Source organism: Schistocerca cancellata, chromosome 8 (assembly GCF_023864275.1).
Source record: "Schistocerca cancellata isolate TAMUIC-IGC-003103 chromosome 8, iqSchCanc2.1, whole genome shotgun sequence".
NCBI classification, from domain to species: Eukaryota; Metazoa; Arthropoda; class Insecta; order Orthoptera; family Acrididae; genus Schistocerca; species Schistocerca cancellata.
The window spans coordinates 41,558,691-41,702,869 of NC_064633.1; the positions used below are offsets into that span (position 1 = coordinate 41,558,691).

The 144,179-nt window shown below is 40.1% G+C and overlaps 1 protein-coding gene across 6 annotated transcripts; it reads right to left on the reverse strand.

Moving 5' to 3' along the window:
• Nucleotides 1-6,877: 6,877 nt before the first annotated feature.
• On the reverse strand, nt 6,878-93,331 carry LOC126094782 (trans-1,2-dihydrobenzene-1,2-diol dehydrogenase-like). 6 transcript variants are annotated; one of them, XM_049909344.1, is made up of 6 exons: nt 93,225-93,331; nt 75,115-75,316; nt 41,824-42,115; nt 35,375-35,624; nt 30,646-30,793; nt 6,878-7,407 (listed from the first exon to the last, which is right to left on the reverse strand). In XM_049909344.1, the coding sequence occupies exons 2-6, from the start codon at nt 75,314-75,316 to the stop codon at nt 7,301-7,303; spliced, it is 999 nt and encodes a 332-aa protein (XP_049765301.1). In that variant the 5' UTR covers nt 93,225-93,331; the 3' UTR covers nt 6,878-7,300. The 6 variants fall into 6 exon arrangements, with proteins under 6 accessions (XP_049765301.1, XP_049765296.1, XP_049765295.1 ...); XM_049909339.1 differs by lacking the exon at nt 93,225-93,331 and adding an exon at nt 93,011-93,206; XM_049909338.1 differs by lacking the exon at nt 93,225-93,331 and adding an exon at nt 92,888-92,908.
• Between the last annotated feature and the right edge of the window lie 50,848 nt (nt 93,332-144,179).

Genomic DNA, 144,179 nt, shown 5'->3' on the forward strand with positions numbered 1-144,179 from the left:
ACAAATCCAGTCACATAACTGAGATGATATTCCATAACAGGGTGTCTACGTGGACAAGAAAAAAATATTCCCGGATTTCCCGGTTAAAAATACAATTTCTCCCGGATGAAATTACGTATAAAGTGGGTGAAAATACATCCGTGTTAAGTATCAGTATACATTCCCTCGGAGCTGTAAAACCTATCAGTCCTTTGAATCGTAAAGGCCTTATACCGGCGGAGGACGTCCCAGCACTCTAGGAAACGAAATCCAGGAAAAACAATGCGTTTGGGAAGTTGTTTGATGCGAGACAATATACACAGAGTTTATTTTCGTATTGCGAAAGTATATACACAAATTACAGCACGGTAGCTTCCAAAACTATAAAATAGAGATTGCGTGGAGCGATGCACTTTTGTCATCCAGTCATAGCTCATGTCACGTGATCTCGCTAGCAAATTACGGCAGTTACAGCACGAGGCCTACGAGAAAGACAGGCCGCGGCGCGTACGTTACGAAGATAGGCCGAGCTCGGTCGACTCGGCGAAGTGCGTTTCTACAGCGGTTAACTCTTAAGTAGATGTGTATGTCCGAACGAGAATTGCATCGTTCATTGGCATCCACTGTTATTAGTCCTACAATGATAGGAAGTCCGTAGGCCTACTAACAGGCTCTAATTTGGCAATTAAAATCGTGCCAAAATGATTATCAGTTGCGTAGAAAAGTCGAAGAGACTTGTGACATTGCTCAGTAACACATTATGCACATTTTTTTGAAGGTCAATTACACTTTTTGCCATCGATTGCATAATTTTTTATCTATGAAAGAACAGCATTAAATATGAAAACTAACTTGAAGCTCGGTCTTTTTTTAGTGTGTGTTACACGTTAAGTCATATCAAATACAAATGTGCCTGTAAAATTTTAAATACTGGCATAAATGACTTATTTTCTGGGCCCGACATTTCTCAAATCGCTGATCCTCAAAGTGTTAACGTTTTGAATGGGAGTTATAACGCCCTGTGATTTAAGACATTCACTGCACATTCTCACACGTAACATAAATCATCTTCCGTGGAAATTTACTTTGAAAGTAACGCATCTCAAGCCACAATTCATAATATTTTCTGGTGATCTGTTAGGAATGTAAACAATTGAGACGTCACGCACATCGAATGCACGTTAGTTATTACGGACGTACTGCATCATCTTCGACCTAGAGCCTTTGACACTTTTCGGTGTCGGCAAACTGGTCTGTGCATTGTGTAAATTACCCATTTTCTATGCAACTAAACTTTTATTTTGGTGTTACTCTCTGATTTATGTTTCATTGCTGCAGTATTATTCAGCATTAGTGGACTAAAGTTCTTTGTCAGCGTATCAGATCTTACACGTCAAACCTATAAAACTTTAACTGAAATCTAAAACAATGAAAAATCCCGGAATTCTAAAAAATTCCCGGGTTTTTCCCGGATGAAAAAATTCCCGGGTTTTTCCCGGATGTCCCGGGCCGTATACACCCTGCATAAGCACGCAATTTCACTATGAGCCGCTTGTGTGGTAGTGTCGAAACCCTTCCGAAAATCCAGAAATACGGAATCGATCTGAAATCCCTTGTCAATAGCACTCAACACTTCATGTGAATAAAGAGGTAGCTGTGTTTCACAGGAAAAATGTTTTATAAACCCATGTTGACTGTGTGTCAATATACAGTTTTCTTCGAGGTAATTCATAATGTTCGAACACAATATATGTTCTAATATCCTGCTGCATATCAACGTTAACAATATGGGCCTGTAATTTAATGGATTACTCCTACTACCTTTCTTGAATATTGGTGTGACCTGTGCAACTTTCCAATCTTTGGGTACGGATCTTTTGTCGAGCAAACAGTTGTATATGATTGTTAACTATGGAGCTAATGCATCAACATACTCCGAAAGGAACCTAACTGGTATACAGTCTGGAGCAGAAGACTTGCTTTTATTAAGTGTTTTAAATTGCTTAACTACTCCGAAGATATTTACTTCTACGTTACTCATGTTGGCAGCTGTTCTCGATTCGAATTCTGGAATATTTACTTCGTCTTCATTTGTGAAGGCATTTCGGAAGGCTCAGTAACTATGCTTTGGCAGCATTGTCTTCGATAGTGTCTTCATTGCTATCACGCAGAGAAGGCATTGCTTGTTTCTTTCCGCTAACATACTTCACATATGACCAGAATCTCTTTGGATTTTCTGCCAGGTTTAGAGACAAAGTTTCATTGTGGAAACTGTTACAGGCATCTCATGTTCAAGTCTGTGCTAAATTTAGAGCTTCTGTAAAAGATCGCCAATCTTGGGGATTTTGCGTCTGTTTAAATTTGGCATGTTTGTTTCGTGGTTTCTGCAACAGTGTTCTAATCCGTTTTGTGTACCAAGGAGGATCAGCTCCGTAGTTTGTTAATTTATTTGGTATAAATCTCTCAATTTCTGCCAATACTATTTCTTTGAATTCAAGCCACATCTGGTCTACACTTATATTATTAATTTGGAATGAGTGGAGATTATCTCTTAGGAAGGTGTCAAGCAAATTTTTATCTGCTATTTTGAATAGGTATATTTTTTGCTTATTTTTTGAGGATTTGGGGATAACATATACAATCTCACTACGACAACCCTGTGTTCACTAATACCTGAATTAGTTTTGATGCTAGTAATTAACTCGGGATTATTTGTTGCTAAGAGGTCAAGTGTGTTGTCACAACCGTTTACTATTTGCGTGGGCTCATGAACTAACTGCTCGACATAATTTTCAGAGAATGCGTTTAGCACAATTTCGGATGATATTTTATGTGTACCTCCAGAATTAAACATGTATTTTTGCCAACATATCGAGGGTAAATTAAAGTCACCACCAACTATTCTCGTATGAGTTGGGTATGTGTTTGAAATCAAACTCAAGTTTTCTTTGAACCTTCCAGCAACTGTATCATCTGAATTGGGAGGTCGGTAAAAGGATCCAATTATTACTTTATCCCAGTTTCCAACAATGACCTCTGCCCATACTAACTATGAAAGTTATGTGGAAGGTGAGAAAACTGGGATTTCGTGGTCGAGCGGCTGATCATAAGCCACACATCATGCCGGTAAATGCCAAACAACACCTCGCTTGGTGTATGGCGCATAAACATTGGATGATTGAATAGTGGAAAAATGTTGTGTGGAGTGACAAATCATGGTACACAATGTGACGATCTGATGGCAGGGTGTGGGTATGGTGAATGCCCAGTGAACGTCATGTGTAGTGCCAACAGTAAAATTCAGAGGCAGTGGTGATATGGTGTGGTCATCTTTTTCATGGAGGGAGCTTGCACCCCTTGTTGTTTTGCATGGCACTATCACAGCACAGGCCTACATTGATGTTTTAAGCACCTTCTTGCTTCCCACTGTTGAAGAGCAGTTCAGGGATGGCGACTGTATCTTTCAACACGATCAAGCAACTTTTTATAATGCACGGCCTGTGGCGGAGTGGTTACACGACAATAACATCCCTGTAATGGACTGACCCGTACAGAGTCCTGACCTGAGTCCTACAGAACACCTTTGGGATGTTTTGGAATGCTAACTTTGTGCCAGGCCTCACCGGCTGACATCGATACCTTTCCTCAGAGCAGCACTCCGTGAAGAATGGGCTGCCATTCTCCAAGGAACCTTCCAGCACGTGACTGAACTTACGCCTGCGAGAATGGAAGCTGTAAATAAACAATTTTTTTCAGCCTTCAGTTGCAAGGTAATTTTACTCGTTTACCTAGGTTTCGATTCCAGTAATGGAATCTTCTTCAGAACAAAAATTGAAATTATTTTGTTAAAGATTTGTAAACCATATTAAATTCCAGCATTACTGATGGAGGGTGCCAAGAACTTTTAAGTAACTTTCAGCCAGGTGTCTGGATACTTTTGATCACATAGTGTATCTACATGTCACATGTTAATACAGGTAACCAGTCACAGATGTGCCAGAAAAATTCCACACAGATATGGAGATGAGAATTATCAGAAAAAGGGAAACATTCGAGGAAGATGCCTCAGTTTTAAACTAGTACATGCAGCTGTATTTAGGATGGTTATGTAAACAAAATCACACACGTGTCACCAAATGATGCGCCATCATATTGATGTTCAGAAAAATGCAATGAAAGATATGCTATTATGGAGTCAAAAGGACTCATTACAACAAGGCGGGCTGCCCATGAATGCTCACTTTCTGCTGTGTAAGCAAATAAAATTACTTTACTCTGATCAGTTTACCACCAGAAGATGAAGAGTAACCATCAAAATACTTTGTGCTTATCAAGTAAAATGACTAATGCAGAAATATCTCTACTTTCTAATTCGACTTTACAGCAGCTACATCAAAATAGTCCATTTTGGATGAGAATGTGTAAAAATTGGTGAATAATTTCAAATAATATAGTTAATAATCTAAATTCCGAAATTGTGCAATAGAGGAACAAAAAAGCACCAGCTCACGTAATATGTAAGGAGCCACTTACACCTTGTCAACAGGTTTTTATAGAAGAAAAATGTTAGTTTTGAAGCTCTTTTTACGATGTATAAAACTGAAAAACTCGACACCAGGGTGGCTACTCACACTTGGGGCTTCCAGATGTGAGGAGGAAGATGGTGTCTAGAAGCTCCTGATGCTGAGCAGGAGGAGGGGGAGGGGGGGGGGGGAGGAGGTTTCTTTCTTTTCACACAGCTGAGACATGCTAATCGTAAACAACAGTTCAACCACAGGTTTTAAACATAGATATTTTATAGGCAATAATATTCATGTAATTACCACACTTCGTAATATTAAGTACTTTAAAATCCGTGATTTATAATTTATAAAACTCAGTCAGTGCTTAGTATTACATGAGGTTTTATGAAGTTCCTGAAATTCCCCGGGATTTCCCAGATTTTTCAACTTAAAATGTAATTTCCTGAGTATTCCCTGTTTTCCAGAAGACCACCACCCTGAACACTGTCAAGATGAACTGTTTGGATAGGATACTGAATTCTGTGAAACAGTTAAATGTCAAATGGACAACGTGAAGCTCCTGCTGCAGACAAGGAAACCTGCTAATATCTGGTGTGCAAAATTCGAGAATCAAACAGGAGAGGGGGGTGGGGGTATATGACACTGGTAAATGTGGGACATTCTCCCAGACACAAGAAATGTGGTGATTTGGGGAATACAGAGGTAAATGAAAAACTACTGACCTGAGCTATAAATTTGAATGCTTAACTTTGATGCAGATTACAAAAAAAAATTACCATTTGATTTTAATTTAGTTTTACCTCTTGAAGGGTGGGCGTGTGGCAAACCCCCCCCCCCCCCCCCACCCCCACCAAAGCAAATTCACCCTTGGTCCAAATACGCAGATCCGAATGATTTGACTAATTCTAAAAAATACATTCAATGGTAGTTCATAAAAGCCTTATACACATTACCAAAGTGTATTTGTGCAAATAGAGAAGAGGCAAACAATGGAAAGTCCAGAATGCAATGAAAACAAGCTGTTCAGAGACAGATATCTTGTGCCTCCTCTTTCCAGTCCTCTACCCCCATCTACATACCTACCATCCAGCCACAAAGGAGCACTCCTCTACTGGCTCAGTACCAGCCAGGACTGGAGCAACTGAATGCCACTCTCTGCTGGTGTTTCAACTACCTGTTGTGCCCTGAAATGAGAAATATGCTCCCCACTTCCCTCTCCACCTCTCCCACAGTGGTATATCTGCTGTCCACCAAATCTATGCAATATCCTAGTCCCTCCCTACTCTACTCCTGCTCCCAACTCTTTGCCTCAGTCTTTTTTTCCTGCAACAGACAGATGCAAAAGCTGTCCCATACATCCTCCCAATGCCACCTACTCCAGTCATGTCGCAGACATCTCCTACTCCATTAAAGGTAGGGCTACCTGCGAAAGCAAATATGTGATCTACAAAGTAAGCTGCAACCACTGTACCACTTCCTACATGGGCCTGACAACAAACACACTGTCTGTGCACATGAATAGCTACTTCCAAACTGTGGTCAAGAGAGAGCTGGACCATCCAGTTGCTGAACACGCTGCCTATCATGATGTGCTTCACTTCAACAATTGCTTCACAGCCTGCATAATCTGGATTCTACCTACCAGCATTAGCTTTTCTCAACTGCGCAGGTGGGAACTCTCCCTACAACATATAGTTTGCTCCCCTGGCCTCAACCTTTGCTGCTCCCATAAGTAGTCTTCACATTGTGCCTGTCCGACACAACATCTCTTGTTGTAAGTAACAATAAAGGTATTTGACAACATTACTTAATTGGACAGATAAAAAAATCTACTCAAGTGGCGACAGAACACACAAATAAAAAGACTGTTGTAATTGGCAAGCTTTTGGAAGTTTGTTTTAGGGTCTCATTCTTAGACATACCGTGCAGTCTTGGAAAGACAGTTTGAAACACATGCTTGTATCTGGAAACTTCAAGTTATGAGCTATGCTCAGGAAGCACAGTGTAAGATAATTGATTTTTCTGTTGTGGTTGACTAAAATGAACATTTCAGAGATCCTATTCTTACATAAACTGATAATCTGAGAAAGAACGTCAACACTTCTCCACAACCTTCACATGCCACAAAAAATCTTTACTAGAACAATAACTGGTATTTTCAAGAAAATAAGGCATAGTTACATTTTACTTCTAATTTAAGTTTTCAAAATACTGATGGATTAAAATAATTACTTTTTTACATACTTATTGTTGATATTTTGTGACGCACATTTATTGCAACAATACATAATTTATTAGCAAAAATGTAAAATAGTAATGTTTATATACACCAAGGAAATTTGTTTAAATACATTTCTCATATATAAGTTATCATTCACACTAGTACAAAATACTTCTGAGCAGTTATTATATTTAGTGACAGCCAGCAGTTCATACTCCTCATAAATGCAGAGGCCATGAGAATAACACTGTACAAATACTGTAAATGACACACGGTTCCATGAAGGACAGATCACAGTTCTCCTCAAAGGTACACAAAAAACAAATCAATAAATAAACTGGACAGTCAATAAATTTATGAAGACAACAAAGACTGAGAAGAGGTCACATACTGTTCTATTTTTCCAGTGTGATTGATGAAATGATCACATTACACAAAGTGTGTGAGATGAGAAGTGTTCATGATTACAGAAGACGACGTGCCTATATCTTTGACTGACCCATGAATTCAACATTTAGTGTTTTCCTCAGATGTTCAAAATAAAAGGTTTGTCTGAGACTTTAAGTGATAAAACTTTCTACTCATACAACTCGTATTTCACTCCCAATATTTTCCTCAGTTCATCTTCCAATTCTGCCAACAGTATGCTCTCATCATGTGTTATTTTAGGACTCTCCAACAGTCCTGTAACATATCAAATGGCATAGTTATAATTTCTACATGTACAACAAGTTGTTTGATAATGCACAAACTGCATTCAAAATATAAGAAACATTATGGTGTTCAGTATCAAATCCAAAATGTTGAGAACAAAGCCTTTGTTCCAAATTACAGCAACTTAACTGTTGCTCCAACTACTTAAAACACAGGTAAAAGGATGAATATTTGTGCAGAAAGTCATCTCAGTTTCACTCACAATTCAGACAAATAATGAAAGTACAAGAAATGCAACATTATACAGAGACAATCCTCTTAAATATTTAAAAAGTAATATCCATTTGCCTTGCAATATCTCTACGAACCCAACAATTTATATAAAAGTTACAGAGGGTTTTATTACAGGAAAGCACAATGTCAGAATCATTTTAATATTGGAACTTGTGCAATAGAAATAAAATACAGCAAGAAGGAGACAGCAACAACACTCCATGCCCTGAGTTGAAATTTAACAGCTAGAGTCAATAATTTTGAAGCATTTACAGTTATTAACAACAATACTGAGTGTGTAAAAGACACATCAAAGCAAAATTTACAAATATTATAAAATAAAAACACAAAAAAGGCATAAGATGAAACAAAAAGTGCAGAAGAGAGATGGTGAAAACAAAAAAAGGGCAGAAGAAAGATGACGTAAAATTGGAAAAAAACTGCATTAAACGAAGGCTTTAAAAGGAAATGAACATTGATTAAAAACATAAAGAAAGCAAGAAGTGGAAAAGCAGGAGGCAATGAGAACACTACATAATGTGAGGTTTGGTACTACGAAAATACGATGAGGGACATATGAATCGGTGAAGAAGAATCGAATGAAAGCTGATACAATGTGGGCCACTTTATGGTAACTTGACGTCAGTACAATAGAATTTGTTGCAATCAGTTGCATTAATGATATAAAAACAGACACACTGCAAATTATATGGATCTGAAACAGCTACAGCAATATTGTTCTGCCACCAGGCATTTCCCACAAACATGCAGACCGATAGTGTCTGTATGTATCTGCTTTTGTTTTGACTGACTGAACAGATTCCTCTACAAATGCCATTAGAATTTTAATGTTATATAAGCATACAATCAAATAGAAGTGTTGATTAATAATTTGCCTCTTTCATTATTACTTTACTGTCAAACTGAACATTATCAGGCATAACCATTCTTTAAGTATGTCTCTCCCTGTCTTTTTGCAGGCAAAGGTCCCAGGTTTGAATCCCAGTCTGACAGACAGTTTTAATCAGTGTAAAGATGGCTGATAGCTGGGAGAGAGAGAGGCAGCAGGTGCACAAGATAGGAATCTGACATCTATGAGTTCATTCTGGTCACAGATGGGAAAATGGTATGCAACATATGGTGGTGTGGAGAGGTGGCTTGGCAGGGAGAGATAGAATAGAGGAAAGAGGTAGGCTGTGAGGAAGAAGATGTGGATGCAGGATGAGTTAACTTATAGACATGGGGCAGGGGAGGTGCTGCATGTGGGGCAGCAGGGGGTCAGGACAACTACTAGACCAAAGAATGTTTTGAAGAGAAAACTCCCAGCCACATAATTCAGAGAAGCTGGTATTGCAAGGAATGGTCTGCATGACACAAGCTATGAAGTGGGCTTTGAAATTGAGCATGTTGTGCTCAGTAGCATGTTAAATCCCTGGATTGTCAACTCTGATTGGCAGTGGTCATACATTTAAGTGGACAACTAGTTGGTAGTCATGCCCACATAAAATGCTGTGCAGAAATTACAGCAAAACAGGTACATGACATGACTGCTTCCACAGGCGGCCCTGTCTCTTGACAGAATAGGATAAGCCTGAGATGGGACTGGTGTGCGTGTATTGAACAAGTTTTACATAGGGAGCAAGTAAGAATGGCGTAGGATGTTATGTAGATTGGGTGAGGTGTGGAACACCATTCTGGGAGGAGTGGGGAGGATTGTAAGTGGGTGTTCCTCATTTCTGAGCACAATGATAAGTAGCTGAGGCTATGTGAAGGATATTGTTCAGTTGTTCCTATCCGCGATGATACTGGGAGATGATCTAGTACTTCTTTGCAGCTTGCTCCTGGGGTTGTTTGGAGTGGGAGGGGGGCGGGATGGTTCCTGTCAGTGAAAGCCTTACTAAGACCTTCCTCATCATGGACAATGGATTGCTTGGCACTGCAGATTAGATATCAAAAATGAGATGGGGACAGTTGAGAGTCGGCGAAGGAAGTGTGTGTGGCCAGTCTATAGGCAATGATATTTTGGTGTGGAAGGGATAGCATCTGTCAAAATTCAGATATTGTTGATTGTTAATAGTATATAGACAATGGTTTGGATGGAGCTATCTGAGTGATGGAGGTCAACATCCAGGAATGTGAGATACTGGCCTGGTGAAGTGGATGGGAGAGGTGTTGAGGCTGTGGAGGAATGAGGATAGAACATCTTGGCCCTGAGTCCAGATCATGAACTGAACCTGACTAGAAATATTTTCTCTAGGTGGCCCATAGGCAGGTTGGCATAGGAGGATACCAAGCAGGTGTGCATGAGCATGCTGTATATTTGTTCGTTATTTTCTCCTCAAAGGAGAAGTTGTTACATGTGAGGATTAATTAGTTAGGTGCGTAAAGAATGAGGTGATTGGTTTGAGGTTGTAATAACGCTGAGGGGAGGTAGTGTTCAACAATGCAAGGCCATCCACATGGAGGAGGATAATTATGTATACAGAGATGGTGTTAACAACGACAAGTACTGATCTAGATATCAAAAATGAGATGGGGACAGTTGAGAGTCGGCGAAGGAAGTGTGACATGCCTTTCATATTGGAATCTAGGCTGTGGGCAATGGGTTGGAGGTATTGGTTAACAAGAGCTGAGATCCTTGTGGGCTGAGCATTGTAACCAGCTACAATGGAGTATCCAGGACCGTTATATTTATGGTGAAGTTCTGTCTTGCCTGTGTGTCTAGTGAAGGCTTAGTGTCTCCACCATCTGGTGATCTGTTGCCTTTATTACTCAATTATTTATAGTCCACCAAGGATTTTCCATTCCTATATGTTCGTAAATGAGTACTTTCAGATATGCTCGAGTGTGTCATGCTAATTGTAATTTACTAAAATCAACTGACAAGTGGAAAAAAACTGTTCACATATACAGACTTCAATCTTGTTTATCTCATCTAGCCATCCTCATCTGGGTCTTCCAAAACCAGTCCAAGCAAATTACTGTACTTACTAACCTGCCATGATCAACAGCTTCCACTTTCCTTACCCATTATAAAGATATGCAAAATGAATCAAATTATTACACCATACTATTGATGGTAGTGTTGTAGCTGTTAATTTTGTCTTGGAATTTCATAGTTCATTGTGTTACTATCTTTATCTACATACAAACTATTATGAAGTGCTTGGCAAAGGATGCTTCTCATTGTACATGTTGTCAGGGATTTCCATTTCTGTTCACATAAAGAGCACAGGAAGAATGAGTGTTTAAATACTTCTGTGTATGGTGAAACTATAATTGTGATATCTTCTTTCAAAAAAGTTATGCTGTTTCTGTGACCTTATGTAATTGACACTGAATAAAAATGAACTACTTCTATCTCGTACAATCGTATCACTACTTTCAAACCTCTGACCTATCCACTTCCATTAAACAAAGGTATGTAATTAAGTTTGTAAATACATGTTTATAAAACTGATGAGACTCTAGCAAGAACAAAGGATGTATTTTGTCTGCAGTCCACTTATACAAGGACAAGAAGCTGAGAACTAAGATGCAGAGTGTCACCCATGCCATAAGCAAGCCACAGGGCATGTTAACAAATGACTTCTAGACTCAAAAAAGAAGAAGGGGAGGGAAGAATTTCACTAAGCATGAATCTGAGCTCTACCTGACCAAGATAGGCAGATATGCAAATGTAGTGCACAGAACTAATATGGACAACCTGCCACTAATATCAGGAAAGAATGGAGACAACTTTGAGATGATGAGAGAAAACTGCAAATGAGAACTGGACTATGAAATTATAAAAACAGATTAACTCTTTCACTGCTTTAGATGTGTATGCATGTCCTGTTCCAATGTTCCCCAGGTGCTGTGGACATGGATAAGCACGCCTCTAGGGTTTTCCTACTGTGCTATTGACATCTGTGTGCGTCCTGAGCTGGCAAACTCTCATTGCTGTGGACAAGTTACTTCTGTATCTCAGTAAATAAAATACGTTTTGAGTATTGACCATACAAAATGTGTGTTTCTTTGTGCACTATAATTTTCAAAAAATCCTAGTTTCTATATCTTTAACTATTTATGAAATATGACTATTGTTGTGACCAATATTGTTAAAAGGATGGCTCCTATTTAACATATAGTGGGGATGTTGACCTCAGGGTCTATACGTGGACAAGGAAAAAAAATTCCCGGATTTTTCCCGGTTAAAAATACACTTTCTCCCGGATGAAAACACACTTTTTCCGTGTTATTAATTGACAGTATATTTTCCCTCGGAACTGTAAAACTTATCAATTCTTTGAATGGTTATGTTTTTATACATGGGCGTAGAATTTTCCGGCACTTTAAAAAACGAAACTCAGGGTAGAAAACCCCTTTTTGGAAAGTGTTTTTTTTTTTTTCTTTTTTTTTTTTTTTTTTTTTTTTGCAGCAATGTGTACGCTGTATATTTTTGTATCACGAAAGTATAAATTCGAATCCCACCAAACACCGCATGTTACTTTCCCAACCATGTAATCGAGATTGCGATACGCTTTTGTAAGCGAGTCATTGCTCACGTCACATGATCACGCCAGCCGGGTCAGCGGATATTCAGAGCGTAGGACACGTAATGTAGTCCGCTAATAGCAACATCACTGTTAAGTAGCGCGGATACACAAACAGGAAAAGTTAATGTTTTAAATTAATATACATAGTGTTGCTACAAGAACAGCAAAGCTTTCACGTATAAAATTGGTCTCTAAGGTTAATAAGCTGCAACAGAAGCTAAGCTTTCACATATAATGTTGATTTTTCTTGTCCGTGTTACACTTTAAGATACATCACACAAATGTGCTAGTAAAATTTTTTGCCGAGTCCAGTGAATTCTTATCAAAGTTTTCCACAAATAAATTAGCTACCACAGAGGAGCGAGAGCTTCCCGTAGCACTACAGCAATTTGCTCATAATAACGACACGATTGTCTGATATGGGCTCGAAATACTTCTAATGGCTCGTCATCAAACGCTCTGTGATTTAAGGAATTCATCGTACATTCTCACACACAGTTCCACTTGCGAAAAAGAAAATTTACTTTTAAAATAACGTTTTTCAAACCACCATTCACAATTTTTCCCGCGACCTGTTTGAAACAGGTTCTTTTCAGCAGTCGTCAGAGCGCGCCAGATAACAGGCGCCACCACGCTGTGGCAGCTACGATGATGCAGGAAGCCCGTATGTTCGTATGTGTAAGACATTAAAAGATCTTACGCTATGTCATAAAAGAAAACAGGCCGAAATATCGTTGTCTAATACTGCGTAAGCTGTTAATACAAATAGTACCCATGACTGGTGTGATTTCTCGATCTGATTACGTTTATTTTGTCACTGTCGGCTAGATAAAACAAAATAGGTCTTTCTAACACTGCAGAAATTGTAACATACACCAAATAAACGAGACTGTTTTGGCACAATTGGTCATTTTTATAACACGACAGAATATAATTCACGAAGACCAACATAAAATGCCTATTAGGCCTACTACAAGCAAACAATTTAATGTTAGAAAATAGTTTCACATTTCATTCATACGCCTCAGTTTCTCGAGCATGAGATCGAAAAGTGGTAGTACGAGATTTTTACTTAAATTTGGAATCATCATGTTCTTCCCTAATTGGTTTGATGTCCCCGTTTCTTCTCCTTCCACGTTCTAACAAACAATCTTGTCATGACTAATTCTGGAACTATTCCTGCCTTTGTTAAAATTTACTCGCCGGTTAACTTCACTAACCCTGCCAGAATCACCGGTTTAGTTATCCCTGATTATTCTCCGGTTAGGCGTTGCTATGTTCGTACAAACCACTTTCCGTGCTACTTCCAGAATATAAGTTAAGCGGCTGCTAGACGGGGACTGTACAACTGGCCCTTACTAGTGTAGCGATCTGGCCAAAAATTTTCTGACAAAATTTCATTTTCTTGGATACACCGAGAAGATAATACGTAATCTTTCTTACCTGTTATTCCTGTTAGTCGTTTATTTCCACTCTGGTAGTCTGACTATGGATTTCGCTAGTAATTATAACAAAGCTGATCATTCCAAACCCAATCAACCACATAATCAGACAGCGGTTGGCGTTCACTCGTTCGGCTTTACTCCGCTCAGCTCGGCTTTACTCCGCTCAGCTCATATAACCTGGTCCCCTTTTGCTTGCAGGAAAGTTTATTTCTAGATGTGATGAGGATTCCCCTGACAGACATCACGTACACTTGGCACGCATTCAAATATTAACTTATGATTCATTCAGAAATCAACTTACAGAATGTGTTCAAAAACCAACAGGGATGCATTTCAACGTGCGCTGGATGCTAGGCTGTTTATGAAATATGATTTTTTTCTTCTCAAGAATATGAATTTGGCGCCCCCCCTCCTCTCCCCGCAATTGTCATTCGGGTCAGATACATCGATTTGCCCCGCCACTCAACTGCAAATGCGCATGAGCCCGCTCGTAACTGCTATAACTAATCTAGTTAAACAGTTGTGACGTCACGCTCATCGGAGACATTTTGTTCTTATGAAGCATTGCATAGTCTTCCTAACGCCTTTGACACATTTTGCTGTTGGCAAACGTTTGTATGAGCACTGTGTTTTGCTGTTGTGTATGGCACATTTCCTTTGCAATTTATGTATTATTTTCATATTTTTTTCTCGTTCACGTTTTATTGTTGTAGTATTATTCTGCAGTAGCGGGATAGAGTAATATCCTTTGTTAGAGTATCGATTCTTACCAGTCAAGATTACAAAAATTTATCTGAAACCTAAAATAACAAAAAATTCCCGGAATTCTAAAAAATTCTTGGGTTTTTCCCGGTTTTCTCCCGGATGAAAAAATTCCCGGGTTTTTCCCGGATCTCCCGGTTGTCCCGGGTCGTATCACCCTGTGACCTGCAGATAGGCATAACAAAAAGACTGTCAAAGTAAACTTTTGGCCAACAAGGCCTTCATCAAAAATAGATGAAACACACACACACACACACACACACACACACACAAAACCGCAGTCTCTGGTTGCTGTTATAACCACTTTATTATAGATTTGCAGAGACAGAAATGGGTGTGTCATGCACAACAGTCCGTAGGGTATGAAAATCAATAACTTGAGAACAAAATGAGATATGATTCTGCTCCCAATATTAAATAAAATTTCAGTAACTTATCTACATTTTGTATACTGCAATGTATGAGCTAAAATCAGCCATACACAGTTTATGCACTGCATACTTACCTCAGCAAACTCTTTAAAATTTCATGCAATATTTTACTTCATTTGATGCAGCAGAGTAACCATGACATATAATGAAAAGAAATTTAGTTATTTATTGTGTGAAGATATCAGACACTAAGATGTGCAAAAATCACATTTTTTCAGTGAATAGCTTTCTTCAAACCTGATGATAAGTATCCCAGAGCGGCTGGAATGCCATTTGGTGAGCAGTGCATACTGGGAGTGCTTACTGAATCATTGGGAGATGACAGACATTAAAAAATCTAAAATTCATACATGGGAAAGATAAAATTTCACTTGCTCACTCAATTGTATGCACATTCCTCAAAATATCCATTCACAGTCACATGGGAAGATAAAAACTTTAAAATTATTAATACAGTCTTGCTTAAAATATTCAGTTCAGGACAATAAAACTAATGATAAAAAGCTAATTCAATAGCTTGTGGCTAGCTCATCATTTGCCAAATAAATGGGTGTGTTAGCCATCCTGAAGTACACTAAAATCTCGACCCTGACAATCCAGGGAGAAGCAGTGAAAGGAGAGAAGGTAACCAATCACTGTAGAGTCGGGGCACTGAACAGCTGATATACACGTAACAAGACTGAAATTGATGCTAAGGTGTCAGACACTATTCCTCAGAGCCAACAGATCAACAAAAACAAACGCACACACAAATGGGATAGTGTGTGATTTTTTGACAATGGTGCAGTTGTTAGATTTAATGAGATAAACTATACCTCAGGCGAGTTACTGTGGTTTTCTATTTAGAATGCTACATTACAATGCCCAAAACCTTGTTCTTCCCAGAACCTTGATGACACAGGTGTGCAATGAGGAAAGTATGGTTTCAACAGATTGGTACAACTGCATACACAGCTTATAATTCAATGGCTGTCTTGGACTACAACCATACCATATGCACTCGCTTGTCTCTTAGGTACCTCATGACTTGCTAAGTGCTTGGATGATCTGAGGCCACACCAGAGCATTGATGCCAGTCACTACAGGTGTGTTGCTCACTTGTACCACTGAAATGTATCTTCCAGTGTTGAGTCAGAAAATGCTTCTGGCAGAAAATATTTCTTTGAAATATGAATTATTATGGAAATTATGAACTGTGTACATAGTATTAGTTGTGAGAGATGTGACTGTGCTGAATTCATGTTGTACAAAGAACTATAGCAGTTCCCAGACAAACTTTTGCTTACTACAAATAACTGTAACATCATTGGACATCCCTCTCACAGCTATTACAGAAAAACTACAGAAACAAAATACTAATTATAGAGCTAGTATATCTCCTGAGGTCAATCTAGTTGTAACATTAGGATCAATAAACATATTTTCAGTACATTCATTTTACTTCTTACAGAAGTTGTTCAGATGAATGCATATTACATATTGAGTTAGTAAGAAGAAACTTTCTAAAACTTTATTTACATTTCCAAGAAATTGAAGACAGGATAAAGAAATCTGGCATGATGATACACTTATTTGGAAAATAATGAGAGAGACTACAACAACGTCATTTGAAGTACGATTGTTGTAAGTGGTTAAATTAAGTGGCTGTTCTTCATCCTATGTTAACTGAAATAGTGTAGAGGAAAACATTCCACGTTTGTGTGTGTGTTTGTGTTTGTATGTGTGTCTATCAACATGCCAACGCTTTTGTTTGGTAAGTTAGATTCCATGACTTACCAAACGGGAAAGCGCTAGTAGATAGACACAATAAAAAACACACACACAAAATTTCAAGCTTTCGCAACCAACGGTTGCTTTGTCAGGAAAGAGGGAAAGACGAAAGAATGTGGGTTTTAAGGGAGAGGGTAAGGAGTCATTCCAATCCCGGGAGCGGAAAGACTTACCTTAGGGGGAAAAAATGACAGGTATACACTCGCGCGCGCGCGCGCGCGCGCGCACACATACACACACACACACACACACACACACACACACACACACATATATACAGACACAAGCAGACATATTTAAAGGCAAAGAGTTCGGGCAGAGATGTCAGTCGAGGCGGAAGTACAGAGGCAAAGATGTTGTTGAATGACAAGTGAGGTATGAGTGGCGGCAACTTGAAATTAGCGAAGGTTGAGGCCTGGCGGATAACGGGAAGAGAGGATATATTGAAGGGCAAGTTCCCATCTCCGGAGTTCGGATAGGTTGGTGTTAGTGGGAAGTATCCAGATAACCCGGACGGTGTAACACTGTGCCAAGATGTGATGGCCGTGCACCAAGGCATGTTTAGCCACAGGGTGATCCTCATTACCAACAAACACTGTCTGCCTGTGTCCATTCATGCGAATGGACAGTTTGTTGCTGGTCATTCCCACATAGAAAGCGTCACAGTGTAGGCAGGTCAGTTGGTAAATCACGTGGGTGCTTTCACACGTGGCTCTGCCTTTGATCGTGTACACCTTCCAGGTTACAGGACTGGAGCAGGTGGTGGTGGGAGGGTGCATGGGACAGGTTTTACACCGGGGCAGTTACAAGGGCAGGAGCCAGAGGGTACGGAAGGTGGTTTGGGGATTTCATAGGGATGAACCAAGAGGTTATGAAGGTTAGGTGGATGGCGGAAAGACACTCTTGGTGGGGTGGGGAGGATTTCATGAAGGATGGATCTCATTTCGGGGCAGGATTTGAGGAAGTTGTATCCCTGCTGGAGAGCCACATTCGGAGTCTGATCCAGTACTGGGAAGTATCCTGTCACAAGTGGGGCACTTTATATAGGGGAGTATTAATTTTCATTTTTCTTTTTTTTCCCGCTCAAGGTTTGACAACTGGTTGACAAAGTGGAGAGTATCACAAAAAGCTGTTGACATTGATTGCCATAATAATTACGAAAGCAATGTGTTCTCCATAACTTTGTGATGGAAGATGGACAATCTTCCATAACTCAAGAAGACAATGACACACATTTTTCGCTAAACTCTTCGCCTTTGAATATGTCTGTTCGTGTCTGTATATGTGTGTGTGTGTGTGTGTGTGTGCAGCGATTGTATACCCGTCCTGTTTTCCCCTTAAGGTAAGTCTTTCCGCTTTCGGGATTGGAATGACTCCTTACCCTCTCCCTTAAAACCCACATTCTTTCGTCTCTCCCTCTCCTTCCCTCTTTCCTGACGAAGCAACCGTTGGTTGCGAAAGCTAGAATTATGTGTGTATGTTTGTGTGTCTATCGACGTGCCACTGCTTTCGTTTGGTAAGTCACATCATCTTTGTTTTTAGATATATTTTTCCCACGTGGAATGTTTCGAGTATTAATTTTCATTTTTTTTTTTCGCTCAAGGTTTGACAACTGGTTGACAAAGTGGAGAGTATCACAAAAAGCTGTTGACATTGATTGCCATAATAATTACAAAAGCAGTGTGTTCTCCATAACTTTGTGATGGAAGATGGACAATCTTCCATAACTCAAGAAGACAATGACACACATTTTTCGCTAAATTCAGTTCAGAAGAACCTCAGTGTAGATATACAATAAGTGCAGTAAATATTAAGAGTATCTTGGTTGATTACGTCAACAGGGGTGGCTCGGTGCCCTGGCAAATGAACTGTCTGCCTCAAAACATTATTTAACATGATGGTCATTAGATGAATTCATTCAGCATTGAATTTATTACAAAATTAAAAATACTGTAAATCAATATGATTACTATCTTAATTACAAATGTTAATTAATTTGTAGCTGCTTTCACAAATAAAAATAAAACCAAAACTTAACAGAGCTGCCTGTTTTCCTCTGCAGCACCTTCCCACACTTTCTTTAAAACCATTATGTTTTTATGAAGATCATGCACTGGATCCCACAAACATTCCCTTTTGAAAACAGCCCATATTGACGCTTCGTTATCCATGGTAGAGCAGAAGCAAGTGAAATTACATAGTCAGCAACATTTATAAGGTAGTATTCTCTCTTAAACCAACAGGCGACACACCAGGAAGAACAAACATGACCATTCATTTAGTGAGATGTCAAGCAACTGACTTTGTCACCTAGCAATCAGTGCGGCCAGTCTCATAGGCTCACAGCTGTTTGTTTATAAAGATGAGTCACCTGGTGAGACCTGAGGTAGCTAGGCACCAATCCACATGCATCCAGTGTGGCCGTAGCCATATGCATGATCAGTTTCCCCAGGTCACCTTATCTCCAGATAAGGCAATCTTCATTCACCACCTTGCTGCTCATAATCACATTAACTAAGTTGCTGATATACCCCAATTTTGTATGGGTGTTAATGATCATTGTGCAGAATTCTTCACATTGTTGACTCGTTAATCCCTAAACTCACAGCACACCCAAGATCTGACCATTTATGGCTCTGTATTGCAGATGCCCTAACTTGTTTGTAGTACAATGAAGTTCAAAATGGACGTCTGGTTACAGCCATCAAATGGAATTCCAAATCTGAGTACATTTACTGATCTGGTATTGAACAAGTCATCAAACAATTTATCAAACAATTTATTTTAAGAGACTATGACTTACAGCTTTTAAGTACACTGTGTCACACGAATAAAGGGTCACTTTTTTGAACCCATAATTGTCTATCATTGTGACACAGATGTTTGAAATTTGGCTCAAAGATGCCTACAGCCTTGCTCTGTGATGGTGCAAAAGCATGGCACCCTGTAATGTCAATTTTGGACTCGGCAACAGTTCAAACAGCACATGCGAAGAAAATGCCATAGCTTACAAGTTCCTGTGAGGTGTAAGGTGGTCTAATGATGTCACATTGGCCCCAAATTTCACCTCAGTTCTGTACAGTGTCACCGTGGACATATCACACTCCTCTAATTTACACTTCACCCCTTCTTTTGATGCCCTTGTGACGGAGAGCGAAACGGTGGTGCCCAGCACTGATTTCACATGGTTTTCTTATGGGTGGTCAAGGAAAACATTTTAGACATACTTCCACTCACTCACAACCAACATGAAAAGGCCTCAGGAGGTGGCATAAAGGGCATCAATGAAAACACCACTTCCCATGGGGCATAGACTCCCACAGATGGTTCGCAGCACGATGAGTAACAGGATGTTATTCTTGACAACATTTGAAACTGCTGATACCCACAGAAAGATTCAACCCTTCTGTAAGGACATTTTGGGTCTCCAACCCCATTAAAAGTGATCAGACCCCTTTGGAGTGTAATGTGGCCATAACTTTCACTCTAGTGTACACTGTGGAACCAGTAGGGACTGTTCAAACCATTTGACAGACTCTGAATGTGATCCGAAGCAGCAAAAGGGTGTTTATCCTTCCTGTCGTATGATCATGAAAAAAAGGGGGTGGTGGTGGTGGTGGTGGTGGTGGTGGTGGTGGCGTTGCAACAATGAATGACATGTGTATGAATAAAACGGCAAAGAGTCCCTCGAAGATCTCCCATTTTGGATTTTGGCAACGCTCTCAGTTCTACCTGAGCATCTTCATTGAGCACTTCAAAGATGTACCTGTACACGTTCAGCTGAGAGGCACTCTGCTGCTGTTCTAGTGCCTGAGGGCGTACAAGCCCTTCAACACCCTTTAGGTTTCACATGCTATCACAGACAAAGATAGTAATAAATCAGAAATGAACAACTGCCTCCCAACGAAATCACTGGGAATCTGCTTTAATCACAATGGTGGCTTGTACAATTGTCGATCATGTTGCAGTAGCATTCAATGGAGTTTTCCAACTCATTTTCTTTAATTGAGGCCGCCAGGCAACAGTTGACAATAAATGTCAGTAATTATGGTTACAGAAGTGGGAAACAGAATGTAGTGCACAATGCATTCTTTAGCCCCTTATACACATGAAAATACATTTCATGGATGGGTGAACATTTGTGTAAGAAGAGTTTGCTTTTCTATTAATACCAATGCAGTCCTTTCATGTTTCAATGACAATATGGAGGTGCCATATTTCAAAATCAGTAAAATATTTGGATAAGAATAGTCACTGGTGCTCCTGAGACAACAAGCAAACTGAGATGCACATATAGTCACTCAAAATTTTTGCTATTTTCGCTTACATAGCACACACTGTACTTCCAAGCTTTGCTTATTCCATGCAAATCTAGCACAATAGTTGATTGGTCACTATTCCTTACATATTTCAACTCGGGGGATGACTGAAGTGTATCATCATAATCAGAATGTATTCTTAAACATCCCATGGGTGACATTTCTGCATCGCGTTTAATCACTCACATAACAGTGGTCCCCTTTGACATGGCAATCTCACAGTAAACAGAACAATAGTTTGAAGACACTACCGCAACCTCTGCATTTCTATTAAGTCTCAAAAAGCAAATATAATGAAAATGTTAGTTGTTCTATAATTGATACGGCGTAAAAAAACCTCTTTGAATGTAGAGCTTTAAAGCACATTTACAAGTGGAACATACCAAATAAACAATGATAGCTGATAAATTGTCTTAGCAAAATATTGCCACACTAATGAACATACATGCTATAAACTTATGCACTTATCTAATAAATAATTTGTGGTACAGGTAAATACCATGAACAGACATTTAAGTGGATGACATTAACAAAAACTACCACTCCATTTACAGTGTCAGAAATTGGCTTCAAAAATCAAAAGGCAAGTACACTTAAAATGAGCCTTTTATATTCTAGTTGCAACATAACTTTGATAAAATGAAGCAGTTTTTCCATTTCATGTTATCAACTTCAAAATCTTGTTTCTCAGAAGCTAAACACAGTTATATATATATATATATATATGTCTTGTATGTATGGATGGATATGTGTGTGTGTGCGAGTGTATACCTGTCCTTTTTTCCCCCTAAGGTAAGTCTTTCCGCTCCCGGGATTGGAATGACTCCTTACCCTCTCCCTTAAAACCCATATCCTTTTGTCTTTCCTTCTCCTTCCCTCTTTCCTGATGAGGCAACCGTTGGTTGCGAAAGCTAGATTTTGTGTATTTAACAACCATTTCGGCTACTTCTAATAACTTTAACTTTATTTCCACTTCCGTTTTTCGCACATCACTGATCATTTTAGCCGCTCCCCACAGGTTTTAACGTCATCTTTTCTACAATTGTTAGCCCCATTTTCGTAATCTTTCACCACAACACCACTCCTTTAATACGTTTTTTCGAAATTTTCTCGAATTTCTCCGTCCTTTAACGTCATTTTAGCCGCTCCCCACAGGTTTTAACGTCATTTTTTCTACAATTGTTAGCCCCATTTTCGTAATCTTTCACCACAACACCACTCCTTTAATACGTTTTTTCGAAATTTTCCCGAATTTCTCCGTCCTTTAACTTGATTTAGCGGCAACACAACCACCTAACCTTTTTGCACATCGCTGTCTACCAACCCAAGTTCAATACAAGATCAACTTAACCAACACTTTTTCGCCTTTTTTCATACCAGATCTCCAATTGCTTTCTAGTTCACCTTTATCTCTCCCCATATATTTCTATCTTTCTTTTTCATTTCAACCTCATGTTAAACTTTCCACCTTCTAATACCATGCCACCCTCACAACACCCCCACAACGACCCCATTAAGTTTTATTTACATTCCCTCCGCAAGCATGCCTTCACCCTAGCCAGATTACGCTCACATATTTTATTTTCTCAGGCTTGTCTGACATTTGGCATAACCCCCAAAGGCCTCACACTTAAAGTTCCCATCTCTGGTTGCAACCCTTCTTTCCATCAGTCCCTATACCAGTTCCAAACTGAACAATCCATTGCCCTCACCCACCTAATCCTTCACCTACACATCAACTCAGCCAATGAACACACCCGTCAACTCCTATCCTTAATAAAAGTCCTCAATCTTTCCTCTCCCACATCCACACCGGCTATTCAGAGCATCCTCCTACAGGCCAACCGCCAATTAGAACAGCATGCCACCCTTCACCTCAAAAAACTATCCAATCTCCTGGTTTCCCACCTCCGGAAAGGCAACTCACTCACCCTTCACAACCTTTCCAGCAAACCTCAACCACCTCTCATTGCACACAAACCCAGTCTCTCCCATCTATTCAATCTCCCACTTCCAGCTCCACTCCCTCCAAAACCTCAAAATTCCGATCAACACAATCTGGCACCACAACACCCTAATTCAGTAGTTAACCTTTCCTCTAAACCTCTCTCCCAATCCGAAACCTCTGTCCTATCCAAAGGCCTCACCTTCAGCCCCACTCCCAGATTCAACCAAACAGCCCTCGTCAAAGATTTACTGTCCTACACTCGTACTCTCTGCTGGAAGTATCACTTTGCCACGAAGAAAAATGATCCTAATCCTACCCCTAATGATCCAACTCCCCGAGACACTATCCAAATTGAACCCTGCCTGGAACAGTTCCGTCCTCCGTCACAGCGGGACCCACCTCCTCTTCCTCAAAATCACCCTCTCCAAACCTTCCAGGAATTTCTGACTTCCAGCCTTGCCTCTCAATCCTTCTTAAAAAACCTTAATCCTACTCCCAACATCACCACTGCTGAAGCCCAGGCTATCCGTGATCTGAAGGCTGACCGGTCCATCGTCATTCTTCCGGCGGACAAGGGTTCCACGACCGTGGTACTTGATCGTCGGGAGTACGTGGCTGAGGGATTGCGTCAGCTTTCAGACAACACCACATACAAAGTTTGCCAAGGTAATCCCATTCCTGATGTCCAGGCAGAGCTTCAAGGAATCCTCAGAACCTTAGGCCCCCTACAAAACCTTTCACCTGACTCCATCAACCTCCTGACCCCACCGACACCCCGCACCCCTACCTTCTACCTTCTACCTTCTCCCTAAAATTCACAAACCCAATCATCCCGGCCGCCCCATTGTAGCTGGTTACCAAGCCCCCACAGAACGTATCTCTGCCTACGTGGATCAACACCTTCAACCCATTACATGCAGTCTCCCATCCTTCATCAAAGACACCAACCACTTTCTCGAACGCCTGGAATCCTTACCCAGTCCGTTACCCCCAGAAACCATCCTTGTAACCATTGATGCCACTTCCTTATACACAAATATCCCGCACGTCCAGGGCCTCGCTGCGATGGAGCACTTCCTTTCACGCCGATCACCTGCCACCCTACCTAAAACCTCTTTCCTCATTACCTTAGCCAGCTTCATCCTGACCCACAACTTCTTCACTTTTGAAAACCAGACATACCAACAATTAAAGGGAACAGCCATGGGTACCAGGATGGCCCCCTCGTACGCCAACCTATTCATGGGTCGCTTAGAGGAAGCCTTCTTGGTTACCCACGCCTGCCAACCCAAAGTTTGGTACAGATTTATTGATGACATCTTCATGATCTGGACTCACAGTGAAGAAGAACTCCAGAATTTCCTCTCCAACCTCAACTCCTTTGGTTCCATCAGATTCACCTGGTCCTACTCCAAATCCCATGCCACTTTCCTTGATGTTGACCTTCACCTGTCCAATGGCCAGCTTCACACGTCCGTCCACATCAAACCCACCAACAAGCAACAGTACCTCCATTACGACAGCTGCCACCCATTCCACATCAAACGGTCCCTTCCCTACAGCCTAGGTCTTCGTGGCAAACGAATCTGCTCCAGTCCGGAATCCCTGAGGCATTACACCAACAACCTGACAACAGCTTTCGCATCCCGCAACTACCCTCCCGACCTGGTACAGAAGCAAATAACCAGAGCCACTTCCTCATCCTCTCAAACCCAGAACCTCCCACAGAAGAACCACAAAAGTGCCCCACTTGTGACAGGATACTTTCCGGGACTGGATCAGATTCTGAATGTGGCTCTCCAGCAGGGATACGACTTCCTCAAATCCTGCCCTGAAATGAGATCCATCCTTCATGAAATCCTCCCCACTCCACCAAGAGTGTCTTTCCGCCGTCCACCTAACCTTCGTAACCTCTTGGTTCATCCCTATGAAATCCCCAAACCACCTTCCCTACCCTCTGGCTCCTACCCTTGTAACCGCCCCCGGTGTAAAACCTGTCCCATGCACCCTCCCACCACCACCTACTCCAGTCCTGTAACCCGGAAGGTGTACACAATCAAAGGCAGAGCCACGTGTGAAAGCACCCACGTGATCTACCAACTGACCTGCCTACACTGTGATGCATTCTATGTGGGAATGACCAGCAACAAACTGTCCATTCGCATGAATGGACATAGGCAGACAGTGTTTGTTGGTAATGAGGATCACCCTGTGGCTAAACATGCCTTGGTGCACGGCCAGCACATCTTGGCACAGTGTTACACCGTCCGGGTTATCTGGATACTTCCCACTAACACCAACCTGTCAGAACTCCGGAGATGGGAACTTGCCCTTCAGCATATCCTCTCTTCTCGCTATCCGCCAGGCCTCAATCTCCGCTAATTTCTAATTTCAATCTGCCGCCGCTCATACCTCACCTGTCTTTCAACATCATCTTTGCCTCTGTACTTCCGTCCCGACTGACATCTCTGCCCAAACTCTTTGCCTTTACAAATGTCTGCTTGTGTCTGTGTATGTGTGGATGGATATGTGTGTGTGTGCGAGTGTATACCTGTCCTTTTTTCCCCCTAAGGTAAGTCTTTCCGCTCCCGGGATTGGAATGACTCCTTACCCTCTCCCTTAAAACCCATATCCTTTTGTCTTTCCTTCTCCTTCCCTCTTTCCTGACGAGGCAACCGTTGGTTGCGACAGCTTGAATTTTGTGTGTATGTTTGTGTTCGTTTGTGTGTCTGTCGACCTGCCAGCACTTTCATTTGGTAAGTCACATCATCTTTGTTTTTAGATATATTTTTCCTTCGTGGAATGATTCCTTCTATTATAACCATATCATTAATTTGAACCCAACAATTACGTTTGTTACTGTCGCCTTTGCATTTCGAGATCTTTCCTGTCGTCTTATTTCTCTTTTTTCTTTTTCTTTTTATTTTCTCTTTCTGTTTTTACCAGTAGTCTCACTTTGTATTCACCCCCCTTTTACCGTAATCTACTATACAATTTTATCCCGCCATATATATGCTCAACAATACGTAACCCACTTCCCAACCATAACCAAAAGTTTTTATTTTCCGCTTTCAACACTACCGCTGCTATAAAATCCACCGTTTCTAGTTCAATAATAGCTGCTTTCACGTATTTAACAACCATTTCGGCTACTTCTAATAACTTTAACTTTATTTCCACTTCCGTTTTTCGCACATCACTGATCATTTTAGCCGCTCCCCACAGGTTTTAACGTCATCTTTTCTACAATTGTTAGCCCCATTTTCGTAATCTTTCACCACAACACCACTCCTTTAATACGTTTTTTCGAAATTTTCTCGAATTTCTCCGTCCTTTAACGTCATTTTAGCCGCTCCCCACAGGTTTTAACGTCATTTTTTCTACAATTGTTAGCCCCATTTTCGTAATCTTTCACCACAACACCACTCCTTTAATACGTTTTTTCGAAATTTTCCCGAATTTCTCCGTCCTTTAACTTGATTTAGCGGCAACACAACCACCTAACCTTTTTGCACATCGCTGTCTACCAACCCAAGTTCAATACAAGATCAACTTAACCAACACTTTTTCGCCTTTTTTCATACCAGATCTCCAATTGCTTTCTAGTTCACCTTTATCTCTCCCCATATATTTCTATCTTTCTTTTTCATTTCAACCTCATGTTAAACTTTCCACCTTCTAATACCATGCCACCCTCACAACACCCCCACAACGACCCCATTAAGTTTTATTTACATTCCCTCCGCAAGCATGCCTTCACCCTAGCCAGATTACGCTCACATATTTTATTTTCTCAGGCTTGTCTGACATTTGGCATAACCCCCAAAGGCCTCACACTTAAAGTTCCCATCTCTGGTTGCAACCCTTCTTTCCATCAGTCCCTATACCAGTTCCAAACTGAACAATCCATTGCCCTCACCCACCTAATCCTTCACCTACACATCAACTCAGCCAATGAACACACCCGTCAACTCCTATCCTTAATAAAAGTCCTCAATCTTTCCTCTCCCACATCCACACCGGCTATTCAGAGCATCCTCCTACAGGCCAACCGCCAATTAGAACAGCATGCCACCCTTCACCTCAAAAAACTATCCAATCTCCTGGTTTCCCACCTCCGGAAAGGCAACTCACTCACCCTTCACAACCTTTCCAGCAAACCTCAACCACCTCTCATTGCACACAAACCCAGTCTCTCCCATCTATTCAATCTCCCACTTCCAGCTCCACTCCCTCCAAAACCTCAAAATTCCGATCAACACAATCTGGCACCACAACACCCTAATTCAGTAGTTAACCTTTCCTCTAAACCTCTCTCCCAATCCGAAACCTCTGTCCTATCCAAAGGCCTCACCTTCAGCCCCACTCCCAGATTCAACCAAACAGCCCTCGTCAAAGATTTACTGTCCTACACTCGTACTCTCTGCTGGAAGTATCACTTTGCCACGAAGAAAAATGATCCTAATCCTACCCCTAATGATCCAACTCCCCGAGACACTATCCAAATTGAACCCTGCCTGGAACAGTTCCGTCCTCCGTCACAGCAGGACCCACCTCCTCTTCCTCAAAATCACCCTCTCCAAACCTTCCAGGAATTTCTGACTTCCAGCCTTGCCTCTCAATCCTTCTTAAAAAACCTTAATCCTACTCCCAACATCACCACTGCTGAAGCCCAGGCTATCCGTGATCTGAAGGCTGACCGGTCCATCGTCATTCTTCCGGCGGACAAGGGTTCCACGACCGTGGTACTTGATCGTCGGGAGTACGTGGCTGAGGGATTGCGTCAGCTTTCAGACAACACCACATACAAAGTTTGCCAAGGTAATCCCATTCCTGATGTCCAGGCAGAGCTTCAAGGAATCCTCAGAACCTTAGGCCCCCTACAAAACCTTTCACCTGACTCCATCAACCTCCTGACCCCACCGACACCCCGCACCCCTACCTTCTACCTTCTACCTTCTCCCTAAAATTCACAAACCCAATCATCCCGGCCGCCCCATTGTAGCTGGTTACCAAGCCCCCACAGAACGTATCTCTGCCTACGTGGATCAACACCTTCAACCCATTACATGCAGTCTCCCATCCTTCATCAAAGACACCAACCACTTTCTCGAACGCCTGGAATCCTTACCCAGTCCGTTACCCCCAGAAACCATCCTTGTAACCATTGATGCCACTTCCTTATACACAAATATCCCGCACGTCCAGGGCCTCGCTGCGATGGAGCACTTCCTTTCACGCCGATCACCTGCCACCCTACCTAAAACCTCTTTCCTCATTACCTTAGCCAGCTTCATCCTGACCCACAACTTCTTCACTTTTGAAAACCAGACATACCAACAATTAAAGGGAACAGCCATGGGTACCAGGATGGCCCCCTCGTACGCCAACCTATTCATGGGTCGCTTAGAGGAAGCCTTCTTGGTTACCCACGCCTGCCAACCCAAAGTTTGGTACAGATTTATTGATGACATCTTCATGATCTGGACTCACAGTGAAGAAGAACTCCAGAATTTCCTCTCCAACCTCAACTCCTTTGGTTCCATCAGATTCACCTGGTCCTACTCCAAATCCCATGCCACTTTCCTTGATGTTGACCTTCACCTGTCCAATGGCCAGCTTCACACGTCCGTCCACATCAAACCCACCAACAAGCAACAGTACCTCCATTACGACAGCTGCCACCCATTCCACATCAAACGGTCCCTTCCCTACAGCCTAGGTCTTCGTGGCAAACGAATCTGCTCCAGTCCGGAATCCCTGAGGCATTACACCAACAACCTGACAACAGCTTTCGCATCCCGCAACTACCCTCCCGACCTGGTACAGAAGCAAATAACCAGAGCCACTTCCTCATCCTCTCAAACCCAGAACCTCCCACAGAAGAACCACAAAAGTGCCCCACTTGTGACAGGATACTTTCCGGGACTGGATCAGATTCTGAATGTGGCTCTCCAGCAGGGATACGACTTCCTCAAATCCTGCCCTGAAATGAGATCCATCCTTCATGAAATCCTCCCCACTCCACCAAGAGTGTCTTTCCGCCGTCCACCTAACCTTCGTAACCTCTTGGTTCATCCCTATGAAATCCCCAAACCACCTTCCCTACCCTCTGGCTCCTACCCTTGTAACCGCCCCCGGTGTAAAACCTGTCCCATGCACCCTCCCACCACCACCTACTCCAGTCCTGTAACCCGGAAGGTGTACACAATCAAAGGCAGAGCCACGTGTGAAAGCACCCACGTGATCTACCAACTGACCTGCCTACACTGTGATGCATTCTATGTGGGAATGACCAGCAACAAACTGTCCATTCGCATGAATGGACATAGGCAGACAGTGTTTGTTGGTAATGAGGATCACCCTGTGGCTAAACATGCCTTGGTGCACGGCCAGCACATCTTGGCACAGTGTTACACCGTCCGGGTTATCTGGATACTTCCCACTAACACCAACCTGTCAGAACTCCGGAGATGGGAACTTGCCCTTCAGCATATCCTCTCTTCTCGCTATCCGCCAGGCCTCAATCTCCGCTAATTTCTAATTTCAATCTGCCGCCGCTCATACCTCACCTGTCTTTCAACATCATCTTTGCCTCTGTACTTCCGTCCCGACTGACATCTCTGCCCAAACTCTTTGCCTTTACAAATGTCTGCTTGTGTCTGTGTATGTGTGGATGGATATGTGTGTGTGTGCGAGTGTATACCTGTCCTTTTTTCCCCCTAAGGTAAGTCTTTCCGCTCCCGGGATTGGAATGACTCCTTACCCTCTCCCTTAAAACCCATATCCTTTTGTCTTTCCTTCTCCTTCCCTCTTTCCTGACGAGGCAACCGTTGGTTGCGAAAGCTTGAATTTTGTGTGTATGTTTGTGTTCGTTTGTGTGTCTGTCGACCTGCCAGCACTTTCATTTGGTAAGTCACATCATCTTTGTTTTTAGATATATTTTTCCTTCGTGGAATGATTCCTTCTATTATAACCATATATATATATATATAAATATAATAGAGGGAAACATTCCACGTGGGAAAAATATATTTAAAAAGAAAGATGATGAGACTTACCCAACAAAAGCGCTGGCAGGTCAATAGACACACAAATAAACACAAACATACACACAAAACTCTAGCTTTCGCAACCAACGGTTGCCTCGTCAGGAAAGAGGGAAGGAGAAGGAAAGACAAAAGGATATGGGTTTTAAGGGAGAGGGTAAGGAGTCATTCCAATCCCGGGAGCGGAAAGACTTACCTTAGGGGGAAAAAAGGACAGGTATACACTCGCACACACACACATATCCATCCATACATACAAGACACAAGCAGACTCTTTGCCTTTACAAATGTCTGCTTGTGTCTTGTATGTATGGATGGATATGTGTGTGTGTGCGAGTGTATACCTGTCCTTTTTTCCCCCTAAGGTAAGTCTTTCCGCTCCCGGGATTGGAATGACTCCTTACCCTCTCCCTTAAAACCCATATCCTTTTGTCTTTCCTTCTCCTTCCCTCTTTCCTGACGAGGCAACCGTTGGTTGCGAAAGCTAGAGTTTTGTGTGTATGTTTGTGTTTATTTGTGTGTCTATTGACCTGCCAGCGCTTTTGTTGGGTAAGTCTCATCATCTTTCTTTTTAAATATATATATATATAAGGTTATAATAGAAGGAAACATTCCATATATATATATATATATATATTAACCTGCTTATATATGGTTTCATAAAGAATGGCAAAACAATCCTGAATACTTATGGAAACTTTCTTTTGTGTGAAGTGCTTAAAATATATCATACCTTCTCTCAGGCATCGCCTAACTTCCATAGCCTCGTAGCGCAGCCCTGCACTGTTTATGAAATTAAATGCCTTTGATGCTGTCGGAAGAATAAAATCAGATGTCTTGTCTGGTGCTGCCACTCTTGTAGGACACCAGAAATTTGGTATCTGTACAAATAACATCAAACAAATTAAGTAATCTGATTTCAAGCATAGTGATGGAAACATTTTAACACAAGGGGTGCAGACAGTGTATTTCCTAAAAGTCATACAAAGTCCAACTTACATGGTTGTTAAAAACTGTGGCTTACTAGCAACATAAGAGTAGCCTGTGCAGTGACAAATAAGATCTTGTATGTGAAGCTCTCTCATTATACTCAGAACTGGAAATACATTGTAATAATTTCCTTATTGTATATAATTTTTAATCTATTATTGCATCATTTCTGTGAAAATATGCATTTAATCTAAGGTAGCAGAGCAAAGGAGTGTTTAACTCGGCACTCCTTTTTAATTTTATTATTACTAGTGCATAGTTATTGTTGAAACTTCCTGTCAGATTAAATCTGTGTGTTAACCAGGGACCACTGCTTTTCTCAGGAAAGTGCTCTACCAACTGAGCTAGCCACACATGACTCACAATCTGTCCTCACAGCTCTACTTCCGCCAGTACTGTATCTCCTACCTTCCAAAGCTCAAAGAAGTTCGCCTGCAAAACTTGAGGCACTAGTACTCCTTTAAGTTCATTCTGCAGTGGAGTGTGCACGAATCTGAAACTTCTTGGCAGATTAAAACTGTGTGCCAGATTAGACTGGGACTTGAAACTGGGTCCTTGGCCTTTCGCGGGCAGGTGCTCCACTGACTCAGTTATTATCATTGTGTTCATTACTTCCTATACTCTATGCATTGATATTTATATTCTGTGTATTGTTCATTCCACACCCAAGCAACTAGCTCATACGCAATATGAATCTACCCGGCCAGTGGTTCTCCACCTTTCTGATACCATTACCCTTAAGTTCAACCAGATATTAGCTAGTCTCCCCAACCCTCTCCCATTCTCCCACCATTATGTTAGTGCCTCACTAAACTTTAGAATGAAAACAAATTTTCTTTGAACACTTATTTTTAAAATGAAGAAACGGAAATGACGTTTAATTTTTGTAGATATTTTATGAAACCACGAACTATTAAGTCAATGAGACAACTGGTACTGCTTATTTCCAACCCATTTCTTTAAGAATAATGAAGTAATTCTCAGTATATTTCAAGTGCTCTCTTCAGTTTCTTCTCAGAAAAGAAAACTAATTGTCACAGTAAGGGTAGCTATTTGTTATAAAACATTCCTCCTCTGCATCCCCATTTGAAATCAACCAGGTTAAAATGTGTGCACTTATTCATACAATGTAGGCTTTCACGGCCAGTGTTGTCTTCAGCTGAAACTTCGGGGCTGAGAGACCGAAGTCGATGTATAAAATTTCCACCTAACATTTCGTCTCCATCTGCGGGAGACATCTTCTGAGGTTGTCCAGATGACTTCACGTTTGCGTTGGTAGAGAGCACGCCATTGATGTTAATGTCAGGGACACCTGTTGGGGTCTGGTACCCAAAAGGACGTCTGATCTTCATCCAGACTTGGGAAGGTGACGTATGGCATCCAATGGTCGACACGTACCTCACCCAACACCCCTGTTTTCGTCGTTTCATAAGCACGCGAACGCGGGCACGGAGCCGCTTGATGGCTATTAAGTGTTCTAGGGAAAGATGCCACTTATGTCGCTGTAGAGCTTGCCGATGCTCTTTAATTGCCTCAGCAAATTCCAGTTACCACCAAGGATCTGTTTTTTGCAGGGGGCACCCTAGAGAATGAAGGATCATGTTTTCTGCTGCAGAAAGTTTTGTTGTAGTGACCTGCTCAATCACGACATCAATGGCACCATGTGGGGGAGACTCAATGGTGACAGCAGAGGTGAAGGCTACCCAGTCTGCCTTGTTTAAAGCCCACCTGGGTAGGTGTCCATGGGCATGATGCTGGGGGAGTGACAGGAAGATGGGAAAGTGGTCACAACCACACAGGTCATCATGTGCTCTCCAGTGGATAGATGGGAGGAGTCCTGGGCTGCAAATTGATAAATCAATGGCTGAGTAACTACCGTCACCCATACTGAGATGTGTGGCGGCCCAAGTATTTAAGAGGCAGAGGTCAATTTGGGACAGCAAATTTTCGACATCTCTGCCACGGCCAGTAAGCATGGTGCTACCCCATAAGGGGTTATGAGCGATAAAATCTCCGAAAAGAAGATAAGGTTTAGGGAGTTGATCAGTCAGTGAAGCCAATATGTTCGGGGGTACCGCACAATCTGGAGGGAGATATACATTGCAGACAGTTATTTCCTGCATCGTCTGTATCCTGACAGCCACAGCTTCAAGAGGAGTTTGAAGGAGCACAGGTTCACTACATACCGAGTTCAGGACGTAAACGCGAACTCCACCTGACACACTATTATACGGTTCTTGTAATATTCCCTGTGGAGGACAGGGGTCCACATTGTCGGGAACCAGGTTTCCTAGAGGGCAATGCCGAAAAAGCAGGTGGGTCATGCCATGGGAGGCGAGGCACACGGAGTATTGGGATGGGATGGACGTTCACAATCTCGACACGTGTTGCTGGAAGTATAGCAGGAACACGTACGGCCGAACTACCGGCGCTTAAAGCACCGCGTTGGGGGAGGGATATATGGCTTGACATCACAGAGGTAGACCATCACCTCGACCGTCTCGGGTAATATGTCAGCCTCGGAAACTAAGATGAAGGCATCGGTGGGAACCTGATTGTCCCTCGGACCCAGATGGATGCGCCAGATGAAATGAACTCCTCGTCACTCTAAGATGGCGTGCAGCTCGTTGTCAGACTGCAAAAGAAGGTCCCTGTGGAATATAATACCCTGGACCATATTTAAGCCCGTATGAGGCGTGATGGTAACGGAAACATCCCGTAGCTTGTCACAAGCAAGTAATGCCCGTGACTGGGCAGAGTATGCCGTTTTTATCAAGACTGCCCCTGACCGCATTTTGGACAAGCCCTCCATCTCCCCAAACTTGTCCTCTAAATGCTCTACAAAAAACTGAGGCTTCGTCGAGACAAAGGAGTCCCCATCAGCTCTCGTACATATGAGGTACCAGGGCGAAGAAGGTTCACCGCCATCCTTAGCCTGGTGTTCCTCCCAAGGTGTGGCCAGGGAGGGGAACAATTTAGGATCATACTTCCTTGCATTGTACTGAGACTTGGAATACTTAGAGACTGCTGGCATTTGATCACCAGCAAGTGATGACGTGGTACGCTCCATCGCATGTCATCCACCCTGATGCCACCTACTCAGAGCAGGGCCCCTCCTCACGGGCACACCCAGCCGCAGCAAAGGCCACCTGGCAGGATGGCCATTGCCGGGCGTCCCGTTGCCCCAGGGTGACAGGCATCTACTCCGTAGCATACGTCGGGAGTCAACGGCGCAGGCATCAGCAGAGTGATCCCTATGTAGTCAGGAGGCTACAACCAACAGGGTACAAGGCGGCCCTGCCACAATGGACTGGCTACGGTGCTGGATATGAGATGCAAAGAATTCCACGGTCCTCATTGGCGCACAAGACGACACTGCATAGTGGGTGGAGGAAAACACAACCAGGAAGGTGCTCTCGCTCAAGAGATGGAGGATGAGCAGGACTGCAATGCCACGACGAGAAAAAGGGCTAAAAATCTCAATGCACCACGTAAGACGCCCTTCCCCAACTGGCTCGCTCTTTGGGAAAATTTTGAAAAATGGAGGTCAAACCCTACAGGGGACCATCACATAAAGACTGAAAGTTGTGAGACTCCTTTTAGTTGCCTCTTACGACAGACAGGAATACCTCAGGCCTATTCTAACCCCAGGGCCTGCAGGGGTGGGCACCTAGAGTGGATGCTGGTCACTATAGTGTACTGGTAGGGAAACTCTGCAGAGTTGCCAGAGTCACCTCTGCCATCCCAATTAGTTAGCTGTGTAAGCCACTAACGGATTATGACGATTAGCAGCATATGACTAGGTCATAAGGATTTCTACCAGCAATAACTGGATGGTAATCACTGGTTCCAACATAGGAGTTACTGCTGCCATCTCCACCACTGCTGCGTAACAACTAAGCAGCAATGTGGTTGACAGAGGCTACCAACCAACATCCCAAGCCATCTAGTCTGCCCCTGACATGCTTCCCCTTGGCACAGCTAGGGCAAAGGTGGAAGATTTCAGTTCCACATGTTACCTATAGGTTTGTGAGTTCTCATGTCCCAGCCAGGCACTGATGACAATGAAACATGTATTGAGGGTGCCACATTTGCTTACATGGCACCACTGTACATGCAGCACTGTCCAGTGGGTGGGGCCTATTTTGTTTGAAGACACTTAAGGGGACACATTAAAAAGCGAGTCCTTAGTGCATGCTGCTTGCTGCTGAATGTTCTCTTTCTTTGTACGCACAGTGCCTTTTATGACTATTTAAACAGACCTAGTCATTCTTTCTAGATATCCTTCGATACTTTTGTTTACAGGTGAGCTGCTGGCACTGTGAACTCTTATGTTCAGCTACTTCATAAAACTAGATCAGATATGGTCTGATTGGATGCTACTTTTAGATGATAAGATCCTGCAAGATATAAAACGTGCCTGTCTTTCAATACTACTTCATGCTACTGTAGAATGCAATGAAATTACATACCTTTAAACTGCCTTTGGTCCCAACTATAAATCCTTCATTAGGGAGATACGTTCGAGCATTTGTACTCAGCACCGCTGTTTTACCACCTTCATATGTTAATACACAGGCCATGCTATCATCACATCCAAATTCATTCAAGTGTCCAAGAGCAACAATATTTTTTGGGTGTACAGGACCAAATACGAATATAGCGAGCTGTAGGCAATAAACTGCCAAATCAAGTACAGTACCACGACCAAGCTCCTTTGATCTACAATGAAAAATAATTAAATGTGTTATTAATTTGCACCACACTGGCAATGTGTCAGATGTATTTCAGAATCATACAAATAAACAAAGGTAATCTGCACTCTTACAAGAACTTCAACCATTAAGATGAAGAATTAGTGAACATTGTATGAGAGAGTATTTCTATTTATGGTCTCCACTTTGGTGTAAATGATGTTTGACAAGTTCTGAATGGTTGTTGGCTTGACAGCGTTTGCTTTAGATTTTGTTTGCTACTACAGAGTTCACCTTTGGCATGTAAGTGTACAAGATGTCCTGAAAGCAGCTACGTGCTCAATGCAAGCATTTTTGCCTGTGTGTTTACTTATTATGTTTACTAGCTGAGTTCTAGTATTTCATTACTGTGTGTGTGACATGAATTGGTTTCAAAAACCTAACAATATTAAGAACAGGAAAGTTGCTATTCACCATATAGTGGAGATGCCGAGTCGCAGATAGTCATAACAAAAACTGCTTTTTGTTGCACCTATCTGCGACTCGGCATCTCCGCTATATGGTGAGTAGCAACTTTCCTTTTAGTAATATTGTTACATTCCATCTTGTATTTTCCATTGTTTGATTTCAAAAACCTAAGTAATTTCAACTCAAATTCAAACTTGTTTTTGTGTTAATTGTATCAAAGCTCATAAACGTCATGATATATTTAGTATTTTGAGCACTGCGTGTTACAGAAAACATATTTCATAACATACCATCAGCTGAAATCTATATATGTGCTACATATAATTTTACTAGTAGTAACCTAATAAAGAAAAAGGGTTCACCCAAAATTTTAGTGTATATCTACATGTATCATCAGTATAATCACACATTTTTCCAAATTTTTGAAAGAAATGAGTGCTGCACATAACATAGTTCAAAAGAAGTCAGTGTTTATGAGTTACTGTTACTGTAGCATACATTATAACTAACAGCCGTGTAACTGGCTCTTTTTACTGATCACCAGACTTGCTGCAGATGTATTCAAAACTTTAGAGAAAACCTCAGTTTTGCTATAATCAATCTTCCCTAATTATAGTATCTTCATTGGATGGATCATCCAACACTCAACTGGGACAATTACAGTTTTGTAAGTAGCGAGGATGACAAAAATTCTATGAAACATTGCTAAATGCCTTCCCTGAAAACTACCTAGAATGGATAGTTCAGAAGTCTACTCCATGATGGCAACAAGAGACCCAACCTTTTTGGGCAGATCCACACAAACTGAAATTAGTAACCATGAGACAGTTATAGCAACAATGATTACCAAAGTGTAAAGGGGAGCTAAAACAAGTAAAAAGATTTAAATGTTTTGCTAACTAGATAAAGAGGTTGTAGAGTCATCATTTAGCTCTGGACAAGAGCAAGTAGGAGAACTGTCGCTCAAGTTTAAATGAAAAGTTGATTATGCACTGTTCAGATATGTATCTAGTACAATAGTTCATGAATGGGAGGGACATTCTACGATATAAAGTCACTATAAAGAAACTTCAAAAATAACAGACTACTACACAATAGATGTAAAATACAGCATGTGGCTATAAATAGGGAAATGCAATGCATGAATCCTTCAACAATTGCTGTAGCAGAAAATGCAAAAGATGCAACAGTGTTTGCCCAAATATCAGGTGCTACATTGAATTTTCTGTGCGCAGCTTCCAGAAATAACAAACACCTAACCCAGTTTTCACAACAATTTCCTGATGTCAAGCAAAAATACTGAAATCAGTAGTTTTCAAATGTTTCTTTACAGAGGAAAATCCTGTGTCTATCTTAATTCTCACACTACAGCAGCAAAGACGAGAGACACAGACATTAGTGTCAATATTGTTGCAAAACAGCTGAAATTATGAAAACCAAGTAAAGCTCCAGGGTCTGATGGAACCTCTATCAGATTCCACACTGAATTTGTGGCTGATTTAGCTTCTTTTTAAACCTTAACGTACTGTAGATCCCACAAACAAAAAACTATGCCTGGACGTTTGAAGAAAGCTCAGGTGACACCTATCTACAAGAAGGGCAGCAAAAGTGATGATGTTTGGTTTGTGGGGTGCTCAACTGCATGGTTATCAGCGCCTGTACAAATTCCCAACCTTTGCTCAGTCCAAACTTGCCACTCTCATGAATGATGAGTACAATACAAACGCCCAGTCATCGAGACAGGTGAAAATTCCTGACCCCGCCGGGAACTGAACCTGGGACCTCCTGCTCGGGAAGTGAGACCACGACCACGAGCTGCAGACAGCAGCAGAAATGATCTTTTAAACTACTGCCCAATATCATTGATGTCCATCTGTTGTAGAATCCTACAACATACAATGAGTTATCTGTAACAGAATGACCTCCATGCGAACCAGCATGAATTATGAAACATTGACCGTGCAAAACCCAACTTGAACTTTTCTCACACATCATCATGAAGGCCATATGCCAAGGCAATCAGTTGTGGGCTGTATTTCTTGACATTAAAAAAGAATCTGACAGTAAAACACCGCAGTTTGTTAATTAACTATCATTATATGGGATATAGAACAAAATTTGGGACTGAATTGAGGATTTCTTAAAGGATGCAACAGGTTTTTTTGCATGGACAGTCATCGGCAGAAACAGAAGTAAATTTAGGCATGCACCACAAGACTGTATTGGGACCGTTGCTGTTCATGTCGCATACTGACAACCTTGCAGATAACATTAATAGTAACCCCATACCTTTCACTGACTGTGTAGTGGTTATTTATAACAAAATACTGTCTGAAAAAAGGCCTTACAAATATTCAGCGTTGATAAAATTTGTCAGTGGTGCAAAGATTGGCAACTTGTTTTAAATGAAATTGAATGATCACACAGGCTCAGCCATACATAAAACAAATAGCATAATTTGGTTTATTGGTAAATAGTATGGAAATGCAATCAGTCTACAAAGAAGATTGTTTACAAATAATTTGTGTGACACATCCTAGTATTTTGCTCAACTGATGGGACACATACCAAAAGGACTAACAGGGGATATTGAACATATACACAGAAGGGCAACACGAATGGTTGCAGGTTCATTTGATCTGTGGGAGAGTGTCACAGAGATGTTGAAGTAAGTGAACTGGCAGACTCTTCATGACAGACGCAAACTATCCCATGAAAGCCTAGTCACAAAGCGTCAAGAACCATTTTTAAGTGATGACTCTTCGAATATACTACTGCTCCCTCAGGAATCTCAAAACAAGCTAATACTATTTATAATTGAATGGAATAGGAACAAGCTGTACTAATTGTTATGATAGGAAGTACTTCATGCCAAGTACTTCATAGTCATCTGCTGGATATGGATGTAAATGTAGATTTGAGGGAACAAAATCCCACGTTGATAAAGTGGGAAAATGGGGTAGCCACTTAACATTACCACATTAAGAAACATGGCACCTTGGAGACATTCAGCATAAGGTCCCATGGGTGTTCTGGCCGTGTAAGCTATTGTTCCACCCTGTTGGAACCACACATACAAATAGATCATGATGTGGCTCACTTATAGCACTACAAATTGTTGCAACACAGCGAACTGATAAGACAGAGCATCGCCTGCTCCATTCTTAAAACAATAGTGTAAAAAATATTTTGCTCAGACATGCCACACCACACAGTAACTTTGCCATTATGAAGTGATGATGCCTGAAATTGATTATGGTATACAGGGGCAATACCTTAAGGTTGATTGTCTGCGTAGCGCAAAAATGAAAAGTGGTCTCCTCACATATCATGAAATTTTTTGAGAGAATCAGGTTAGGCGTTTGTTATCTTTAGAAGCTATGTACATAAAATGCAATGTACCCCCAGATCTCCAGGCAAAACCTGTTGAGTCACTTGCAACTTATCTTTTGTGGGCTCCATTTAGTATCCACACGCAACATCTGTCCTCCAGTCTTGCTGGAAGAGTTAGTTAAAGACCTCACCAACAAAGTGATCTTGCTGGAGTCACCTTGATAGTAGCTCTCACTGCTGCAAAGTTATCTGGACTGTGAACTATACGAGGACTACCAGGAAAACCGATGTTTTAAGCAGAAGCTGTTTACCTGAACTGCTAGGCTCAACTTATAAGTGCCTTCTACTACAAAACTGGTCCCATCCACCTGATGTCAGAGTGTCCACAAAACAAATTCTGTATTATTATGAAACTATTATCACATTTGAAAGATGTTTCAATTGCAAAAGCATGATGTGCATTCATCCAATGCTTCAAATGCATTGGTTACAGGAAGCAGAGGTGGGTTAAAAACCAACACAACTGCCAAGATGGATAAAATCTGCTTTCAATAACAGTGCTTAAATATTAGCAGTCTACAAAGCTGTGACTACTGCTGGAATGACACGGTCTTTCAAATAATGTACACTGACATGAAGTTCAAATTCTTTATGTTTAAATATAATGTTCAAAATGGGTTAATGTTTCTATCACACATTGTACAACATTCTAGAACAATGTTTCTTGACCTTTCTCAGATCCATTACCCCTGAACAAGACTGCATGTCACCTGATATCCTAACAAAGCTTAGTACACAACTAACTGCTAGATCAATTCTGAAGCTATGAAATACAACTAAAATTTAGTTAATGTTCAAACAAATATAGCTTCTACGCTTTTGCAGCTTTTTTAATGAGCAAAGAAATGGCGACCGCTTGGAACATTTGGTAATGTCCATTTCTCCTTTTTCTGTATTATCAGTTTGATCTCAGCCAACGTACATCACTCGAAAATCTACTAACACATATTTTAGTTGTGGCATATAGAATCCATATACTTGAAGGTTTAATAGATTTTCACCAAAAACCTTTCATGAAATTTGTTACCACTTGTCAATCTATTTTTGGTATGTTGTCCTTGCAGAGACCAAGGCATTGTATTTTGACTTGAATTTCACATTCTCGATCATAAACGCTTTTTGTTTATACCCCTTACAAAATTTCATAATATATTCAAGGGGGTATTATAACCCCAGACTGGTAACCATTGTACTATAACATTTAATTTAATAATCCAACAATCACATTTTGTAATGATGTGTCTGTCTTTAGAAAGACTGTATCTTCTCAAAGTAAGTTAATAATACTTCATAAAGTTGCTAAGTTTCTGTGTTGAGTTTCACTGAATGGCAAACACACACACAACTTGTTCTATCCAAGTCTTACATCAATTGCCCAGTGTAATATGCTGTATCAGCATTGGTACATGCAAGTACACAACATTTATAAAAGCAGACAATTTCTGACATGGAGATTGAGCATACGCTACATCTAATAAGCAGGGAAATCAAACACTTTAAAATACTGGAGTGATGGAAATTTCATAGAAACAAAGTTCTGCTGGCTGCTGCATAAGAATACTCTCTGAGATACTTGTGCACCCAAGATTTATTTGCCAATTTTTATCCTATTAGGTCCTATGGTATCTCATCCAGGGTTAGCCAAAGGATATTTTTAACCTTTAAAATGCCACCAGAGTGATCTGACATGTTAGCTCATGAATTTGGTACTGGCTACTGTCACAGGGTGTAAGAGTAGCAATATTGACACACCACTACAGCATATATTTCCTAACAGGATCAGATTTTAATAATGAAAGCTAATTCAAAACAAAGTGCTACATATGATATAGAAAGGTGATTGAGTGAGTTGAACTGAACTTTGATTAACTAATGTACAATATTTTGAATAAAAAAAAAAAGCCTTAAAAATTTAAAATGTAAGCAATGAATTTATAACAATTCTAATCTATTTTTTAGTCTCAGTAGCACATTTTTTGATACAGGCCATGTTTTGATCCTCTCTGAATCATTTTCAGATCTATTTATTTGCACCAGAAACGTGTCGGATCTGTGTCAGAACATTATATCGGAGTACTGTACACCAACATTAGGTTCTGACCAATGAGAAATGAGAATTGTTTTAAAGTTGTTCTCTTGTGATAAATATGTTGGCTATAGTGTACACAATAAACCGAAGATTTTTAAATTTTAGGCTGAGGCTTTCACATGCAGCTTTCTGGGAGGACCTGTAGGAGAGGTGGGGTGGGTGGTGGGAAAGACAACGCACAATGTTCAAAGCAACTGCTAAAACTGTTTATGTAACTATGCAATTAATACTTAACAATAATAAAAGGTACCAGCAGTAAGGATAACAATATTTTTACCTTGGGCGGTCTTCCTTCTCCAAAGGAACACCAAAATTCGCTATGACCTGGACAATGTCACCCAATGTACCTGCATTCATTTCCCTCCTAAGCATGGCATAAGCAGGAAAACAACGGGACCAAACTGCCTCCATTAAAAATAGCTTCTTCTCTCTTGCCAATGCAATGAGTTCTTTTGTTTGTTTAGAGTTAATAGTGAGTGGCTTTTCACAAAGTATAGGTTTTCCATTCTCCAACATCAATTTTCCAACATGGTAATGTTGTGGATGTATGGCTCCAATGTACACAACATCTAAAAAAATAAAAAAAATAAAAATTAAAAAAAATGACAGAACAATTTGATGCATTTAACTATACAAAATGAGTCTGATGGGTTGTCGAATATTTCTGCAAAACATCTTAAAATACACAAACTACCTCAGCAGTGGGTCAGATCTGAAACCAACTGCTGAATCTCTCTCAAATGTAGAATGGTGCACATCCTATTAAAAATTCACCTTATGCTGCTATCTTTAGGAGAAATAGGAGGGAAAAACTGAACTATGAAATTAAGAAATTATAAATGGAAACCCGGCTTAAGCTCAAGAAGATTCAGGTCATTGAAATCAACAAATTCCGGAAGACAAAAAATTACTGCCTTGTGTCCAGATATCCTTTCTTAGTTTTTGTGCCGGATGAGCACCTCACACTTTTGTCGAGCACATAAACACATATAAGACAATACCTGTGTAACAAGTTCAGTACATCTACACAAGATGTTGATTGTCACAATGTGGTACCTCCCAGTACCTACTGCAACCTACATCCTTCTGAATCTGTTTAGTGTATTCATCTCTTGGTCTCCCTCTACAATTTTTACCCTCCACACTGCCCTCCAATACTAAATTGGTGATCCCTTGATGCCTCAGAACATGTACTACCAACCGATCCCCCCTTCTAGTCAGGTTGTGCCACAAATTTCTCTTCCCCCAATTCTATTCAGTACTTCCTCATTAGATACGTAATCTACCCATCTAATCTTCAGCATTCTTCTGTAGCACCATATATCGAAAGCTTCTATTCTCTTCTTGTCTAAACTATTTATGGTCCACATTTCACTTCCATACATGGCTACACTCTGTACAAATACTTTCAGAAATCACTTCCTGATACTTAAATCTATACTCAATGTTAACAAATTTCTCTTTTTCAGAAACGCATTCCTTACCATAGCCAGTCTACATTTTGAATTTTGTATCCTCTCTGCTCTTACCATCATCAATTAGTTTGCTCCCCAAACAACAAAACTCATTTACTACTTTAAGTGTCTCATTTCCTAATCTAATTCCCTCAGCATCGCCTGATTTAATTAGACTACATTCCGGTCTCGCCTCTTGCTTTTCTTGATATTCATATTATATCCTCCTTTCAAGACACTGTCCTTTCCATTCAACTGCTCTTCCAAGTCCTTTGCTGTCTCTAACAGAATTACAATGTAATCTGCAAACCTCAAAGTTTTTATGTCTTCTCCATGGATTTTAATTCATCCTTTACTGCTTGCTCAATATACAGACTGAACAATGTTGGGGATAGGCTACAACCCTGTCTCACTCCCTTCCCAACCACTGCTTCCCTTTCATACTCTTCGACTCATAACTGCCATCTGCTTTCTGTACAAATTGTAAACAGCCTTTTGCTCCCTGTATTTTACCCCTGCCACTTTCTGAATTTGAAAGAGAGTATTCCAGTTAACAGTGTCAAAAACTTTCTCTACGTCTACAAATGCTAGAAACCTGGGTTTACCTTTCCTTAATCTATCTTAGAAGATAAGTTGTAGGGCCAGTATTGCCTCGTGTGATCCAACATTTCTATGGAATCCACACTGATCTTCTCCAAGATCGGCTTCTACCATTTTTTCCAATCGTCTGTAAAGAATTCGTGTCAGTATTTTGCAGCCGTGACTTATTAAACTGATAGTTCGGCAATTTTCACACCTGTCGACACCTGTTTTCTTTGGCATTGGAATTATTTTATTCTTCTTGAAGTCTGAGGGTATTTCGCCTGTCTCGTACATCTTGCTCACCAGATGGTAGAGTTTTGTCAGGGCTGGTTCTCCCAAGGCTATCAGTAGTTTTAATGGAATGTTGTCTACTCCCAGGACCTTGTTTCAACATAAGAATTTCAGTGCTCTGTCAGACTCTTCACACAGTATCATATCTCCCACTTCATATTCATCTACGTCCTCTTCAATTTCCTTAATATTGTCCTCAAGTACATCGCTCTTTGATAGACCATCTATATACTCTCCTTCCACCTTTCTGCTTTTCCTTCTTTGCTTAGGACTGATTTTCCATCTGAGCTCTTGCTATTCATTCATTCTTCTTCTACCGTATTTATTTCCCCTGTATTTGCTGAAACTCTCTACAACCTCCTTTATCCACATCCCATCTCCTTAAATTCCTACCTTTTTGCAGTTCCTACAGTTTTAATCTACAGTTCGTAACCAACAGATTGTGGTCAGAGTCCACATCTGCCCCTGGAAATATCTTTCAATTTAAAACATGGTTCCTAAATCTCTGCCTTACCATTATATAATCTATCTGAAATCTTCCAGTGTCTCCAGACCTCTTCCACGTATACAACCTTCTTCCATGATTCTTGAGCCAAGTGTTAGCTATGATTAAGTTATGCTCTGTGCAAAATTCTACAAGGCGGCTCCCTCTTTCATTCCTTACCCTCGGTCCATATTCACCTACTACTTCTCTTCCTTTTCCTACTGTTGAATTCCAGTCCCCCCGTGACTATTAAATTTTCATCTCCCTTCACTATCAGAATTTTTTTTTTTAATCTCATCATACATTTCATCAGTCAATCTCTTTGTCATCTGCGGAGCTAGTTGGCATATAAACTTGAACTTGTTTCTATCTTGGCTACAATACTGCGTTCACTATGTTGTTCATAGTAGCTTACCCACACTCCTATTTTTTTTATTCCTTATTAAACCTACTCATGAATTACCCCTATTTGATTTTGTATTTATACGCCTGTATTCACCTAACCAGAAGTCTTGTTCCTCCTGCCACCGAACATCACTAATTCCCACTATAACTTTAACCTAGCCATTTCCCTTTCTAAATTTTCTAACCGACCTGCCTGATTAAGGGATCTGACATTCCACACTCCGATCTGTAGAACACCAGTTTTCTTTCTCCTGGGTAGTCCCTGCCCAGAGATCCGAATGGGGGACTATTTTACCTCCGGACTATTTTACCCAAGAGGACGCAGTCATCACTTAACCAAACGGTAAAGCTGCATGCCCTCGGGAAAATTAGAGCTGTAGTTTCCCCTTGCTTTCAGCAACGTACACTACAGATTTACAGAAAATGTTGATAATTTTGTGAGGTACGGTACTTGATGAGCGTTTTGTTTTGTATTATACTATACAAAACATTTTAAATGCAAAAGTGCACATAAATTTCACCTGAAAAACTCTTTCCTTGATTATAAACTTACTTTATAACTTATATACTTAAGATAGTGATGTGAAACTGATACCATCTGCTTAAAAACAATGTTTATTTTTCCCAAATGTCATTTTAAGTTTCTGCAGTATAGTGTAGTGCTCAGAAAACCAGAAAGGTTTTCCAATGACAAAAGCTGCTTTCTCTCTCCTCTGTTAGGGTGAGACCAGGTTACTACAACCAATGTAACAGATTTCAGGCACCATAAGAAAAAAAGAACAGAATGTTGAGGTATGGTAATTAAAAGTGATACAACATGCTCCCTACCTTTGAGATGTGTGCATGGAAATAGTACTGCAACATAGTCGAAGCTGATACCATCATGGCACATCCCTCTTACATTTGTGTCTCAATCTGCCTTAGTTTACTATTGAGTATTTTTCATTTAGTCCCACCAATATCATGGTTAGTATAAGCACTTGGCATTGCATTAATCTTAAATTTCTTACGAAATTAATAAAAGATTTGCAACTGTTAAAAAAGGTGACTAACAATAATACAATAAATATAAACGTATGGCACAAAGTTTGGTACCACGTGCCATGGAATTTGAATCCCCGCCAGACGTCATGGACGTCGAAGACCCCTAGAGGTCCCTGCACCATCGTGCCGTAAGCTGTGGCGGTGTGTGCCTCTTGGCCCACATTTAGTGTGAGGGCGCCAAAGTGGAACACATGGTTCCACCGGCCAATAGTGGTGCCCCCGATAAGAGTACATAAGTGCCTGTCTCTCGCTCAGCCAGCCAGTGTAACCTTGCGTACGTCTCTGGACACATCGCCTCGCCTTAGACTTGCTTATTTACTTTCTTGTTGTGTGTACGAGTGGACGTGGTTGTTAGGTTTTCTTGTGACTCAGTTGTTTCGATCCTGTTGTTGTTCGTTCTGTCCTTCTTTGGTCATGTCCCTCCTCTTCCGTTGTGTTGTTGTTCGCGGGCCATTCCACGGGTCCCACAGCGCTTTCTGTTACTTCAACCCCGCGACTGCTCCAGTCACCATTACAACACAAAGTGTTTCCTTAACATTGGAAAGAAGTCAGTGACCAAGTCCCAAGCAACCAGTAACTCTAAGAAGTGATAGACATTCTGGAAACTGAGACTTCTTTGCAGATTAAAATTGTGTGCTGGATCGAGACTTTAATTTGGGGTCTTTGCATTTCGCAGTAGACTGGTACAGAACTTGCCTGCAAAATGCAAAGGTGCAAAGGTCCCAAGTTCCAAGTCTCAATCCAGCACACAGTTATAATCTGCCAGCAAGTTTCATATTGGCACACACACTGCTGCAATGTAAAAATATCATTCTGAAAACTAATGATATTGTGAAGAAACTCTGTCTCTGAGCAACTGAATGACTGGAACTATGGCAAACATTGAATAAAGATAGTAAGAAGTTTTACATGACAATTTCCTCATGATAAATTTGTTGCAAAAAGAACGAAACAGAAGTTTCACCATGGGTTTGTAAAGAAAGAAGCAGTTGTGTACATTTGCTAGCAAGCAGAGTTTTCATTTATACAAAGGATTTACTACTGCCATTCAATAAACACTGCTCCACAATTTTTGTCTCAGTTCATGCTTGTCCTTAGGCATTAGAGTTTGATGACAATATAAAAAAAAAATATTCCTTTTTACATGTACTATTTTTCTACATAGTCCCCATCATGTTTTGTGGCCTTACATCAGCATTGCTTGAGAACATGTATTCCTTGTCAGTATACTTTCTTTTCTTGTGCTTGCATTTATGTTTTCACTGCATGAAATACACTCTCATCATCTTTGAAGTGTATTCTACATAGAGAATCCTTCAGAGGCACAAACAGTTTGAATGTTCTTGGTGCCAGGCCTAGGGCACAGGTTGGATGAGGCAATGATGTTCAACCCAATTCTGCAGTGTGTTTCCTGGTTCTGAGGCTTCCGTGTGGGCATACATGGTTGTGTTGAGGCACGATTTTGTTTAGATTCTTGTCACACTCAACACTTCAGAAATGGTTCTTGAATTTGTTCTGTCTTCATACATGCCTCTGAATTAATGGTTGACCCCTTTGGCAACACATCCACCAGAATGACATCAGCACTATCCCAAAACACTGTCACCATGACTGCCAGCAGGGGGAGCTGCCTTTAATTTATTCTTTTTTGGTAGCTGAGGATGGTGCCACTCTGTTTTATGGATGCTGAACAGGCAGGTTTTCAGCACTCTTACACTCATTAAAGCAAACGAATGCAAATAGAACCTTTAAAATTCTTGCATACCAATGAACTAAAATTGACCACACAATCAACCCATCTCAAATACACTTGCACAATTCACAAAAGTGTAAAACCCAAACCACATTCATTTGAACATTACTTAAAATAGAGGGTAGATCCATTGTCAAATCTGCCGCGGCTCGCTGGTCAGAACATAAAACACTGTCCAATAAAATGTTATGAAATGAAAGCTGCTACTCACCATATAGCGGAGATGATGAGTCACAGATAGGCACAACAAAAATTACATTACATTCTCCGATAGGGTTTCGAGTTCCTCTCATCGTGCCCCGAAATGAAAAATGTCCTACCCACTATGCCCCCCCCCCCCCCCCCAAACGCTATTCCACCGAACCTACACAATATATTTGTCCATCCCTACACAAACCCTGCTCCCAACCCCTACCTCATGGCTCATATCCCTGTATAAGAGACCTAGATGCAAGACCTGTCCAATACATCCTGCAACCATCACCTACTCCAGTCCAGTCACAAACATCCCCTATCCCATCAAAGGCAGGGCTAGCTGTGAAACCAGTCATATGATCTACAAGGTAAATTGCAACCACTGTGCTGCATTCTATGTGGGTATGACAACCAACAAGCTGTCTGTCTGCATGACTGGCCACTGACAAACTGTGGCCAAGAAACAAGTGGACCACCTTGTTGCACAGCACGCCACCCAACACGACATCCTTTTTTTCAATGACTGCTTCACAGCCCGTGCCATATGGATCCTTCCCATCAACACCAGCTTTTCCGAATTGTGCAGGTGGGAACTTTCCCTGCAATATAGCCTACATTCCCGTAACCCTCCTGGCCTCAATCTTTGTTAGTCATTGTCCTCACCCATTCAGCCCCTTTCCTGTTCTCATTCCAGCACTACACAGCCTCATTCCACCATCACACCCAGTCTTTTTACTTCTCTCTGTTTCCACTACCCCCCCTCTCCCCCCATCTAACCTCTCAACTGCACATAGCTGCCCTACCCTGTCTCCATCTCATCCCTGTGTGCTTCCCACCAGCAAGTGTCCCCCGCCCTACCCTTGTGTGTGTGTGTGTGTGTGTGTGTGTGTGTGTGTGTGTGTGTGTGTGGGGGGGGGGGGGGGGGGGGCGTCTATTTTTGACAAAGGCCTTTGTGACAGTCTTTTTGTTGTGCCTGTCTGCAACTCAGCATCTCTGCTATATGATGAGTAGCTACTTTCCTTTCATAATATTGTTACATTCCATCCTGGACTTTCCACTGTTTGATTTTTGTACAATAAAATGTGACACACAGTGATCTATTTGCCATAAGCACCACACATTGGACAGTCTTCTCGTTGGAGCAAGAAGCCATGCATCATAGGGCTGTGGCCTACGCAAAGACAAGGAAGGAGAACCTTGTCTCATTGATGTGGCTGAAAGGATGTACACCATGGTCACACTGTGGGCTGTATTAGTCAGAGCTTATTGTTACTCAAGCCACTCAATTTCCCACTGATGCAAGACACTGGATCTCAACCTATAGCACGCTGAGGAATGGCACACTGAAATAGCTGAGGATCGCGACATGCCTCCTTGGATGCTAGATTCACTTTTTTGTACCCATGTGCCCAGGTACCCAGCAAAAAGACATCTTCTTCCCCAATCATTGTAGTTGGAGGAGGGCATCCTGTATGTTCTGGACTACTTTATCTGCTGTGTACAAACACTGTAGAGAGTGAAGGGCACTCAGAGTCTCTCAAAAGATAAGAAATTTAGCACTGGAAGAACATCTCATTTGCTCCAGTGCCCGCAAGATCACATATAATTCTGCATGGAAGACAGCAAGGCTTGAGTCATATGGACCTTAAGGACACAATCCCAGAAAACAACAGAGCAGTGAATGGAGTCCTCTGTAAAGACAGCTATACAGTTGTGGTGCTCATATAAATTGTCAGAAAATATTGCATTAAAAACAGAAGCAGGAGTGCACAGTGGCAGATGGTTAAAACCCTGGATTTTAAGGTTGGACTTGCTCTACTCCAAGTGACTCCAGCACATGGATCCCAAATGGACTTGTTGCTCGCGCACAATGGGTGAATAGGTGCAACAGAGGGGTTTACCGATGCCTCTTCTTTAGTCTTTTTCTTCTTCTTGTTTATCCTGGCTTCTTGAGATGCCTTGTGAAGAGATACGATACAAGAAGTTCCGTAGTGGTATCGGACAATCATGAAGTTACACAACAGTTCATAATTTAACTTTTGAAACTGCCAGTTTATTGGCATTTATGGAAAGAAAAACACTCTCATACTTTCATGCGGTCAGCAAACTTCCTGTAACATTTTGTGTGTGTAATGGGCCGTACTACGTTGCAAATCATTCTAATGAATTAATTAAGCTCCTTTACAGTGTTGTTAGGCAATGTAATCAACATGGTGATGTGTGTTTCAATTAAAACTGGACAACGATATTTTGAATAAACTTTCAGTTCATTTTTTGGTCAAAAATCAGCACTTTTTCTCAAAATTAATTTCTAACTTCATGTATTAAGTCAAAACACATTTGCAACTATTACACACGATTTATTGGACAGCTCGATCAGCACTGGCGTGTACTGTATTCCAAACTGAGCGCACAGGTTTCACTTTTCCCTAACGGGCTAAATGACTCTTTTGTAATAATGCGATGTGTCTATCTCATGTAAAGTTGAAATAAAACTGGGTTTACTCTCCATTCAGGTCAAGATCACAAAATAAAATTCACCACATAGGTTAGCGAAATGTACACGCGCACTTTTAGCACCCGAAGTGATAGCTCGTCTCAGAGTAAAAGCCACATATAAATTCACACTTTTTTTTATGCATACAAAATTTAAAACACCTTTATATTAAACAAATAAATTATGGCATGTAATTGCTAATTAAACATTTCTGATTTTGAATTAACTTCAAGAACTTGTATTTCATAATCAATAAAATTTTATCGCCTGAGAGAAATTATTAGTTTGCTAAGACGGATCCAGATTACAGTCAAGTTGTGTCTGGATGATGTCACAAATGACACTTGTTTGGAATGAACGAAATACCTGTATTGAAAAATACTGTCTGTTGAGTAATTTACTGACTTTCATAGCAAATTTGGTACCCCTCGCATCGCTACACTGCCCCCAATCTGTAATGTCACAATAAGATCGAAGACGTTACAGGATTCACTGAAGCGTGCTAGGGTTGTGTACTGTGCTGTTATAGCTTAGTTCAGCCATCCCAGGATTCATACCACACTTTGTAACACACACTTTACATTAAATTTTACATCAATAATTGTAAATGGGGGCCTAACAGAAATTGCCCATTTAAATGAATCTCCAAAAGTCAATGAATTTGTTTGAATTTCACTTTCTGACATGATGCACTTCACACTGGCTACACAACACTTTACTATTTGGTGAGAAGCCCTTTCAACTGGCTGCACAAGGCAGGGATTGCAGTCAGTTCTGATGGAAAATGGACAGAACTGCGACCTCCACCGAGCCGTATATGAAGCTATAGACAGCTAGGTTATCTTCTTCTTCCTTGCTTTTCAAACGAGATGCATACAGTGTTGGGTTCAATGACGTGTCATCTGGAAACATCCTCTCTGCTTCTCCACTATGTGCCTTCCGATTCTCTCTGGAGCAAGTGTTGTGTCTTTGCCTGATATTGTTTTGTCAACAGAAAAACTAAGTGAATGCGCAATTCTTCCAGTTATTCAGCGAATGTGTTCCATAATTTGTTTAATAAAGATTATTTCCTTGAAATGTGGATTACAGCATTTGTTGTTTGTTTCACGGCTTGAAGTTGCTTACTGCAGGTTGGGAATATTCTCATCGATGTGTGTATCATATCTACACTTTTTAAGCGCCCATACTGCAGCTAGTACCTCTAATTATGTGGTACATATGCCCTTTCACTTTTAGAGAGCATTCTACTTGCAAATCCTGTAATCTTAATGGTATTCATATCTTGCGGATCATTCATTTGGAAAAGTGTAGTGCCTAGGCCTGTTTCAGAAGCATCAGTGGCAATGCAAAAATCATGTTCAAGTTTTGGATGATGTAACAATGGGGTGTAGTCAGGGGTCCATTTCCACATGATGTTCTTTCGCAATAACTGTAATAAACATTCTTGTCTGATTAATTGATTACGCAAAAATTGGTTGAAAAATGAGGCTAATCCAATGAAAGATTTTAATTCTTTTTTTTATTTTTAGGATAGGGACCCTCTTTGATAGCACTCATTTTCTTAGGATTTGGCATAATACAGTCCAGTGTAATTATACGTCACAGGAACTTCAGTTGACTTCTGGCAAATGATTTCATTAAATTTACTGTTACTCCATACTCAAAAAATTTCGCAAATACTTTTTCAAGCAGATCAAGATTCTCCTCCCATGTCTCGGTAGTGATCAATAAGTCTTCCACATACAAGGTAACATCGAACAAATCTCGTCCAAGTACAGTGTCTAGCACCGATATAAATACACCTCCACTAATATTTAGTCCAAATGGCATAACAGTGAATTGGAGACTTCTGCCCATAAAAATAAAAGCAATATACTTTCAAGATTCAATAGAGATTTTCGTTTTCCAGTATGAACTTATCATATCAAGGGATGTCAGGAAGAGGGCACCACAGAATTTCTGAATTAACTCATACAAATTCTCAGGTCTTGTCTGTACCGGTATAATAATTTTGTTTATCTCTCTGGCATCTGGAACTAATCTAATGTTGTCATTCACTTTGGGGATTGCCAAGAAAGGGCTACAATATTTAGAATGAGAGGGCTCTATAGTTCCCTTCCCTAACATTTTGTTAATTTCTTTCTTGACTGCCTCTCTCTTTGACCAAGGAACAGGATAGGAAGTGCGACAAAAAGATTGGTGTGGATACGTTGTAATGCAGTATTCAAAACATTTGATTATTCCGGGACGTTTGCTAAATACGGGCAGATAATTACTTAACAAGCAACACAAATCTTCTTGTTGACTTGCAGATACGTATTCAGATTTGGAGATTTTCTCCTCAAGTGTAAATTGACTTATTTCTTCTCCAGTATATTCAATATAGAAAATATCACAAACTAAATAACAGTCAATACCAATATAGCTAACCATTAATTTCATGCAATACTGATCCGGGACTATTTTGCCCTTTATCATAGAGACTGTCAAAATGTCACCTTCAGAGTCCAAGGTACATGTTCCTTCTTTTAAACTGATGACTGCTCCAGCATTACACAAAAAATCTAGACCCTAAACACATGGTACGGTCATTCTTGGAACAATTAAAAAGGCACTTTCTATTGAAGTCCCCCCGCATTATAATGTTGACTCATGCCTGCTTTGAGACCTGTTGCGCTTTCACACAAAATGCTTCAGGTACAGTACATCCAGTAACAGGAAATTTAAGCACTTTTACTCCTCGATTTATTTGCTTAAAACATCCTTGCATCATTACGCTAATAATTGCTCCAGTATCAATCAAAATTTCAACATCAATACCATTTATTACTGCTTGAACTACTGCCTGCATTATTCATCCACACTTATTTGAAATGTAAGCTGTTTCATCAATCAGTTCCTCCCTTAGATCCAAATCATCATTATACCTCAGTACATTCACTTTACAATAATGCCTTCCCTTCTCATCCTCTCCAGTCATCCTATCATCCTAGGAAGGCTTTCAGTGACTGGTTCTAGTTTAATCTTTTGGTAGATGTCATATTCGGTGGTTCATGTACTTCAACAATACGTACAGTGTGGTCGGAATTTGGTAGTTGTTCCCTTCACGACTTTATTGGTCTGTTACCAGGTGGTATCGGTCCTTGTGGTTGTTGTGCTTTTTGAGTTATATTTGCATGTACGCATCAAACTTCAGGTGTTGATGGGTCTTTCCAAGTCTGTATACTATCAGGATTGTCTTCTGGGCATATATCACGTCTGCGTGAATTACCATACTGACTATCCGAATCATTCTGCCTGCATTTGTGATTTGGTTTTCCCGTACTAATCTGATTCACCTAATTATTATTATTTCCATAGGTTTCTTTAGTATAATAGGTGTTACGTTTATATTGATTATTATTATTGACTTTACTATAGCCGTAAGATGTCGCTTGTCCTCCTCTGTGTAGTATAGGTTTAGTATTTCTATCTCTGTTGTCATTATTATTATTATTATTATTATTATTATTGTTACGTTGTGAGGTAGACATTTGATTATTATTCCATACTTGGGCATCTTCTAGTATCATATTGACCGAATCGACCACGGACAGGAACTGTTCCATGTCATTTATTTATTTATCTTACAGCTCGAAACATGTATTTAACATGCATGGGCAATGTTATAATAATTACATTTAGATTATTGATACACAATATAAATAGATTACATGCTACTAAGTAAAATATCATTTAAGTATATTTAACATAGCATTCCTGAGGCCAAATCATGTCAGCACCATACTGTATGGGCACTTCAATAAAAGCCATTTTTTAAACTCTTTTTTAAAAATTCTACCAGAAAGCTGTTTCAGGTTTTTTGGCAGAGAATTATAAAATATTGCTCCCTTAATGAATGGGGTATTTGTTGTTAGATTCAATCGTCTGCTCACCATATGAAAGTCTGATTTTTGTCTTGTATTGTAATCATGGATTTCCATAGGGACATTTGTAAGTTTCTAACGTATATGAATAGGTTATCTTCCTTTAAATACGTATCACTTCTCTATGGGAAATACGATCACTCCAGTACCTCGTTTTATTAATGTATTTCTTGAAATACTGTCTTAATGGACCTTTATTTACCATAATAAAATTCTGGTTGATACACCACCTTTCGTAGCCTCTCGTGTTTGCTGCTCGACCAGTACTTCGCTAGGAAAAGTTGTTCAAACTCCCCAAACTCCGCACATGTTTTACAATTCTCTCTCGCTTCTGCAGCCCACAGTGCTGCTTCACCTTTGATCTTGGACACGATAAATTAAAGTCTATCATGTTCAGACCAACTGCAAGGAAAAATATGCTTAAAATTGTTGATGAAAATTTTTGGATGGATGTCATCTTTTTCAGTCGAAAAGGCAGGAAACTGTCTGCTTTTGAATATGCTTGTCTCAAACTTTAGAGACGACAAGTACCCCCTTTGGACAAAAGTGTCGTTTTCATTTCCATAACAGTCACAAAATTTATTGGGTGGATTCCCACAACAGTTACATTTTACTTCACTACAGGATTTATTATTCCTAAGCCTGTCTTCGAATAGTGGTCTTTAGTCAATACATTTTGTGAAGATTTTTGTTCCAATTCTGACAATTTACAATTTGTTTCACTATGACACTTAGGGAACTGTTCAATTACTTTATCTTTAATAGCCTGAAACTTTTCCTTAACTACCTCAGCTTATTTCAACTCGAGAGTGGTATTGACTCTCTTCGATTTCCTTATTTTTGACTTCTATCCACTCAGAAAGATCATCATCTAATTTTTTAGTTTGGTCCTTTAAATATGCATTAAGTCCAAACACATTTGCAACTATAATACACGATTTACTGGACAGCTCAATCACACACTGGTGTGTAACGTATTTCAAATCGAGTGGACAGGTTTCACTTTTCTCTAATGGGCTTAACGACTCTCTTGTAATAACGTGATGTGTCTATTTCATGTAAAGTTTAAATGAAACTGAATTTACTCTCCATTCGGGTCAAGATCACAAAATAAAATTCACCACACAGGTCTGCGAAATGTACGCGCGCACTTTTAGCACCCTAAGTGATAATTCGTCTCAGAGTAAAAGCCACACAAAAATTCACACTTTTTTTTATGCATACAAAATTCAAAATACCTTTACATTAAACAAATAAATTATGGCATTAATTACTAATTAAACACTTCTGATTCTGAATAAACTTCAAGAACTTGTATTTCATAATCAATAAAATTTTATCGCCTGAGAGAAATTATTAGTTTGCTAAAACAGATCCAGATTACAGTCAAGTTGTGTCTGGATGATGTCACAAATCGACACTTGTTTGGAATGAACGAAATACCTGTACTGAAAAATGCTGTCTGTTGAGTAATTTACTGACTTTTATAACAAATTTGGCACACCTTGCACTGCTACAGGGGGACATGTAACAGTATGGTATACGGGTGACAAGTGGCAACTGATGGCTTGCTGTTGCAACACTGGAGAAGGAACGGAAAACCGCAACATTGTCCACAAATAAGAAGCACTTTACAGGACTCCTTACTGTGGACATTATACTGTTTGTGACTATGGCCAAGAGGGTACCACTGAAAACACTGCCCTGAGGGACATCATTCTCCTGCTCAAAATGATCGGACAGTGTGTTACCAACTGAGATCCTAAAAAACTGCTGAGACACGAAAGATCGTATGAAGTTGGGGAGGTGGTCACAAAAGTCCCATAGATGCAGCTGTACAAGAATACAGTGTCTGTAAGTAGTATGGTACACCTTACGGATACCAAAGAATATGCCGATACAGCGATGTTTACATAGGAAAGCTTGCTGAATAGCTGCTTCCGGCAAGGCCAGACTGTTGACTGAAATCTCCAGAATCCACACTGAGAATGGCTAATGAATTGCCTGGTCTCTAACAACCATACCAGATGACAATTAACCATTCGTTCCAGGATCCTTCCCACACAGCTCATTAAGGAGATACTCTGATAACCAAGGGTTTTCCCGGTTTAAGGAAACATATCAAAATTGCCCCTCTCCACCAGCTGGAGAAATGAACTGAGTGCCATATCACATTAAAACATTAGATGAGTATTTACTTTTAGACAGTGGTGCCAAATGTTAAAGTACGCAGTACCAGGTTTGATTGTGACTGGGTGCAGTTTCATGAGTCTCAGACAGTGCTGATTCCACCTCCAGCATGGAGAAAAGGCAGTTGTAAGACTCAGAATTGTGGGAGCAGAAGTCCAGTTGCACAGTAGCGGTGAAATGCTGGATCTTGGCTGGCACTGGCAGTAGTTTTCACAAAATGCTCTGCCAACGTCTGAGCGATGCCTCCAGGCATTGTTTGGTGACACCCCTGTTTTAGCATTGCCGCTATTGGTAAATGACTGTTTACTGGAAATCCTCTGGATGGCTTCCCATACTTAAGCAGAACAAGGGGAACAATTGATAAGAGTCTAGGACCTTTTCTTGCTCTCCTCAATTACCTGTCAAGCCTTGGCTCTTGCGACTAGAAAGACTATGAGGTTGTCTGCTATCGGGCAGAATTTGAACCATCAAAGAGCTGCATACCTCTTCCACATTGCTGGACGGGACTCCTCTGTCCACCAAGGTGCAGGTTGCCTCCAAAGATGACTTGAGGACTTTGGGATTGATAAGTCAGTGGCATCAAAGACCACCTGTGTGATATGGTCCACCCATTCCTGGACGTTTTCGCAGTGTGTAAACACACCCTACTGGCTGAATAGCACCCATTTAGCCTTGCTGACCATCCATTTTGGTAGCTTCTCTTCAGGGAATGCTCCATCCAGTATGTGAATGCAGAGTGGGAAATGATCAATAGAATGCAGTTCATCAACGAACTCCCACTGAACTGAGTCTGCAAGGGCTGGAGAGCAGTAAGAGAGGTACATGGCTGAGAATGACCCAGTGTGAATACCTGGTCTGAGGATGTACAGCTCATAAGAAAAATGAGGCTTTCCAAAACCAAACCCCAAAGGCAAGTAGAGGTCGATCCCCACAGAACATGATGGGCACTGAAGTCCCCAGTAGGAAAAATGGTCATGAGAGTTGTTTCACAAGATCTATTAGGGCCTCAGAGTCTACTGCATCTTGCAATAGAGGTAGGTATAGCAAGGAAATAGTGATCCTCTGACACACATGAATTTCAACAACTGCTTGCAGGTCAGTAGCCAGGGCGAGAGTAGGAGAGTGATGCACATTATTGACAAACATAGCAACCTCTCCCTTGGCACTGTCCTCAGTCAGATCATCCTTTCGGCGAAGGGCACAGCACTGCAGCACAGGGGGGTCAATGGCTTTAAAATGTGTTTCTTCTAAACACAGGTACAGGGGGGCATAGCTGTGCTAGCAGTTTCAGTTCCTCTATGTGTGTCCTGAACCCAATAATGTTCCACTGTAATATGGAAGCCATCTATCGTGGGGTTGTACTTTCGCCCTATCTTTCCATTGGGGAGGGCATTCCTTAATGGCTGTGGGCTCATTCCTCGGGCAAAATGATTGGCCCAGACCGACATCAAGGCCCATCAGCTCTATACCGAAGAGTCAAGAGAGATGTCCGATAGGATGACACTGACATCACTGGACTGTTTACTTTCCAACTCCATCAGTGGTGGATGGTTGGCCTTCGATTTTTTGCCATGGGTAGGCTTCAGAGCCAAAACTGCAGCAGTAGTAGTTGTAGTGGTAGTGGCAGCACGGGACAGTGGACCAGAGTGAACCTTTTGAGGACCTGGGTGCTCTGCAATGTTAGCAACCACAGACTCGTCTGACGTTTTGAGAGGAATTGTAGGCTGTGAAGTAATTGCAGCAGCACAAGTGCACTGACAAATACAGGTACTAGTGCTAACACTAACTACCTCTTCTTGTGTAGCAGCATTGGTTTTCTGTACTGGCTGATTAACAACCAAAGCACAGGAGGTAGCAAATGCTGGGGGATGCATGGCCTTATAAATCTTCTTGGCCTCACCGTAGGGGATACATCTTGTGGTTTTGATCTCCTATATCTTCTGTTCTGCAAGCAAGACACAGCAATCCCTACTCCAGACAGGGTGAGCCCCAGAGCAATTCACACTTTGGAGGAGATGAACATCTGACTGCTTCATGGGCAGCCTTACCACATTTGCCACAAGTGGCTTCTCCCTTACATCCAAGAGTGGTGTGCCCAAAGGGCTGGGATTTAAAACAGTACATTGGGTTGGGGACTTAGGGCTGCACAGTTAACCAAAGAAAAACTGCCTTAATATTTTCCATCTGTTTTATGCTATTAAAAGTGAGGATGAACGGGTTGGATTTAATCAAATCACCTTCCAACTTTTTCATAATATTCATGTACAAGGGCCTATTCAACTTAAAGGTCTTCTTTGGGGATGTCCACCATGTCTCTGCACATCACAACACCTTTACTGTAGTTTAATGTAGTGTGGAGCTCAGTTTCAATGGCATATCCCTCAAGGATTTTGGCCTTCCGAACTTTTTCACTCGTTGGGAACTTGATTTTTTCCACTAACAGTGTCCCACTTCATAACTGCTTAACTGATTTTAAAGTATCTCAATCCCCTCTAAACCTTTTTGTATGTAAAAAGGTGAAACTTTTTTTTTTAATTTCTCTTTCCTTTTAACCAATAAAAACACACACTGACCAGCAGCATGTGTTCTGTTACTAAAGACACTAGAATTTTTTATATCCCTGAATCCAGATGAATAGTAAATGAGCCCTCTTATTTGATAGGGTTGGTTGGTACCTCTACCAGCAGCCCACCCATTCCCCTTGGACGTAGAACTTCAAAGGACCCATCTCAGTCCCATGAGCAGCTAGGGAAATCAAAGTCCAACTAGACAGAGTCCTGTGTGCCTAGTAAGCCTTATACAACTGAGGTGCACCAGGTTACCTAAGAAACTGCCTACTAATGACTGTTCCACCTCAACAGCCACGTATCTCATCAACAGGCAGCACAGTTTGATATTGAGGATCTTTAACAGGTTTTTACCATCACTGCAATCGGGGAAGTCAAGCCAAGATCTCTGTTCCCTTTGACACATAACATTCCACTGCCGTGATATACAGTAGTTGCTGAAGCAAGCCCAGAGCTTACGGTGACAGGGGAATGGCGGCACTTACAAATCCCCAGCTCAGGAACCCCGGAGTAAGCAAGCCTGTACTCAGCAAATGAATGCCGAGCACCTGAGGCTGGTCTGTTGTGAACATTTGTGGAACACGTCATGAGCACACCTTTGAATATCCATGAGTCTCAATTATTTCACATGCACTTGCAATGCTCACTAATGGCTGTAGAGCCAGTTGTCAAGTTGCAATATTCTGGCCTGCAAGAATAATGGCTTCAGCATAATTCCCATGTCAGGAGCAATGGTTGTACTGGGATGTCTCAAATGTGGCCAGTCAAGTACCTTACTTTCTGCACTTCCTGATGTTTTAACTCTCTCTATCCATCGCCCAGCAGTGCTCCTATCAACTGTCATTACCATACACTGCACACAAACACTTATGGATGTTCATCATGGATTCTTTTCCTGCAACCAAGAATTTAATTACAGCAAGTTGCTTGGAACAAGTGTCTTATGTAGACGCCATTTTCATGTTAACTATGGCTCTCTCGTATGTCAGAATTGTTCAAAACTTCACACACACACACACACACACACACACACACACACACACACACACACACAGAGAGAGAGAGAGAGAGAGAGAGAGATCAAATTTGAAGCAAATAAAAGGACGTTTTCCTATGTATGTTAATGGTCGGGAAGAAAAATGGGGTGGGGTTATTTATTGAAGGACCCTCGCAGTTTAGCATTTTTCTCGGCCTTTTTTGTGAAGAAATAAGTATTACCTGGGTATTTAACAATGTTTACTACTGTGGCTAACTTATTCTAAATGCATATCTGTTGAGCATCAGTGTACCACAAGTTGACTTTAGTGTAATTTGATAACCAAAAACAAGTGCAGCAGTGGACTTAAGATTGCATCTAGTGACTGGGTTGGTGTTACATTCCAAGTTGTACATATGAACACACAGTACAGATGGATAGGGACTGCAACTGTTGAGTGTGGATACAAGGGGAATTGGTCACTAGCTGGAAACAATCTGAAGCTGTGTTGCCCATAGCTGTTGCTCTGGGCCATGGTGGTGCAGAGGAAACTGAGATGAATGTACTGACACCTCCAGTGCCTATGGAGCACCCGGAATCCTTAGCCACAAACAATCCAGAACTGATCACAAGGTCGTTGTAGCTAGGTTCAATACCGTTTCTTCCAAATCCTCCAGAAACAAACGCAAAATAATTTTATTTAAAAAAGCGGATAAAGTGTCACTAGAAGCCTTCCTAAGACACAATCTCCATTCCTTCAGAACTGACTATGCAAATGTAGACGAGATGTGGCTCAAATTCAAAGATATAGTAGCAACAGCAATTGAGAGATTAATACCTCATAAATTGGTAAGAGATGGAACTGATCCCCCATGGTACACAAAACAGGTCCGAACGCTGTTGCAGAGGCAACGGAGAAAGCATGCGAAGTTCAGAAGAACGCGAAATCCCAAAGATTGGCTAAAATTTACATTCGCGCGAAATTTGGCACGGACTTCAATGCGAGATGCCTTTAATAGGTTCCACAACGAAACTTTGTCTCGAAATTTGGTAGGAAATCCGAAGAAATTCTGGTCGTATGTAAAGTACACAAGCGGCAAGACGCAGTCAATACCTTCGCTGCGCAGTGCCGATGGTACTGTTACCGACGACTGTGCCGCTAAAGCCGAGTTATTGAACGCAGTTTTCCGAAATTCCTTCACCAGGGAAGACAAATGGAATATTCCAAAATTTGAAACACAAACAGCTGCTAGCATGAGTTTCTTAGAAGTAGATACCTTAGGGGTTGCGAAGCAACTCAAATCGCTTGATACGGCAAGTCTTCAGGTCCAGATTGTATACCGATTAGGTTCCTTTCAGATTACGCTGATACAATAGCTCCCTACTTAGCAATCATATACAACCGCTTGCTCACCAATAGATCTGTACCTACAGACTGGAAAATTGCGCAGCTCGCACCAGTGTTTAAGAAGGGTAGTAGGAGTAATCCATCGAACTACAGACCTATATCATTGACGTCGGTTTGCAGTAGGGTTTTGGAGCATATACTCTATTCAAACATTATGAATCACCTCGAAGGGAACGATCTATTGATACGTAATCAGCATGGTTTCAGAAAACATCGTTCTTGTACAAAGCAGCTAGCTCTTCATTCGCACGCAGTAATAGCCGCTATCGACAGGGGATCTCAAGTTGATTCCGTATTTCTAGATTTCCGGAAAGCTTTTGACACCGTTCCTCACAAGCGACTTCTAATCAAGCTGCGGGCCTATGGGGTATCGTCTCAGTTGTGCGACTGGATTCTTGATTTCCTGTCAGGAAGGTCGCAGTTCGTAGTAATAGACGGCAAATCATCAAGTAAAACTGAAGTGATATCAGGTGTTCCCCAGGGAAGTGTCCTGGGACCTCTGCTGTTCCTGATCTATATAAATGACCTGGGTGACAATCTGAGCAGTTCTCTTAGGTTGTTAGCAGATGATGCTGTAATTTACCGTCTAGTAAGGTCATCCGAAGACCAGTATCAGTTGCAAAGCGATTTAGAAAAGATTGCTGTATGGTGTGGCAGGTGGCAGTTGACGCTAAATAACGAAAAGTGTGAGGTGATCCACATGAGTTCCAAAAGAAATCTGTAGGAATTCGATTACTCGATAAATAGTACAATTCTCAAGGCTGTCAATTCAACTAAGTACCTGGGTGTAAAAATTATGAACAACTTCAGTTGGAAAGACCACATAGATAATATTGTGGGGAAGGCGAGCCAAAGGTTGCGTTTCATTGGCAGGACACTTAGAAGATGCAACAAGTCCACTAAGGGGACAGCTTACACTACACTCGTTCGTCCTCTGTTAGAATATTGCTGCGTGGTGTGGGATCCTTACCAGGTGGGATTGACGGAGGACATCAGAGGACATCGAAAGTGTGCAAAAAAGGGCAGCTCGTTTTGCATTATCACGTAATAGGGGAGAGAGTGTGGCAAATATGATACGCGAATTGGGATGGAAGTCTTTAAAGCAAAGACTTTTTCCGTCGCGGCGAGATCTATTTACGAAATTTCAGTCACCAACTTTCTCTTCCAAATGCGAAAATATTTCGTTGAGCCCAACCTACATAGGTAGGCATGATCATCAAAATAAAATAAGAGAAATCCGAGCTCGAACAGAAAGGTTTAGGTGTTCGTTTTTCCCGCGTGCTGTTCGGGAGTGGAATGGTAGAGAGATAGTATGATTGTGGTTCGATGAACCCTCTGCCAAGCACTTAAATGTGAATTGCAGAGTAGTCATGTAGATGTAGATGTATTGCAGCAGCTTCTGATTCTCTCATCCAGGCCTGTCGACACTCACCCGATGATGAATGGTGAACAGTGGTGGGTTTGCAAATCTTTGGGCAGAAGATGAAAGTAGTTGTTGGCTACACAGTTGCTCCAGTACACCTTAAAAACAGATTTGAGGCATTGGCCACTGCTGAAATACATCTAGGCCAGCAAGGGATGCCATGTTGGAATTGGAGCCAATCAAACTGAAAGGTCCCCTTGTGGTAATAGTTAGCATGTCAGGAAGGAAGAACAGTGTCCACTCTGTTAGCATGGCAGAAGGTTAGTCCAAGATATGGAGCAGTGACTGAGTGCACTGGGTGTAGCTGACTGCAAATCATGGTTCATGCTGCACAAATGAAGGCTGGCAACTAGGTTCAGAGGTCGCCCTTGGTTCCTAAATTTGTGGCTCGGTGCTTGGGTGAAAAGAGCTAGCCACGCATGCAGGGTGGAAACAGGATTAGCACTGTGTAGTACTGTCAGAACAGTTCACAGTCCTCTGGTTTGGGTATGAGTGGAAAGCTTAAACAAAAGGTTCTGACATTGCTATGATGTCTTGGATGCAGATTTCTTGACCTCTGCTATTGTGCTATTGCATGGAGTATTGTAAGATACCTCTTATTAGACCAGGTGTGCACTATATGCAGGAAGGAGCTACTGGAGTAGCAAAGTATGTAGGACATGCACATGTGGTTTTTCAATATAAATACATCATTGCACAATGATGTATATTCTGATTTCAGACACAGAAGACTATCAATCCCATTAAATAAAGAAAGGAGAAAGGAAATCGGAGAAAGGAAACTTTACATAAGTATCAGTTAACTTAAGAACATCTATGGAAAGTTTCCAGAACTAGCCTTACTTATAAATGGCACTAATGTTCTCATAGCACTAGGGGCAAAAATCTGGCTGAAACCACATGTTATGGCAACGACATTCTAAATTCTGATTGGAGTGTATATTGAAAAGATAGGTGAACACTGGTTGTTGAGGGAATTGTAGCCATAAATAATACAATAACATTTAGCAAGGTTAGTTTAGATTTTGAATGCAAAATAATTTGGGTGAAGATAAACATTACAAAGGAAAGGTAGGAAGCTGTTTTGGCTTAGCAAGTGTGACAAGAAGCAGATTACCACAGTGGTCAACACAAAACATTCATTTCTCATATTAAAAAGGTTGAGTATCAATGGACGAAGTTTAAAGCAATAATGTACAATATGCTTGGACTGAAAAGTGCCGAACAAAGTTGTGGGGGATGGGGAAGCCCAGATGTGGTTTGACGGTCATGTCAGAAAGCTACTCTGAAAGCAAATAGAGATTCAATGGAATTTTAAATGTAGCCAAAGCCTCACAGAGAGGGAGGAAGAAAAGAAAATTGAATGAAGGCAAATTTAGCATAAGGAGAGCTATGTGCGACGCATTCAACGAATGTAAAAGTAGGGTTCTACCTACCAATTTAACCGTTAAATCCTAAGAAATTTTGGTCTTATGTTAAATTACTGAATGGATCAAAGTCATCTGTCCAGATACACGGTGACCATAATGACACTGAAATGGAGGGTGACAGAGAGAAGATCCAAACCACCACAGTCCTTTTTCCACAACTGTTTCATTGAGGAAGATATACCACAGTTCCTCCCTTAAATCATTGCATGAATGTCAAAATGACAGATAATGAAAAATGTGACTACATAATACAAAATCAATTGAAATCACTCCAGAGAGGTAAGGTGACGGAACCTTGCTCCTCTTCTAGCAGCAATGTACCCTAAGTTGCTGAAGGAGCAAAGCATAGCCAGTGACTGGAGAGATATGCAGATCATTCCTGCTTACAGGAAGAGTTATTGAACAAACACACTAAACTATAGGCCCACATTGCTGATGTCAGTGTGTTTTAGAATTTTGGAAAACTTTTCATGCTCCCACACTGTGACCTTTCTCGAGACCAACGTGGATTCTAAAAAAAAAAACCACAACTCGGCTTGTTCTGTTCATTCATGAGACTCAGAAGGCAGATACCAGCACCTGGGTTCATGGTGTGTTCCTTGAAATCCAGAAGGCACTCTCAGTTCCAAATTGTCTCCTAATGAATAAAATATTAGCCTATAGAATATTATACCAGCTTTGTGACTGAAGAGTTCCTAGCAAATGGAACATAGGTTGCCATTACTAACAAAGAGAAATCTTTGGACATAAAAGTAACTTCAGGCATACTCCAAGTGAGTGTTTTAAGACAGGTGCTGCAACCAACTGTCTTGTGTACGTCCACTGCCCAGATTCCAGTCAGACAGTACTGTTTGCGTCATATGGCTTTTTACCCCTGAGACTAACTTCTAGCATTTAGCATACCATTTAAAGTAGATTACGTACATTTATTTCTGATGTCTGAACTGGTGTTCTATGAAACATACATTTCCTTGCTGTTTTGGAAGGTTAATACATTACTATTAAGATTAACTCTATAAATAATTTAAATTGTTTCATGCACACAATCTTGGATCTTTGCAAGAAACGTCAACAGTTTCTTTTAATTATTTGTCAGTCTTACTTAGTGAAATCAAATGTAGATCATTTTGTAGAACACCATTAGTCATGGCAAAACTCAGAAGCAGTTACAAAGTTACTGCCATGGTGACCCTATAACATAAGCCTTTATTCGCTCTCCCTCCCTCTCTCCAGAAATTGTAAGGTGTGATTAGAGTTTTGTGTCTACTTGCTTACTTCCACTTTTTCAGGTCAGCAGGTGAGGCACATGTTTCTGCCTTCAGAAAATTTATCTTCAGTCATTTGACAATTAGAATCACTGTCATCATTTTAATATGATGGTTAACACAGTGGGTAATACCTAACAGCTAAGTCAGAGAAACCAAAGCTCTTGTGCCACATTTAGTAGCTGTACAATCCAAAGAAGTTGTCCAGAAAGTCCATTAAAAGACTAGCAAGCCACAGATAAATAAAAGGAATAAAATTTAATATAAGAGGAAAAGGGAAATTTAAATAGAGGTCAGAATAAGTTAAGATCCGATGTTACTTGCCTTCTACAAAAAGTACTGTAATATTTTAAGTAAAGTCCTTAAACTTTCCAGAAATATGCACACCCTAACAAAAATTAATAATGCAGACAGTATAATTAAAACACGACAACCACAAAAATTAAACTAAATGACAATGTTGTGACTGATAATTCACAACTAGCAAGTATTTTTAACACTCACTTTCTAACTGCAGTAACAGGAAGAGGATAAAACAGGTCAATTGAAGATGCAAGAGAAAATAACATTAAAATCACCAGTCTACAAAAATTTAAGCAACTTTAAATAGCACCAACATCCTTCACAGAAACTAATAGAATTACAAAATTTTTAAAAACAAAATCTCATATGCTGTTGATAGAATTTCAAACAGAATTCTGAAAAGCTGTTCTAATTTAATAAGTAATGTCCTTAGTGATATATGCAATGCATCACTGGCTCAGGGAATTTTTCCAGACAGTTTAAAATATGCAATTGTTAACTTTCTTTACAAGAAAGACGACAAGAAATAAGTAAATAATTATCATCTGATTTCCTTACTAATGTCTTTTTCCAAAATATTCAAAAAGTGATGAGCTCTAGAGTAGTCTCACATTTAAGTAGAATTAATTTACTTGGATTCCAGAAGAGCTACTCAACTGAGAATACAATTCTACATTCATTAATCAAATATCCTAAGCCTTAAATAATAAAATATCACCAGTCGGCATTTTTTTGTGATCTTTCCAGTTGAAGATGATGGCAAAGATCATATTACTCTCTTGGAAAAACTTAAGCTTTGTGGAACTGATGGCTTTACACACAATTGGTCTGAATCATACTTGACAAACAAAATGCAAAAAATCGTGCTGAATAATTCAAACAATGTTGAAAGTAGAGAAAATTTTTGTGACTGGGAAGAAATCACAAGGTTCAATTTTTGGTCCACCCCTGTTCCCTAGATATGTAAATGATGTCCCCTTAACATTCAGCAAGCACAACTGATACTTTTTTCACAAAATACTAGTGTTATAACAAACACAATTATAGAGAAAGCAACAGAAGAGATTGCTAACTGCTGTGGTGCCCAGGGGCACCAGCCAAAAAACGCAAAACGGCTATAATGCTTGTCTTACTGAAACAATGCTCACTCGGTCCATAGCAGCCATAAGGGATTTTCAAGTATACCACCAGGAGGCGCACCCAGAGCTGTGGGCCCCCAGGTACCTCACACGTAGCAGCAAGAGGTCCTGGTCTCATCGCAAGACCATGACTACATCCGTTCACGAGTTATTATGGGGGCAGCACATCTCTTCTGGAGAACAGTTATTGAAGGAAATCCAAGGACCACCACAAGCAGTTCCCATGGACGAGAACTGGCTGATCCATGCACCAACTGTTTGCAGTCTCTCAATTAAGCCCTTGGTGACATGCCATCGATAAATATAAGTTAACGCTAAGAAATAGGCTTCTCCGCTGGAAAACAGATCTTCAGGTGTTGGTCATTTCAGTGTTTATTTCCGGCTCCAGGGAGTTAGTTGAAATCAAATCCACAGAATTGCATTTTGGTTGCATTTGCAGGAGAGGTGGTGTTAATTTGTAATTATAAATTGCAATGAGCAGTTTCTTTCATTTTTGGAAGGTAAAAAGAAGCTATTGCACTCCTACTGGGATTTTCTTTCAATTAGGAACCATAAACAGATTTTGCAGTGGCGATGAGGATTTTACTGAACTGATTAGAGTATGTGTGCCATGTTCCAGGTAGATCAGGAACAAGTAATGTCCCTGCCACCGAACGTAGACATTACACATCCAGATGTTCTTGCTTTGAAGGTGCCCCCTACAGATACTGCGGAGCCTGGGGTCCAGCTCGCTGCCCAGCTATGCTCAGGTGCATCAGCACGACTACCCTTCAACCCTTTGACAGGAAAATTGAGCCTTGGGCCTGCTACAAAGCCCAATTAGAACGTAATTTTGCAGTGTACAACGTCTGTGGCAATCAGCAGCAGCGCGCTTTCTAATGGTCAATGTGGGACCCGCAACCTACCAGTTGCTACAACAGTTACATCTCCCAGCAACCACACTTAGTGAAGAAAAGCTTAGCTGATTACTTTGACACTCAGATACACATTACTGCAGCACAACACACGATTTTTAACTAGGGTCTCTCCCAGGAATGCTCGTTACGATGTGTTAACGAACAATGCAAGCTTCCTTATGCATCAGCTCTGGTCCAGAACATGACTTTAGTTCACACACCTGACGAAGTCTCTGGCAGGATCTCTTGAAGATCAAAGATCTGTTACTCGACTCATGTCTTCACATCATTCAGGCTCTTGAGCAATCAGTCAGGGCAGCAGCTTCCATCCAAGATCCAGCTCTGGTATTTGTCTTCCATAATGAACTGGAAGCATAGCAGCAGCAGTTGGTGTCAAAGTCTGAAAAAGACTGTCCAGGACATGTCGTTTCAAACAATTTCCATCTTGTAAATTATGTTTTGTTACCCATCCGCGACACCAATGCCGTTTCCATAAGGCAACGTATACAGCCTGCGGTAAGTCCGGCCACAAAGATGAAGTTTGTCACTCATCCAATTCCATGTCCATGGACTGGGCACAGGATGACACCAGGGGGATCCTTCCCATCCAAATTTTCCAGATGTGCCACTGGTATATGCTGTACTCCCACATTCTAATCAGCTGCTGTCAAAACAGATTGAGCTAGTAAGCAAACCAGTCACTTTCCAAACTGATACATGGTCATCGACTACAATAATCAACAGATCCCCTCCACAGCAAAGTTATGTAGTTTTAGTAATGACCTCATTTCCATGGCAAGATGCTTTTGGATTAGGCTCCGTCTTTGCGCCACAGTAACCACAGCGAGGATTCTGGAAGTTGCGTCCCCTGCGGCCTGTACACTGCTAGGCCAAGACTTATTCCATATCTTGTGCTTCGAGATCTACAACACCTCTGAAACTGTCCACACCCTGGGCCTCCTCTGACCCTACACCACTGACCTTCTAGTGAAATTTGGGCCACTGTTCCAGAAGTCATCGGTGGGGGTTTCGAGGTTCCAGGCACATACTGAATTACCCACTACGGTCAAAAAATTTTTAAGGCTTGCTGTGTTGAGTTTGTTCTTTGGGATTAGCTTCAACTGGAATTTCAATGCCTCCAGGACAAGGGCGTCTTCATTTCAGTCACGCATAGCCAATGGGCTTCCCTCATCACGATTGTGGAAAAACTGTTGGGTGCTGTCCAAATTTGTGGAAACTTCAAGGACACTGTGAACACCTAGTCCTTAGATGCTGCATATCCCATTCCCAAGCATGAGGACATTGTTTCCTGTCTCACTGGGGAGAGCATGAGGGGGATGGGGGAGGGTTATGGTGTTCATTAAAATCTATCTTCAGGATGCTTATCACCAGCTCCCATTGGACACCAACTCCCAGCAGATTGCATAAACATTCCTTTGGGATTGTTCCAATATATGCAGCTTCCATTCAGCATTGCCAGTGCCCCAGCAATCTTCCATATGTACTTGTAAAGGATGTCCCAGAGACAATAAGCTACCTCGGTGATATTCTGGTCACTGGAAAGAATACAGCAGATCTCGTCCGGAATCTCAACAAGCTCTTCTCCACATTCACAGCGGCGGTCCTTGACAAATGTTCTTTTTTTGTCCGCCAGGTTGAGTGTTTATGCAGGGTGTATACGTGGACAAGGAAAAAAAATTCCCCGATTTTTCCTGGTTAAAAATACACGTTCTCCTGGGTGACATTATATTTTTCCTTATCAATCCTTTGAATGGTTATGGTTTTATATGCGGGCGTACAATTTCCCAGCACTTTAGAAAACGAAACTCAGGGAAAAAAGATAAGTTTTGGAAATATCTTTAAGTGCAGCAACATGTACGCCACGTATTTTCGTATTACGAAAGTATACATTGGAATTCCACCAAACACCGCATGTTATTTTCCGAATCATTGAAACCGAGATTTCGATGCGCTTTTGTAAGCGTTTGTAGCTCATGTCACGTGATCTCGCCAGCCGATGACAGCGGATATTCAGAGCATAGGACACGTAATGAAGTCAGCCAATAGCAGCATCACTGTTAAGTAGCACGAACACACAAACAGGGAAAGTTAATAGTTTAAATTAATATACATAGTGTTGCTACAAGAAAAGAAAAGCTTTCACATACAATACTGGCTCTCATGTTTGGTTCTTCATTATGGCATAATGCCATACATGGCAGAAGATGAAAGCGTGCACTTTAAATTCAGCAAACAATTGGAACTAGCCAATATTGTGGAACGAAACATTTTGTTTCAAATAAATTGATTGCCTAAGTGGAAAAGATTAATAAAGCCAATTTTCTTTAGCAAACTGACAAAAATGACTTCACTGTTCTGCAATGCGATTAATGCTTGACTGCCAAAAACTTTGAAATAAAATAAAATCAGAAAACTGAAACTAATAAGATATTTTTGCCTTCTGTAATTATGTGAAAGTATTTTAATTTGCTTGATAGCACCCAGCCACAGAAATCCATTTTGTTTTAATTTGACGTGGGAGCTGTAAACAAAAAGGAAACAGTGAAATCAGTTAACGCAAACATGGGTCACGTGGAGACTAACCCCCTCCCCACTACAACTGAGAGAACTCTGCACATGCACGAATCTGGCAGCCAGGGCGCGTGAGAAAAATTTTTCTCGTTAGCATCCGGCTGCTTCCTGCCACTGCCGATACAGCCAACAGCCACACTTCAAGTAGCCGGAAATGGCAGGAGGTACTGCTCATACGCGAGTCAACTGCGCATGCGCCATGAGCCCGCTGGCAACTGCTCACAGGGAACTAATGTAAACAGTTGTGACGTTACGCTCATAGAAAGGAGTTTACTGTTACAAAGTATTACATAGTCTTCACCCTAAGGCCTTTGACACATTTTTGCTGTTTGCAGATGCTTGTGCATGCACGGTGTTTTGTTGCTGTAAATGGGGCATTTCCTTTGCAAATAAAGTTTTATTTTTTCTCTCATTTATGTTTTATTGCTGCAGTATTATTCTCCAGTAGCAGGATACAGTAATGTTCTTTGCTATACTAACAATTCTTACCAATAAAAATTACAAAAATTTGACTGAAAACTAAAGAAATGAAAAATTCCCAGGTTTTTTCCTGGTTTTCTCCTGGATGAAATAATTCCCGGATTTTATTTTGGCTGTAACTGCAGGGGAGGCAGTTTTAATTTGTAATTATAAATTGTGACAATTTTGGTTTTCAGAAGAACATAAAGAAGCTATAGTACTCCATTCAATTAGGAATAATAGATTTTGTGCTAATAATGTTTTTCAAAGAATTATTAAATGAGTCTCTGAAAATGTACTCTCCCTTACTTTTGAGAAAACACACTATATACATTTCTGCACAACAGTCATACCAACAATTAGTGAAGTGAGTAGAATGCTTCAATTTACATATTGATGTAAACTTGAACTGGAAGAAGCAAATTACTGAGCTCCTCAAACAATTATCTTCAGCTACTTTTGCTCCACATATGATTACTAGTCTTGTAACCAAACAAATCAACTTTCTGACATATTTTACGTATTTCCACCCAATAATATCTTACGGAATTATTTTCTGGGATAGCTCATCAGTTATAAAGAAAGTACTGATTGCACGAAAGTGAGCACTCAGGACTAAAAAATAATATGTTCATTAATGTTAGGGTAGACATCCTGTAAACTGATTTGCTGCACATCACAAATGTGGCTGCCAATATTTGCTGCACCAAGTACAGGGTGTATACACAGACAAGGAAAAAAAAATCCCCGATTTCCCGGTTAAAAATACGCTTTCTCCCGAGTGAAAACACACTTTTTCCGTGTTAAGCGACGGTATATTTTCCCTCGTAACTACAAAACTTATCAATCCTTTGAATGGTTATGGTTTTATACACGGGCGTAGAATTTCCCAGCACTTTAGGAAACAAAACTTAGGGAAAAAGACACATTTTGGAAATATCTTTGATGTACAGCAACATGTACACTGTGTATTTTTGTATTACGAAAGTATACATAGGACCACCACCAAACACCGCATGTTACTTTCTGAATCATTGAAATCAAGATTGCGATGCGCTTTTGTAAGCTAGTCTTAGCTCATGTCATGTGATCTCGCCAGCCGATGACAGCAGATATTCAGAGCATAGGACAAGTGATGTAGTCAGCTAACAGCAACATCACTGTTAAGTAGCATGAATACACAAACAGGCAAAGTTAATAGTTTAAATATATACATAGTTCTGTTACAAAAAAAGCAAAGCTTTCACATATAAAATTGGTCTCTAAGGTTAATAAACTGCAAGAAAAGCTAAGCTTCTGCATGTAATGTTGATCTTTTTGTGCGTGTTACACTTTAAGATATATCATACAAATATGCCAGTAAAATTTTTAATAATGACATAAATGATCTTCAGGGTTTGAAATTCTTCTAAATGACTTGTCATCAAAGAGTTGATTTTTAAATCAACGCTCTTTGATTTAAGAAATTCATGGTACATTCTAGCACATAGTTCAACTTACGTAAAAGGTTATTTCCTTTGAAAGTAGCGCATTTCAAACCACCAACTGCAATATTTTCCCGAGACCTGTTAGAAATATGTTCGTTTCAGCAGTTGCCAGAGAGCACAGATAACAGGCGACACCGCGCTTGTGCAGCTACCATGACGTACAACGCCCATATGTAAATACTTGTAAAACATTAGAAGATCATACATTGTCATAAGAGAAACACGGCATCAGAGGATACTGCAAGAACATTGGAATTTCGTGAACCATACTAAAATGTGCACTTTTAAAGTGCATACTCAAAGTGCACATTCGTACGTCCAGATTCCCAATGAAGTAGACCTCGGCCTGATATTAAGCTTTTCAGTGTGATTTTCGGGATGTAAATTTTCTTGGAGCACCAGTTCATTGGAAGAATCCTAAGGAAATGCAATCCGAAAACAAAGGAAGTAGGTTACAGTACGCTTGTTCGCCCACTGCTTGAATACTGCTCAGCAGTGTGGGATCCGTACCAGATAGGATTGATAGAAGAGACAGAGAAGATCCAACGGAGAGCAGTGCGCTTCGTTACAGGATCATTTAGTAATCGCGAAAGCGTTACGGAGATGATAGATAAACTTCAGTGGAAGACTCTGCAGGAGAGACGCTCAGTAGCTCGGTACGGGCTTTTGTTAAAGTTTCGAGAACATACCTTCACTGAAGAGTCAAGCAGTATATTGCTCCCTCCTACGTATATCTTGCGAAGAGACCATGAGGATAAAATCAGAGAGATTAGAGCCCACAAAGAAGCGTACCGACAATCCTTCTTTCCACGAACAATACGAGACTGGAATAGAAGGGAGAACCGATAGAGGTACTCAGGGTACCCTCCGCCACACACCGTCAGGTGGCTTGCGGAGTATGGATGTAGATGTAGATGTATTATACCATGTTTGGTTCTTTATTGTGGCACAATGCCATACGTGCTAGAAGATGAAAACGTGCACTTGAAATGCAGCAAACAGTTGAAACTAGCCAGAACTGTGGAATTAAACATTTCGTCCCAAATACATTGCCTCTGCGGTGAAGGTCAATAAAAGTTAAATTTCTTCAGTAAACAGACAAAAATAACTTCAGTGTTCTGCAAGGCGAGTAATGCTGGACTGTCAGAAAGGTGGAAATAAAATCAAATCTGAAACCAATAATATATTTTAGCCTTTCGTAATTATGTTAATGTATTTTAATTCATTTGACAGCTCCTGGCCACAGATATCCATTTTGTTTTCATTTGACGTGAGAGTAAAAAAAGGGGAAACAGCAAAATCACTAAACGTAAACATGGGTCACGTGGAGACTACCCATAACAACTCAAGACTGCTCTGCGCATCAGCCCCGGATCTACAATATTTGCGAACCGGGTCAATACTAAAAAGAAATCGAGTTTTCAAAAATATGTTCATCTTGTAGTGCATATTTTTCTGAAAAGTCTGAAGCATAAAACGTGTGTTCGAGGAAGTGTAAAACATGTTATTTGGTCTTAAGTGTGTCAAAGTGCAGTGACACGCCTCTTCATACAGTGTTCTTCTGTAGCATGTCACTGTATTTTGCTCTGTGGAACTGAAACGTGTAGATTTTGTAATGGATCAACCACATAATCAGACAGCGATCGGCGTTCATCCGTTCAGCTTTACTCGGCTCAGCTCATATAGCCCCGTCCCCTTTTGTCTGAGGAAAGTTTATTTCTAGAAGCGACGAGGATTCTCCTGACAGACACATCACATACACTATGCACGCATTCAATAATCAACTTATGAGTCTTTCGGAAACCAACTTAAAATGTGTTCAAAAACCTACAAGGATGTGTTTCAAAATCATATGAATAATCGACAGACCAAGTGTGCTGGATGCAAGGCACTTTGTGAAACAAGTTTTTTCCCTCAAGAATATGAAATTGGCGCCATCTTTTCCCAGTAGCATCCAGCTTCTTGCTGCGACTGCTTGCACAGCCAACAGCCACATTCCTGTAGCCAGAAGCGGGAGAATCTACTACTCAAACGCGACTCAACTGCGCACGCGCATGAGACCGCTCGTAACTGCTAAAACGAATGAATTGACTTCACGCTCATCGGAGGCAATTTGTTGTTATGAAGCATTCATTAGTCTTCCTAAAGTCTTTGACACATTTTGCTGTTGGCAGATGCTTGCACGAGCACTGTGTGTCATTGTATTTGGCGCATTTCCTTTGCAATTTGTTATTTTCATTTTTTTTCTGGTTTATGTTTTATTGTTGAAGTATTATTCTGCAGTGCGGGAATACAGTAATATCCTTTGGTAGAGTATCAGTTCTTACCAGTCAAAATTACAAAAATTTACTGAAAAACTAAAACAATGAAAAATTCCTGGAATCCTAAAAAAATTCCCGGGTTTTTCCCGGTTTTCTCCCAGATGAAAAAATTCCCGGGTTTTTCCCGGATCTCCCAGCTGTCCCGGGTCGTATACACCCTGAAGTAGCTTCATTCAAATGATCTATGGGACATGTAACTAACAAGTTACAAACTACTTGGTGCAGCAAATATTGGTAGCCACATTTGCTGTTTTTGTAAGAAGTAAGGTACAGTTAATTATTGACTATTAACAAGCATACAGAGTAAATTCCCAATAGCAAATTTCTCTTCATGTATACTTTGAAGCATTCAATATTGCAGAAAAGTCTTCCTCTATGAAGGAATGTACAGAACACAATGTATTTACATTTATAGGAACTTGGGTTATAAATGGTAAAGATGGCACTTTGTAACAATATTGAAATAGGCATGCACACTCACCAACATTTGGGTCTTTCGCAAGCTCTTCGTAGGATCCATACACAGAAGGTATTTTGTGATGATTTCCAAATATCTGTGCTCTTTCAAACTCCCTGGCAGCTACAGCTACTACTTTGTGCTCATCATGAGACAGTGTGTTCAAGGCAACAACAAAATCATGGCTGATTCTGCCTGCACTTGCAATTCCCCACTTTGTTGCCATCTACAAATGACAATATGTTACATTATAAACTGTGAGTTCCCTAAAAGATACATATAATAGAAGCAAAACTAAGTACTCTTAGCTTGGTGAAATTACAAGAGTAAAACTAAACTGGATAAATCACTAGGATTTTTTTGAGACACTTATCAATAGTGTCTTTTATTACAACATACTTAATTTACTTTTGATTAATTTCAAGGAATTTTACACTAGTATGGCCAAATTTATCGCTCTTCAACCCAATAAGAATTCGTAAAACTTGTTTGTAGTGGATAAGCTTAATCTTTGTTACTGGATGTTTCCCCTCCCTTATCAAATGTGTATCCTGCTGAGGTGAAGGTAGCTTGTGTGCCTCAATGATACAGACAGACGTACCATACATGCAACGACATCAGAGCGGTATCTGTAGAGAGGCCACACAAACGTGTTTCTTGATGAGGGGTTGTGGCCTTTTCAATAGTTGCAGAGGCAACAGTGTAGATGACTGACTGATCTGGCTTTGTAACATTAGCCAACATGACCTTGCTGTGCTGATACTGTGAATGACAAAGCAAGGGGACACTACAGTTGCTACTTTTGTCACGGGCATGTAGCTCTACTTTATGGTTAAATTATAACAACCTCTTAGGTAAACTATTCTGGAGGTAAAAAATTCCCCCATTCAGATCTATGGGCAGGAACTATGTAGGAGGATGTTGTCATCAGGAAAAACAAAACTGGCATTCTATGGTTTGGAGCAGATTAAATGTTAGATCTCTTAAATGGGTACACGGATTAAAGACTTTAAAATGGTATATGGATAGGCTGAAGTTAGATATAGTGCGAATTAGTGAAGGGCAATGGCAGGAAGAACAAGATTTCTTGTCAGCTCAGTACAGGGTTATCAACACACGGGAGGCATCAACCACAGTAGCGGAGTACGTATGGCGTGACATGCACATGGGGCTTTTTTAGGTAAGAGAAACCCTCCCTTGGGATCACAAGTTATTTGCATGATACATTAGCCCCCAATGTCCTCAGAGAATGTTCGTCCGCACAGATCAGAGACAGAAAAGGTTAATATGATTTTAGTAGACTGCAGGAGCATCCAAGGAAAGGTCTCAAATTACTATTACGTATTAAAGATTATAATGCACAGATAGTATCAGAAACAGGAAGTTGGTTGAAACCAGATGTTAAAGACAATGGAACCCTACATTCGGATTGGAATATTTATCGTAAGGATAGTTTAGTCACCAATGGTGGCAGTGTGTTTATTGCAGTAAAGAGTTCGATAAAATCTAGCAAGGTATCAGGGAATCCGATTGTGAATTAATCTGGGTGAAGTATCAAAGATCAGTCAAAAATGATAATCAGATGCCTTTATAGACCACCTGGGTTTAGAGCTCTAGCAGTAGAGCGCTTCAGACAGAACTTGGAGAATATTGTAAAAAAAATTCCTGCTCATGCAGTTGTAATAGGGGGCGACTTCAACTTGTGAGGTATAGATTAGGAGTGTCATGCTATCACAACTAGTGCCACAGACAGGGATTCATGTGGCATTGTTCTGGATGTCTTGTCTAAAAATTACTTTGAGTAGATAGAGAACCAACTCGTGAGGGTAAAATCTTAGACCTCCTGGCAACAAACAGAGCTGAAATTACTGAATCAGTTAACATAGAGGAAGGTATCAGTGATCCAAGGCTGTGATAGCATCTATGACAATCGGTCTTACAAAGAAAGGTAGGAAGATAATTTTGCTTAGCAAGAGTGACAGGGTACAAATTTCAGAGTATCTGAGCAGTCAGCATCAAATATTTGTGATGAGGATGAAGAAGTGGAGAACAAATAGAAAAAATTCAAAGGCATTGTGAAATATACTGTTGGCAAGTGTGTTCCAAGTAAGGTCTTAAGGGATGGGAAAGACCCATTGTGGTTTAATAGCTGTGTTATGAAACTAATATTCTGACGGAATGTTATCTATCCCTTCTGCCTTATTTGATCATAAGTCCTCCAGAGCTCTTTTAAATTCTGATTCTAATACTAGATCCCCTATCTCTTCTAAATCGACTCCTGTTTCTTCTTCTGTCACATCAGACAAATATTCCTCCTCATAGAGGTTTTCAGTGTATTCTTTCCAACTATCTGCTCTCTCCTCTGCATTTAACAGTGGAGTTCTCGTTGCACTCTTAAAGTTATCACACCTGCTTTTAATGTCACCGAAGTTTGTTTTGACTTTCCTATATGCTGAGTTTGTCCTTCTGACAATCATTTCTTTTTCGATGTCTTCACATTTTTCCTGCAGCCATTTCATCTTAGCTTCCATGCACTTCCTATTTATTTCATTTCTCAGTGACTAGTATTTCTGTATTCCTGAGTTTCCCGGAACATTTTTGTACTTCCACCTTTCATCGATCAATTGATGTATTTCTTCTGTTACCCCATGGTTTCTTCACTGTTACCTTCTTTGTACTTATGTTTTCCTTGCCAACTTCTGTGATGGCCCTGTTTAGAGATGTCCACTCCTCTTCAACTGTACTGCCTACTGAGCTATTCCTTATTGCTGTTATCTATAGCCTTAGAGAACTTCAACTGTATCTCGTCATTCCTTAGTACTTCCATATCCCACTTCTTTGTGTATTGATTCTTCCTGACTGTCTTAAATTTCAGCCTACTCTTCATCACTATTACATTGTGATCTGAATCTACATATGCTCCTGGGTACACCCTACAATCTAGTATCTGATTTAGGAATGTCTGTCTGACCTAAAAACAAATGTAAAGCTGCCTGGAACATAGTCAAAAGTGAGATAAACATGGGGAAAGAAGAAATCATTAACCCAATTACTTGCAACACTCTCAACAAACACTTCATAAATTCAGTAAATGCCCATGTACCAAAAAGTGATGACTGAACTGATGCAGAAGTTTTTCTTTCACAATCACAGAATAAAAGGGGGAAATTTTTAACTGGAGTAGAATAACTGCTACAGATATAAATAAATCTGTAAACAAGTTGAACAACTCTAGAACAGAAGACTGCTATGGATTCAGTAACTTTGTAAGAAAGGAAATTAGAACTCCTCTACTCTACCTTGCAAATAAAATCCTTGATGGTGGCATTTTCCCTGATTGCCTTAAAATTACGGTTACACTCCACATATACAAAAAGGGTGATAGAGAAATGCCAGATAACAATAGACCAATATCAGTTGTCCCTACACTGGCCAAAATCATAGAGAGCTGCTCACAAACACAGATTTACATGTATTTTGAGAGCAATAAATTACTTAGTGACAGCCAGTTTGGATTTGGAACTAATCAGTCGACCATAAAAGCTATTGAAAGCCTGATAACTGAAATCCACAACGCTTTTGAAAGGAAACTGACCACCTGTGCAACACTCATAGACTTAAGCAAAGCATTTGATTCAGTATCACATGAGATAATTATTAAAAGAAAATAGACTATTATGGTATTGCAGACAAACCACTTAACTTGATTAAGTCGTACCTAAACAACAGTGTATGTGAACAATGCAAGGTCAGATCTAATGAAAATTAAAAGAGGAATTCCACAGGGCTCTGTTCTTGGACCCATCCTCTTTATTATCTATGTTAATGATTTCTCAAACTACACAGCCTGCAAAAATGTTTTATATGCTGATTATATGACCATGATCTCCAAAGGTGGTAAACAAAAATAATGATCTTTTTGAAAAATGTAGGGTGTGATGTATTGCTAACCAGTTCTGTATAAACAACACCAAAACATAATAAATTTATTTTAATCTGAAGGTACAGAAAACAGAGAATCACCGTATCAAACTACTGGGACTAAGAATAGACCAAAAACTCTCAAGGGATGACCATATACGCCAGCTGACAGGCAAACTTGCACACACAATATTCCTTCCATATAAATTAAGATATTCTGTCTGTAAAAGTTTATTGCTGCATTGCTACTATGCATTCTTTCAGTCACAGCTACAATACAGGATTCTATTATGGGGTAATTCACCAGGCACTAACTGTGTATTCAAATGGCAAAAACAAGCCATTAGATGTATACAAGGATTGGGTCCAACAGAAACGTCTAAGGAGCACTTCAGCATATTACACATAATGATACTCCCAAGTCTCTATATGTATAACTGCTTAATATACGTAAAACAAAATGTACAACAATTTACACAGAGAATGAATTTACATTTGCACAGCAATCTAAACAACTGCATGCTTGATATACAGCATTCTAGGCTGTCATTGACACACAACAGTCACAAACACCTAAGTCTAAAGTTATATAATAAACTGCCACAATCCGTCAAAACCCTAACCCTTTTTAAATTTAAGCATACTACTCAACTGAAGAATATCTTGGAAGTAATTTGGAAGGAATGTATAAACAAAGAGATAATATAACTACCATTAACTAAACACGTAAAACCGTATAATTAATTCTTGAACGTAAACTGTATAATGATTATTGCTGAAATTGTCTGATTAGTAAGAAGTTTATGTATTTATAAGTATTTATGTATATGTAAAATGATGATATGAGTAAATGTACAAATTACTACCAACTAAAAAGATGTATGTACATGAATGTATAATGTAAAAATTAGTAACAACTATACTTTTATAAAATACGTAAAATGTATTTTGACGCAGCCAATTGTGTGGCAAACATGCTGAACAGCTAATAAACAAACATATGAAACATGATGTAATCTAACTGAAATCTTCCCATATCACCCGGTCTTTTCCACGTATACCTCCTCCTCTTTTGATTTCTGAACAGAGTATTTGCTATTACTAGTTGAAATTTGTTACAAAACTCAATTAGTCTTTCTCCTCTCTCATTCCTTGTCCCAAACCCATATTCTCCTGTAACCTTTTCTTCTACTCCTTCCCCTACAACTGCATTCCAGTCCCCCATGACTATTAGATTTTCATCCCCCTTTACATACTGTATTACCCTTTCAATAACCTATTGCACTTTCTCTATCTCTTCATCTTCAGCTTGTGACATTGGCATGTATACTTGACTATCGTTGTCAGTGTTGGTTTGCTGTCGATTCTGATAAAAACAACCCGGTCACTGAACTGTTCACAGTAATACACTTTCTGCCCTACCTTCCGGTTCATAACAAATCCTACTCCCGTTATACCATTTTCTGCTTCTGTTGATATTACCCTATACTCACCTGACCAGAAATCCTTGTCTTCTTTCCACTTCACTTCACTGACCCCTGCTATAGCTAGACTGAGACTTTGCATTTCCCTTTTCAGATTTTCTAGTTTCCCTACCACGTTCAAGCTTTTGACATTCCACACCCCGACTTGTAGAATGTTATCCTTTTGCTCGCTATTCAATCTTTTTCTCATGGTAAATTCCCACTTCGCAGCCTCCTCCCGGTGATCCGAATGGGGGACTACTCCGGAATCTTTTGCCAATGGAGAGATCATCATGACACTTCAATTACAGGCCACATGTCCTGTGAATACGTGTTATATGTCCTCAATGCAATGGTTTCCATTGCCTTCTGCACCCTCATGCTGTTGATCATTGCTGATTCTTCCACCTTTAGGGGCAGTTTCCCACCCCAAGGTTAAGAGTGTGCCCTGATCCTGTGTCCACTCCTCCACACTCTTTGACAAGGCAGCTGCCAGAATGAGGGTGACTTCTTATGCCGGAAGTCTTCCACTGTGAATACTGATTATTAATCAAAATTTAAGCAGCGGCAGGATTTGAACCCAGGACTGAAGACATTTTGATTACGAATGAAAGACGCCAACCCTAGACCACAGGGTCTTACAGTGACCATACTGGCCCAAAATGGAAGATCGGAGACAGGAGGCCAAAATACTGAATTTCGTCCTCCGAAACTGTTTCGACACAGAAGATCGTAACACTGTCCCTCCTCTCAATAGTGGTATGAAAGTCGAAAGGGCAGATATTGAGATAGCTGATTGCAGAATAGAAAAACAACTACAATTGCTTAGTAGTGGAAAGGTGTCAGGACCAGATGAGATACTTGTAAGATTCTATAAAGATTATGCGAAAGGAGAAGGTGTAGAGTTCAGAAAAGTCACGAAGAACCCTGGGTCAGGGGAGACTTACAGTCCGTAAGTCTCTTCTGACCCGGGATTCTGGGTATCTTTTCCGAACTCTACCTCTTTTCCTAAACCTCTCCAGTTTCTTTCCCTTCACCCCTCTTTCTTCCCCTTCAACCCTTCTTCTGGAAGAAGGAGCCAATGGCTCCAAAAACTTGCACAAGCAAAGCCTGCGTGTGTTTTCCTGCCACTGCTTGGTGAGTAGATTTTTTAATCTATCCAACTTATACATTATACCAGTCAATGGATATACCAAATAAGAAGTGTCAGATCAGGTGATCATGGTGGCTGTGGAACTGGTTGACCTGTATCAACAGGTGAACCAGTTCCACAGCCACCATGGTTGTCTGATCTGACACTCCTTATTTTCTGTGGTGCAGTATGAAGAGTATGGAGTATGGTACACATATAACATCAACAGAAGGGTCATTCCATGTAAACGAGGAATCATTATCAAAAAATTAATTTTTCTGTGGAAATATTTTCCCCTGTTACATATGTAGGTTGGGCATTGAATTTTGTTGGCAAGATTGATTTTTCCCTCCAAAACCTACTATTTACTTGTGGGAGCCATTGTTTTGAAGGCTATATTGTTGAGTTTGTTCATGCAGAAGATTTGATCAATTTCAAGGAAAGAAAAAAATCATGAAATTTGTAATAATTCTTTATGGTTTATGTATCACTTTAAAGTGCATAACTTCTTCTTTTTGGTATATTTTTTAGAAGCAAACAATTTATGCATGATAAATACAAAAACATTTATATAACCTAACCCAAAAGTGTAACATGAGTTACCAAATGCCAATTTTTTTTAACTATTTTCACAAAATACATTAAAGTGCAGAAACTTATATGCCATGCTGTCCTTCACATAAGTGTACCCGATAATTTGGTGTCTCAAATAAATTTCCTCCTGGAAGCCTTCTCCTGGTATAGGATATTTAATTCACGTAATGTGAGTTACCTTTATTTATGTAACATTAGTTACCATAATGTTTGTAGGATTAATTATAATTTTGAGCAGTCAGATTGGTTCTCAATTACAAACAACACAACTAACAATATATTTCAACATATTTAATGTATATTTATCTCCAAATCCCATAGGGAATAGCTATTTCTACTTTACAACAATTTGCAATTTTTGCAGAATGCCTGTAAGTGCAGTTGAAAAGATGAGAAGAATTTTTGCAGAATGCCTGTAAGTGCAGCTGAAAAGATGAGAAGAAGAAGGCCGAAATTGAAAGATGAAGGCCGAAATTGAAAGATGAAGGCCGAAATTGAAAGATGAAGGCCGAAATTGAAAGATGAAGGCCGAAATTGAAAGATGAAGGCCGAAATTGAAAGATGAAGGCCGAAATTGAAAGATGAAGGCAGATATGAAGAGTGTAAAATCAAACACAAGGAAACTATGAAAAAATTCAGGAAAAAGAAGCAGGAACAGGAAAAATGTTTGAGTAAAAGAGAACAAGAAAGGACTGCTGCAGACAGGAAACGGAATATTAAAGAAAGAGTTGCCAAGTACAGGAAGCAGCTAAAGGAAGCATCTTCAGCTACACCAAGTAGTTCTGCCTCTTCACCATATAAAAATAGGTCTCCATTGGGAAAAGCCATATCGAAAGAGAAACGTGTACTTCCAGCATCACCCACAAAACAAAAATGTGTTATTAGAAGGTTGTATCATACATTTGTTGAACCTTTAGAATTAGAAGGTATCTCTAAACAAAAAATAAGTGATGAAATACTAAGTGCAGTGAGCAAGTCCTATGAAAGGGATGACATTAGCAGACAGGCCCCTGGACGCAAAGATGTTGTGACTGTAAAAGATGAGAAAGGTAAGAGTAACTTGCAAGTACGACACTTGATGTTTCCTTTGAAAGAAACCCATGCAATGTTTTGTAAAGAAAATGGCAAAGTGGTTGGTAAAAGTAAATTCGCAGAATTCGTACCCAAACATGTCATGCTTGCCAATAAACTTCCACACAATGTGTGTGTAATAACACTGTTCACGTTTACGTAGCACTTTACTTAGCATAGACCGGGACTGTGTCCTAGGCATGGCCGATGTTAACTGACTGGGCACGGCCCGTGCTGCCTGATGTGCCGATGTGCGCCTCCCGCGATCTTTCTGGTGGCTACTGCAGTGTGTCTCTGCAGATATCACGAGAATTTCATCTGTCCTGTTAACTCTCTTCATAGCATAGTACCTCAAATACCTAAGTACACCAGTAACTGGCCAGAATTTTGTGTGTGTGCAGAGCCTACAGCCAATTGTTGGTTGGGAAATTGCATGAAATGTAAAGATTTATTAGCAGCTAAACTTCTTGATTTATGTACTGGTGTACAAGAGTATGGCCTGAAGTGGTATGTGTGGCAGGAGAGTGATGGCAGAATTTTGAAAGTAGAGGAAGAAGGTCAATTACAGAATCTTATTGATCATATTCTTACATGGGACCTAAATTTTTAGAGCACTGCTACTTTAAGAGAGAACAATCAAAGAACTATCAGAGTGATAAGGAATCACTGCCTTCTGCAATGCTAACTGCCATGATGCAAATCGATATTTCTGAAAATTTTACATGTGCAAGTCAAGATGACATTCAAAGTGCACATCGGCAGCAGAATCAAATTAGTATTTTTACTGCCATGATTTGGCATTCAGGTACTTCTGACCCCTATGTGTTGGTAGCTGATAATCTGAATCACACAAAGAACACTGTCATTACCTATGTTGATAGACTTCTTGAAGAACTACCAGAACATATTAGGTAAGTTACAATCTGGTCAGATGATCCTGCTTCCCAGTTTAAAAACAGATATATTGCAGAGACTATAAAAGTTCCTCCCCCCCCCCCCCCCCCAATGGACCTTGCCATTGGTGGGGAGGCTTGCATGCCTCAACGATACAGATAGCCGTACCGTAGATGCAACTACAATGTAGGGGTATCTGTTGAGAGGCCAGACAAACGTGTGGTTCCTAAAGAGGGGCAGCAGCCTTTTCAGTAGCTGCAGGGGCAACAGTCTGGATGATTGGCTGATCTGGCCTTGTAACACTAACCAAAACAGCCTTGCTGTTGTGGTACTGCGAAAGGCTGAAAGCAAGGGGAAACTACAGCCGTAATTTTTCCAAAGGGCATCCAGCTTTGCTGTATGATTAAATGATGATGGCATCCTCTTGGGTAAAATATTCCGGAGGTAAAATAGTCCCCCATTCTGATCTCCGGGCGGGGACTACTCAAGAGGACGTCATCATCAGGAGAAAGAAAACTGGCATTCTACGGATTGGAGTGTGGAATGTCAGATCCCTTAATTGGGCAGGTACGTTAGAAAATTTAAAATGGGAAATGGATAGGTTAAAGTTAGATATAGTGGGAATTAGTGAAGTTTGGTGGCAGGAGGAACAAGACTTTTGGTCAGGTGAACACAGGGTTCTAAACACAAAATCAAATAGGGGTAATGCAGGAGTAGGTTTAATAATGAAAAAAAGAAATAGGAGTGCAGGTAAGCTACTACAAACAGCATAGTGAACACATTATTGTGGCCAAGATAGACACGAAGCCCGTGCCTACGACAGTAGTACAAGTTTATATGCCAACTAGCTCTGCAGATGATGAAGAAATTGATGAAATGTATGATGAGATAAAAGAAATTATTCAGGTAGTGAAGAGGACGAAAATTTAATAGTCATGGGTGACTGGAATTCAAAAGTAGGAAAAGGAAGAGAAGGAAACGTAGTACATGAATATGGAGTAGGGCTAAGAAATGAAAGAGGAAGCCGCCTGATAGAATTTTGCACAGAGCATAACTTAATCATAGCTAACACTTGGTTCAAGAATCATGTAAGAAGGTTGTATACATGGAAGAACCCTGGAGATACTAGGAGGTTTCAGATAGATTATATAATGGTAAGACAGAGATTTAGGAACCAGGTTTTAAATTGTAAGACATTTCCAGGGGCAGATGTGGACTCTGACCACAATCTATTGGTTATGAGCTGTAGATTAAAACTGAAGGAACTGCAAAAAGGTGGGAATTTAACGAGATGGGGCCTGGATAAACTGACTAAATCAGAGGTTGTACAGAGTTTCAGGGAGAGCATAAGGGAACAATTGACAGGAATGGGGGGCAGAAATACAGTACAAGAAGAATGGGTAGCTCTGAGGGATGAAGTAGTAAAGGCAGCAGAGGATCAAGTAGGTAAAAAGACGAGGGTTGGTAGAAATCCTTGTGTAACAGAAGAGATACTGAATTTAATTGATGAAATGAGAAAATACAAAAATGCAGTGAATGAAGTAGGCAAAAAGGAATACAAACATCCCAAAAATGAGATCGACAGGAAGTGCAAAATGGCTAAGCAGGGATGGCTAGAGGACAATGTAAGGATGTAGAGGCTTATCTCATGAGGGGTAAGATAGATACTGCCTACAGAAAATTTAAAGAGACCTTTGGAGAAAAGAGAACCACTTGCAGGAATATCGAGAGTTCAGATGGAAACCCAGTTCTAAGCAAAGAAGGGAAAGCAGAAAGATGGAAGGAGTATATAGAGGGTCTATACAGGGGCAATGTTCTTGAGGACAATATTATGGAAATGGAAGAGGATGTAGATGAAGATGAAATGGGAGATATGATACTGCATGAAGAGTTTGACAGAGCACTGAAAGACCTAAGTCGAAACAAGGCCCCGGGAGTAGACAACATTCCATTAGGACTACTGACGGCCTTGGGAGAGCCAGTCCTGACAAAACTCTACCATCTGGTGAGCAAGATGTAAGAGACAGGCGAAATTCCCTCAGACTTCAAGAAGAATATAATAATTCCAATCCCAAAGAAAGCAAGTGTTGATAGATGTGAAAATTACCAAACTATCAGTTTAATAAGTCACGGCTGCAAAATACTTTCGCGAATTCTTTACAGCCGAATGGAGAAACTAGTAGAAGCTGACCTCGGGGAAGATCAGTTTGGATTCTGTAGAAATGTTGGAACACGTGAGCCAATACTGACCCTACGACTTTTCTTAGAAGAAAGATTAAGGAAAGGCAAACCTACGTTTCTAGCATTTGTAGACTTAGAGAAAGCTTTTGACAATGTTGACTGGAATACTCTCTTTCAAATTCTGAAGGTGGCAGGGGTAAAATACAGGGAGCGAAAGACTATTTACAATTTGTACAGAAAGCAGACGGCAGTTATAAAGAGTCGAGGAACATGAAAGGGAAGCAGTGGTTGGGAAGGGAGTGAGACAGGGTTGTAGCCTCTCCCCAATGCTATTCAATCTGTATATTGAGCAAGCAGTAAAGGAAACAAAAGAAAAGTTCGAAGGAGGCATTAAAATCCATGGAGAAGAAATAAAAACTTTGAGGTTCGCCGATGACATTGCAATACTGTCAGAGACAGCAAAGACTTGGAAGAGCAGTTGAATGGAATCGACAGTGTCTTGAAAGGAGGGTATAAGATGAACATCAACAAGAGCAAAAAGAGGATAATGGAATGTAGTCCAATTAAGACGGGTGGTGATGCAGGAATTAGATTAGGAAATGAGACACTTAAAGTAGTAAATGAGTTTTGCTATTCGGGGAGCAAAATAACTGATGATGGTTGAAGTAGAGAGGATATAAAATGTAGACTGGCAATGGCAAGGAAAGCGTTTCTGAAGAAGAGAAATTTGTTAACATCGAGTATAGATTTAAGTGTCAGGAAGTCTTTTCTGAAAGTATTTGTATGGAGTGTAGCCATGTATGGAAGTGAAACATGGACAATAAATAGTTTAGACAAGAAGAGAATAGAAGCTTTCGAAATGTGCTGCTACAGGAGAATTCTGAAGATTAGATGGGTAGATCACAAACCCATTTTTTATTAGATATTCGTGTATTATGTAAAGAAATATGAATGTTTTAGGTGGACCACTTTTTTCACTTTGTGATAGATGGCGCTGTAATAGTCACAAACGTATAAGTACGTGGTATCACGTAACATTCCGCCACTGGGGATGGTATTTGCTTCGTGATACATTATCCGTGTTAAAATGGACTGTTTACCAATTGCAGAAAAGATCAATATCATGTTGATGTATGGCTATTGTGATCAGAATGCCCAACGGGCATGCTATGTATGCTGCTCGGTATCCTGGACGACATCATCGAAGTGTCCGGACCGTTCGCCAGATATTTATGTTATTTAAGGAAACAGAAAATGTTCAGCCACATTTGAAACGTCAACGACGACCTGCAACAAATGATGATGCCCAAGTAGGTGTTTTAGCTGCTGTCGAGGCTAATCCGCACATGAGCAGCAGACAAATTGTGCCAGAATTGGGAATCTAAAAAACGTCGGTGTTGAGAATGCTACATCAACATCGATTGCACCCGTACCATACTTATATGCACCAGGAATTGCATGCCGACGACTTTGAACTTCGTGTACAGTTTTGCCACTGGGCACACGAGAAATTATGGGACGATGACATATTTTTTGCATGCATGCACGAAGCGTTATTCACCAACAATGGTAACGAAAACTGGCATAATATGCACTATTGGGCAACGGAAAATCCACGATGGCTGTGACAAGTGGAACATCAGCAACATTGGCGGATTAATGTATGGATGCGGCATTATGGGAGGAAGGACAATTGGCCCCCATTTCATCGATGGCTATCTAAATGGTGCAATGTATGCTGATTTCCTACGTAATGTTCTACTGATGTTATGGATTTCTTTCTGTGGGGAAAGTTGAAGGATATTTGCTATTGTGATCCACCCACAACGCCTGACAACATGCGTCAGTGCATTGTCAATGCATGTGCGAACATTATGGAAGGCGAACTACTCGCTGATGAGAGGAATGTCGTTACACTTATTGCCAAATACATTGAGGTTGACGGACATAATTCTGAGCATTTATTGCATTAATGTGGTATTTACAGGTAATCACGTTGTAACAGCATGCATTCTCAGAAATGATAAGTTCACAAAGATACATGTATTACATTGGAACAACCGAAATAAAATGTTCAAACGTATCTATATTCTGTATTTTAATTTAAAAAACCTACCTGTTACCAACTGTTCGTCTAAAATCTTGAGCCATATGTCTGTGACTATTACAGTGCCACCGAGCGAGGTGGCGCAGTGGTAGCACACTGGACTCGCATTCGGGAGGACGACGGTTCAATCCCGTCTCCAGCCATCCTGATTTAGGTTTCCCGTGATTTCCCTAAATGGTTTCAGGCAAATGACAGGATGGTTCCTTTAAAAAGGGCACGGCCGATTTCCTTCCCAATCCTTCCCTAACCCGAGCTTGCGCTTCGTCTCTAATGACCTCGTTGTCGACGGGACATTAAACACTAACCTAACCTAACTAATCATTACAGCGCCATCTATCACAAAGCTAAAAAAATGGTCCAACTAAAACATTAATATTTCTTTACGTACTACACGAATATGTAATAAAAAATGGGGGTTCCTATTTAAAAAAACACAGCTGATATCCGTTTGACGTATGGCAGTGCCATCTAGTGTGCCAACCATAGCGCCATCTGGTTTCCCCCTTCAAGCTAGACAAGTTTTGTTCTTTGTGGTTTTTTGTTTGATGCTTATTTCGTGAGATATTCGGCTTGGTCATGATCAATGGAGCACCCTGTATGTCAATGCGTAGATATGCTTGTTCTTAAACTGTATATATTCACATCATGTGACAGAAAAGTCATGTTGTGGTTGGATGACTAGATCATGGGTCCTTCGCTCATTTGTGACTGGCTGAATAGACCATGTCACCTGTACTCACTGTGAATGGCTGACAGAAACAAATCGAGCAGCAACCATCCTGATTTCAATCCTTACAAAGTTAGTATGTTGAGTCTGGTGGCTGTCAAATTTATGCTAGTAAGTTATGAGATTATGCAGTTCCAGTGTACTGCATTAAAGATCTCTCCAAAATGCGTAATTTTGGGTATGGTATGTTGTGCTAATGTGGAAGAAAGTGGAGTTACAGTATATAAAAACTTAACCAGAAGCAGCTGTATGAATATCAACAGCTCTGGTGGCAGACCAGTACTAAGCAAGGAAGATATAAAAGCTGAAAGGTGGAAGAAATATGTAGTAGGGGAAACAAATATGGGACAATATTATAAAAAAGAGGGGAGGAAGGAGGTGAAGATGAGATGGGAAATGTGATACTGTGAAAATCTAAGAGGGAATTGAAAGACTTAGGTGGAAGCAAGGACCTTGTAGTAGATGACATTCCTTTTTAATCAAAGAGAGACTTGGGAGAGCCAGTCATAACAGCACTATTCCACTTTGTGTGCATGATATAAGAGACAGGGGGCATACCTTCAGACTTCATGAATGTAAAAATTCCAGTTCCAAAGAAGGTACTTGCTACCAGGTTTGAATACTATTGAACCATCAACTTAACAAATCATGGCTGCAAAATACTGACACAAATTATTTACAGAAGAACAGAAAAACTGGTAGAAGCAGACCTTGGGGAAGATCAGTTTGGGCTCCCGAGATATGTAGAAAAACATGAGACAATACTGACATACTGTCTTATCTGAGAAGATTGGTAGAAGAAAGGTAAACCTTTGTAGCATTTGTAGATTTAGAGAAAGTTTTTGACGATACTGACTGGACTACACGCTGAAATTTTTAAGGTAGCACGGATAAAACACAGGGAGCAAATATTTATTTACGTCTTGTACATTACACAGACTGCCATTACCAAAGTCCATCAACATGAAAGGAAAGTAGTAACTGAGAAAGGAGTGGGACAGTATTGTATCCCAAATGTTATTCAATCTGAATATTTAACAAGCAGTAAAGGGAACCATGGAGAAATTTAGAAAGGGAATTGAAGTTCAGGAGGAAGAAATAAACACTTTGATGTTGATATTGTAATTGTCAGAGATGGCAAAGGAATTGGAAGAGCAGTTGAATAGAATGGAAAGAGAATATAAGATGAACATCAACAAATGTTAAACAAGAGTAATGGAACATAGCCAAGTTAAATTAGGTGTTGTTGAGGGAATTAGACACACACAGTATCAGAAGGTTGCTATTTGGGCCCCAACATAAGTGATGTGGGCCAAAGTAAAGAGGATGTAAATTACAGTCAGGAAAAAGCAACAAAAACATTTCTAAAAAAGAAAAATTTGTGAACAGTCAATATAAATTTAAGTGTTAGAAAGTTGCCTTGTACATGACAAACATGGACAGTAAGCTGTTCAAACAAGAAGAGAATATAAGCTTTTGAAATGTGGTGCTGTAAATGCTGAAGATTAGATGGGTAGATTGAACAACTAAAGAGATGGTTCTGAATGAAACTGGGAGAAAAAAAGAAATTTATGGCACAAACTGACTAATCAAGGCATCAAGGAATGGCCACTTTGGGAATTGAAGGATGTGTGGTTGATAAAAATTTTAGAGCATGACCTGGTCACGAATATCGTAAGGAGGCTCAAATGGATGTAGACTGCAGCAGTAATTCAGGTTTTCACAAGATAAATTAGAGTGGGGATCTACATAAAACCTAAGTTGAAAACATGGTGAAAAGCACAAATTAATACTACAAAACACACACAATACCGTGTTTTTTTATTCATAAATGAGAAACTGATCTACCAAGAATCAAGGGACCCATACCTCGGGTGGAGGGGGAGGGGGGGAGCAGTGCTTGCCGTCCCCCCCCCCCCCCCCCACAGCTCACAGACACAGGAAAAAATATAGTGTAGTTAAGTGTTTTTCAAGAAAATGATTTAGAAGTTGGTGTTAGGTATGTCTTTAACTGAGTTGTAACTTTCAGTTTTTCTTATGTCTACCTATGAGAAGCCATTCACCTTTCAAAATATTAATACTACCTACAGGTAGAGCCCACCCCCCTCCCTGCCACCCTCTAAAAACTATCATATGGGCACCCTTACCAAGAAGAGATGGAAGAATTATTTAACATAATATAGAAAGTTTCCAACGAAGTATGTGCCACAAATAGTGTTCATTCTACAAAAAAGTTTGATAATTACAAAGTATGAGCATCTAAAAATTAAAAATATCTGCACAATTTATAATTACACTAAATTTCTTTAGGTACTGGTAATTAATTCAATGCCCATCTAAACAAATGGAAAAATATTCCAAGTAAATAATTTGGTAGCAAATTCTATGCATCCACTGACATAAAATCTTATTTTCAAAAGGCAAACTTTATCGGTATGTGTATAACTGTTCTATTTACGTTAACCAACTAATATGTTTTAGAAAATTCTAATACATATCAGTTGACAGTGGGCAAAGATTCCCATTTGATGTTATAATTGTTCCACAATTTTTGATTCTGTGTCAGGGATATTCTTACTCAGGATGACACATTTAAGAGTGTTATTATTTTTGAACTGTAACATCTTGTAATGTCATGTTTCATAGGGCAGTAGGCCTACAGTGAATGTGTTGAGAACAAGTATCTGGCCACACATTTTTTCTGAAAGGCACCTGTGAGTGCACACACTTATTTTATCTCATGAAACTATTCTCAGACATGGCAGTAAGACAGATGAACAGATAGTTAAACAGACACTTCTTGTCCAACTTTAGTAACAGTGTCAGTTTTCTATTCAATAACATGGAATGGGGATTCATGTGTGTTGGGGATTAACATGCGTTGAAGATCCACTAGTATTGTCCACATATATAAAGAAATTATGAAATTTATTATTGTTTACTAAGTACATGTACGTTACAGTTACATTATAACACTAGATAAAAACAAAAATATAGCCGGTGCTAATGTATCAGTGGAACTTTGACCAATCATGGAACAACGGTTCACGTAGTCAACAATACTGATAACCAACTATAAATTTTTGTGTGTCAGCAGTGATAGTAAAATATGCTACAAGTCTGGAAAACGAAGTCGACCACCATTGTCCTAATTTATGGATTCCGACACCACAGTTCTGAACCCAAGAGTGTAACACCAGAAAGATTAATTTCCATTAGAGTACATTTCAGCCGTAGGTTTTTCTTCGCAAGTATGCATTCAACTAACATGATTACTACAAATCTAACTTCGCATATAACATGCAATATTTCGGAATACGCTATTATGGACCAGCACTTTCTTGCGTTGACCCCCTCAGACATCAAAACGGAATGAGATGAATTTACTCCTAGTAAAACACGATAATCACTGCTGAAAATCACTCGGCCTACACGTCGAGCACATGAAATACGAAAAACTAACAAGGGCAATATAATTGGTTTTAGGTTAATTTTGCGTTTCTTTAAGCTGGCAGCAAGGTGTGTGAAGAACAAAATGACGTTAGTACTCACGGACAGCTGTACGAATATACTATGGAAGCACGTTACAACAAACCTACATAATGCAACTAGCCTATAGTGAAATCCGATGAACTTAATTTTTTTCTAGTCGCAGCTAGATGTTTGTAGCGAGAGGGTGTCTTAAATTCAAACAATGTACGGCTAACCTGCATGTAGGCATACCATACAATAATTCATTTTTCACGGTAATAGAAATTCTTAAATTCATAACAGATGGGCTAAATCGCTCATACATTAAATGAATATCATATAGCTGTTTCAAACCTTACATGCGACTACAGCTTAACACTTCTTTTTTGCGACAAACAACAACTACCAACACAGCATGAGAATTGTTTGCAAAATTAACAAATTCTGAGAATCGAATATTACTGTCAGTTTAAAGGTTATGTAATTATGTCGATAAAACTGTAGTCCCTAATTTCGGACACATGGAAATTAGATCTCCCATGAGCTGGTATTACTCAAACCCAGCACATTTACCACTGCTGAAAATGCTTTCCTCTACCAGCACTTGGGCATGTCATAAAGCAACAGCTAAAATATTTCTGCAGTTAATATTTAACTGCAACGCAGTTGTTACATCAATTCGTTGTCTATGGTTGGCGTCACTGTTGCAGCTAATCGATCTTAAAAACCAAACATCGACATAATTCGAAGAATGGTACGCGGTATATATGAAACTGATTATGAACCGTACATACAAGTAGCGAGTATTTTAATTATTTCAAAAAGTAGAAGACGATAGAAACCAACTTAAAAGGATGTCTGAAACTTCTAGGAATACTGAGAAGTAGAATTTTGAGACGTACAATATTAATTATATTGATTTTGAAATTGTAGTGAAAGATATAAAATAACATGCCAATTACATGTTTTTATGTTTTCCGAAATGCTGTAGGATATCTTAAGTCCATATATATTAGATCATCTCTAATTCCAAGAGTGTCCTTCAGAAAAAGAGAAATTCGTTGATATCGAATATAAATTTAAGTATTAGGAGGTCTTTTTCCGAAGGTATTTGCCTATCATGTAGCTGTGTACAGAAGTGAAAAGCGGACAATAAACAGTTCAAATAAACTAAAACAGAAACTTTTGAAATTTGGTGCAACAGATAATCGCTGATCGTTGGACGGGGAGACCAGATAACTAAGAGGTGTTTAATTTTATTGCAGAGAATAGAAATTTATGACAGGACTAAAAGGTGAACAGTAAATCTGCATGTACATACATACTATGCGAATTACTGTGGAGTGTATGTTAGAGAGCACTTACCAAGGTATCACAAGTTAAGATTACCAATCCCAGTTGCGCAGGAGGAAAGACTGCTTAAATGCCTCTGTCTGTATTGTAATTAGTCAAATTATCTATTCCCATTCCTATGGGAACAATTCACAGGCAGTGATGAGTATCTCTAGATTCTTTGATATATATTAGATCTGGATGCTTTTTAAGTAGGATTTCTTTTGATAATTGCTGTCTTCAAGAGACTGCCAGTTTAGATTTTCAAACATTCCTGTAAAACTGTATCATGAGTCAAACAACCCTGTGCCCATTTGTGCTGCACTTCTTTGTATATGTTCAGTATCCTCTATTTATATCATCTTGTATGATTCCTACATACCTGAGCAATAATCTAAGATGGGATGCAAAGTGATTTCTAAGCTGTATCGTTTGTAGACTCACTGCATTTTCCCAGAGCAATATCAGAGAACTATGACTGAGCTTGTAAGGTCATTCCATTTTATATTAATACTGTTGACCTTCAGACAGGATTGCTGGCGTACTTTGCATACTTTCACTCAGTACTGTCCTAGGACACAATCTTCTGAGGCAATGCAGCTAAGGTCAATAAAGTTTTATTCTAGAGTAGTGTGGAATAAGAATTTTTTCAACAGTTAATAAATGAACATCATGCAGAAGTGTCTTTGGGGGTCCAGGGATCCTGATATTCTGACACTTACATGCCAATATTTCATAATGGTATTTGTTGCTAATAATAAGAATGAATTTAGGATTTTCTGTAAATTTCACAACCATAATATTACAAGTAAAAAGAATTTCTGTATAGAATATGCATCTCTACTGTGGTTGAGAACAGAATTTTACATGCAAGGGTGAATGTCTATGACAGGTTGTTGAGTTGTTGCTTTGATGCAGTTCTCCATACTAGTCCATCCAGTGCAGGACTCTTCATCTCTGAATAATTACTTCAACCTACACCAATAAGACATATTTTGTAACACCACATATCAAAAGCTTCTGTTCTTTGCTTGTTTGAACTGATGTTTATTGTTCACATTTCACTTATTGTATTTTATCCAAGTTCAAGTTCAGTAATTGTCCATTTACAGAGAGCTATTAATTTTCAAGTATATATTATTTACAATTTCAAGTGTTGAAGTTACTCAAATAGGCTTACTTATAATACTTGCATAGCCAACAAAGAGAACTATTTCTGAGTCTTGAATCTATGATGGAAGATCATTTACATACAAGATCAAAAGTAGGCCCAATGTTCATCCCTTTGGTACACCTCACTCAGAAGATGCGGTTTTATTAATTGCACTTCCTGATTTTCTTAATGCAACACTTTGCATCATTTTTGTTATACAGACGGAAAACAAGTTATCTCTTGTACCATAATGTGTAGACAATGGAAACTCCAGGATGGACTGTAGTAATATTGGAAAGGATAGTTGCCTATCATCGCAAACACACACACACACACACACACACACACACACACACACTCTCTCTCTCTCTCTCTCTCTCTCTCTCTCTCTCTCTCATGCAAATGCAACTCACACACACATGACCACAGTCTCTAGCAGCTGAAGTCAGAAGGGTCTTGGTGGCTGAAAGCTCATTTTGTTACAGTCTTTTTGTTGTGTCTATCTGCTAGTCAGCATCTCTGCTATATGGTGAGCAACAACTATCCTTTTCATAATACAGTAGAGCGTCGATTATCCGAAGTAATTGGGGGACATGGGTGTTCGGAAAACTGGTTTGTTTGGATAATCGAACTGTACATTTTTATTTGCCAAAAAGAAGTACTGTACAGTAAATTTATTCATAAAAACAGGCATCTCTTTTAGTATTACAAAGTAACATACAAAGGCAACTTCAGTAGGAATATATTGTGTGACACAGTTTATTAAACAAAAATATATACATATTACATACGCATTTTGCATGAACAATACACACAGTATACAAAATTAACGTTTAAAAAAGTCCTTTATTTTGGTCTGTCTAAGCAAGCCTACACACTTATGAGCAGCTAAAAAAAATGGCTCTGAGCACTATGCGACTTAACTTCTGAGGTCATCAATCGCCTAGAACTCAGAATTAATTAAACCTTACTAACCTAAGGACATCACACACATCCATGCCCGAGGCAGGATTCAAACCTGTGACCGTAGCAGTCACTTGGTTCCAGACTGTAGTGCACGGCCACTCTGGCTGGCACGAGCAGCTAAGTCACGTACTTTTTTCATTACAGATATCTGAAACTGGTCACTTTCATCTGGGGTTTCAAACCGTCGCAAGGCAGTATGTAATCAAGTGAATGCCTCAGAAGCTGTTGGTATACTTTCATCTGCACTTTCTGGAGCACTGATTGATGAGATGCTGGTGGCGTGCTGATTGTTGAAACACAGCGACTGGCGGCTTGGCCGGTCAGCAGAGCCTTGTGAAGGCCCAATTAGAAGCAATGTTCCGCCAGCGTGGCCCAGTGCGGCGACTACTGTGGGAAACTTGGTTTTGGAGTGAGGGGATGATGGACGGTAGGGTGGCAGAGTAACAGGTGCGAGTGAGTACACAGTTTGGTTAAGCGGTCGTTCGGTTGACTGACGTTCGGCTTATCGACACTCTACTGTACCACAATGTTTTAACTTCTCTAGGAGAATAGAGCATATTGCACAATGAAATTCTTTCGACAAGTCACAAAAAATACCTGTTGGCAATATTTTGTCATTTAAATTATGTGTAATCTGATTTGTGAGGTATTCTGCACAGAGTCAATTTTGAAATCCAAATTGAGACCAACTAAGTATCTTATTTTGAGAGAGGTGTGTTATGGTTCTTGCATGCATAATGTTCTCCAGTACCTTCAAGAAGGAGATAAGTACTGAGACTGGTTAGTTATTAACATCTGACTTACTACCTTTCTTGTAAGAGGTCTGATAGTGGTGTATTTCAATATGTCTGGAAATATCCTCTGTGGTAATGATGTGTTGTAAATGTGACTGAATACATTGTGTATTTTAGCACCAGTACTTTACTTGAGATATTGTCAACTCCATGGAAGTTTTGAATTTTGAGAAAGTTTATTGTGTTCTTAATTTCTTTGGCACGGCATGGAATAATCATAATTTGCCTGAATGAATGAGGAATTTCCCCTTGCAAATATTCTATCACTTTATCCCTTGAACAGCCCATGGCAATCTTCTGAGCTGCTTCAAGGAAGTGATTATTAAACACATTAGCAATATTTTTTATTTGGCTGTTTTCTTTAAAAACATAGTCTTCACATTTCTAAATCAGATTTAGCTGTTGCCATTCAGATTTAATTTTATTATTTGAATTATTGATTTCACTCATTATAAAGAATTTTTTTTATTTCTTAATCACTTTCTTTAACTCAGCACAGTATTACTTATAATATGTAATTAGTTCTGCTCTTTTGTTTGTCCTAACCATTTCAAACAATTTTCTTTTCTTAGGACATGATATCTTGATTTGCTTCGGAATCCAGGGCTTTCTTGGGTAAGCAACTCTAAAAATTTATAGAAACCCAGTTGTAAATTCATTAAATTTGGAATTAACATTTGTCACATCCCATTCATTGACTGTGTACTGTAAGAACGAGAACATTCAGGGATGTGGAATAAGTCAAGGTATACATCAGCACAATACAAGAAAATAATAGAAACTTAGTCTGTAGACTATATAAACAATAAGTTTTACTGTGCTGCTTAGCATTATCTTAACTTATGCTATCTAAACTGAATTGAGTAAATCAGTAAGAAAGTTGCTAGTCTGAAAAAAGCTTCTGCTTTCTTAGTTTTACAATATAGTTTCTGTTTATCTGCTATTAATAACTTGTCATTTACTAGAATACAGTGCTATTTTTCAAACAAAAAATTTTCTAACATCTGTAAATACTGAGTCCTATGCACAGTACTTTAATTGTCACGCAGCTTTATAACAAACGCTACTAACTGCCTTGTAGTTAACAGAACTTTTGGATCTTCACACCTAGATATTAAGATAGTTTGTGAGAAAGATGGCTAGCTAGATATATTTTAATTTTAATTAACTGGTACAGATTTCCAGTTTCTTGCTTATGTTAGAGAGGGGCTTGTTGAAAGTCTTCCCATGAGAGTACATAACTCCATTGTCAGTGCTAGACGAGTAGGCAAAGTCCACATGAAAATTATTTTTATGTCTTGTATTGTGGCTGTGTAAACCAAAGTTCAGCTGAAAATGATTTTTATCATGGGCAACAAAACCATCAAGGAGTAAATATTTTGGGGTGTGACTGTAAGAATTCCAAAGTCCTTAACATGGCTTCTGCAAGTTATACAATTATCTACTTTATACAATATTATTACTGCTCACTTTTACTGAATAAACCCTGTACTATAAGAATCAGAATAGACTGTTATTCACAATGTAGAGGAGCCCTAGAGCAGTGGACAGGTACATTTAAAAGTAGACTGTTGGATAAACTATCAGACAAAGTTCTTCGTCAGATCGAGTAGCACACACCTCACACACATGCATGGGCACTGTCGTCTCCAGGCACTTACAATAACAATTATTTTGAATAAAGACATTTCCTCAGTTACTTATGTTTCAGAGAAGATAAGCTGTTCAGTGCAAGAAGGATACAAAGTTGTTCATGCACGTTATAGTAGTCCCAAAACAAATAATTAATTGAACTATAAACTTTGAACATTTTCCTTAAAGAAAATGTTTATACAGGAACTAGAAGAACTGGCAGTTATGCTACCACAGTCTGCAGCAGTAATGTTGCAGCTAGATCAGATGACTGGATTGTAGGCAAGTCTTTCAGATCAGTGAAAAGCTCCAGGAGATGTACTTAACCTGATAGTTTTAATCTAGCTGTGTCCAATAGCTACATCACTTTGGGGACTGAGGACAAAAGCATTCATACAACCCAAGAAATTCAGAAATAGTTTGACAATATAGGGCATAAGCTGAGAGCTAAGTGCAAGTATAAATTTTTTAAGAAGAATAAGAAAGTCTTACTGCTGGGTAGAAGTCACAAGGGGGGGAATGTCAGACATGAAGTGATTACCAGGTAACTAGTATTTTTAAGTTAAGAGCAGGGCTTAGACATGTCATATGTGAATTAGGCTCTTTGGGAAACGATCTTGAAAAAGAAGATCACGTAATAATAGCGAGGGGTTGACATACTGCTTCCTTAAGTTTTCTACCATCGTTAAACTATGAAATATTTAATCAACAATAACTTTCCTTTATTATGCTTGGTTTTTATATTTCACTGCAATTGCTATAAGTTAGATACATGTCATGCAAAGTTGGGAATGAACATTTCCCTTTTATGTTAACTGCTGTGAAGTCTAATTTCAGTTTATCTTCTGTGAAGTGAAAATGAAGTTGGATGGTCCTCAGGTTTTAATATTATTAAATCAAATATGTCATCTCTGGAGTTTATTTTACAATTACAAGGAAATGACAATGTGAGCCAAATTAGTTTGCCAAACAAAGTAAACAAACTGAAATAATACCAAAGCATCTGGTCACAAAAATATTTATAAGTTTTTAAAAATTCCTATCTTTGTTATGTATTAAGGTGTAGTTAATTTTATTACTAGTTTACAATATTTTAACAGTTTTGATGTCACGACTGCTTTAACAATCTCACTTAAATTTCTTTGCATCACAGTTTTTTTACAAATATGAGCTTTTAGTTACAAATTTGTGATGTTTTTATTTGAATTACATTTGCTTTCATATTGTGAAAAAGTACAAATTATTTGTTAATATTCAGCATCAACACTCTTTCATAGGTCGTTGTTGGCTGCAGCTTCATTCCGAGAATGCGTAACTTCTTACTGCATAGGGAAGGATTCTGAATCAGCTTAAAAGGATGTGTTTCCAATGACAGAGCAGACCAATCCTGCCATAAAACATGCACTCATATGAATTAGAGTGAATGGTTGTAGGAGGGTGGGGTTTTAATTGATGGAGCTTTATCACTTGTTGCTTGGCCTCTTCATACCTGCAGTGTACAGTGTGCATATAGTTTTTGTTATATCCTAGCCAGTAATGCCAACCGAGCCCGCTGCCAAAAGGTTGGCAGCATCAAAGTCCGGACACCGTCCGCATAAGCAGCGCCAGCGATACAGGAAATCGCCGCAAGTCTGCGTGCGCCACCGCTGGCTTCTGGCTTCTTAAGCGCTGGAGTCGCGAGCGCTAGGACAGTTCTGTATCCGCCGCTCAGTGGTATACTCGCCACCGATTTGTGTACTTGCTAGTCAGTTGTGTGTTCATCGCAGCAGAGTTGTTGTTTGTCGTCAGCCGACGCTGACCTAGCCGCTCCGACTCGAACTAGACAGATTTCTGTAGACACGGAGTTCACTACTGTGTTTCTGTATCTTCGTTAATAAAGATAAGTACCGACTTTTATTTAATCAGAGTGTTTGGGTTTTCATCTTTCTGTTCACTGTTCCAGCGGACCGGTCGGCCCGCTATTAAAAGTGTGGCGGTGACTTCGTAAGCCGTTTCCACAGCGAAGTGTTTGTTGCTACGAATGCCGCCACAAAAGTTTTCCTCCACAGTAAGCAGTCCAAGGCACATTCTTCCCATGGTTGTATGTTTAAACCAGTCATCTTCATGATGTGTTTCTGCTGGTTGTCAAAACACTTAAGAGGGGCTGCATGAGGTCTACGGCCAAAGCAGAGTACTCCATAAAGAATTTAGAGGGGAAGCCTGGTATCAGTCATGCAGTGAACATAGCCTAATCATCTCATCTGATGAGGGATGATGGTTGCCTCAATGCTGTGATTTTACCAGAACTACAGTAGTGGTCACATAGCCCTCCAACTTAATGCCCAAGATGTATCTCATTTTCGGTTAGTGGAAGTGCTCTAGTTTTTTGATATCACAGCGATAGAGTGTCAAGTTTCACAGCCATATAGTAGCACAGAAATGACAACAGCTCTGCACAACATGATTTCAATACGCATCATTAGGTCTTTATTCATGAAGACTCTGTGCATTAAACATCTGGATGCTTCATGAGCAACTCCAATTCTTTTATTGACATCCTGTTCATAGGGACACCATTCAGACAAGATGCTTTCAAGATATGAAAAGCGATCAACATGTTCCAGTATTGTTTCTAAGATGAAGATATTGAACTCAGGGAGTGTTATTCCTGGGGCAGTTTGTGTGAGTACCTTCATTTTTTTTCACATTGTTGATAGGACTAAAGTGATCACATGCAGTTTTAAAGCGATCAACTGACTATTGTAACTTTGCAGGTTTTGAAGCATAAATGTGGTGTCATCAGGTAACCTGTGTCCTTTTTTGTGAATAGTGTCTTGCCAGACTGAAGAGACCTCTATCAAAACAAAACTTCATCTTCATGCGTTGCTTGTTTGCAGATGATTCATACAACCTGGCACCCATGTACACTGCAAAGAGCATTGAAGCGAGCACATAGATTTGTTTCAAACCCTGAGTGGTTGAGAACAAAACTGATGCAGAGTTAACATGAAGGGCCCACCCAGATATGGCATCATGGAAAGCATGAACAAATTCCACATAGCATTCAGGACAAAGTGTTTCATGCCAGAGCTGGCACTGAATCAAAGGCTTTTTCCAAGTCATAGAACACTAAATGTAGAGACCTCTGTTGCCCTCTGCATTTTTTCTGGAGTCGTCTAGCACAGAAACATCGTATCTGTTGGGCCTCTGAAGGTTCAGAAGCCACAATGAGATTCAGGTAAAATTATCTCTCAAATGATTTGGAGTTGATTTAATAGAATTCTTGTAAGAACGTTATCTGCAGCTGGAAATAGCAATATACCATGGTAGTTCCCAAATACATTGTGATCACCTTTCTTGAGGATAGTGATGGTGGCAGTATTCTTCAAATCATCAGGTACTTCCCAAGTTCCCAAACTAAGAGGATGAGTGTAAAAAGGCTAGTCTTCAAGGATATACCTCCATTTTGTATCCACTCCAGAGTGATGTTATCAAGACCAAGAGCCTTTTTCGATATTAGGTACACAACAACTTAACATCACGTAAAATTCCTTTCCAGTCACTAGTCTACAAAGGAAATAATTTATAGAAAGTGCCACAGTTAACATGATGCAAACAATTTGTTGCCCCTTTCATTGATATTTTGATCATACATTATTAGTTTTACCTATTATGATTCTTAATTACAGACAAAATGCTCAAATTACCAACCAAAAGTGTCTATTTTCTATTCACAATTGTATATCAATGCCATGAAATGAGAAGTTACAATATTTATAAAAGCGAATATATTGTCGCAGGAGAAGCTGAGTAGTACTGTGGTGTAGCAGTTATGATACTAAACTGTTGAATGGAGGGTCATGAGTTTAAAACTCACTATTTGGTTCAAGTACATTCTAGAAGTATCCACAAATATCAAGAATCATTGTACTGGAATGTTCTGTAGCTGTATATATACTGTATGTGTTCTGGTCGGCGGCAGTTCGCTCCGCACTCTTGTATGTGCAAGTGCTGAATAAACCTTTGTTAAGTGAAGTTAGTGTTCATCATTCATCTAAGTACACCTTCTTCTATGTGACATTATTCTGGTGGAGGCACTGGGTACTGGAACTTGTGATAGTGCACATTATCGACGGCACAGTAGCTCCCATCAGGCCACGACAGAGCCGCAGGTTACTGGGTGAGAAACCCGAGTTCAAGCCATATTCAACAGATTGCAATCTACCAGAGACAGCAGAAGAAGATGACGTTATGATGACAGCAACTGTGTGCTACCACATGAGACATCCTTCTGGGTTCTCTGGTGATGATAGCCAAGATCCAAACAAGTGGCTGAAGGTATATCAGTGTATGGCCAAATATGGGATGACACCGTGTGTTTGGCTAACATATTTTTCTACTTGGAGGGCACTGCCAAACAATGATATGAAAACAATGAGGAGAAGTTCACAAGCTGGGAAGTATTCCAGGCAGAACTGCGCAACTATTTCAGCGACACACAATGACAGAAGAGCAAGGCTGAGGATAAATTAAAGTGCAGGGCACAGCATCCATGAGAAACTACAGCATCCAAGATTCAAGATGTCTTGCAGCTTTGTAAAATAGTGGATCCTAGAATGAAGGAGGAAGATAACGTTGCACATCTCATGAAGGGTGTTGCTGAGGACATGTATCAACCCCTACTTCTGAAGAAGGTTTCGACAGCAGATGACTTCATAAAATGGTGCCAGTATATGGAGACAATGCATCAAAAAAAGAATTACACGCAAGAGATTTGAGCAGCTTCCAAACATCGTATTGATGTCTGTGATGTAGGAAGCAACTGATTTCACAAGTGTTCTTCATCAGATAGTGAGAGAGGAAATTGAGAAGGCACTTGGATTGCATGGCGAGCAAAAAACTGAGACACTTCAAGAGGTCTTAAGGGAGGAAGTGGAACAGACATTGAACCCCATCTGTCGTCCTTCATTTCCCTTTAAAACAGTGAAAATGTCGAGACCCAGGCAGAGTTATGTTCCTACAATTCTGCATGAGGAACCTGTTTGGGCAGAAGGAAGACTGACATCTGGAGGACCCAGGATAACCAATCAGTATGTTTCCACTGCGGACGACCGGGACATGTGGTGCGCTGTTGTTGAGAAAGGTGATGGATATTTGATGATGCCTCCACCAGAAGACAGCAGACAGATCTTAGGCGACGCCAACTCTGGGACGATGAAGATGAACAACAAGATGTAGGTGCAGGATGACGTAGGTCACCATCACCACAAACTAGCTACTGGAGATTGTAACGGAACATATTAAAGGCTTTACTGTACCGAAGTATGCGATACCCTCCAAATTCAACCAGTTTAACGAGTATTTATGATTATAGAAAAGTTATTGTGTATGTTAACAATGATTGCATAACATGTCTGCATAAACAGTCAACCCATTAAATTATACTGAATAACTGACCCACACAAAAGTTTATATCACTTGATCACTGATACAGCAAATGTCATCATGTAAAAACACTAAGTTCATCTTAAATAATTAATATGAAGTACGAAAAATAGTGGACAACTTAGGTATTTTGGATCTCCTTAAATAAAAATCACCCACTGAAACCTATTTGTTCACTAGGAGCGGTTTCGCTCAGTATTCACGAAATCAATCCTGTTTTAGATGAAAACCAATGTAATTCTTAATAATTCATGTTAATTACTTATTTATGCAAATTAGAAAAGTCAACTGACAAACTTATAAAAAACGGCCTTTTTGTAACAAAGAATTATTCTGTCAAGTCAACAAATCTGTCTGTCATTTTAATGACATGTTAAATTATGTCACTCGATGCAAATTAATAACTTTTCTGCACAAATTATGATAACAGATGTACATGTGACTTGTAAACTATATCTCTTTTTAGTAGTTATTTGACAATGTTATAAATACAAGCAGCAAGAACGGTCGGGAGGCAGTCGGAACGTCAAAAATAAATAAATAAATAAAGTGTGTTTGTGCGACTACGCCGCTCGGAAGATTAACTTCTGGATTATGTCAATGGAATTCATCAATCAAGACTTCAGCTTCAATAAAACCGAATAGAAGTGAAGAAAGCCAACAGGAACACTGATCACGACATCATAGCATAGCTACGTATAACAAGGTATTTTGTTGTTGTTGTCATTTTAAATAATTATTAGTTAACATGTCTCTACCTGAGAGTGATGAGATCGTAGGAAATGTAAAAATTGAACCAGGGGATGGTGAACAATTAAACTTAACAGAGTGGCTAGCAGGGTTTGCAACTCAAATAAGCTCACAACTTAAACAATCAATTGAACAAGTAAGTTTGAAACTCGCAGATAGACTGGATAAGTTAAGTTTGGATTTTGATCTATTAAGTACTCATCTCAATGAGAAGTGTGAGGAAATTAAAACTACCCTCAGTAAGGACACTAGAGAACAGTTGATACACTTCAGAAAAGAATTTCAAGTTAAAGTTGAAAGTTTAAATGAAAACATACAAGCTAACACAGACAGCATTGCTGTCATCTACAACAGAGTAGATACTGAAGTTGAAAGACTAGATCAGAGAATAGACAAAACTTCAGAAAACCTTAAACAAGAATACAACCTGTGTACCACTAATGTAGATACAAAAGTAGAAAATATACACACTAAATGTACACAATTGGAGGACGCATTGATGTCCAAACAAACGATTTACAATCAAAAGACAATGTATGGGCACATCCAAGTGAAATGCTTTCCTGGTGAAAATCTGCACCCTATTGACTTTATTCACCAATGTAAGGATATGTTTGTTGTAGGAATGTCAGATAACATAAAAATTAAGTTAGTAAAACGGTTTCTAGAAGGGGAGGCCCTATCCTGGGCAAATGAGAATAATGATTCTTGGAATACTTTTGAAGAGTTTGAAGCTAAATTTATTTGCAAATTTTGGTCACAATCCATACAAGCCAGATTAAAGTCAGAATTTCTAAATGGACCAGTGAATAGAGGGAAAGTAGGGGGAATGCAAAAATTTTGCAGAGATCAATTGAAAAAACTTGCTCACTTGAATAACTCTTTTGATATTATGACACAAATTGATGTTTTAAAAAGAAGGTTACCAGAGAGACTGCAGTGGGAATTGGTCCATGGACCAGACGATTCAATGGAAGAGTTCCTGAAATTTGTAGATAGATTAGATAGGGCCTTGGAAAGAGAAAATAACCAAAGTTTTGGCTCTGGCAACAATCAGTATGGGGGGTGGAACAGGAATGTAAATAGAGATTATTATGGGAGGAGAGACTTTGAAAATTCTGGAAATAATGCTCCAAATAGGGGAGATAGGAGATATGAAAATGATTTCAGAAACAATACACAGGAGGGAGGATGGAGGAGAGATAACAGGAATGATAGAAATAGGTATTGGGGAAGAGAACAAGATAGAAGGGGGTTTGCTGAAACTAGTGAACAAAACGACAACTACAAACGGACAGACCGAGGGAACCAGCCGGGAAACGGTGGACAGTCCCACTAGATGTCCGTAGTTTTGGGGCTAGACAATATTATGATAGGACAACACATAACCGAAACTGGAAAAGGAGAGGATACAATGTAAAGAGTAAGTACCATGAAAATACTGATGTTGTTAGAATGAATAAATTAGAATTTAATAAAAGGTTTTGGGATACTATGAGTAAAAGTGATACAGTTAATAAAAACAGTGTTCAAGCACAGGTAGTTAGTGAAAGTGCGGAAGTTGAAGGTATTGCAGAGTTCCATAGTTGGGCTGAAAAAGATACTGGTGTTAATAACAAGTCAGACACACCACAAATAGAATCTATTTTGGGGGGTTTATTTGATAAGAAGGGGGATGACGAAGTGTTTAATGGAGCCAAAGACTCAATTGCTGAAATTCAGATACTTAGGGGGAAAACTGAATATGGGGTTGTTGTTGAGGAGGAGGAAGAAATAATAGAGGGACATTTAAATAATGATCCTAAATCAAGTGATGTTATTGATGAGAGTGTGGAGGGAGAAATAAAAGTATTTGTAGAATTGAAAAGTGATGATGAGGTAAAGGTAAGTGATGTGACAAACATGGGTAATAATGAGGTTAATGTAAGTGAAATGCAGACTAGGGAATGTGTATCTGAGGACAAGCTATTGCCTATTGGGAACTATGAAACACTAATCTATGAGAATGGTAATAATAATAATATTAAAGAAAATATAAAGGGATGGAATGTAAATGTGTGTTTTCAAGAAAAAGGGGAAAAGTTTTTAGAAGTTTTGTGGAACAACTATGGAAACTGTATAAACAAAGATGCCTTTTGGAAAGAATTAGCAAAGGTAAGTGCAACCCTGTATCCTACATGGTGGACAAGAATCCGTAGTGGACTTTATAAAAAAGAGGGTGAAAACAGTAGTTTGTTAAGCGACAACACAGTGTTAAAAGGAACAGGTGAAAACAAAGGTTTATATTTAATTCTCAATGCTTTGCAAACAGAGAGGGATGTGTCTAAGTGTAGGAAAGAGACATTAGACTTAGGAACTAAAGAAATTTGAAAATGATCTATTGTTTGAAAATACTGAAATAGACAAAGATGTTGAGCTAAGTTGTCCATATGTTAAAGTAAACATTTTACATTGGTCCATTTGAAATAAAAGAAAGCCCACATACTAATGCGTATAGACTTATCTTTCCCAGATCAAGAAGGTTATTTGGATTAAGAAACATCACTGAATTGAAACCATATAAACATGATTAAGCACATTTCCCTGTTTGAATACAGTTACTTACCCATTTTCCATAAAGCATGTTATCAGCAAAGATTTTTACTGGGTGTGTCAAATAGCAACTACCACTCATCCTACAGACCCTGGAAAAGTTCCAGATCTCTGAGAGAATGGTTTTATATTTTTATTGTCACTATTGAATATTAAATTTTGAGACATCTTCTTTACTTGCAATGGGCAAGAAGGTGACAAACATTTATTACTTTCCTTTTGTATTATTGAATATGGGACATACTTGCACCAAACAAAAGACAATGTAAAAATTGTTGTGCAAGACCCATCATTTTGTTACTATTGTGTTCTTAGGCATAAGATTTGTGTACAATTTTCTACAGCTAATCAGATGTTCACCAAGTTTGATGTTTGTGTTATGTTGTGACAAATTTAAGTGTCCAATTTTAGTATTAATATGTTCTTGTACTGTTTTGACTATGTGTCGCAATGGGAGACAATATTTGAAAAACTCTTCCTTTTTTTAAAATGCATATTATATTCATACATGTGACTTCTCTAGTGTTTGTGTTTATATGTCATGTTCATACTTATAATTATGTTCTTTGTTTTCATTTTTTTTGTGGCTCAAAAAGAGCAGACAGTTGCAATATTTTCCTATGGACATATGACCTGTCCATCTATGTAATATATTTATGTTCCTTCTATTATCTTGATTAATCTGTGACTCAATGAGAACTGACTTTGAAATAATTTACATATATTTTTGATATATCTTAAAATCACATGTGATATATTTGTGTCTGTTTTTAATCATTTTCCATGTGGCTCACTGAGAGCAAAGATTAACATTTTTTTTACTTTCATATATTACTAATTATTTTTATTATGCTGTCATACTGAATGACATAACACAAAGTGCATTTGAAACAACACAACTAAAATATTTGCAGGAAAAAGTCATTTTGAAACAGTGTAACGGTCATTGCATACATACACATTATGCATAGTAAAACAAAAAAAAATTATTAAAGTAGTACTTTTCCAAATTTTAACCATTTGACACATTTGTCCTAGTCGGCTAATATCATTAACATTCCGTAAATGATATTACCCGAGGGGGGTATTGTAACGGAACATATTAAAGGCTTTACTGTACCGAAGTATGCGATACCCTCCAAATTCAACCAGTTTAACGAGTATTTATGATTATAGAAAAGTTATTGTGTATGTTAACAATGATTGCATAACATGTCTGCATAAACAGTCAACCCATTAAATTATACTGAATAACTGACCCACACAAAAGTTTATATCACTTGATCACTGATACAGCAAATGTCATCATGTAAAAACACTAAGTTCATCTTAAATAATTAATATGAAGTACGAAAAATAGTGGACAACTTAGGTATTTTGGATCTCCTTAAATAAAAATCACCCACTGAAACCTATTTGTTCACTAGGAGCGGTTTCACTCAGTATTCACGAAATCAATCCTGTTTTAGACGAAAACCAATGTAATTCTTAATAATTCATGTTATTTACTTATTTATGCAAATTAGAAAAGTCAATTGACAAACTTCTAAAAAACGGCCTTTTTGTAACAAAGAATTATTCTGTCAAGTCAACAAATCTGTCTGTCATTTTAACAACATGTTAAATTATGTCACTCGATGCAAATTAATAACTTTTCTGCACAAATTATGATAACAGATGTACATGTGACTTGTAAACTATATCTCTTTTTAGTAGTTCTTTGACAATGTTATAAATACAAGCAGCAAGAACGGTCGGGAGGCAGTCGGAATGTCACTTTGGTAAAGTGTGTTTGTGTGTTATTGTTTGAGGTGGATAAACAATGCAAAGAACATGTAACGGAAGTACTACTTTGTGTTGAGTCACGGTCTTTGGTGGACAGTGGAATTAAGATAGCCACCAGAATAATAAATATTTGAAGTTTACATATTTGTTGGTTGCGCTCGTTCTTTATCACCAAAAGTACATAAAAAACACAGGACCTCATGTTTTTAACCCTAGACAACCAGATGTAGAGCCAGCATCAGCATCGAGAGACAGCAGCGATCCAGCAAGTAGCAGCGATTACCACAACACAATGCATTTTAATGGCGCCAACCTAACATCAAGTGCTAACAAGCTCCGTAAATGGGAGTGAAATAGTGCGATTATAGCAATTAGCAATATCTACGACCAGGCGACCATTACAAGAGGATGCTCTCCAACACACCAATCAAGGTCTCCATCGCTGTTTAGAAGCTCCAGCCAATTACCTAGCACCACAACCTGGAAAACTAAAGTGTGGACCTTCCTTGGAGGTGAGGCTGCTGAAGAGAAAAATCCTCCGCCATTGATCACTACTAAAATGATAGGAAACTACGTCGATATCCTCATGGATGGCTGACCGGCTCAAGCTCTTGTGGCATCTGGAGCATCATATTCAGTCATTTCGGAGAAGTACCATCGCCAGTTGCAGAAAACTGTATTTGTCGACAACAAAACATCTCTGCTGAAGGTAGCTAATGGGAAATATGTAAAACCTACTGGAAGATGTACCATTCATGTGGCCCTTAGAATTCGTCATCTTACAAGAGCGTAGTCATGACATAATTCTCGGATGGGACTTTTTGAAAGCTTCTCAGGCCATTATAGATTGTGGTCGCTTGAAGATTATGCTAGATGAGATGAGATACTGTGGACAGGAAGATGCGTATCTGAGTGTGTGGAGACTATGTATGCTGGGTGATGTGATCATTCCTGCAGTCAGTGCTAGAAAGGTAACTGTCGTGTGTCATGCCATGCATCAACCCATGAATCTTGTAGTGGAATGTAAGAGAAGCATATCACTGAAGAATAACTTGGTCATTCCAGCCTCTATCGTCTCATTTAAGAACGGATTTGGTGAATTGTGGATAGTTAACCATTACCATGAACCGCAAATCATTCCAAGACGCATGTGCATAGCAAACACTGAGCCGTTAATTGAAGAACAGCTGAGCGTCATAGAAACCTTTCATGCCAAGTCTGTGGGCGAAATTAGTGCTACCACTACGAGACAAGATCTTCTAGCTCGACTATCACCAGATCTCATGAAGGAACAACAGAAGAAGCTACTTGCCATTCTTCAAGAGTTCTCTGAATGCTTCAATCCACAGGTGAAGAGGAAATTAGACAAATTGATGGTGAAGCACCAGATTAGCACTGGAGACCATCAACCAATAAGCCAGAGAGCATACTGTGTGTCAGCAATGGAACATAAAATAATTCGCGGCGAGGTAGAGAAAATGATGAAGAATGACATCATTCAGCCTTCTCAGAGCCCGTGATCATAACCAGTGGTTCTTGACAGGAAGAAGGATGGCAGTTGGCGCTTTTGTGTTGATTACAGGAAGCTTAATAAGATAACTAAAAAGGACATTTACCCTCTTCCACAAACTGACGATACTCTAGATTGTCTGAAGGGGGCTGAGTTTTTCTCGACCATGGACATGTACTCGGGATACTGGAAAATCGAAGTAGATGAGGCTGAGCGTGAGAAAACTGCATTCATCATCCCTGAGGGCCTGTATGAGTTTAAGGTAATGCTGTTCAGTTCGTGTAATGCGCCAGCAACTTTTGAACAGATGATGGATAGCCTTCTACGTTGCCTGAAGTGGACAATGTGTCTTTGTTATTTAGATGACATTATAGTGTTCTCAGAGACATTTGATGAACATATAAAAAGGCTGAGGGCCATTCTTAAGTGTCTCCAACAAGGTGGACTGAAACTTAATCCAAGAAAGTGTCTCTTTGGAGCAAAAGAAATCAAAATACTTGGACACCTTGTGTCAAATGAAGGTGTGCGGCCAGATCCAGAAAAGGTGAGATCTATAATGGAATTTCCTATTCCTAAAAGTATTAGAGATGTGAGGAGCTTCCTTGGATTATGTTCTTATTACCGTCATTTTATCAAAGACTTTTGTATCAAAGCCAGGCCACTCCAAGAGTTGTTAAAAGCTGATGCTAAATTTATCTGGGGTGGTGCTCAACAAGATTCTTTTGATGTGCTGTGAAAAGCTCTGATGACTGACCCCATATTTGGTATGTATGATGAGAGAGCACCTACAGAACTACACACAGATGCCAGTGGGTATGGGCTCGGTGCTGTTCTGGTGCAAATTTCAGATGGAAAAGAGAAGGTTATAGCCTATGCTTCTAGGACACTTACAAAAGCTGAGAGAAACTACTCAATTACAGAAAGAAAATGTCTTGCTGTGATCTGGGCCATGTGCAAATTTCGACAGTATCTTTCTGGAAGGCCATTCATAGTTGTTGGTTGACAAGTCTTAAGAATCCAACAGGACAACTCACCAGGTAGGCACTATGTCTTCAAGAGTATGACATTAACCATAGTATAAGCCCCCCCCCCCCCCTCCCTCCCAGTAGCTGAGTGGTCAGTGCGACAGAATGTCAATCCTAAGGGCCCGGGTTCAATTCCCACTTGGGTCGGAGATTTTCTCTGCTCGGGGACTGGGTGTTGTGATATCCTAATCATCATCATTTCATCCCCATCGACGCGCAAGTTGCCGAAGTGACTTCAAATTGAAAGACTAGCACCCAGCGAACAGTTTACCTGATGGGAGGCCGTAGTCACACATTTACACCATAGTGTACAAAAGTGGAACAAAAGACCACGATGCTGACTGTCTCTCAAGAAACCCTGTGCAAGACCATCAAGACTTTGATGAAGATAGTGACTGTCTCGCTGCACTCCAGGACCTCTCTGCTGAGCAGAAGAAGGACGGCAAGGTATCTCAGATTATGCTTGCCTTAAATTGGTCAGAGGATGTGAAAGGACAATTTAAGGCAGTTAATGGATTACTTTGTAAGAAAAACTTTGATCCATTTGGAAAGAGGTGGCTACCAGCGACTCCTAAACACATGCTCTTATATGTTCTACAGAAATTCCATGACACACCTGAGGCCAGATATTTAAGATTTGTTAAGACCTACGATCTGCAAGAAATTTTTCTGGCCAGGTTTATTTAGCAGTGTCCGTCACTATGCGTCACACTGTCAGGAGTGCCAGAGGAGAAAGGCAGTTCCTCAGAAACCACCTGGCCGACTCATACAATTCCACTAGCCAAAATGCCTTTCCAGCATTTTGGGATTGACCTCCTCGGACAATTTACAATGCCTGCTAGTGGCGAAAGATGGATCATTGTTTGCACTGGTTATGTGACATGCTGTGCCATTACACAAACCATGAAAACAGCTGAAGCATCCGAGGTAGCCAAATTCATCGTGGAAGATGTTGTATTAAAACACGGTGCCCCAATGTTATTAATTACAGATCGAGGGAAAGTTTTTCAATTGAATCTTGTGACAGAGACAAACTGCCGGTGCAACATTACTCATCACACGACAACTGCCTACCATCCGCAAACTAACAAGCTTACTGAACGCCTTAATAAGACCTTGGCCGATATGCTATCAATGTTTGTCAATGTTGAGCAGAGCAACTAGGATGAGGTTCTACCTTTCATGATATTTGCCTACAACACCGCCAAACAAGACACCACAGGATTTACACCATTTTTCCTGGTGCATGGGCATGAGGTGACTACGACAATGGTCACTATGTTTCCGTTACATCCTGATAATGTGGACGACAACTACATTGGCCAGGTGTTAACCAGAGCTGAGGAAGCTCAGCAGTTAGCTCGACTCCGCACACTGCAGGCTCAAGAAAATGATCGCTGAAGGTATGATGTGAGCCACGGCCCTGTTGTCTACCAGCCTGGTGACCTCGTCTGGATCTTCACTCCTATTTGGACAGTTGGTATCTCTGAGTAGCTCCTCAGGCACTACTTTGGACCTTATAAGATTGTAAGACAGTTGTCTGATGTTACTTATGAAGCTGAAGATTTCGACCCTGACACAAGATGACGACAGATCAGGGATACGTCCTTTGAATGAAGCCCTATAAGGATCCTGCAACCCAGGGTAAATTCGAAGCTCCAGCGACAGGCAACAAGCAGAAAGATGATGAAGAGTGTAGCAGCAAAAGAAGTTCTAAGAAGATTACCACCAGGGCGAGAATCAGTCATCAGGAGTCAGAGTATGCAGGACCGATGACTTGTTCCTGGACTAGGAGGACGTAACACCAAGATGCTGTTCTCTTAAGAGCAATGTTGGAGAAGAAGCTGAGTAGTACCATGGTGTAGTGGTTATGATACTAAACTGTTGAGGGTTGTGAGTTCAAAACTCACCTGGACTGTACCATTTTAATTTCTATATTCAGTTCAGGTACATTCTAGAAGTATCCAGAAATGTTAAGAATCATTGTACTAGAATGTTTTGTAGCTGTGTATATATTGTATGTGTTCTAGCTGGAGCAGTTCGCTCCACACTCTTGTATGTGCAAGTGCTGAATAAACCTTTGTTAAGTGAAGTTAGTGTTCGTCATTCATCTAAGTACACCTTCTTCTATGTGACATTATTCTGGTGGAGGCACTGGGTACTGGAACTTGTGATAGTGCACATTACTGACGGCACAGTAGCTCCCATCAGGCCACGACAGAGTCGCAGGTTACTTGGTGAGAAACCCAAGTTCAAGCCATATTCAACAGATTGCAATCTACCAGAGACAGCAGAAGAAGAGGACGTTATGATGACAGCAACTGTGCGCCACCACATGAGACATCCTTCTGGGTTCTCTGGTGACGATGGCCAATATCAAGGTTTCCATCAAAGATTGTGACTAATAACTTGTAATGGATTGTCTAAGACAGTTACAGTTCAAGCTGCATGTAACATTCTGGGATGCCACGGATTCACTTACAGGACTAGGGAGGAAGACATGTTTGAGGCACATTTATGAAACACATGACAAGGGACTCAGGAAGGTTTGTTGTGTCTCTACCATTTTGTGGTGGTACAGGTTAAGTAGGAGGATGCCACATGCACATTGCTTAGAATACTCCTCACATTAGCATGAAGATTGTGTTATTCTTTGAGTGGTATGATAAGCTTGTAACATGGCAGATGAGAAGATAACGCTACAAAATTATGGATCCCAGGGATGGTGATCATTCCGATACACTGATTGCATATGAAACAGATATTTCTGTAGATAACTGCTAACATGTTCAACCTTGTTTCCACTTGGATGTGAGTACATAATTACTTTGTGGTCAGGTAGACATGTTTTTGACTTGCAGTTCATTATTTTACATAAATTTACTTTTATAGAAAAGTCCGAAGAGACTGACATGTCATCAGTTTCTGAAATTGCTTCTTTTATTTGTATATCCTAGAAATGACAGATGAATATTGTTGAAAGATAAAACAAAATTCATGTACATTATACACTCCTGGAAATTGAAATAAGAACACCGTGAATTCATTGTCCCAGGAAGGGGAAACTTTATTGACACATTTCTGGGGTCAGATACATCACATGATCACACTGACAGAACCACAGGCACATAGACACAGGCAACAGAGCATGCACAATGTCGGCACTAGTACAGTGTATATCCACCTTTCGCAGCAATGCAGGCTGCTATTCTCCCATGGAGACGATCGTAGAGATGCTGGATGTAGTCCTGTGGAACGGCTTGCCATGCCATTTCCACCTGGCACCTCAGTTGGACCAGCGTTCGTGCTGGATGTGCAGACCGCGTGAGACGACGCTTCATCCAGTCCCAAACATGCTCAATGGGGGACAGATCCGGAGATCTTGCTGGCCAGGGTAGTTGACTTACACCTTCTAGAGCACGTTGGGTGGCACGGGATACATGCGGACGTGCATTGTCCTGTTGGAACAGCAAGTTCCCTTGCCGGTCTAGGAATGGTAGAACGATGGGTTCGATGACGGTTTGGATGTACCGTGCACTATTCAGTGTCCCCTCGATGATCACCAGTGGTGTACGGCCAGTGTAGGAGATCGCTCCCCACACCATGATGCCGGGTGTTGGCCCTGTGTGCCTCGGTCGTATGCAGTCCTGATTGTGGCGCTCACCTGCACACCTGCACACGCATACGACCATCATTGGCACCAAGGCAGAAGCGACTCTCATCGCTGAAGACGACACGTCTCCATTCGTCCCTCCATTCATGCCTGTCGCGACACCACTGGAGGCGGGCTGCACGATGTTGGGGCGTGAGCAGAAGACGGCCTAACGGTGTGCGGGACCGTAGCCCAGCTTCATGGAGACGGTTGCGAATGGTCCTCGCTGATACCCCAGGAGCAACAGTGTCCCTAATTTGCTGGGAAGTGGTGGTGCGGTCCCCTACGGCACTGCGTAGGTTCCTACGGTCTTGGCGTGCATCCGTGGGTCGCTGCGGTCCGGTCCCAGGTTGACGGGCATGTGCACCTTCCGCCGACCACTGGTGACAACATCGTTGTACTGTGGAGACCTCACGCCCCACGTGTTGAGCAATTCGGCGGTACGTCCACCTGGCCTCCCGCATGCCCACTATATGCCCTCACTCAAAGTCCGTCAACTGCACATACGGTTCACGTCCACGCTGTCGCGGCATGCTACCAGTGTTAAAGACTGCGATGGAGCTCCATATGCCACGGCAAACTGGCTGACACTGACGGCGGCGGTGCACAAATGCTGCGCAGCTAGCGCCATTCGACGGCCAACACCGCGGTTCCTGGTGTGTCCGCTGTGCCGTGCGTGTGATCATTGCTTGTACAGCCCTCTCGCAGTGTTCGGAGCAAGTATGGTGGGTCTGACACATGGGTGTCAATGTGTTCTTTTTTCCATTTCCAGGAGTGTAGTACCATTAATAATTCTGCAGTTAATTAAGAGCTATTCTGGCCTGACTGTTTGCAGAACATGTTTTGTTAATTTTCAGATTGAAAATATACACTGACCAGTACCAAAATTATGTCCTCTATTTTATGAAGTATTATGCTCTATCAATCTTTTTAAAAAAATTATAGATTCAATTACGTTATCATTCTAACATTGCCTCATAAGATATTGATTGCTATATTCATATCCATGTTTGAACTGATGTGCCCACAGTGGCAGCAGCAGTGGCAGTTGATGATTCTTGGAGTTGTGTGTTTAGTTTTAGGTAAATCAAGATCATGCATTGTTTAATTTGTGAAATTATGAAAAGTTATGCTTTGATTTTGGAATGTGAAAATGAACAGTGTTGTTACAATTTGGTGCTACTTCAATTAATAAACAGAAGATAAAACACATTCAGCTGCCTCATTATGGTATTAATTATGTATCCAGGCAACTATTAATTCAATCCCCAAAGCTAAGTACAATGTTACTGGGAAAACACACAAGGGAGAAGGTCATTCACACATAAATGTGATTGATGCAACTCTCCTCATCCAATTGCAACATACATAGTCCTTCTGAATGCCTCTGATATGCACTACTAGTTGCCAGAAGGACCCAGTCTGACCCAAGCAGTATTCATTCTATCCCACTGATTTCCCTTGTGTTCACTGGGTCTTTGTTTTTTAGGATAAATTCATCCACAAGACAGATCTGGCCTTGGCAACCAGAGAAATTCATCATGTGCATGTGAGCTGTGCTTGCATGAGTGTGTGTGTTGTCTAATTCTGATGAAGGCCTGCTTGACCGAAAGCTTTGTTTGACAGTCTTTTTGTTGTGCTGATCTGTGACTCAGCATCTCCACTATGTAGTGGGTAGCAACTACCCTTTTCATAATGTTATAATTATTCCATCTTGGATTTTCCATTGTTAGACAGAACTGTAGAGTAGATATAATTACAATTTATTCAGCTCTTAGTAAAACAAAATACTATAGCATACTACAGCTTGGACAAAGCCAAAGATATTATAGAATATATATTTATTATCCTCTCTCAACAAATTAGAAGCATTACCAATAAAAAGCACAAACTTTTCATACTCACACAGGAAAATGAAAGAATTGATGGAATTTAACCAGACTTGTTCTGCAGGAAAATGAAAGAATTGATGGAATTTAACCAGACTTGCTCTGCATATCAGAGTATCACCTGCAAATCACTGAAACTGAGCGTATTCATCTCGATGGATACCAGCTAATAGCATACTGGTGTATCTAATAAGAAGAAAAAGGGATGGCTCTACATGAAAAAATTGGAATTAATTCCAAGCCCTTCAGGTTAACTAATATTGTGTGTCAGGATTAATATTTGTGAACAGATTTATATCATGTAAGTAGAAAGAGGAAACAGTTATATTTAGATCTCTTAGCAGGGACAGCAAGGTTTTCTTGGTCTTGCATTGTACAATGATTCCATAATCATTCCACAACCAGACGTAGAGTCATCATTATAAAAATCATTGGCAAGAATCTTTGCTGCTGTCTCACGTATAATTGTTTTTGGCTGATACTACTGAAGAGATGCTTCTCTACAATATACATTGGCAGGCTGATATTCATCGACTCGAAGAACTTTTCTATACATGTTATCTACACTAGCTGCAAGTAAAACACACTGGTGCAGAACTGCAGAATTACAGGTCTAACCATTAACAAGCTGGTCAGTAAAATGTCATTATTGGACTTGGTGGAACGTTCAGACAAGTTTGTTGTCAAGGACATGGATCCAAATTACTTGATAATAATATGATGAAGCATGCAGTAAGGGCTGGCTGCCATTGAGTGTTCTTTGGTTCCATGTCACCCAACACTTTGTACTAATCATAAAATTTGTATAACCATCTTTGTGTTTAGGATGCCTGGTGAACCTCTGTTCTACCCAAGAAAAATATCTTGCTGCTATGCAAAAGGTAACCTGTATCATCTCAAAATGGTAGACACACAACAAACCTTCCTGAGAAATTCCTTGTCATGTATTTCACAAATGTGCCTCAAACCTGTCTTCCTCCTTAGTTCTATAAGTGAATCAGTGCTCCTAGGTTCCAAAACTTTTCAAGATAATTTTAGCATCAGTGTTGGTTTTAGCAAAGCTTGAGACTACCAGCTAGTGACAAACATGCACATAAAGTAGATTGTTATTGGAATGACACAAACCAACCCAGCTCTGTCTCTTTGAGAATGAGATTTTCTACAGAGCACCTGTAATCACTGAATATAAGGATAAAATTCTACACTTAACAGAACATAATTCCTTCCAGGAAATTAGAACTCTGGATCAGTTAACTTGACATTGTTCTATGTACTGCAATCAATCCTTTGTTCTACTAACAGTTATCTTTGGAAAAAAAAACAGGTTTGTCACAGTCACTCTGAAATCATATATTTAAAAAGAAAGATGATGAGACTTACCAAACAAAAGCGCTGGCAGGTCGATAGACACACAAACAAACACAAACATACACACAAAATTCTAGCTTTCGCAACCAACGGTTGCCTCGTCAGGAAAGAGGGAAGGAGAAGGAAAGACAAAAGGATATGGGTTTTAAGGGAGAGGGTAAGGAGTCATTCCAATCCCGGGAGCGGAAAGACTTACCCTAGGGGGGAAAAAGGACAGGTATGGACTCGCACACACACACATATCCATCCGCACATACACATACACAAGCAGACATTTGTAAAGGCAAACTCTTTGCCTTTACAAATGTCTGCTTGTGTATGTGTATGTGCGGATGGATATGTGTGTGTGTGCGAGTCCATACCTGTCCTTTTTCCCCCCTAGGGTAAGTCTTTCCGCTCCCGGGATTGGAATGACTCCTTACCCTCTCCCTTAAAACCCATATCCTTTTGTCTTTCCTTCTCCTTCCCTCTTTCCTGACGAGGCAACCGTTGGTTGTGAAAGCTAGAATTTTGTGTGTATGTTTGTGTTTGTTTGTGTGTCTATCGACCTGCCAGCGCTTTTGTTTGGTAAGTCTCATCATCTTTCTTTTTAAATATATTTTTCCCACGTGGAATGTTTCCTTCTATTATATTCACTCTGAAATCATTTATTTATGAACCAGCTTGCACAGAACACCAGTACTTTTCTTGCAAAAGAGTGGCTGCTTTTCTCAGAAGTACACTGCCCTGTCCCCTGAAATATGATACAAAATACTATTATCTTGGACTGTCCTTCAGTGTGCAGAAACTCAACTTATCTCGTCGATCATGTGAGGCTCTGCATTTAGGATCCATGCTATTTTGACAGTCTTTCACTGTAATGCTTTTAATCTACTGAACATCTGTGCAGAATGGCACTCAATTTACAATTGGAAACCCTGCAGCAGCTTTTGTAACAAAAGATATGCTGTTACACTTTAAAATGTTCTTGTACTTGCTTACTGGAACCATTGCACTTACTGAAAATGTGTGACTGATGGCACATAAACACAGAAGATTTTTCTTTGTAGCTCTGTCATGACTGCATAAATTTCCTATTGACAACTGTAGGGTACCAAGCACATTTTGTAAATTTCATTATTTTTTGGGACTTATTACTTCCTCCCACACGTCTTGGGAAATGACCCCGATGAGAAATTAAGGGCTAATAATGAGACTTACTGACACTCTTTCTTCCCTTGTGCCATTCAAGAGTGGGACAGGGAAGGGAGGAGATAGATTAGTGGTGTTATACACTGTCAGGTGGCTTGCGGAGTACTGATGTCAATGTGTCTGACGATTTTTTTTCTACAAGTTTAATATTCTTGTCAAGTTGCTAGCATTTCCACAAAAGACAATTCCATATCTCATGACTGCCTCAAAGTAGCTGTTGTACTCTATTTTTTGTGTCTGTACTGGTTACATTGGCTAAGACTGACATAGCAAATAACAGGCTGTTTGATTTATTTTATGGGTAGTCAGTATGCGAGGACCATGATAGTTTTCTGCCAAATTGCTTTCCTAAGAATTTAACATGTTCAGCTTCATTTAACTCCTGACCCTGTGCATAATATGAATATAATTTTTTTCAGACTGTTTTAGAATTGCTCTACCTAATTCTCAGGACAAGCTGTAGTCAAAAGTCTTATTATTATTATTATTTATTTATTTACATTGTCTTTGGGTGGAACCATCATAATGATGGCTTTTGCAAGCGTCAGACTTAATACTATGGTTATATTTATACTTATAAAATACACCATATTCTCTAGCTGTTGCTTCTTATGTCTATTTTTTACATTTATCACATTACAACTGATATGCTAATGCCTCATGTTACAATCACTATCTTAAAATTCATTAAAAGAATATAAACATTTTTCTATTAGAAAAGATTTTAATTTTGTTTTAAAAACATTTCCCGTGTACATTCTTAGAGAGTTTGGTAGCTTGTTATACCAAATCAAACCACTGATATATGGACTTCTATCAGTCATTTTTAATGTTGTTCTTTTACGGAAATAGTTACACTTTGTTCTAGTGTTGTGATCATGTACATAACTGCCCTTTATAGCTTCTGTTGGTTGACTTATAAAAAATACAACTATTTTGAAGATGTACAGAGAATATATTGTCAGATATTCGTGCTGCACAAACACTTCATGACATGAATCTCTATGTCCCATCCCATGTATGTGTCTTATTGCTCTTTTCTGTAGTAGTAGTATTTTTATATGTACGTCAGCTGCACAGCCCCATAGTTGAATTCCGTAGTTGAGAAAGGGGTAAAGTGTTCCATAATATACTAATTTCAGTGCTTGGCTAGGAACTATCTTTGCGAGCTGGCTGAGGAGATATATGGCACTACTGGATTTTCCGCATACGAAATTAATGTGGCATGTCCACCGCAAATTTTCATCAACATATACACCCAGGAATTTACAGTTACCATTTTCTGTTGCAGAGATATTACACACACTATTCATCTTGTTGTGATGACAACTGCCTGTTTTAAATGTCAGTAGTTGAGATTTGGTGACATTCACCTTGAGTCCCTGATCATTGAAGTATTTTGTTACTTCTGTTACACCACTAGTAGCAAGAGATTCTAGCTCTTTAGATTCACTCCCAGAGAATAAGATTGACATGTCATCTCCATAGCTTACAATATGGGAGTTAATGGGTTGTGCAATGTCGTTAATATATATAAGGAAGTGAAAGGGCCCAAGGATTGAGCCCTGTGGTACACCTTGTAATACAGGTTCACTGGTGGACTGGGAGTTCATGATTTTATTATCTAGTTTGTATGACAATTTAGTGCTTTGCTTACAATTCAACAGGTATATGGTTAGAAGATTCATGGCTTGATCCCCAATACTATAAGATTTTTGCTTTTTAAGAAGTACCCTATGGTTTACCGTATCAAATGCTCTTGTCAGGTCCAAAAATATACCTGCAGTCTGCATCTTCTGGTCCAACAGACAGTAAACTTCTTGGATGAACTGTGTAACTGCTGTGGTTGTACTTAGCTCTTTTCTGAAGCCATGCTGTGAATCTACAAGCAGTTTATGTTTAGTGAAAAAGGTACTTAGCTGAGAAAGGATAATGCTTTCGAATATCTTACTAAAAGTGGGAATTAATGATATTGGTCTATAGTTGGAGACTTCTTCCTTACTTCCCTTTTTATACACTGGTTTCACTACACTCATTTTTAGAACCGTTGGATACATGTTTTCTCTAATGCTGCAGTTAATCAGGTGAGTAAGAGGTTTAGAAATTCCTTTTAAGCGTGCTTTAGTAATAGCACTGGATATGCCATCCCATCTAGATGAAATTTTTTTCTTTAGCATGTATATTGCCCTGCGAACCTCCTGCTCATTCACTTCCACAAATTCAAATTTGGTACACTGGGTGAGATGGCATCTGATCTCTATCTGTGAATCTGTAACATGTGTTGATTGTTCACCAGTAATGTAGTAGTTATTAAAAATATTACATATAGTATCTGGGTTTTTTATGCTGAGTGGTTCCATGTTTATCTTGTTAGGACCTTTTCGGTATTTGTCAATCAGCTTCCAAATTGCTTTGCTTATGTTGTCAGACTGTTCTATAGTTTTGCTGTTAATCTGCTTCCTTAAATTGAAAATTTCAGTTTTAAAAGTTTGCTTGGCCCTATTGTATTTTTCCTTGAAAACCTGCATAGTAGTAGCTTTATAAAGCTGGTTTAGATCATTTACTTGATGCCTGAGCCTAATCAGATTTGTTGGGAGTTTTAGTCTAGGATTACTTCAATTTTGACAGTGTTTAACTACCTTCTGGATTTCTCTGACTGGACAACTGTATTCATAATGACGCAATAGGGTTGAGTAGAATTCATTCCATTTCTCATCCGACCCTTTTACCTGGTATACAGAATCCCACTTCTCATTCGCTAGTTTGTCTTTAAGAGCATTAATATTTGAGGTATTCAGCATTTGTTTCTGTAGCACAATTTTTGTTATTTTAGGCAAAACTGAATTTTTGTATTCTATCACCTGACAGAAGTGGTCAGAAAAAGAAAATCTAATTTACCTTATCTATAACATATTTGTTGATTATAGCGTAATCTATTGTAGTGGAACATGTGTCTGTCACTCTGGTGCCAGAGTTCACTATATTTGCAAGGTTGTATGAAGTCAGTACATCACTGAGTTTCAAGTTTACTATACTATTTGAGTTTGCATCTATATTAAAGCCACCTAATATAGTAAGGTTATTAGAACCAGCCTGACCAGCAACACTACTAAGTTTATCCATAAACAGCATTACAGCAGCATTTGGGTGGCCTATACACTCCAATCACTTTATGCTTTGGTAACTTGAGATCATTACTGTGGAGTATAATACCTGTAATTTCAATTGATCCTTCTTTGGTGTGGTGTTCAAGAAAGGAATTTTTTTAGCTTCTACATCCTTGTTAATATAAATTGCCACACCACTATCTTTATGGTTTTGCCTACAATAACTACTTGCTAGTAAGTAACCTTCTAATCTATAGAATATTATTTCACTGCATTTTAGCCCATGTGCTGTTATTACTAGTACATGTGGCAAGTGTTCCTCTATGAATATTTGTAGAATGTCTAGTTTGTTTCTGAGATATTGCACATTTAGGTGCATTAACTTTAAGGATGTTATCCCTTCTTGTTTACTTACCATTTTGCAGGAATCAAAATTGTTTGAGTTACACTTTTTATGACATTTTGCATACACCGGTTTTTTGTAACTGACCTGCAATGACTGAGCACTTACTTCACAGCCTGGTTTTTCTTTGCGCACACAGGACTCAGTCATATCCGAAATACATCCCTGAAAACTATTATTATGGTCCTTTATTCTAAAAAAGTCTCGCTGTTGTAGCCCAGAGCAATTGGAGCTTTCTCCACACTGTCTTTCTCGCAACAGCTTGCTTATGTGGGAAACTAGCTTGGCCTTCCCTTTCCTATTTAAGTGGAATCCGTGTTTTGTATGTTCATCACGACTCATCTTACTTAAGTCTATCAAATGTACATGGCTAAATTTATCACACAGTTTCTTTAGCTCGGAATTGTAGTGTCAAATCTCTTTGTTTAAACACGACCACAGTGGTAAATCATGTCGCAAATGGCACATTTGTGATGACAATGTTCGCTTGAAATAGTTTTGGTAATATGTTACGGAAGCCTTGCAGGGGTGTCTTGCTTTTGTTTTTGTATACATTGTTGCCGCCGCCAGTAATCACAACGTGAGCATCTTTGTCCAATTGACTTGTTTCTGTTGTAATATTCTCCACCACTGCATTTAACATTGCGCCAGGTTTGATTTTTGCGAAAACTGAATGCTTTGAAGGCATACTTTTGCGAAAACGTTTGGATAGATCTTTTCCATGACTGTTGGCATACAGAAGAAACTCTGTTACCTCAAGTATTGTAATATCCTCTAGTCTGACATTAAATAGCAGAACTATTATACTTGTCAAAGACATAACACACTTTGAGAATAAAGCAAAAGCAATTTAGAACATTATTACACAAGAAACAAATAAAAACAGTTACCCAAATAGAACTGAGCCCCAGAAAATAGTTCTGGCAGAATAGTGACCTTTCAAATCATTAGCCATCAAATCCAATATATATTTCCCCACAACAGCAGCAGACGTTTCACCTACTGATAAATAGCCAAATATAAATTTACTCCTGCTCATTTAACCTGTCAACAGTTTGTCACTCATAAAGGATCATCCATAGAGAAAGCAATATAAGACCTCATAAATGGACTGCTAGCAGAACTAAACAAGAAATTTTATCCTGCTGGTACATTTCATGGTTTTGCCAAAGCCTTTTATTATGTTGATCACAAAATTCTTTTTGGCAAACTAAAATGTTACAGTGTAAATGGAATCTCTCTTATGTGAACGGAGTTTTATTTTTATAACAGAAAGCAGAGGGTCTCACTGACTGATTGTTTACAGGCATGAAACTAACCTCTGAATAAGGGATCATAACAGGATCGGTACTGGGGCCACTCTTGTTCTTAACCTACATAAATGATCTTCAAATGAGTTTATTGGGCAGCTGAAAAACTTTAATGTCTGCTAATGACACAAGGAAAGATCTCAACTCGGTTTTGGCAGACATATGTCCTATGATATCTGAACAGATCTAAAAGTGGCTCAAAGCTAATAGTTTCAAGCCTCAATCTCAATAACACAAAGTGCACTTTCAAAGACCTTACTAAGGATGTAGCAACTATCACGACAGATCAACGATTCCTTTCTCAAATCTCAATAGGTTCTTTAACGACACACTCCCAGAAGTTAGATGTCTGTATCAGAACCTTAGTATGGTCATGATCCACTCTGTGTAATTCTGATAGGCAGTGTGCCTTGTTAGGCTGCTGCATTCCGATGTGCCATTGACGTTTATCGCAACAATCTGCAAGAGTAAGCACCATCTAATTTGTGTATGTCATACGAAATTGGCAGGGAATCTGGTAAGACTCCAGACTTCCCTAGTCTAAGGTCATCCTTGACACAACCAAACAGTGCCCATATTTTATTTGGTGGGTGGAAAACAGTCTTCAGTTGGTATTACCAGAGCATCCATCATTTTTTTTCCAACTGATGTGCTACAAAATGGAATAAATGCAATCCATCAAAAAATGTCAACATCATATTGGCAAATCTGTGGATCTTGTTGAGTGCCTTAACAACTTTCATTCTAAGGGTTCTGACATTCTTGTGAGTGTTGACATTGTCTCTCCTTTCACCAGACTGGTTTTACAAGAATCCTTCTAACTTATTGGCCAGGTATTTGACACAAGGCATGTTTTGACGCTGACATACTTTCTTTATGAAGGTGGTTACTATGTGTAGAGGGTTGGAGTACCCAAGGGGAGTCCTCTTTCAACAGGTCATCAACATGTCTTGGGAACAGTTCAAGCAGAAAGCCCTAAAATTATCCCAACAGAAACCTACCTGTTTTCACTATATGTTCATGACACCTTCATTATATGGCCACATGGGAGTGACAAGCTAATTGATTTCATCATAGATTTCAATTCCATACACTAGAGCATCCATTATACTGTAGAACTCAAAGTAGATGGAATGCTCCCATTTCTGGATGCCAAGTTAGAACAAATAGCAGATGACAGGTTGTGCTACTGTGTGTACTGTAAGAAGATGCACACCAACCTATACTTACATGTGTACAGCTGCCTCCATCCAGTGCAGAGGAAGAGGGTGCTCCAAACATTCAAACATAAGACTTGCACTCTCTCTTACAATAAGAGTCTCAACCAAGAACTTCAACACCTGAGGACAGTATTCTGGAAGGACTACACAGAGCCACAAATTCTGAGGATGCTATGTCATGCACTGACTGTATCGCAGGCAGAAATGGAAGAGGAATGTTGAAGGATGCAGCCATTGCATTTAATCCATTTTGTGGTTTATTATCTGGAAAGACAGGATGAATACTCCGGAAACACAAACCGAAGACAGTCCTCTGGCCACCAGCTAAAACATGTACATTGCTTGGTAGTGCCAAGGATGGCATCAGGCTATGCAAGTCTGGGGTTTACCAGATTCCCTGCCAATGTGGTATAATGTACATAGGTCAGACGGAGAGATGGTGCAACTGCTGAAAATCACAGCTGTGAACACCAATGGCACACCAGACTGCAGCAGTTTCATAAGTTGGCAATCATAGGACACTCCCTATTAGAACTGGATGGAATGGATTGCGACTATAACAATGGTCTGATACAGATGTTGAACTTCTGGAGTTGTGTGATGTAAGATTCAATATAGATTAAAGTATGGAAGCTGCTGATCGAAAATGATAGTGGCTACATCCGTAGCAGGGCCTGGGAAACTGCACTTAGTCTGAGTAAGAAGAGGAAGGAGATAGGCCATAATGAACTGACTTTGGGGTAGACAAAGCAACAGCAGAGATACTGCCAACAGCCATTCCTGGTCATGACTCTCAGAAGGAGCATGTATTGGCAGGAGTAGCGGAGAGAAAATGCTGGACACACGCTGGCAACTAAGTGTGCACCACACTCTGAGAACCAGGTCAGAGGGACAGGGGAAGGAGATATAAGCCCTGTGTCATCTCCTACCCAAACAATTCATCAAAACACCTGGTGATGACAACATAGTTGCTTCTCGGAAACTTGAGGACAAAGTAACTTTCACACAATATGTCTCTGCCAAGTAACATAGCCCCATGAAACTTGAACAATACATAGAAAGAATGGCTACAATATAGTATGGAAGGTAACTGAAGGAAATATGCCATGAGATGAACAGACATGACAGTTTTATTCAAAGACCATAATTACATTGAAGGCACTGTGATTCAGGATGGTCTCCTGGACATTACAAAAAGTGGAACAATTGTGTGCATGATCACAATGGATGGCAATGAATGTTCTGCAATGCACTCTTATTCTATGCATAAGGTTGGTAAGGAGTTCTTGTGGTAGGGCATTCCATTCCTCCACCAGTGCTGTTGACATCTGCTGGAAGGTAGTTGGTTCATGACGATGCGCTGTGATATGTCTTGTCAATGAATCCCACACCTACTCAATGGGATTTAGGTTGGTGGTTGGACATGCCACCCCATTTGCTACATAACCTCTCATTCCAAGAGATACTCCCATCTGTGGCACTGCTCAACAATGTCACACATTGTCATCCATAAAAACGAAGTCAAGACCAAATTTACCCCTGAAAAGTCACACCTTGGGAAGGAGTACAGGTCAGAATAACATTGACCGGTGAATGTACCATGTTCACAGATTTGGAGGTCAATAAGTCTATGTAGCATTATGCCTCCCGAAACCATAACACCTGGGCCATTAAAATGATGATGTTTGACAATATTCCTGGGGGTATTCCCAACTCTCATCTTGTGAGGGTACATCCATCATTGTCGAACATTGTCATTTTGGTGGTCCAAGTGTTATTTTGTGGGGAGGCATGAGGGTACTAACCTCCAATGTTAATGGAACACTATACTTCTTCTCCATGTGAGTCTTTCAGGGACGCATTCAGTCATGGCTTCATTTTTATGGATGACAATGCTCAACTGCATTAAACAACATAGGAGGGGGACAGTTCTTGGCATGAGAGTATATTTGGCCAATTGACTGGCATGCTCATTCCCCTGACTAAAATCCCATTGAGCATGTGTGGGATGCACTGAAGAGGTGTATTGCATGTGCTAACTACCATCTAGCTGTTGTCAACAGTGCTGATGGAGGAATGAAAAGCCCTACCACAAGAACTTCTTACCAACCTCATGGTCAACTGGGGAGCATGTTGCAGAGCATGCATTGCTGTTCTTTTCTGATCACAAGCACTATTATGAATGATGTCCCACCTTCTGTAATGTCTAGGGAACTATAATGAATTAGTGTGATTATTGTTTTGAATAAACGTGTCATTTCTGTTCATCTCACTGCATGTTTCTTTCAGTTACATTCTGCAGTACACTGTAGCACTTCTTTCTGGAGTAACATTTTAAATATTTCACATAAAGTATGTGAAACATTTATGGTTGACGATACAAAATCCTAATTATGTTGGTTTCATTAATTTTGGCTATTAAGAACTATTTACATTTTTCTGAAGAGCTAGTTTTCTCCCAAACTATGTATTTACAATGAAATATTCTTGTGGGTGGCTTCAGTAGTGCATGTGTATACCTTCTGCAAAATTAGTAGCAAACAGAGTTAGCACTAAAGAAATAATAAATCAAATCATCGTACCTAATGTGCCAGTTTTATTGCATGGAAAGCAAAATTGTGGTAAGCAATAAACTTTTTTCCTTTTATTGGGGGTGTCAGTGAGAAAAAGTTTTGTGAAGATTTGAAATTATGTGTAAAATTTGTTGGAAGTCAATCAGTGCTCTCTTTCTCAAATACTCAATAAACGTACTCTGGATAATTTGCTCATGGTGAGTTATGCTGCCTCAAGACATATACACAGTTTCTAACTGTAATACTTGATTTATTGTGTTAAATTTTTAATGAAAGATTATATGTCTTAATAAGTTGATTGTGACAGCATTTTAATTTGTTTGATAATGATATGAAACACTTGTTACCTCTGGAAACAATTAGACAGGCAACCTTAATCTCGGTCCGAGTACCATGGCAAGTGGAGTTTTTCTATCTTCCTATGGACCATATGGGGAATCCTGTATTTAAGCCAAAATGAGAAGCAGTCAACCAGAAAAATAAGTCAGTATTCTATCACACCCCAAAAACTTTTGAAAAGACTGAATGGAGCCAAATGAGACTTAACCAGACATAATGCATTTATTTTCAGTTTTGTAGAGGGATGCTACTGCAGCATATTTATCAGAAAAAATGCCTTACATCATTGACTGATTATAAAAATAGTATAAGGGGTGGCCTATTAAGTCAGCACAAAATTTCCATTCTTTGCTAGAAACATCATAGCAAATGGAATTATCACTCCTCAATGACCAGTTTAGTTTTGTAGTCTTCTTAGATGTTGTATCTTTTTAAAACTAATGTATGTTGGAGTGTACCCAGTATCTGATGAAATGTCTAGTACATCTGTATCATTAGCTTTATAAATGGATACAATTTTTCTGTCTCTGTGACAAAATATTCACTGAAACTGCCGGCCACTGATTTCAATGTGTTATCATTTCCACTGAAGTTATTTTCGAGGCTGTGAATTTCATTCAGGTCTCTGTCTACCTTTATTTCTTGTTCAATTATATTTCAAATTCCTATTGCTTCATTCTTGGAGTGTTCTATTGTTTGTGAATAATACGAATATTTTCATTTTTTGATAAGAGCTTTCATAATACGAGGCATATTCAGCAAGTAAGTGTACTGTGACCATTACAGAATGAGATTTTTTGTGGAATGGCAACACTGTCTAGTAGAGGGGGATCCCCTGATCAGGGCAACCATTGCAGGAAAATAGTAGTATGTACTCTCACATTGTAGAGGCAACTTGTGTGGAAGAAGTTGGTAAAAAATCCTGTCATTTGTGAGCCATGTGCTATGATCCAGTTCGTACTTGCGGAAGGAATAACATCTGCCAAAATTTTTTTGCAAATCAAAATTGTACAGTACTGGCGGTTATGGAGTTTCAACTTTTGAGTAAAGTTTGTCCTATGGATTAAGTACAGCTCTCTATTTTTTAATTTCTGTACCACAGAGTGTTCTCTATAATAAGATGGCTCTTCATTCTTCTGTTAACTCTGGCAGCTTTTCCACTTTCTTGTTTTGGAAACTTTAGGAGCTTTCATAATATGAGGCATATTCAGCAAGTAAGTGTACTGTGACCATTACAGAATTAGTTTTTTTGTGAGATGGCAACACTGACTAGTAGAGGGGGGTTCCCTGATCAGAGCAACCATTGCAGGAAAATAGTAGTATGTACTCTCACATTGTAGAGGCAACTTGTGTGGAAGATGTTGGTAAAAAATCCTGTCATGTGTGAGCCATGTGCTATGTTCCACTTCCTACTTGTGGAAGGAACAACATCTGCCACAATTTTTTTGGGAGTCAAAACAGTTTACAGCAAAGGTGTTAGGAATATAATGAGTGTTTTTAAATGGTATTGGGAGTTTGGTGGAGGAAGAACAAATGTTCATGATGAACCAGGGAGTTGGAAGACCTTTCATTTTGACTGATGAGGTGATACAAAAAATAGAGGAAACTGTTTGTGAAGATCACTGATTGACAGTGGATGAAATTTCTGCAATGTTTCTACCACTCTCCAGTACTCTCTTATGTGAGATACTCACAAAAACACTGGGACACCAGAAAAAATAAGCACAAGATGGGTCCCAAAACAGCTGATAGAGCAACACAAGAACAATAAGTGTTAACAGTGCCCTTCAATTTCTTGAGCAACTTGAATTCGAAGGTGAGTATTTTCTGAGCTCTACTGTGACTGTAAATGAAACCTGGTTGGAACATTACATGCCTGAGATAAAAAGACAGTTATCACAGTGGCATCACGCCAATTCCCCATTTACCAAAAAATTCAAAACCACAATTTTGGGCAAAAAAATCATAACCTCAGTGTCTTGGGACCGAAAAGGCACAATTTTCGCCCAATTTCTGCTTCACGGGGAGAGCATCAATGTAAAATGATGTTGTAAGACCCTAAAGAAACTCAAAGGGAGCATTTAAACAAAATGAGGGGAATGCTGATGAGAAGTGTGTGCTTGTTGCATGATAACACCTGCCCCCCACACAGCCTTAGCCACTAAGGCACTCTTGGACTCATTTGATTGGGATGTTTTGAACCAAACCCCATATACTCATTTGATTGGGATGTTGTGAACCAAACCCCATATACCCCAACTTGGTGCCTTTGGATTATCATATTTTCACCTTCCCAAAGGTAGACATGAATGTGATTAAATTTTCAACTCATGGTGGGTGCACAAAGAGGTTATGAAGTGGAGAAAGGAGCTGGTAGGAGAGTTCTTCGAGGAGGCTATAAAGAAGCTTGTGCTATGGCTCACCACGCACATTAAATTGGACAATGATTATGTGAAAAAATAATCAACAAGTGAATCAAAAATATTTTGTAATTTTTCTCAAACATACTTTTTGTAAAAAAAGAATATATAAATGTCTAGTACACTTACTTTCTGAAACTACCTTATACACAATGACTGCCTGTTACTTCTACATTTGTGTTGTGTCTATTCTGTGAAAATGCATGTCATAAGATGTTTGCAGGAATTTCTTATCATCATCATACCCTATGCTGTCTTTATTGTACATCTTTTGTCAACCATGATCTTTCTCAAGTTGTATGATTGATTCAATTTGTATAATGTGGCTGATGGCTAAATGTTTTGCTTGTCTATGTATCAGAGGTTGTACAGAGTTTCAGGGAGAGCATAAGGGAACAATTGACAGGAATGGGGGAAAGAAATACAGTACAAGAAGAATGGGTAGCTCTGAGGGATGAAGTAGTGAAGGCAGCAGAGGATCAAGTAGGTAAAAAGATGAGGGCTAGTAGAAACCCTTGGGTGACAGAAGAAATATTGAATTTAATTGATGAAAGGAGAAAATACAAAAAAGCAGTAAATGAAGCAGGCAAAAAGGAATACAAACGTCTCAAAAATGAGATCGACAGGAAGTGCAAAATGGCTAAGCAGGGATGGCTAGAGGACAAATGTAAGGATGTAGAGGCTTGTCTCACTAGGGGTAAGATAGATACTGCCTACAGGAAAATTAAAGAGACTTTTGGAGAAAGGAGAACCACTTGCATGAATATCAAGAGCTTTGATGGAAACCCAGTTCTAAGCAAAGAAGGGAAAGCAGAAAGGTGGAAGGATTATATAGAGGGTCTATACAAGGGTGATGTACTTGAGGACAATATTATGGAAATGGAAGAGGATGTTGATGAAGATGAAATGGGAGATATGATACTGCGTGAAGAGTTTGACAGAGCACTGAAAGACCTGAATCGAAACAAGGCCCTGGGAGTAGACAACATTCCATTAGAACTACTGACAGCCTTGGGAGAGCCAGTCCTGACAAAACTCTACCATCTGGTAAGGAAGGTGTATGAGACAGGCGAAATACCCTCAGACTTCAAGAAGAATATAATAATTCCAATCCCAAAGAAAGCAGGTGTTGACAGATGTGAAAATTACCAAACTATCAGTTTAATAAGTCACAGCTGCAAAATACTAATGCGAATTATTTACAGACGAATGGAAAAACTGACAGAAGCCGACCTCAGGGAAGATCAGTTTGGATTCCATAGAAATGTTGGAACACGTGAGGCAATACTGACCCTACTACTTATCTTAGTAGAAAGATTAAGGAAAGGCAAACCTACATTTCTAGCATTTGTAGACTTAGAGAAAGCTTTTGACAATGTTGATTGGAAAACTCTCTTTCAAATTCTGAAGGTGGCAAGGGTAAAATACAGGGAGCGAAAGGCTATTTACATTTTGTACAGAAAGCAGATGGCAGTTATAAGAGTCGAGGGGTATGAAAGGGAATCAGTGGTCGGGAAGGGAGTGAGACAGGGGTGTAGCCTATCCCCGATGTTATTCAATCTGTATATCGAGCAAGCACTAAAGTAAACAAAAGAAAAGTTTGGAGTAGGTATTAAAATCCATGGAGAAGAAATAAAAACTTTGAGGTTCGCCAATGACATTGTAATTCTGTCAGGGGCAACAAAGGACTTGGAAGAGCAGTTGAACGGAATGGACAGTGTCTTGAAAGGAGGTTATGGGTTTAGCGTTGTAGGGTTGCCGAATCCAATGATGCACGCTACCATATGTAATAAACACTATTTTTATTTCTCGTAAGCACACATATACAGTTGTTTACATTCTGAATTCTTGGTACACGTCCGTACACTTTCACGCGCGACCACAGACTGGTTCTAAGAGCTTGCCAAAAACAAAGATATTACCCGCGACTTGGTCGATAGTCGCCACATTAGCCCCCCCCTTAGAGTGTGGAGCACAAACATAAATATTGGGGCATACATGTAAAGGGAACACCCAGGGGGGAGGGAGAGGGTGTTTAATCAGAAACCAAACCTTACATTACATTACATTAGTAATTGAAGTCTTCGAGCCAGCGAGGGGGGCGGATGGTCCTGCCTGACCGGGTGAATCCTCGTACAGCAGTTGAGGGATCTGGGGAGGGGATGGTGGGTTGTGAGGGGCCAGGATAGCGGATCTGAATGCCTGTGGCGGTACGTAGGACTTTGACCGTTGATGGGTCAGTACCAACAGGCAAGGGGACAGACTGGAGGAGATGAATGTGAGTTAAGTTGTCACTGGGGAAGCTGGCTTGTTCGTAGAAGATGTACACATTACCCGGCTGCATAACAAAAAACACATTAGAGCTGCAAATAAGATCTGTGTTGACATTCACTACCACTTCCTTATACGGGTTGACAGAATCTCCACACGAGTCGTCATCGGTGACATCACACGCTCTGAGGCTGGTCCCTGATACATCACTGAATCCTAACAGGGGAGAGGCGAGGGGCTGCCTGTAGGAGGGTAAGTCATCACACGCATCACTCTGCATAGGAATGTCACACGCACCTGTAGCACTGTCACACGACTGGGAGTGGGGAACGTCACACGTGTGGGAATGGGCGTCGCTCATCCATGGACTGTCGGTAGATGCCTCATGCGAGGTGGGTGCAGCAGGGGATGGGGTCTGACTGGGTGAGGTATCGGGCAGTTCTCCCAGAGTCCATGCAGGTTTGAGGCGGCAGACGGATACCGTTTGAGGCGTGCTGTTAATGAAGGGAAGCTTTAAGCGTTCGGTGCCAGCGTTCCACAAGCCCATTGCTCTGGGGGTGGTATGCTGTAGTCCTAAATCGTTTCACCCCACACAGTTCACAAAGCTGTCGGAAGAGGGCAGACTCGAACTGGCGGCCCTGGTCGGTGGTGACAGAGACTGGGCAGCCGAAGCGCGAGATCCACATTAACAGCAGGGCTCGGGCCACTGCATCGGCTGTGATAGTAGTGAGAGGAATTACCTCTACCCAGCAGGTAAACCTGTCAATTGCGGACAGTATGTAACGGAAGGGGCCTGAGGGGGGGTAAGGGCCCGACGATATCGATGTGTATGTGCTGGAATCTTCTTTTTGCCACATCGAACGTACCCATGGGGGGCTGTGCATGACGTCCTACTTTTGCGCGCTGACAAGCCACACATGCTCGTGCCCAACTGCGACACTGTTTTATCACCCTGGGCCAAACAAAACGTTCAGATACCAGACGTGCGGAGGCGCGAATGCCAGGGTGTGCCAAGTCGTGGATACTATTAAATATGTCCCGGCGGAGAGGTGCAGGAATCACCGGGCGTATGCGTCCTGTTGAAATGTCGCACCAGATGGGTGATGAAAACCCAGGAAGTGTCCGTAACTCTAGTTTGAGTCCTGTTTTGATATCGGAACGCAATGCTGCGAGTTCAGTATCCTCTGTCTGCAATTTAGGGAGCTCACTGAGGTCCAGTTGTGAAGATAAAACCGACACCCGAGACAGAAAATCAGCGACGACATTGTCTGCGCCTCTGACGTAACGTATGTCATTCATAAACTGACATATAAGGTCCATATGCCTAAAACGTCTCGGGGATGAGTCCTTACCTGGGTTACGGAAAGCGTAAACCAATGGCTCATGGTCGGTAAATACCACGAGATGGCGACCTTCGATATCGTCTTGGAAATATTTGATAGCAGTGTAAATAGCAAACAGTTCCCGGTCGAAGGTCGACCATTTACGTTGGGAAGCGGTCAGTTTGTGGGAGAAAAATCTGAGCGGATGTACAACACAACCCACGGATTGCTGAAGTACTGCCCCCACTGCTGTATCACTTGCGTCTGTAGTAAGCGAGATGGGAGCATCAGGAATGGGGTGAGCAAGCGTAACAGCTGTCTGTAAGGCTGACTTTAGATTGTCAAATGCGCGACGCATATCTGGAGTCCACGTGACCGCCCGAGACCCTGATGTGTTTTTTCCTGCGAGGGCATCCGTCAGTGGGGCTTGTATGTCGGCGGCGCGGGGAATATGTTTACGGTAGTAATTTACCGTTCCAAGGAAGCGGCGGAGGCCCTGAAAATCTTTGGGCAAAGGCACCGTACTAATGGCCTCCACCCGTTCAGTTAGGGGGCGGATGCCGTCGCCAGAAACTCTGTGGCCCAGAAAAGTGACACTGGTGCGGCGGAGTTGTGACTTAGTATTGTTCACTGCGATACCGTTTGCTTTTAATAGTTGGAACACTGTATTTAAATGTTGTTCATGTTCCTCAAGGGAGGAAGAAAAAATTAACAAGTCGTCCAGGTACGCATATGCAAAGTCCAGTTTTCCAACCAGCGAGTCGATGAACCGTTGCCACGTCTGTGCAGCATTTTTAAGGCCGAATGGCATAAACAAATACTCGAACAACCCGAACGGGGTGATGATAGCGGTCTTTTCAACGTCCTCAGGTGCCATTGGCAGTTGGTGGTAATGGCAATCGACTACACTGAAAATTTGTGCCCCATGCAGCTGGGAAGCAAAGTCTTGAATATTTGGGACGGGATAATTATCTAAAATTGTCCTGGCGTTAAGCGCCCGATAGTCACCGCAGAGGCGGAAAGTGTCATCTTTCTTGGGCACCAAATGAATGGGTGACGACCAACAACTAGAAGAAGGGCGGATAGTCTTATTATCTAAAAGTTCCTGAACAATAGCTTTAGCGTGTTTAAGTTTTTCTGGATTTAAACGCCTAGCCTTTGCACATACCGGTGGGCCTTCTGTGGTATTTATTCTGTGGACAGTACCGTTATTGATCGTGAACACCGATGGGGATGCTGGACCAGCACCCGTTGCACTGTGACTAACCTGTAATGCACACGTGTGTGTGTCCAAGGCTGGCAGTTCAGCAGCAGTGGCGGTGATCCACTGGTAGTCCTTGTTGAAGAGCTCGGTGGGGTACCTGGTAGCGTCGCGGGTACTGCTTCCGTCCGACAGTAGAAATGTCACGCGGCATCGGCTGCAGGTGCGAGTAAGTGGTGCGGGGGTTGGGGGCGTGGCCGTGTGTGACAGCTGGGCGGTCTGCTTACGCGCGTCCTTGAGCTTGGCTTGCACGGCGGCGATGCGTAAGCGGAGGGCCCCATTGCTGTCCCGAAGTTCGTCGTTGTGTGATCTAAGAGAAAGCACTGCAACAGCAGTTTCCGCTAGCTCACACAGCAGAATGGCGCTTTCGGATGAGAGGGGTAAGATATCTGAACCGGTGGTACGGTCTCCCGAGTTAAAGGTTAGTGTACCTCGTTGTAGGTTGGGTGACAGTGCGTGGGCTAAGAGAAAATCTACCCCAAGCACGGGTTCATCCACATCCGCGATAACGAAAGTCCACTGTAAGGGCGTATTAATGTCCTGCAGTTTAAGGCTTAAATTCGTTATTCCATGAGAGCGGATCAGGGAATTATTGGCGGCTCGAAGCGGGGGGCAAGGCTGAAGCTCGAATTTAATACCTGCGGACAAAGGTATCACACTAACCTCGGCCCCCGTGTCGACTAGAAATGAAAGGCAAGACACTGCATCTTTCACGTACAAGCGTCCTGGCGCGTGAGGAGAAGAAGTATTTAGTGATAGGCGTCTGTGCGGTGCAACGCGGCCCATAGCGCCTGAATTGGGTCGCGTTATTAGTTTGGGAACGCGCATGGAGAACGACATTTCTTAGCCGCGTCGCCAAAGCGGGAGTGGAAATAACACCAAGCGGGGCGGCGCGTGGCGTCGCCCGTCGCGCTGGTTGAGGTCGAAGCGGCAGTGGAGGGGGACTTGTTTGTGGTTCCCTCCGATGGCGACGCTGCAGTAGTGCTGGTAGGAGAGGAGTTACTGCGGCGGTTGCCAGGCGGAGTTGGCTCCGCGTGAATGCGTGGAGCGAGTCGTGCGCACTCTGTACTGCAGAATGGGAACTGCCGCGCAGGTGTGCCAACCCCTGAGGCCTGAGGGCACCCTGGGGGGGTATGCGGGGGGGGGCAGAATGTTGTAAACCTGGTCTGCGATCTTCAGTTTGGCATCTAGTGGGGCCGAAGTTACATGTAGAAGGTGAAGTTGAACTTGCGGGGGAAGTTTCAGCAACCAGATGGTCCAAAGTGTAATGTCCGGCATGTGATGCGTGTCAATCATAGCGCGGAGATGACGCCAGAGTTGCGACGGGGACCTGGATCCCAGCGATTCCTGACTGATGAGGCGGATAGCTTCCTCTGTCGATGTGGATAGTCGCTCGAGGATGGTGCGTTGGGCGAACGCATATTTGTCCGTAGCGGGGGGCGAAGCCACAATGTCGCAGATCAGATCCAGTTCGTCATGGAGGTGACACAGTAAGCATAGGAACTTCGAATTGTCATCGGCGACGCCGTGTAGCTGCAGGACGTGGTCGACCAAGGCAAATCATGTGCGTGGGTGATCCTTGCGAAGGGGTGGTAGCTTCGGCCAACGGGTGGGAAAGTCTTGACATAAATGTTTATCAGAAACTGTCTCTCCCTGTCCACAGTTCTGCAACGTAATTGTCTCGGGTGCAGTAGCGGTGCACCAGCTTCTGCCACTGTCAGTGGCACGCGGCACGGTAGGCGCGGCTGGCTCGACCTTGGTCGAGAAATCAACTAATCGAGCGGTCGACGGAGTAACGCCGACGGGCGTAGAATGGACCGGCGCGGTAGAATCGACCGTAGTCGACCGATGTGCGGCGAACGACGGAATACAGTTTCCGGGCCCCTCCCCTACAGGTGCATTAAAATAGTTAAAATCCCCTAATGTTTGTGGAACACACGCGGCAGGAACGGCGTGTGCCGTCGGAAACACTCGTAAAGTGGACGCTGGTGGTGTAGGGGGGGTTGGAGCAAAATCCGGAGTTCCGGCAGAAATATGAACTCTCCTGTCTTGAGCGTCCGGCTCGATTTGTACAGTCACTGATTCGGGTGGAAAAATTCACACTTGCACTTGGGAAACCTGTAAACATAGTCACTGGGGTTTGAGCACATTGTGTCGGCTGTTGAGCACTCGGAACACGTGGCTGTGGAATTGTATAAACACTGTCCTGTTGAGTACAGCTAGTCGATGTGTTCGGAAACTGCGTAGAACTATTGCGGACGTCCGGTGGATAATTGTAAAACCATGCCGAAGCGTCCGTTGGAACACTTAGTTGGCACGTGTTCGGTGTAGCAGGCGGCAAGCGGTCCATTGTGTACTGCTCGGTATAAGATTTCGTTGTAGCACTCGTGAACAAAATTCGGGGTCACCAGTATGGGTTTAGCGTTGTAGGGTTGCCGAATCCAATGATGCATGCTACCATATGTAATAAACACTATTTTTATTTCTCGTAAGCACACATATACAGTTGTTTACATTCTGAATTCTCGGTACACGTCTGTACACTTTCACGCGCGACCGCAGACTGGTTCTAAGAGCTTGCCAAAAACAAAGATATTACCCGCGACTTGGTCGATAGTTGCCACAAGGTTATAAGATGAACATCAACAAAAGCAAAACGAGGATAATGGAATATAGTCGAATTAAGTTGGGTGATGCCGAGGGAATTAGATTAGGAAATGAGACTCTTACAGTAGTAAAGGAGTTTTGCTATTTGGGCAGCAAAATAACTGATGATGGTCGAAGTAGAGAGCATATAAAATGTAGACTGGCAATGACAAGGAAAGCGTTTCTGAAGAAGAAAAATTTGTTAGCATTGAGTATAGATTTAAATGCCAGGAAGTCGTTTCTGAAAGTATTTGTATGGAGTGTAGCCATATATGGAAGTGAAACATGGACGATAAATAGTTTAGACAAGAAGAGAATAGAAGCTTTTGAAATGTGGTGCTACAGAAGAATGCTGAAGATTAGATGGGTAGATCACATAACTAATGAGGAGGTATTGAATAGAATTGGGGAGAAGAGGAGTTTGTGGCACAACTTGACTAGAAGAAGGGATCGGTTGGTAGGACATGTTCTGAGACATCAAGGGACCACCAATTTAGTATTGGAGGGCAGCGTGGAGGTTAAAAATCATAGAGGGAGACCAAGAGATGAATACACTAAGCAGATTCAGAAGGATGTAGGCTGTAGTAGGTACTGGGAGATGAAGAAGCTTGCACAGGATAGAGTAGCATGGAGAGCTGCATCAAACCAGTCTCAGGACTGAAGACCACAACAACAACAATGTATAGTCCCTTTCTGTCTTAGTATTTTGCTAGGAAGATTGCCTTCTGATCAGATAATGTATTGGCAACCACTTTCACCATGAATGCAAATCAAATAATGCAATTCTTCAAATAAAATTAATTTGTAATTGACAGATTGCAGTGACGAGCATAGCATTGTAGGCTTGCAGCCAGACATGCTTGGGAAAGCTCTACACGTACCTATAAATCAGGCAACACAGTGATCATGTGGCATTCAAGAAAGAACTGATTGGCTAGTGGCTGGCACCCATCACTTGACATGTCAAAATGTCAACCATAAATTTATTTTAATCAAAGTATGCTGCCATGTACATGACTGCAATGATGCTGTAGTTTATCTAAAGTAAACATATTAAGCATGTAATATTTCAATAAGTGATATATGTATGGCATTTGATTACAAAAATTTAGCTACTTATCTGATTGAATATGATTATTGTCAAGGGGTTTTTCAAGAGTTACAGATCATATTTTTAAAACTACAGAATGAGACTATGACTTGATGCACTAGACTTGTATTATCAAAAATTTTCAGTCATGTTTACATTCATGAATATAATTATTTTTGTTTCAACTGCATATTTGCTCAACTAATATTCCATGGCAAACACTCTCATAACTTTATGTAATTGTGAATGGCTAACAACAACTGTCATGAATAACTTAATGATGACTGATTAACTTGACCTTACGCCATTCTTATATAAAAATTTAAAATGCATAATATTAAATTCATTATTAGACCTCATGCTTTATCAACGTTATTATGAGAAATTATATGTTCACAAAAACTTGACTGTGTCAGTAAGTTTTACATTAAAGATATAAACATTTGAAGTTATTTGTTTCCTTAGACAATTTCTTTTTTATACGAAATTGTTCAAAATATTAATGTATAACAGTTACTATTATACTATACAAATTTCTATTAAATTACATAATTATAACATTTATACATCTTCCAATACTATTAGTTGCTTTGTACATTATGTTATACATTAATAACTGTAGGTATGTTTACAATTTCAGTAACAAGTTTTGTTTTTTGATAGTGTTTTTCTGAACTTGCTATATGATAATATTCTATATTTTATGCAGAAACTGTGTTACACAATTGAATTACTATTTTTTTTGAACTCAACTTTATTGTTTTAAATGAGTGGAGATGCATAAATACACTATTTCAGTTTATCCAGATTCATGGTTTTGTTACTAAAATAGTACATTCAACTTTGATACTCAGACAACATTCAAGCATTCAAAAGAATGTTAAATACTGAATAAAAAATGTGAGAGGAATAAATGCAGTCATAGTGAATATAACATAATATTCAATATAATGTATTGAGAAGTGTATTAGAAGGTGTTATTGCATACTCCAGTACTAAAACTAAATCTGTTGCATTATAACACATTATCTTGCTGCCTACTCATGGGTTCACCTGAGAGGATAGGCAATTTTCCTTAGTTTTGTCAGTAATATAACATATCTAGTCAGAGTTAGTTGGTTGCTAGGAAACTCCCATACTGTAGTACGTGTCAACAAATTAACAAGTGTTATGAGTTTCATATCAGTGGAAAGTTGGTTGGAAGTTACATACGATCACCTTCTCGAGAATTAAAATTATTTTTATTTGGTATGAATGTTACTATATATCATGTTTTGTTGCTGTTATGTTTCTCCATCTGAGGTATTTCTTTTGGGCCTCGTGTGGGACAAGAGCAGTTGATCTGCACTTGTCATTGGCACAAGCATGGCAAAGAGACCTCTATGCCATACACTGCTCCAAGGAACATTGATGACCCAAATGTCCAAGGGACAGTTAGAAGAAGAAACTGAAGCCATTAGAGATGACATAGAGAATCCAGTATTAAGAGACAGAATTTAAAAGAGCTCTGGAAGACTTGAAATCAAATAAAGTGGAGGGGGTAGACAACATTCCATCAGAATTAGTATAAACATTGAGGGAGATGGCAACCAAATGACTATACAGACTGGTATGTAGAATCTAAGAGACTGGCAACATATCAGTTTTGGACAAATGTCATTCACATAAATCCGAAGATAGCAAGGGCAGATAAGGGCAAAAACTACTGCACAATCAGCGTAATGGCGCATGCATCTAGGCTGGTGACAACAATAGTATACAGAAGAATGAAACATCACGGAATAACTTCCATGACACTAGAGGAAGCTGTAGAGTGTAAAAACTGTAGGGGAGAGACAGATTGGAATACATCCAGCAAATAATTGCAGGATGCAAGTGCTACTCTGAGGTGAAGAGCTTAGTGTAAGAGAGGAATTCATGGCAGGCTGCATCAAACCAGTCAGAAGACTGACAACTAAAAAAACAAAAACAAAAGAAAAGAAAAATGCTGATGTTATTTGCAATGGAATTCATTTCATCAATTAAATGTTGGACTCAGTCCAAGTCAGAGTCACTGTACGTTAAGAGAAAAATAAATTATGCATTTTTCTACAAGTTATTGGGCTACTCCTTTAGTAGAGTTGCAAATTAACAAATAACTAAGAAGTATCTTTTGGTAGTCTGACAACTTTTACTAAATACAGAAGTATTTGACAGTTATGGACTCACTCACGCTGTCCTTTAACCCCTTTCCATAAATGCTCATGAAAGTAGCATGAGAATAGCTGACCAGATTCACCTCATCCAAGATGTTCACTCCCAGGTGCCAGGCCATAACAATTGTGGTGTCACCACCAGACACCACACTTGCCAGGTGGTAGCCTTTAAATCGGCCGCGATCCGTTAGTAAATGTTGGACCCGCGTGTCGCCACTATCAGTGATTGCAGACCGAGCGCCGCCACATGGCAGGTCTAGTCTAGAGAGACTCCCTAGCACTCGCCCCAGTTGTACAGCTGACTTTGCTAGCGATGGTTCACTGACTACATACACTCTCATTTGCCGAGACAATAGTTTAGCATAGTCTTCAGCTACGTCATTTGCTACGACCTAGCAAGGCGCCATATTCAGTTACTATATGTCTTCTGAACAGATAAGATTGTGAATCATGTACCGTCAAAAGCGATGTTCCTCATTAATGGATTAAAGTTAAGTATCAAACTAATTATGTCCGATTTCTAAACTCTCATTCCTTGTCATGTTCCAGACCTCACGCCAGTATAGTTCTTCCCTCCTCACGCCAGCCTGCGTGAGCTAAGATGCGTGCATTTTGGCCTCCTCTCGTAACACAGTGTTGGCTCTTCAGCCAACACAACAACAATCTACTCTTTGTCAAAGTCTCTTTATCTGTGGCTTTACCCACTTACATCTTGTATCATCACTTGCACAATTCCCAATTTGCCCCTGCTCCGCTAATACTTACCTTACCACCTCATGTGTCTGTGGTGACATCACACTGCATTCAGTCTTGTGGTGGGCAGCAGTCATAACGTTTTGGCTTGTCCATTAAGGCAATTATTTTGTTTGAGTAATACCAGAAAACTGAAGCATATATGAATGTACAAATAGGAGATAAACAGCAACTATTTTATTTAATATAACTGAGGAAGCAGCAGAATTTTTTCAAAGTAGGAGCTTTCATTTTAGTTGATTAGATTATATGCAGCTGTCACACATAAAATAACATTAATCACTGTTGTGACAGTTTATTATTAATGCAATGTACACATTAAGATTCTCTGATTTGCTTGTGTGTTGTAAATATATGACTATCTGTTCCATGACCTTGAATGTTCTCGTTCTTGGTGATATTTGCACAATGCAATGAGTGAAGAAATTAATAAATAAATGAGCAAATGTAAAAGAAAGAATTAGTGATTAACATAGGTTATAATAACTGCTTCAATTTAGTGCTTAATCTATCTTCACCAACTGTAAGTATATTTGTTCAAACAATCAGCAACCACCTGCACAGAAGAAATTTTATGCCGTTAGCAGTCTCAGACACCTAGAGCACATCTTCATAAGGTTAGGACCATTGCATTAGTAGTGAGCATAAAAAATAAGCTGTTGTATACAGCATGGTACTGTATTCTTATGGATAACAGTACATTCTAATGGTGTGAAGAAGGGTAGTAGGCGCCTGAAACCGATAAAGAAATAAAATTTCTTTTGTGTAACTGCTACACTTTGTTAATGTGTACTTTAGCTTGTTCTATATCCTTCAGGCCTCACCTTCATGATGGGATCAACGCTGCACAATGAATAAATGGATAAAAGAAAGAATGAACTTAATAATCATTTTGTGAACATAAGTGCACAAAATATGAATACACTTATAGAAATATGGTAAAATACTATTAATGATGAAGAAATACAATAACAGAATTTGCTTTAAAGATCTGTTAACAATGTTGAGGACTGCAACTGCACTTTGAGAGAACAGGGAACATTTTGTAGTATATATTAACAAAATAACTTCTAGTCATTACACAGACTCATTGTATTCCATTCTTGCTATGATTGACCCTCCTTTTCCTCTTATAGGCCTTCTGAATGTTTTGTTGAGCTTGTCATGATTTCCTCTCTTGTATCAATCACTTCTTCTCAAGCAGCACTTACACAAAACATCCTCGATTATTTGTTGTATTTATTCCAATCTTTATCTTCTCGTAAAATTTTTGTCCTGTACCTCACTCTCTACAGCTTTAACAATGAGAGACCTTAAGAGAGAAAGTTTGCAAATAGCCTTGAAAATCAATTATAATAAAACTAAAATAATGTGTACCAATGCATAAAAAGAAAATTTACAAATTAAGAATGAAGTCATAGAACCAGGTGATGTACTTTTTGGTTAGAGTAATTTAAGGCAATAGCTGGAAAAAAAGAGTAAGAATTGTTGGAAGTGCTTTGACAAACTAAATACGGTTTCAAAATCTATGCTTTCAGTGTATTTGAAAATGAAA

What these genes read in the sequence shown, in the direction of transcription:
- LOC126094782 (XM_049909338.1), bottom strand. An exon ending in TGCGAAAGACCCAAATGTTG is followed by an intron (nt 42,116 to 75,114) that starts GTGAGTGTGCAT and finishes TTATTTTTTTAG; the next exon opens with ATGTTGTGTACATTGGAGCC. An exon ending in TAGGCGATGCCTGAGAGAAG is followed by an intron (nt 7,408 to 30,645) that starts GTATGATATATT and finishes GATATGTTACAG; the next exon opens with GACTGTTGGAGAGTCCTAAA.